At 41.7% G+C, this 129,707-nt stretch overlaps 9 protein-coding genes across 18 annotated transcripts in view; 4 read left to right on the top strand and 5 right to left on the bottom strand.

The window, feature by feature from the left end:
• The window catches only part of neil1 (nei-like DNA glycosylase 1), a 5,971-nt gene extending 1,127 nt beyond the window's left edge, over positions 1-4,844 (bottom strand). Inside the window, exons 1-10 of one of the 2 annotated variants that reach the window (XM_023811158.2) lie at positions 4,738-4,844; positions 3,950-4,137; positions 3,675-3,838; positions 3,184-3,303; positions 2,201-2,297; positions 2,034-2,115; positions 1,512-1,633; positions 1,392-1,419; positions 1,232-1,290; positions 945-1,137 (exon numbers count right to left, since the gene is read on the bottom strand). In XM_023811158.2, the coding sequence (XP_023666926.1) occupies positions 945-1,137; positions 1,232-1,290; positions 1,392-1,419; positions 1,512-1,633; positions 2,034-2,115; positions 2,201-2,297; positions 3,184-3,303; positions 3,675-3,838; positions 3,950-4,114 (1,030 nt within the window). In that variant the 5' untranslated portion in view covers positions 4,115-4,137; positions 4,738-4,844. Of the gene's footprint in view, positions 1-944; positions 1,138-1,231; positions 1,291-1,391; positions 1,420-1,511; positions 1,634-2,033; positions 2,116-2,200; positions 2,298-3,183; positions 3,304-3,674; positions 4,138-4,737 lie in introns of both variants that reach the window. The other variant, XM_023811157.2, reaches the window with a different exon arrangement.
• Positions 4,845-5,508: 664 nt separating this feature from the next.
• On the bottom strand, positions 5,509-8,893 carry commd4 (COMM domain containing 4). The gene is made up of 8 exons (XM_023811159.2): positions 8,672-8,893; positions 8,358-8,429; positions 8,122-8,187; positions 7,962-8,001; positions 7,732-7,851; positions 6,951-7,031; positions 6,510-6,686; positions 5,509-6,366 (listed from the first exon to the last, which is right to left on the bottom strand). The coding sequence occupies exons 1-8, from the start codon at positions 8,672-8,674 to the stop codon at positions 6,326-6,328; spliced, it is 600 nt and encodes a 199-aa protein (XP_023666927.1). The 5' UTR covers positions 8,675-8,893; the 3' UTR covers positions 5,509-6,325.
• A 2,663-nt stretch (positions 8,894-11,556) lies between these two features.
• On the top strand, positions 11,557-22,834 carry sema7a (semaphorin 7A (JohnMiltonHagen blood group)). 3 transcript variants are annotated; one of them, XM_072698424.1, is made up of 14 exons: positions 11,557-11,786; positions 12,244-12,377; positions 13,285-13,326; positions 13,449-13,544; positions 14,431-14,533; positions 14,647-14,757; positions 17,324-17,466; positions 18,250-18,428; positions 18,594-18,702; positions 18,883-19,078; positions 19,510-19,622; positions 19,943-20,097; positions 20,771-20,821; positions 20,909-22,834. In XM_072698424.1, exons 1-14 carry the CDS (start codon positions 11,693-11,695, stop codon positions 21,288-21,290), a joined length of 1,908 nt encoding a protein of 635 aa, XP_072554525.1. In that variant the 5' UTR covers positions 11,557-11,692; the 3' UTR covers positions 21,291-22,834. The 3 variants fall into 3 exon arrangements, with proteins under 3 accessions (XP_072554525.1, XP_023666975.1, XP_072554526.1); XM_023811207.2 differs by having other exon boundaries at positions 11,559-11,786; positions 20,771-20,817; positions 20,911-22,834; XM_072698425.1 differs by lacking the exon at positions 12,244-12,377 and having other exon boundaries at positions 11,560-11,786.
• An 8,268-nt stretch (positions 22,835-31,102) lies between these two features.
• Positions 31,103-66,165, bottom strand: LOC111843522 (nuclear factor of activated T-cells, cytoplasmic 3-like). 2 transcript variants are annotated; one of them, XM_023811170.2, is made up of 10 exons: positions 65,819-66,165; positions 54,398-55,514; positions 51,577-51,739; positions 44,998-45,197; positions 44,194-44,366; positions 43,281-43,421; positions 41,724-41,779; positions 41,412-41,538; positions 39,321-40,586; positions 31,103-33,713 (listed from the first exon to the last, which is right to left on the bottom strand). In XM_023811170.2, exons 1-10 carry the CDS (start codon positions 65,907-65,909, stop codon positions 33,652-33,654), a joined length of 3,396 nt encoding a protein of 1,131 aa, XP_023666938.2. In that variant the 5' UTR covers positions 65,910-66,165; the 3' UTR covers positions 31,103-33,651. The 2 variants fall into 2 exon arrangements, with proteins under 2 accessions (XP_023666938.2, XP_072554527.1); XM_072698426.1 differs by lacking the exon at positions 65,819-66,165 and adding an exon at positions 62,968-63,741.
• A 2,786-nt stretch (positions 66,166-68,951) lies between these two features.
• On the top strand, positions 68,952-92,294 carry LOC111843545 (FH1/FH2 domain-containing protein 1-like). 4 transcript variants are annotated; one of them, XM_023811203.2, is made up of 26 exons: positions 68,952-69,083; positions 69,274-69,439; positions 70,412-70,518; positions 70,868-70,932; positions 73,989-74,056; positions 74,361-74,466; positions 74,591-74,685; positions 74,927-75,038; positions 75,133-75,227; positions 76,057-76,200; positions 76,288-76,595; positions 77,191-77,277; positions 78,702-78,791; positions 80,377-80,400; positions 81,826-81,876; positions 83,448-83,608; positions 84,894-85,747; positions 86,236-86,391; positions 87,580-87,762; positions 88,280-88,399; positions 88,669-88,830; positions 88,934-89,124; positions 89,295-89,487; positions 89,658-89,817; positions 90,291-90,467; positions 91,597-92,294. In XM_023811203.2, exons 1-26 carry the CDS (start codon positions 69,055-69,057, stop codon positions 91,668-91,670), a joined length of 3,978 nt encoding a protein of 1,325 aa, XP_023666971.1. In that variant the 5' UTR covers positions 68,952-69,054; the 3' UTR covers positions 91,671-92,294. The 4 variants fall into 4 exon arrangements, with proteins under 4 accessions (XP_023666971.1, XP_023666973.1, XP_023666972.1 ...); XM_023811205.2 differs by lacking the exon at positions 81,826-81,876; XM_023811204.2 differs by lacking the exon at positions 80,377-80,400.
• A 7,092-nt stretch (positions 92,295-99,386) lies between these two features.
• Positions 99,387-106,786, top strand: LOC111843556 (11-beta-hydroxysteroid dehydrogenase type 2-like). The gene is made up of 5 exons (XM_023811217.1): positions 99,387-99,731; positions 101,970-102,182; positions 104,412-104,597; positions 105,735-105,872; positions 106,340-106,786. The coding sequence occupies exons 1-5, from the start codon at positions 99,458-99,460 to the stop codon at positions 106,681-106,683; spliced, it is 1,155 nt and encodes a 384-aa protein (XP_023666985.1). The 5' UTR covers positions 99,387-99,457; the 3' UTR covers positions 106,684-106,786.
• A 3,674-nt stretch (positions 106,787-110,460) lies between these two features.
• On the top strand, positions 110,461-112,794 carry agrp (agouti related neuropeptide). Its single transcript, XM_072698461.1, has 4 exons — positions 110,461-110,521; positions 110,994-111,180; positions 112,253-112,344; positions 112,603-112,794. Exons 2-4 carry the CDS (start codon positions 111,036-111,038, stop codon positions 112,792-112,794), a joined length of 429 nt encoding a protein of 142 aa, XP_072554562.1. The 5' UTR covers positions 110,461-110,521; positions 110,994-111,035.
• A 1,528-nt stretch (positions 112,795-114,322) lies between these two features.
• On the bottom strand, positions 114,323-117,073 carry LOC111843547 (chymotrypsin A-like). Its single transcript, XM_023811208.1, has 7 exons — positions 117,022-117,073; positions 116,702-116,805; positions 116,441-116,520; positions 115,782-115,860; positions 115,476-115,656; positions 114,909-115,042; positions 114,323-114,556 (listed from the first exon to the last, which is right to left on the bottom strand). Exons 1-7 carry the CDS (start codon positions 117,071-117,073, stop codon positions 114,395-114,397), a joined length of 792 nt encoding a protein of 263 aa, XP_023666976.1. The 3' UTR covers positions 114,323-114,394.
• Positions 117,074-123,916: 6,843 nt separating this feature from the next.
• Positions 123,917-127,126, bottom strand: LOC111843498 (CCAAT/enhancer-binding protein gamma-like). Of its 3 annotated transcripts, XM_023811134.2 has the most exons (3): positions 126,992-127,115; positions 126,493-126,586; positions 123,917-126,007 (listed from the first exon to the last, which is right to left on the bottom strand). In XM_023811134.2, exon 3 carries the CDS (start codon positions 125,906-125,908, stop codon positions 125,438-125,440), a length of 471 nt encoding a protein of 156 aa, XP_023666902.1. In that variant the 5' UTR covers positions 125,909-126,007; positions 126,493-126,586; positions 126,992-127,115; the 3' UTR covers positions 123,917-125,437. The 3 variants fall into 3 exon arrangements, with proteins under 3 accessions (XP_023666902.1, XP_023666899.1, XP_023666901.1); XM_023811131.2 differs by lacking the exon at positions 126,493-126,586 and having other exon boundaries at positions 126,992-127,126; XM_023811133.2 differs by lacking the exon at positions 126,493-126,586 and having other exon boundaries at positions 123,917-125,990; positions 126,992-127,122.
• Between the last annotated feature and the right edge of the window lie 2,581 nt (positions 127,127-129,707).

Here is a 129,707-nt window from a genome sequence, read left to right on the forward strand (position 1 = left end):
AATGTTTTGGAATGATCTAGTCAAAGTCCAGCCCACAATCCTCAATCTGTGGCATGACTTGAAGATTGCTGTACACCAACGCAAACGATCTAGCATGAACGAGTTGGAGCTGTTATGCCTTGAGGCTAGATGTGCTAAGCTAACAAAGACATACCCCAAGAGAGCTGCAGCTGTAATTGTAGCAAAAGGTGGCTCTACAAAGTTTTGAATTTGTGTAGTGAATACCTATGCACACCATAATTTTGCAAGGCACTGTATATAGTTGGGGGTCAAGCTTCTGCACAAAGGCCATTGATCACTCATCTTCACATGCCAAAAATGGTTCTGAGTCCTTGATGACCATGTAATCAAAGCATCATCAAGTTCCTTTTTGCCTCATCGCTGAAACACTGGAAACACATTTTAGTTGTCCATCCTAGCTGGCCTTCGGCTCAGCAGCTGCATCCTGAACAGCCCCACACAAGGCAACTATCACAGAGGGGCTGGCAGCCCCACCCTGGATACCCTCAGCTACAGTGGCTTATGCAGCAAGGCTGTGCGGCTCTGCGCATCACTGTAAGGCTGCCAGTTCAAATCTTTTTGAATGACAGATTATTTTCACCGCTTAAGCAAGACCATGTCCCCAATTTCTCCAGGGATGAACCTTGCTTTCTCAGATGTATGTTACTTTGGATGAAAGTGTCTGCTGGTTGGAATAAATCCAATGTAATATGTAACATGCGCAGGAATGTAACAGAATCCCAATTACTGTCAAGCAGCTAGCAGCAATGTACCAGGAAGAATTTTACTCAAAATGTTTTTTATGGTGACAAGAATGAACTGTTTTGTTGGAGAAAGGGTCATTTTGTTCACTGAAATATGTTAAGATGTATAGAAATGAGGATCCTTTAGGGTCCAGCCACACCATGTCAGGTACATTGCAGCTGAGGCAAGGGGACTCTCACCGGCTGGTCCCGCTGAGCCGCTGTTCCGCTTTAGCCGCACAATCCGCCGGCTGCTCTGCCGGCTCACTCCTGGTTGGCTCGCCGCACGTCGCCATTGCCGGATTTCCTGCTTAACCTCGGCCTTTTTACACCCATTTCCCGGTTTTCCCTTCCTTCCTTTAGGGAGTTTTTTTGAAGGCTTGTCTTTAGCAACCTGACAAAACAAGCCATCACACAGGTGTCAGCACCACAGCCTCAGAGCCAATCCCATGTGTGCAGGAATAAAATTACCCTATTGCCTTTATTACCCCATTGTCGTCATCATCGTCTTTCAGTTTTCTCTTTTTGGTTCTTGCCAACTTGCGTCCTACAATGAAAATAAGATTGCACCTGGCAATTTGAACTATTTGTTTTCCCCCCCTATAAACAACTCGTGATATCTATATATAGCCTATATATTAATCTCACCTTTAGGTGCCATGGGACCAGCATCACCCTGTAACAGACATTTATTTTTTTTTTTTTAATAGCAGCCACATCCTTCAATTTGGCTAATTGTGTGTTAGGTGCAAACGGCTCATTTCTTACCTTGAACCAGATCGTTCTGCCATTGTGGTCTCTCAGTGACATCATGCCTTCTACTGAGTAGCACTGCATCCATGCCATAAGGACAGAGTAATCTTTCTTGGCTGGTTCGTATCCCTTCTCACCTAGCGAGTTGGAACACAATCGGAGCGAAAATGAACAGACAGAAACCCTTAAGAAAGATAAATAGAAGTGGATAATTACAAAATATTTTTATTTACTTTTAATTTGCAATTACAATGAATAAGCATTGACCATTGATAAGGTCATTACAAGTTCTATGTAGTAATAACTAAATTAGCAATCAACACAATTAACCAGGTAAACATTTTTAATTTATGTACAAATAAACAGCAATTTAATGTTCCTCCTTTTTATAAGGGTTTGCTGGCAGTACTGGCATGAAGCAGTCCTTAATATACTGCTTAATAATAAATCTACTGCAGTTGTAGATGTGCAATGTTCTCAATAATACACCCTCTTCCCTAAATATTTTGACCTGAACACTGAGGATTATCTTGTTACCTAAGTTCACCACTTCCATCGGGACTGTGTGACACAAGCTCAGAAGGTCAGCTGTTTCCGTCCTCAACTTCTCGTTGGGCGCCTGGGAGAAACAGCAAGATGTTTGGAGAGCTAACAGAGAGTAAACATTACAAAACAACATTCTTTCTTTTAAAGTTATAAGTCACCTCATCTTCACTGAGCTTCCATTCATCCCCGGACGCTTCCTTTGTCTGAAGTCTCTCAAGTACATTCCTCGCTTTGACAAACGGTGGGATGCTTAGTCTAGTGCAATGTACACAGCAGAAATGCTACTCAGGTCAGAACTACTTTCACAGCAGCCAAAGGAGAGAAAAAGCAAGTTCCACAACACAAACGCTGAGGTTCCATTATAATTCTGAGCCTTTACAGAGATTCAGCTAGATATATGATAAAGAAAAAATGACTACAACATCTTCCACTTGTGTGCTGATACCCGTAAGGACCTTTGGAAGTCACATTCAGCAGCTTTCTAAGAAGGGTGGAATCTAAAACAGGGATCCAGCGCAGCCAAACAAAGCTGGACTCAGAGGATCAAGGAACTAAAACCCCTACATTAAAAATAGCAATTAGCTACAGGGCTGAACTCAGCATGCCTGTTTAAGGAGTAAGGAGTTTAGAGGATTATTTCATCTTGTGTATTTGTGCTGTTTGTATTATGACTGGAGTTAGATCACTGTAATGCCTCCTGCACGTCAGAAGAATGGTATTGAAGTTGTAGGTTCATTTTAAACCAGGGAAAACACTCTATTCCTGCAATATAACTGCAATACACGCAGTTAAAACTATACTGTATGTTGAGCCTGTCCAATAAAAAATATATAGATTAACATAGATACAAACATAGGACAAGACAGAGAGAACATGTGAACTCCACAAACAGAGAGGAGGTGGGATCAGAATCACCAACCTGGCAGGTTTCCTATGATTTTTTTTCTTAGGGAGACACTAATTATTATCCACCCCCAGCAAAGCTTATAGTTGGGAGTTAAATGACTGAACCAGACAGCAGGGGAAAGCAGTCACTGGAGAGGTCTACGTATTTGGAAATGGTGGGATGGTCAGGAAATCAAATCATGGCATGGAATAAGCTTACAAGTTAGAGTAAGAAACGCTTTGCATTCAGGCTCACCTGTGAAGGATTTCTGCTCGTAGATAATTCCCTATACCATTGAAGTACTTCTGGTTGAGCAAAGCCTCACAGATAGGCTTCTCAAATGAACGGTCTGACAGGTGTGATAGAACGTTGAGCCTGCAGGGTCAAATCAAATCAAAAATATATTCACTTTTTATGCCCCATAACTTGACACTTGGCAAGTGTGGGCGAATAGAAAAACTTGTGCTCAAAACCCCACAACAGCAGTGACAAAGTAAGGCAAATAAAACATTATTGCTAAAAAGAAGTATACAAAAATGGTAATATACCTTATTGTAAAAGATAATTGGGGGATCCAAAAATAATCTGGGGATGCCTTAATTTAAGCATTGTTCAGACCATCTCATAATTAGAATAGAATGCATTTATATTATGCATTATAGTTATGCATTATAACTGATAATTATAAATGCTCCCAGTTTTACAGTGCACACACGTGACTGACTGTAGGAAATGGTGGTTCGAACCGAAACTGCTGATACTCGAGCATCACACAAGGCCCCCTCTCTGCCTGCCAGGTTCCATTGGGCTGCCAGCTGCCAAACCGGCGGGGGTCCACGAAACTCAGCACCTTGGGGATTTTCTCTTTGGTGTAGAAGCGCAGATGGGCGTGTTTGGGTAGCTCCTCCACCTTATTGAAGGAGAAGTAACCTGACATTCCGAAACGGAAGACCACATCCATGGACTGAGCCACAGCACGATTAACCTTCCCAGCCCGGATGGGGTTGAGGGTCAGTCGGACCTCCTTCCCACGGGAGATGGCAGTGATGCTGTATGCATCAGATGTAAAGGGCACTTCGGGACATTTGCTGATAGCAGACTTCTGCACGGCCCCAGTGAACACAAGGCCGGTGCAGACCTTGTTCACAAACAGGCTGGCCAAGTGCAGCTCCGGGCCTTCCGGCATCGTCTCACAGCGAACGGCAGCGGCTAATAAGGGGTGGACAGCATTGCAGGACATCAATTACAAACGCATTCGTAGAAACAAGTTTATACGGAGACCCTTAGGTGTCATGGTAGAAAAAAATATCTCGTCGAAATTCGTGATCTCGAGTTACTAATTCGTTCCATCAAATTAACCATCAGTCAGACATCACGAGTTGTTTTTCTTTTCCTACCATGACACCAAAGAGGCTCCGAAGTCTATAAACTCACTTCCGAAAGAAAAAAAATACCAGAAACCTCACGGACTTGAAACCTCCGTATCATGCTTGACATGTCAAACCTAAGATAGATTTCTGAACGCAATCCCAAAACGAAAAGACATTTCATCGTCGCCTATGCTCAACCTATATCATGTACGCAAAATGATTACAAGAATTAAATTTTAATTGTGAAAATGATACTTGAAGTCGTGTGCCCTGCTTTAAGACGTTGCCTACCGTAATGGCTTAGCGACTGAATAGGGAAACATATATCATACAGGTACCCTACATTCAGTAAAAGCCTTCTGATATAATTCAGTATTTAACTAATTGCTTTCAGGTATGTTTCTAGTTCACGATGGTATAAACATTGTAAGTTTCTTACCAAGAGCCCGAGTTTCCTGCACTGAATATAGACTTTCGGTCGGCCAGTGTAAATAACTGGCGTGTAGGCACTTCGGTAGTTGTAGTTTTCTGTTCCTTCGTGTATTTAAACTTTTTTACATCCCCCCTATGCTATTTCATTCCCACGGTAGCTGTCTTTGGAAAATAAAGACTATGAAGCACATCGAATTATCGTTATTAATATTTATTCATTATAAAATTAAGAAAATAAATGTTTAAATCAATGGAGTCTGTTTTTAGGGGCAGCCTAGCTACTTAAACCCGCAAATTAGATTTAACCGATGTCATACAGAAGTTTCAAGCGAGTTATCAAATTTTACGTCGTCTAAATGTAAATATTTATACAGTAATGTTCTGTTAAAAAGTCAAATACTTGGATCAATAGAAAGGCAATAAGGTACAGGCAATGGACATATAGGCTACACCGAGAATATCAATCACTTTGTTGGAAGTCCCACCCCAGCAGAAAATAACGGACCAGTAATTAACAGCTCATTTTAATTGGTGACATTGCGGATATAGTGTTGGTCGAAACTCTCATTTTTAATTTAATTTCTATTATTTTAGTTTTAATCATAGCAATTAAAGTTGGGCACTCCTCCAATGTTCAACAGCGCATCATGTTAAAACAGCTACCCTTAGGGTCTCTAAACATTACTTACAATAATTCATTTTTGGACAATTACTTTGACTACAATAATGTGCATACACAATACAACTCTACAAAGAAAAGCCAATGATATGCTGTGGATATTGTATACATACAGACATCTTTAATTGCATGGAGAAAAAAACGATGTATGAAATGTATGTATAATGTATGAAATAGCTAAATAATGCCAAATGTCAATATGAAATTGAATTCTTGTGGCATCTCAGTTGCTTTTTAGGAAATGAGTTTTACAATAAATAACCAGAATTGCATTCTATATCACAAAGCAGTTTTTGTTAGCAGAAGAATGTATACGGGTTCACCAAGATTTTGACACCTCAACCAAATCAATTGTTCCCTAAGTTTAAGTCTGCTGAAACAATTCAAATCCCACATCCAATAACACAGCAAGTCAGATCCTACGTCGCAGTTTCCATGACGTTAGTCCTACCCTTGAACTGAACTGCCTTGCTGGGTAACAGAGACATGCACTCTGTAATAAGATAAACAGAAGATTAAAGCACCAGTCCATAAAGACAGTGCTGCAGGTGGACAGGCACCTACCCACTGCAAGCCCATCTCTACCCAAAATTAATTTTATTTTGATCCTTAGACAACCTTTTAATGCAACAATAAAACAACTGTTTATAGCAGCAGAAGTACCTTGAACTGTACTACAGTTTTCTGAATTGTCTGTTTCTTTATCTATCCTGCTATCTGTTTTCCTGAAAAAGCTTCTTCATCCACGTATGAATTAAATTACCTTCTGACGTATTTACACTGCTTTTATGCAGTTTCTCCTACACAGAAATAATACCACCATTCGCCAGCTGCCTTAATGAACCTGCTGTCGTTAAATGTAACTGAATGAGTGCATTTCTAGATGAAAACTTGTAAGTGCAAATGGGTGCTTCCTTCAGTGCAGGGAATTCATCAAGGCTTGGGCTTGCTTGAGTTCTGAAATTGAGGGGGAAAAAAAAAACAGCTATTTTTTCCCACGCAAACAAAAAATAATGTATCCAATGATCTGACAGGAAACTCTTAATACTGCAAGCAAAATGAAGGTACGTGTAAATGTATATGAGGCCCTCTGTGCTCACCCATCAGCAAGACCCTGAACTTGTCCGCACTAACAGAGAATACAGTCGACTGTGTGGAGCCCGGATCGATGCCTTGGGCCCGCAGCCGGAGCTGGACCACGGGCTCCCGGACATCCTTCAGCTCACTGGAGCTGAGTGTGTAGTCCACACGCCATGAGACGTCCTCCAGGCGACTCACTGCAATACAGCAGCACAGCCATCTTTCACAGCTAGGCTGACGGCACAGATATCAGACAGAACCAGCATCTGACTCACTCAGTTGTTTACCCAGAACTCAAGCAGCTCAACGGGAACTACACACCAAAATAATCATCTACATCACCGGTTATTAAATCTCTCCCAGAACTTGTTCCAGTCACACCATGTAGCGGTCATTTTTCCCCCACAGACAATCTGATTAACCAGCTGGGGACCTTATGTGGCACGTGGTCAGTTACTCACGGCGCAGACTGCTTTCCCGCAGTCTGTCCTGCAGGGCAGAGTGGTTGTCTTCGTATGACTTGCACAGACCCGTGGCGTGCTCTGTGGGAGGGAATCAGACGGATGTGAATCACCCAAAAATACATTTAAGGAGGAAAAAATAGTAACACTCTATTCATCCCTGTGGGGGAAATTGTACTTCCCTTCTCTCCATAAGACATATGGACGTTCAGTGGATAGAAAATGAAAGCACACTTTTTAACAGAGTGTTCACCTAAGCCTATTCACACAGAATACCTCATTTCAAAATAAAAGAATATTTCTAAAAATTCTTACAAGGGACACAGCCAGAAGAGGCTACTCAGATGACCTGCTGGTGCTGGATTTGATATGCAAAAAGGGGCTAATCGATTTAGGGCTTTAAAAATACTCAATTAAACGAATGCGCCTAAATTTTGTGCTGGTGCCCCTAAAATTCAGTAGACGGCACGAGTGCTACTAGTGGACAAAGTTAGTCTGGAGCCCTGCAATGGCAACCTTGAAAAACCTACAAAAGTTTAATGGCCAGTGGAGGACAAGATGTGCATCAAGCAAATATATCAGAGATATTGTACACATCTGGCGTAGATGGGAGGGTGATCCACAGGATTCCCGAAGAATTGTCAGCCTCTACAACAGAGTCCTGAACTAAATTCAATGGCCGGTCGAGCCCCATGGATGAAGTAACTACATACAGCACATAAACAAAAATAGCAGCATAAACAGCAGGAGATTAAGAGCTGACTAACAAAAAGGAGATTACCTTTGGGTAGGCCCAACTGCTGCAGCTCACTGGAAAGGGACTCACTGTCCACATCATTCTTAGCTGCGCTAAAGAGGATGAAATTCAGCACTGCCACGCTAGCTTTTATATCACCAGTCTCTGCAAGAAGGATGTAATATTGTCAGACAGTCCTTGGTAGAAATCACTTCCAGGCAATGCAATAAGCAAAAAAAAAAAAATGCTAAAGCAAAAGCGGCCCTTGCACTTACCAAACTTTGCATCTGAAGTGAGTTTTGCCACTTTGTCATACTGAAAAGCAATGAAAGACTTTAAATTAAGGACTGACAATCATTTTAGCTTGATCAGTGCAAACCTGATCCTTAGTAGCAAACAGGTCATTAGCTAAAAAGGGGTACATAAGCTACTTACATCAATGCCCTCTCCAAGCAGATCCTTCAGCACTTGGACACAAAGAAGTTTCATCTTTACGCTGGACTGCAAGACATAGATACACCTGGTTCAAATGACACTGTCATGATCATTACTATTATTACAGAAAAGAACGTATGACACTTGTGACCACAGGTGCAGTTTCATAGAAAGTTACGTACATCCCACAATATATCCCACAATATATCCCACAAGGAAAGTGCAATTGACTTAACTATTTTCGCCAAAGTGCTGATTTCTGCAAGCACCCAATCCGGACAGTCCAAGTCTCCGCAAAAGCGAAACCTCTAAAGAACGGAAAAAGTATGTCTGTCAGACATTATGTACCACATTTTTCGAGCAATTGTTACACGGAAAACATGGTGCTACAGGGAGTCGGCCACAGAAGTCAACCGAAAAACAGCACTTCCTGCGGCTTCATGTCACAAAAAAAACCTTAATAACACCTTCATGCTGTCATCTAGCTACGGCTACACACTCCATTATAATTAACGAAGAACAACATTTAAATCAGAAACGCAAGACGTACCATTTTCTAGTCTTCGGCAAATGCTAATCAGCTGACCGATTTCTCTTCGGTTTGGACGACTGGTGTCTAACTCGGAGTTATTAAACCTGCAAACCGAATCTTCCATAATCGCTCATATTATTTTCAGAATCACGGTGATCGTCGCGTTACAGTATATGCCATGTAGACACTGGGATGAACTTATATGCTGTAGATTGTATGAAAAAGACGTAACAGCCGGCTTTAAAAATAACGTCGACATAGGAATTCGTGCTCTAGTAGCTGTTAATTTCGCCATTGATTAGTAGGTGTTTCTAGAACCAAGATTACTTACAGTGTAATACTGATAATGTTTTAAACATATTCTTAGTGTATTGCATATTCCGCCATTTGTAACATTGCACATTAACAGTACATCTTAATTTTAATGAAGTTAAACTGGATGCTAACTTAATTTGAAAGGTGTGTTAAGCAGATCGTCATAACAAATTTAGGGTGCCCAACCATTTTAGCAGCGAGAGCTACTTATATATATATATATATATATATATATATATATATATATATATATATATATATATATATATATATATATATATATATATACACACGAAAGGAGGTAAGAATGGTCATTGGAAACCAAACTTATTAACCCAATAAGGACTGCATTCAAAATCACACTAAAAAGTAAAGTAAAAAGCTGACATCACAGATTCTCATAATGTGACTCATGCAGTAGTGTGGATTCAGGTCTAGGGAATGTGGGAACCAGTCGATGGCATCAATGCCTTTGTCATCCATGAACCGCCTACATACTCTGGCCACCTGAGGCTGGGCGTTGTCCTGTGCCTGGAGGAACCCATGGCCCACTGCACCAGTGTAATGTCTGACAGTGGGTCTGAGGATTTCATCCCTGTACCTAACAGCAGTCAGGGTACTGTTGGCTAATACATGGAGGTCTGTGTGACCCTCAAAGGATATGCCTCCCCAGACCATCACTAACCCACCACCAAACTGGTCATGCTGGATGATGTTGATGACTTGATGCATCTATCCCAAGATTCATTGTGCAGATTTTTAGAAGAACACGACCTACACTGGCTACACCAACTGTGTCCCTCAAAGGATGCAACCCCCGAATAGGGACACAGTGTGTCGATTGCAGTCCTAGCCAATGTAGTGCCCTAGGCGAGCATAGGCACCCCCATCTGAAGCAAAGTGAAATTGCCTGGCAAGTCAACGCCCCTCAGAAGTTGACGCCCCATGCTCTGCAGTGTTTGCACTATACAGATTATAACTTACGGTAAGTGTATGAGCAGCAATTACCTAATAAAGGTGAGTTATGCATGGCTGTGGGGGTTGCAAATATGTTGTATCACAAACCGGAATAAATGTCATTTAGATAGAGGTTGTCATTTTGTTTAGCTGCCTAGAGGGAATGGCTGAGCCAGTTGTTTGTATGCAGGCTGATTCTGGTCCTAAGACGATTAGCAATAGGCCATATTCATCATGTACAATACGTCTTTTTCAGTTTGGTATGGACAATGAAATGATTTTTATTGACATGAGTGGAACCTAAATTCAAAAGTATCTGTTCTACATGGAAAACATTTTGCTGATTGTGACTGTGACCTGATTATGGCTCATGCTAGTTACAATCAGTTATAATCGCCAGTTCTACAACATTTTGGTTTCCCAATTAATTACTCCACCACTGGAGAGAAGAACACTTGATAAGAGCAAGATTGTCAGTCTGCTCAGTTATACCGAACTTCTGTATGTTGCTGGAAACACGTCCAACAAACTAACTGATTTAAGACAACATTATCTGAGTGTACGTGCCGGAGCAAGGCAGAAACAGCTTCTGCAAGTTCTTATCCTTGTGGTACTTAAGGCTTAAGCCCACACCATTGTGCGCAACAGACCATGAAAGGTGAAATCTTTTAAGTTGGTCTATTAGTGTCTTGTATGGAAAATTACAGGGAGATAATAATATAATAATATGTAATAAGACATAAAAATGTAGCAGCCAACAGGTGGAAGAAGTGTTGTGTTTGAGTCAAGTCTGAGTCAAGACCACATCTTTAACAAATCAAATCTGAGTCAAGACCGAGTCCAACAGGGAGTGAGTCTGAGACAAGACTGAGTCCATCGCCAGAGCTGGGTAGCCAAGTCCGAGCCCAAAAAAATACAAGTTCAATTGTAGACTAGGAGTTTTAACTCAAAAACCATCAACTGAAGACTAAACAAAAACCTCACATTTTTACATAAATTTTAAATGATTTATAAATATTGCTGAGTTGATTCTACTCCCAGCAGATCAATCACACCACCATTAGGACCTTGTGGGAGCGGTTAGAGACTGAATGTGATTAATTGTTGAATAGAAAAAGTCTTGAAAGTCTTAAAGACTTGAATTTTGCACATATACAATAATACTGTCACATTTAAAAGTATTTTTTTCTTTTATGTGTGTTAAAAGTCCGTTCAATGGCTGACCTTGGCTTAGACGGTATTAAGTTAATACAGTGAACTGTGGGTATATGTCTTCCTGGGAATTTATCAGTGAAATGGGGGACAAGGCGGGAGGGGGGGGGGGGTTCCCACAGTCGGCAAATGCTGCCACCAAGATAACGTTCAATGCCAGCTGAACGCTGACTGACTGTGTGTCTCTAGAGGCCAAGGGCCTGAATTATGAAAAAGAGAAATTCAGACACAGGAATTAATAAAGTACAACAATAATTATTATTGTGAGACGGTGGATGCATAACTGATTTTCACAGTTATGTCTTTGATATTTCCCTTACATGCATTGTAAAGTGGAGATAACTAATATGAAGTAAAATGAAAGCAAATAAACGGGGAAATTTGACACAGCACTACCTGCTTGCGTCGGAGCTCAGCCTCCTACATATTTAGCAAGACCAGCGCAGGGTCACAGATCTCTCTCCACGTCGCGTCAGCTGCAGACCCACCATCTGTCCTGCGTATCTAAGGCTGTACTAAATTATGTTATTACTAAATTAAATTTTGGTAGATATCATGAAGGAAGTCACATTGACTTTTCTCTCTCTTTTTATCTCACGTTTTTGTGCTTCTTTCACGAATTATGAACCCAGACTCACCTTGCATCAAGGTATGTGGTAAATTTCGAACATATCTGACGTTTAAGGCTATCGGAAATTTGTCACTAGTTTTAGAAACTAATCCGTTTGTCTTTATTATTTTTCTAACTAGCGTAATTGTCTTTGAATGGCCGTCTACAAATAGCGTTTGCACGTACTTGAAATGTTGAAGGTTAGGGATCTTATGTATTATGGGTGATCTCATTGTAAATATATCCAAAATCTACGTTAATTCTATTTAAGACGTGATGTTTTTGAGTTTGAAAAGGGAATACATTTTTAAGTAAAGAATATTTAACAAAGAATATTGAATTTTGCCATAAGCAGATCGCGAAATACGACACAGCGAGATACTGCTGGCACCTCAATAGACTGTTGTTTTTTTGTTTTGTTTTGTTTCGCTGACCCTGCTGTAGAGAAGACCATGTAATTGACGTGATAGAAACTATGGATGTTTTCTTTCTTCAGACAGTGAAGACAGAGTGCGGTATAATGGAACACATAACACAGTGTTATTTCATGAAGAGGGATCTGATGATATATATATTGGAGCAAAGCACCTGGTTTTAAGGATAAGCTTAGAGAAGAAGCTCATTATGCAGGTAATTATTACAAAGTCTTAGGTAGTCACAGAAACTGATATTTAAATGATCTTCATATAAATTTTTCCTGACCAAATATACAATTACTACCAAGATAAATAGTCTTAAACATTTTCTTTCACTGTGTATGGCACAGTATGGTACTGTATAGTATGGCACAGTATGACGGATGACAGATAGATACAGTAGATAGATAGATAGATAGATAGATAGATAGATAGATAGATAGATAGATCGATAGATGTCTTTATTGTCACTATACAAGTACAGCGAGATAGCGTTGAAGCAAAGAAACCAGCAGATGCATATAAGAAAAGCAACATTAGGGAAGAGAAAAAACTAAGTCTAGTAATTAACTAAAATAAAGTAGGTAATTTAAAAGAATAGAATAGAATATAAATGGTAGAATCAAATAAAAATGAAATATAAAATAAAATATAGTGTAATGTAATAATAAAATAAATATAAAAAGTAGGTAAAGTTTGAGTAAGATAAAAAAGAAGTCCACAGAATGTTCACAGTATGAGTAATACTGATTAAAGTGCCATGTGGTGCCATGACAGTGGGTTCTTCTAGCTGAAAATGCTTATCTATTTGTTGTCAGGCTACAGGAAAAAATGCATTTATTGAATCTGTTACCAAACAATTAAGTTATTTTTTTCTATCCACTCCATTGTGTTGCTAGAGCCTCATTCAGAATCACTCAGCACCGAGGCAGCAGATGTGACACCTGAGCCTTATAAATTTTTCAGACAGATGTTTTCATTGACGTACAAACCTGCAACCGCAGTAGCTGGCAAATGCAATGTCCTTGCATGGCATCTCTGCGCAGTATAAGATATTTATAAATACTTTAAAGATGCATGTATGTACTGTTTTGTTAATACTGATTATGTTACTTCTACAGTACTTTTCACTTTGCCCCAGGGATGGACAAAATTGGAATGAGGTAAGATTTTCCTGCAGTATTGCTTGGTGATAAGGAGTAAGAGTAAAACAGCCAAATGGACTGTGTTCTCTCGATATTCCGGAAATGCATCTGACTGAAATGATGACAATTCTTTCTTCCAGATTTCTTGCAGCTACATGACTACCGTTATCCAGCAGTTTGAGGATAGCCTGTTTCTATGTGGTACTGATGGACACACGCCTCAATGTTGGAAGCTGGTTAGTCAAGATCTTTTCAGTGTGGGCTACTAATTGTGTTTATTTGAAGTAATAAAGAGTTGTGTCGGGTCTTAATACACACTTTAATAATGATAAAGTGGGCAGCTGAAAGACATCCATAAAAGTACTATACTTTTGCAGTTTTTTTTTTTTTTTAATTAAGTTTGTGGCAGAAACAGGGCTCAACACCAAATGGCAAATTCTAAGAAAGGATGCAATCAAAATGGAGTTTTCACCACAGACATATTTATAAACGTGGGCTACATAGTTTGTACCACACACATCATAGACCTATTTAAAAACATGGGCTACAGGGCCTACATGGTTTTTTACCACGGACACATTTGCCCATATATGGAGAGGTTAACTATTAACACATAGTCTTTTTTTTAGTTAGTTGCACTTTTTGACTCTTTGGCAAGTGCTTTGGGCCAGTGATGTTGGGAAGAACACATTATTAAAACAATTAATTATCATTAAAATTGAGAAATTTTATTGCATCGGTGAGCAGGGAGCAGAGATTCAGGACCACGGTATTATATTAGGTAAAACGAGCAGACCAGGTAAAACACGGCACTCGACGTCAATGACGGAACTGAGGCTACATACTCCGACGTGGACTTAAATACACAGGACTTAATGAAACAACAAGAAACAGCTGGTAACATAGGGATTTCACATGAGGTTAACGAGGGGGGCGTGGCACACAGGAGGATCGTATGAGCCGGGCGTGACAGAACCCCCCCCAAAGGCACGCACACCGGAGCGGGAGTGACAGTAAAAGTGTGTTTTTAAATTTTCAAAAGGTAACTTATTGTGTCCAACAATATAATTGATGAAATATACTGCTTTATTAACATGTAAATTTCTGTTTGTTTTTTTTAAGTACCCTCCTGCGGAAAATCAAACTAGTGCTATTTCTGCGGGTTTCAGCGGTAGAGGGATTTCACCGTATTTCGTGTCTCAAAACCTCCTAACACTCGCAGCCGGTATGTCACCCAAGAGTAGCATACATTGCTACAATTTACAGTATCATTGTCATAAAAACTGTGCTACTTTACGTCTGATTGAGACATCATTCTATCAAAACGTTCTTTACCAGATGGGGACCTGTATGCCGCAGCCCCTCTGTACAGCGACGGCAGCCTGTTGCAGTTCCGTAGAAACCGTGGGAAAAGGAAGAATACCTGGATGTATGAAAAATGGGTGCTGGGTGAGTTAAAACCTACGTCCTTCATTCCCAATGAGATTTCTTGTTATGTCTGGGACATTGTACAGTTTAAAAATACTCCAAGGTTGTTATGCAGAGATACCAAATTTGTCTGCATGTTCATCAGTCTTTTACTGAGTGCACGTTTCTCTGTTTCTCTAACTGCTAAGCGTAATTTAAGAACTGCTGAATGTGGCGTTTTCGAAGGCAGCTGCTGTGTAAGGGCAGTAGAAAGTCAGGATCAGCGGATGAATCAGCATGTTTTTACAACACAGGCGTCCCACATTATTTCTCTGGAACAGGGTTGACAGTAGGAGAAAAGTCACTAAATTAGCCATTTCCATTTTTTTATATATCCAAACAAAATGTACAAATGTGATGAATTGGGAAGGTGTACAAAAATACAGGACAAATCGTGTATTTTTGTGGATCGAGCATTTAAAAGTAGTTCTTCTAAATATGTCTTCTAAACAGTGTTGTTGTTTTTTCATCTCAAGTTCTGACGTTAGGCTGTGAAGCCCCCCCCCTCTTATAAACGAAAGAAACTGTCAAGGTTATCAGCAGTATCTGTATCTTATAGGGAATTAGCAATAGTAAGCTCTTCTCTTGTTCCACCATCCACATAAGTTGGGAACCTTGAAATTCACACCAGGAAGTTGCACTTGAATAGCTGACATTCCAGCCACTATTTTTTCGGTCACCACAAGAGGAAATTCATTTCCATCATCCCAGTCCCCAAAAAGCCATTGATTTACAGTCTAAATGACTGTAGGCCAGTTGCCCTCATACCCATTGTCACCAAGTGCCTCGAGGGACTGGTTTTGAGGCACAGCAAGAACAGCCTCTCTCCCACTTTTGAGAGCCACCAATTAACTTACAAGGAAAACAGGTCCACAGAGGACACCGTCATTATCACATTACACACTGCACTGCAGCATCTGGAGCACAGAGGGTCCCATGTGCAGATGCTTTTTGTGGATTACAGCTCTGCTTTTAGCACTTTAATACGGGCCATTCTCATTGGGAAGCTGCTGGAGGTAGGGCTCTCCACTCACCCCCACCTAGATCATGGACTTCCTCACACTGGGCTCCCACATCTCCTCCACCATCGTACTCAGCACTGGCTCACCACAGGGTTGTGTGCTGAGCCCCCCCCCCCCCCCCACTCACTATATAGCCATGACTGTTCAACAGTTATCAGGAAGGCCCAGCAGCTCACACATTTCTTGAGGATACTCAGGAAGCATAATCTGAGCAAACAGCTGCTGGTATCTTTGCTGGTACAAAGACAGCATCAATCGTGCCTTCAAATCCAGAACTGGGAGGTTCACAAATATTTTTTTTTCCATACGCAGTTACCTACAGTACAGTACCTTATCAGACACAGATAAAGTCTCAAGAACATCTCTTTCTAAATAGCACTTGATTTTATCACCGTATCCTGCTTTTTGTCTGCACTTTGAACCATTTTCATAGTACAGTATGTGTTGTATATGTACTTTTTAAGGATGTATGTATGTATTTATGTTTTATTATGCAGTACTATGGAGTTGCATCTTAATTTTGCTGTACTACCAAATTGACTGGCTGATGCCCTATATTGAATAAATTGTTAAAACTGAATTATTAACTGCCCTACCCTGAGCTGTTCCCTCCTTTTTGCCCATAGCCTCTAGGATAGACTCTGGACCCCCACAACCCTGAATAGGACAAGCGGTTTCAGAACAGAAATGGATGGATGGATGATTAACTGAATTATTAATTGAATAACACTTCAGCAGCCTTTGTCGGACCATAGTGTTTTACTGAAACTTGTTGAGTGAATTCTGCAGTTTTTTGTGCATGCTGCTAAATGTTTTTGTGCACTACAAACTTTTAACTTAATAGCAACATGTACGACTTGTTACAATGGCAGAACCTGGGATGCATTATCATGACCGCTGAAGTCAAATGTCCTGATAATGCTTGTTTCATTTCTCATTTCTTTACTTAACCTTTGGTAAAGGAAATGTTAACAGAGCCTTGAGATACATCTGCATTCTTGATACATGGACAGCATGGTAAACTCGTAAAGGGAGCAATGTCCACCCTTAGTAAAGTGGGGTGAGGTCAGTAAGGGGTTCATCCATCCATATTGCACTGGACAAACATGTAAACTCAGGCACTAAGCCAGGAGCAAGGACTAAACTCCATTATTAGCCTCACACAAGTATTGAGGTGTGAGACTGCAGCGCTAAACACTGAACCACCATGCCACTCAGAAAAGTGGTGTCATACTTAACACTGAGTTAATTTCAACTTTTCAAAATACACAGTACCAGTACCAGTACCCGCTTCTCTAACAGTCCAGACGGAGTTTGCACATGGTCTGGGCACAAGTTGCCTACCTTGCTATTACTCACCCAAATCCTCCCAAACCAGCTCTATAGGGTTAATGTTGGGGGGATTGTGGGTCATCTGCTCCAGCACTCCATGTCTTTCCTTGTTCACAAGGCAGAACAGTACTTACATAACCTGAAATGCCCTGACTTTTGACTGGTATTATATTCACATTTCATTTTCATTTTAGAACCTACTTTTATATCTGCTGCCTGGATTAAACGCAAGGATGACCCAGAAAATGAGAAGATATATATTTTCTTTCGTGAGAAGAACTCTGACAGCAACCCAGAAGCTGACCCATGGATCTCAAGAATTGCTCAAGTGTGCAAGGTATATTTCTGACCAACTAAGCGAGAGCACATGTAAACTCCAGGCTATCTGTGTACTTCAGTTTTGTAGTATGACCTCCCTGACCTCATAAACTCAGCTGCCATTTCTGCTTCTTCCCTTACATTTTCACTTTCCACATATTGTTTGTTTAAAAAAAAAAATATATATAGACATAAAATTCTGGGCTACAGCAGATGTTGAACTATGATGATGGAAAGTGCAAGATAATTCCACGCACTGTTGGTTACATTTACATTTTATTTAGCAGGCACTTTTATCCAAACGCCTCACTGCAACAATCAATAGATATTCAATGTTTCCAACTTGATTTAACTAATATTACAGTGACACTTCGGCAATCATTAACTAATAAGTTTGTATTATATTATTCTTGTGTTATAATAAATGGGTTTGTTTTACACTGATTGTATATGGCATTCTCATTAGTACTTAAAGTGATAAAATTAGTAACAAAATAGTATTTTGACTGAATATTCCTGTTTGGATTTTCGAAATCACCCACAATTGTGTGTGTTTCCTGTATTTGTTTATATGCGCTCTTTGTTAGGCTTCATTGAGACTCTTCCTGGGACAGGTCTTTGAAACCATTCCAGGCAAAAAATTTTTTGACTGAATCCAAGCTTTTAATTTTTTTGTGGTATACCTGTGAGGACCTCTTATTGGCATGGGAGGGCCTCATGAGTATTACCCAGCAATAGGCCTTGATGATGTTTCTATTGGCAAATGGCTTAGCATTAAATATCTGTTGGTCTGCCTCAAAAGGTGGATGAAGGTGGGCCGAAGAGGTTCTTTCAGAATACTTGGACATCATTCCTTAAGGCCCGGCTCATGTGTGGGATCCCAGAGGAATCCTTGTACTTCAACCGTCTGCAGGATGTTTTTGTACAAGAGGCTGATGACTGGAGGGACAGGCGGGTCTTTGTACTTTTCACAAGCAGTTGGTGAGAGAACAGTTTGGTGGAAGTCAATACAGGATATTTCTGTATCTGTTTTGAATGTTCATTGTGGCTCTCAAGATGTTGATGGCATTTAACCTTGCTGTTTGCTAGAGCCATTTAATAAATAATTCACAAGACATTTAATCAGTGTGCATTGCTCCGTTGTAGGAACTCCTCTGCTGTTTGTATATATTCGCTATCTGACATCGCCAGAGTCTTTCAGAATTCCAGTTTCAAGGACTTTCATGAGAACATTCCAAATCCAAGACCGGGAATGGTAAAGCAATATGAATGTTTCAATACTACTACTCTTTAAACAATCTACTCATCAATCTATATTCAGATTATCAGTTCCATGTTTTGTTCAGATTATTCACCGATAGCCAGGATCTTTTTCAGAATAATTGTAGGCAAACCAGTAACAGTAATGTTTTGTATCATTAAACCTTACTGCCAGTGTGTGGCAGACAGCAGGAAACTTCCAGGGGAAACCCTCAGTGTCGTTAAAGACCATGCGGAGATGGATGACTGGATCCAGCCAATGAACAAACAAAGGCCCTTTTACATCAGCAGTCTGAATTATACAAAGATTGCTGTTGACAGAGTCATGGGGACGAACCGTGAACTGTACAATGTGCTGTTCCTTGCAACAGGTGTGTTTATCTTGTTATGGGTGCAGTTTATGCAACATGCATAATTAGCATCACCCCTAGCTTCTAATAAGTAAATCTTATAAGAAACCATAAACCACTGTTTGAAAATAAAAACATGCCTGGTCTTCCTCAACAAGCAAGAATGTCCTTACATAGGATATAAAGATAAAATAAAACATACAATATTCTGGTCTTAAAATACTTGTAGATTGGATTGTCTATTAGTCCATCCATTAATGTTTTAGTTGCATATATGCTATAGGGTTTCACAGAGGCCAGGGCCTACTTGTATGTATGTCGATAAAAACTAGTTTATATGCTTTCTTAGTGTTATCTTCAAGAGAAGCAATATTATGTTTCAGGGGCTTTTCAAAAAGTGTTCTGTCGAACATGTCCCTAGAGTTCTAACAGACACATTCTTTTCCCTGCAGAAAACCGTATTCACAAAGTCTTAGAGCATAACTCCAAACCCTTTATAATCTCAGAAACATTGCTTCCAAACCGCATGGGACATATTCAGACTATACAACTTGATTCTAAGAAGGTTAGTTCTATTTTTTGTTTTACTTGCTGCCACACTGGATGAGTAGAGATGACAGGAGACCCAAATGCAGAAGACCAGGGGCTTCGTTGGGGAGCTCAGGCAAACAGAAATAGAATCGGCAGCTGTGAATTAAGTTTTGGTGAAATTAAGTGGAACTTCACCCCTAATAACTCTTCAGTGTGAGCATCCATGTATTTCTGTTGCATATACGTATGCGTCTCTTTGCTATTTTTATTATGTGAAAAGTCTGAATACTTTAGCAAGTTAACCTGAATGTGTCTGCATGTGCAGGAGCCTAACAGATGTTTGTGGTTGTCCAGAGGAAACTCTTGGTAGGGTTACCGGATGAGCTGGCGCTGGTGGACCTGCAGAGCTGTCAGAATTACAACCAGTCTTGTGAAGACTGTGTTTTGGCTCGAGACCCTTACTGCGCATGGGCTGAGGCTGGGTGCAGGCCTGTCGACAACACTGAATGGTAAGGGGGGGGGGGGGGGGCGGGAGGAGGGTGCATTGCACCTGAAGCACATGCAAAAGAGCAGGCTGCTGATATACCTGTAGCCAGAAAGTGTAATAAAATGAGGATTAGGGTCCCTTAAGGGAACAAATTACGAACTAAAGACGTTGAAACACAGGATTTTCACTCCCTCCAGGAAATATGCGACACCGTGGTTCTTCTGGTTACTGACGGATTTACATTATTTTACAATCTTTCTCTGTTTTCAAACAGCATCGACAGATTCTCTTTTCATATATCCACCGTCGAACTATTCACACAGAACAGCGAACAGTCATTCACATTACATACATTGATAACTTGAAATACAGCAAATAACTGCACACAACCGAGAGGGAATGAGTCCTCTTTAGAGAGAATATCAGTCTCCGAAGGGTCGAAACTTAAATAATAAATCTTTCCTGCCTTTAGCTAGCTAGTCCCCTCTTTTCCTTCTCCCTTAAATTTGCGTCCGTAAGAAGAGAGAGTGCAAACGAAATGGTTTCGGGTGCAACAAATACTGAAATTGAGTTCCTTGATATTCCGGAAACAATATTTACAAATGATTCCAGTTCAAACCCTTGTGTCTGTTGCACACCTTGGCACTATTACACTGAATATTTCCTGACCCCTTCACTTTTAATTTTTTTTGTAGGGGAGGCATTCAGGATGTTGCTGGTGGTATAACAGAAATTTGTAAAGGTAAATCTGGCTGAGAGCTTTCAATTTAAGAAGTAACTTGTTTAGATATACATTTTGGAGGCTCCATGTAATATGAATATATATTTTTTTCAGGTTCAAAGACACGTCGAAAGAAACGTGACACACCAGAGATGTTGTCATGTGATGTACCCCAGACCACTTACTCTGTTCTGTTGGATTTGCCCTTTTACCTCTCCTGCCCCATACACTCGCATCATGCTACATACGTCTGGGAGCACAGCAACCAGAGCAGCAAGTGCCAGCAGGATCAGTCTACCTGTTTGCACCTTATCACTGCCGTGAAGGAAGATAGTTATGGAACATATGAATGTTATTCTGAGGAACGGGATTATACCCAATGTGTAAAAGCCTATAAGTTAGTCCCCAAATTAGACAACACAGCCACGTCTATTTCAGCACAGGGGGCTGCCATGGCTTTTACTGTGTCATTAATTTCCGCGCTCTGCCTCTAAAGATCATTTCTTATCACAGTTAGATGAGGGCCCATGCAGGCAAATTACAGGCATCTCTTCCCTTATTCCTAAGAGCTTTTACCTGGGTCTTGTTCTAGTTTCAAACTACAAAAGCCCTGGCTGATTAAACATTAATTCCGAAGGACTTGGCTTGGCTGTGAGCCGTAAGAGCGCTCAAACTGATATGGCTAACCCATATTCTTTACTTCTGTGCTGTGCAGGGCATTTCCACTTCTTAAAAGGTGCATATCAATGACTGAACTGGGGAGCTCAAGACAGGGAGGCACTATAAGATCAGCAACAACAACAAATTTATTTTTGTATAGCGCATTATCACAACATTACATTGTCCCAAAGCACTTTACAGCATCCCCACCCAAAGCCCCCAGTGAGTAAGCCATAGGCGACAGTGGCAAGGAAAAACTCCCCAGAAGGAAGAAACCTTGGGAGGGACCAGACTCAAAGGGGGAGCCAATCCTCCAGGGGGCAGCAGGGAGAGTCAGATACAGTTAAATCTGAAACACAGATGGGGAGCAGGGGGGAGATGACAATCGCCAGGCAGCCAGAAGGCAGGTCATACAAGGAAGATGACACAGGCAGAACGGCGAGCTGGATGCACGGACGTCATTGGTAGTGGCGACGTCACATGTAGCAGGGTGTGCTGGACATCTTGATAGATTGAGGGCTCCAGGCAGCACCCCCCAGGAGAAGGTGGTGGAAATAAATGCAATTAGTCAAAGTAGGAGAGACTATAGGCAGTGCTAACAGTTAGGTGAGTGCAATATGAAGTACAATGTGCAAGCTCCGGCAGATATGGCTGTGGCAGCATAAGTAGGAGGGAGAGGCAGGTGGGAATGCAGGCATGGGGAGTCCCTGAAATGTCAGCACTCCAATTCCACAAGCGATTGTGAAGCTAGAGTGACAGCACTGTCAATTCAGTTTATCCAAAGCCAATGGCACTGATCCCCACCCAGCTCTACACCTCACACTATAGGTTTTTTTTTTTTTTATAAACTTTATTTATAACAGGTTTTCAAACAGATTTTATGGAATTACAGAATAAACCAGAATCCACAAACAATATATACGTGTATATATATATATTAAATAATAAAATAACGAAATAAATAACAATAAAAAAATAAATTAAAAAATCCACAACAACATTTACTGGAACAGGCACCAGACACAGTAAAAAACACATACCTAAGACAAAGCTACAGACTTAAACAAAATATTAAACCTGAAGTGGAATAAGCAAATAGCATACATTTCAACTTTTAAAAAGATGAGTGAGGAAGGGGCCCCAAATTTTATCAAATTTTTTATCCGCGTCAATCTTAGAAAATCGAATCTTTTCAAGCTTGAGAGCAGCAACCATTTCAACCAGCTATCTATGAAAAGTGGGTGGTAAAGCGGATTTCCAATGCAAAATGATCAAAATCAACCTTTTAGCCACCACCATACCAAACATAAGAGACAATTGCTGAGAATGGGTCAAACCTAATGTATGGTCGGAACATCCAAATAAAGCTAATTCAATATCTGGACTGATATCTTCTCCAAGGACACTTGAAAACCACTGAAAAATATTCTTCCAAAACTCAGAAATCTCAGAACAGAACCAAAAAGTATGAGCATGCGTCCCATCCGAGCTCCTACATCTATCACATAGTGGGGGAACTGAAGGGTAAATTTTATTGAGTTTAGATTTAGTGTAATGTAACCTATGCATCACTTTAAACTGTATAAGTTGTAATCTTGCATGAATAGAGCAGGAATGGATTCTTTTCAATCCCTCCTCCCAAATCTCCTTTGAGATACTGAGTCCAATATCATTTTCCCAAGCTGTTTTAAGGTGATCTGAAGACACTGCAAAATGGGAGACAAACACAGAAACGAACTGTGTCACCAAATGTTTGGCCATGGGAGATTGTTCCAAAACCTTATACAAATCATGATCTTGCGGTAGTTCCTGAGACTCAAAATAATTTTTAATAAAATGACGCACCTGTAGATATCGGAAAAATTGTGAGTGGGAAAGATCGAAAAGTTTATATAAATGTTCAAAAGTGGCAAATTTTCCATCTATATAAAAGTCCTTAACTGTGGCCAGTCCTTTGCCTCTCCACAGTGAAAATATCTTGTCTGACTTACCAGGCAAAAAATTATCATCACAGATAGGCAGAAGTACTGAGGGACATGTAATATTCAAAGCAGTCTTAATTTGATTCAGAATTCTAACAGAGTTGAGCACAACAAAGTTTTTACATCGTGACTTTTTCAACGATGCAGTTTTAGAGAAAAGAATAGCGGCTAAGGAGCTATTCACAACTGACCGAGCTTCCATATACAGCCACTTGGGTATCGAGTCTGTCAACCTGTCAGCGGCTTGATCACACATCTGCCAGAACATCATAGCTCTGGCATTACTGGCCCAGTAGTAATGACGGAACACTGGAAGCGCTAGACCACCCGACTCCTTCGGCTTATGCAAATGAGCCTTAGAGATCCTATGTGCTTTGTATCCCCAAATGAATGGAAATATGACAGAATCTATTTGTTTAAAAAAAGAATGTGGTACATACACAGGCAAATTCTACACTATAGGTTTAACTGGGAGTGAGAAGCTAGCTAGAGCTAGAACTAGTGTCCCTATAAGCTAAACTAAATAGGTGTGTTTTTAGTCTAGACTTGAATATTGAGAGTGAGCCTGAAACCCGCACATCCGGTGGAAGACCGTTCCACAGATGAGGAGCTCTATAGGAGAAAGCTCTGCAGCCTGCCGTAGCTCTTTCTACCCTAGGTACTAAGAGATATCCCGCACCTTGAGAGATCCTCAAGATCAATGATGAGGGAGAGGATATGAGGTAGCTGGGGTGATCTACACAAGGGCTGTAACGAGAAGCAAGATTAAACAAGTAACCACATTAGCACCACACAATGGAGAGAACGAGGGGGAAGGCATGCGGGGTGTGACAGTACCCCCCCCCCCACCAACACTGTGGGCATGCTAGGCAGATCGGAGAGGGGACCTACAGGGACCGAGCAGGTTAAGGGACAGAAGGTACCCAGCACCGGGGTAAATGACAGACAAAGCACTAAAACACCAAACCTGACGGGGGTAGGGATCCAGGGACCAATATGTGACGAAACAGGACAGACAAGACCAGACCACAAAGGAGTAGGAAAACAGATCACAACTGGGAAAGGGAGAAGACGGACCAGGACTGAAACACAACTGAACACTATTGAGACACACAGGGCACATAACAGGGCAAACATGACACTCAGACAGTAACACTACTTTCAGTCACTAACAAGAACCAAACACCGGCAAGAAACCAGACAAGATGGGGAACGCAGGACACGAATGACATACAAACCAACACAGGGCAGACAAGTGAAGGGTCACCAGGGCCAGAGACAGACAGACAAGGGGGCACCATGGGCTTGGGAGGAGACAAGGCAGGATAGGGCACTGGGGCAGGAACTGAGGCAGGGCGAGAGAACCAACATGGGGGACTAAAAATGGGAATGGGCTTTGTGAGTATAAAGGCGGGACAGGACCTTAGGGCAAAAACTTAACTGAAGCATAAGGGGACAGGACTGAGCTAGCGGTTCTGCTGGACCTCTGAAAGTAGGGCATTGTCCCTGGGAAGCCAGTCCCCCCTGGTCTCGGGATGCCAATAGGGCCAGGTCGAGCCAATGGGATAGCAGAGTTGGGGCCAGGAGACACTGTGGTAGTCCTCGAGCCCCAGTCTTCAGTAGGCATCTCCAATACAGGTGGGGATCACACAATGTGAAGTTCTCCGGGTTCAGATGAGGAATGAAGGCAGGAGCATCCAGTGTCTGGAGGGCTGGGGAGCTGCCAGGGTTTTGTTGGCCGAGTCCAGTGATTCTGTCACGTACACCAAGAACACGGGGCACCCTGGGGAGCACATGCAGGCAGCAACATCAGTGACTGGACTGGGGAGCTTAAAACAGGGAGCCACTATATACACCACTGATGAGGGAGCAGACGAGAGGCACCTGGGGTGATCCACACAAGGGCTGTATATCATGGGTATGTCAGCTCATTAGAGGAGAGAACGAGGAGGAAGGAATGCAGGGTGTGACAGTATGATAGTTCTGAATAGGCACTGAAGGAAGAGATGTACGGAATTCAGCTCAATATGAGCTTTGCCTGCATATATAGCCACAAAACTAACCTAAACATATTGCTTCTTGTTGGTCTTCTTAATAGGACTAAATGCAGACAGCATAAAAACAATACTTTACTCCAATGAATGATGTTTATAAGGAAATTCCATCGGCACAGCTTTTTAACCTCACGAAACAGTTATAAACAGGATAAGGTGGGATTTTCCCTAAGGAAGTCTGTTAGTGAATTAGTTTTTTTATCTCACAGAAAATATGTTGTTCCTAAGAATTTCAATCAGAGGCAAACTTATCATAACGCAAGTTTAGCAGCAGTTATGTAGCTTAGCGCCAAGTTGCTACTCGTCTCATTGGTGTCAACACAAGTGATGATGCTATGATGATTCTAGGATGGCAAGTAGATCAGTAAAAAGGACGGAGCCAATCATGCAAGCACAGCAGAGACTGGAAGGAGAAGATGTGTTACAGAGATTGGTTCTCTGTCTTGAAAGAATATGAGGCAGGCAGAATAAGGACAGTGGATATAAAAAGTGTACACCCCCATGTTAAAATGCCAGATTTTTGTTGAAACACCTTTTGATTTAATTACAGTATTCAGCCTTTTTGGGTAGGAGTCTATCAGCTTGCCACATCTTGACTTTATTTGCCCACTCTTCCTTGTAACAGCGCTCCAAATCTCTCAGATTGAAGGGCATCTCTCCTGCACATTGTTTCTATTTCATATTTTTCCCTCTGTGGTCTAATTTTTTTACACCACAAATAGGGGTGTGTATACTTTTTAAATCGTGGCAATTTAAATAATCCAGGGGTATTTGTAGTGAAAAGCTTGCATTGTTTATTTATTTAGAATTTATTTTTGATTATCGATTATTTTTTTAAAGGTTTTAGTGAAGAGGGAGCTGAGCTGGAAGTCAAAGCTGTCAATTTACCGATCAGTCTATGTTCCTACCCTCACCTGTGGTCTCGAGCTCTGGGTAGTGACCGAAAAAGTGAGATTGTGGATACAAGTGGCCCATAATGAGCTTCCTCTGCAGGGTGTCTGGGCTGACTGGAAGATGGATGGATGGATGGATATTTTTCATTAAATATTTATTATTTAAAATTTATCTTTTAAAAAAATAAATTAATATAGATTTTCTCTGCTTACTCAGGTTCCTTTCCAAAATTGTAAAACATATATTTTGCATTTTTAAATTCCTGGTTTTATGTGTGTGTGTGTGTGTGTGTGTGTGTGTGTGTGTGTGTGTGTGTGTGTGTTCTGTGACTTTCTGGCTTCCCTGAGCCCTGCATTTTTCTGCATTGGATAAGAAATTAATATCTACATGTATGCAAAGTATACATCTATAATAAGATAAACATTGTGAATATTCACAAAGTTAGGATGTGATTCTGGACTTATGTGCTAATATTCAGATGATGTTTTAAATTCTTTTGATCTGCACTTCAGAAAAATATGTGTTTGACATCACAAATGGAATATCAACTTGCTGGTAGGACTGCCCAGTTTAACTCTGTTAGGTAGTCATTGGTGACCAATGAAAATGCAAACAAATAACATTGCCAACTATTGACGTGCATGAAACATGTAACAAAAGTTACTTGCTGGGACAGCATTGCAAGCACAGCACAACACAATTATTATTATTATTATTATTATTATTATTAATAATAATAATAATAATAATAAGAAGAAGAAGAAGAAGAAGAAACACAATAATAAATTCATGCTATTTATTAGTGAATCCGAAAAATGTGTATGTTGTACTATTATTGTTTTAAGACTTCTGAGACGCCGTTAAATTGTACTGTTCACTGGCAGGAGAAACTTGATATCCAGCATCCTTACAAGGATACCTGAAAAAGCACAAGCCTGCCCCAAACTTAAATACCACAAGATACAGGTACAGAATACAGAGAGGATGGTACAAATGAGGTAAAATGTCTCATAAACAGGAAAGGTGCGTAATTCATTGCAGGTGGAAGACTGAAATAATGAGTCAAAGAGAATTGTGATTGTGCCCTACAAGCTGTGTGCCGTTGTGAAGAGGAGAACAGAAAGACTGAACCAGTGAATGGCAGTAGGGAACGTCTGAAGCTGTGCATTGTGAGGAGATGGGCCTGCAGTTGAAAGTGTTATTCAGCTCTATCATTAGGGGGATAATGGTGAACAAAATTCACAGCTTGGTACAAACCTCGGTTTTGGGATCACGGCTCAGTGCAATCATCATAATATCACAAATATATCATGCTAACAATCCATAATGAACTAAACCCTATGTTCTCTATTACTCAGTATGTTCACATATCCATAGCGATAAATGATAAAGCAAAAAGCCGCTATAGCGGTAACAATTTGGCAAAAGCACCATAAATGCCATGGGGCGACTAATTTGCAGAGGACGTTTCTGTCATATTAATAGATACTTCCTTCATCCCCATGAATTCCCTTTATACCTCCTACAACGTGCTCTCTGTAAGTATGAGCAAGCTGAGTATAAATAACTAACAAAGGCTTGGACTAAATGCAAGGAAACACAGGGGAGACACAAGCAAGACACACCTAAAACAAAGACGGTCAACATCTATAGACCCTACAAATGCACAGTGATCAACAGAGAAACTGGGTAAGGGGAGACACATATATCCCCAAGTAACGAGGACTAGACAAGGAACAGGAATTGGGCCATTAACAATTAACCAAACATTAGGAACTAGGAGTAACAAGAAACTGGTGAGGATAACTAACAATCATTACATACTCTAAGACTAGAAGAGATTAGAAAGAAGGGTTGCAGAAAATTATTATAATCTAGCTAGAAACAGGGATAACTACATGTAGAAATACGTAATTAACATATAGAAAACAAACCAGGGGCACAAAATACACGTCCTACATGTTGAGGCTGACCTCTCCAGTACGCCAGTAAGGATGCCGGCTTGGCTCATTCAGCCACACAGTGGCCTGGGGAGTAGAGAAACACACTGGGAAAAGAGCAGTGCTAAACCTTGGTAAAGACTGGGGAAATGGTGTGGCCAGCGACACCTGTTGGCTAAATGGGAAAATGATAGACAGAAAGGAATTAGGTGTTAACCTTCCTATGGTGTTGGGGTCGGCATCAACCCCTTTTTAAGTTTAAAAAGCATAAGGGGAGCGGCATACTATGTCCCGTTTATCTAGCACCACTTGGCGACTACTTAGAGAGCGGAGTACTTGGTTCTGAATCAGCAGTCTAAACCCCCAAATATCAATTTTGAAATCTGCACGACCCATGGTACTTAAAACCCTACTTTCGCCATGATTGTGTCGCCATCTTGTGGAAAAATTACGGAAATGCAGGTGAAATAAATATTTATACTTTACGTCCAAATCAGCTACATTTTGATTTTCTTGGATCAGAAGATATTCTGATCAGACAGGGGCGTCAGAAACATTTTGAATGTGGGGGGGGGGGGGTCTAAACAAATAATTATGAAATGTGAGGGGGACACGTCCCCCTCAGATTTAATGGCAGCGATGCCCATGTGATCAGAAGCGCGAAAATTTCCACCTATGGCCACGAGTTCTTGTATTTGAAGTTACTTCAGCATTAGTTCAAATACAAGAACTCGTGGCCATAGGTGGAAATTAGCGGGGGAACATTTCAAACTGGATTTAAGGAAGCACTTCTTTACACAGCGTGTAGTCAGAGTATGGAATAGTCTTCCTGATAACGTAGTGCAAGCTGAGTCCTTGGGTTCCTTTAAATCAGAGCTAGATAAGATTTTAACAACTCTGAGCTATTAGTTAAGTTCTCCCCAAGTGAGCTCGATGGGCCGAATGGCCTCCTCTCGTTTGTATATTTCTTATGTTCTTATGTTCTTATGTAAAATGATACTGAAAAACACAAATATATCAGTAACTATAGGAGAAATAAAATGGTTTTCTCTCTCCAAAAGGACCCAATTAGTTTTTCACAGTGCTAAACAACGAAAGGGTCACTAAGGTCACCTTGGCTATAGAAATAAAGCTGAAAGATGACATGAACCCTGGTGAGGAATCACTGCGAATGCAGGTAGATAGCACTATTGCAGAGACTTCCTCTGATAGTTTGTTACCTGGACTGAAATCCATCCATTAAACTGAGTACTGTACTTGAGACAACTTAGGAGAGTACTATGTTCAGCATCTGCATTTAAAGCTTGGGTTAAATTGGCCATCGTAGCACTGGGGAATGAATTTACTTAATCAGTGATCTCAGGTTCCACTCAGATGGCCTGGAAAAGGAACAGTGTCAATGAAGATACATTTGGCTGAAGAGCCACCCTAGATCCACTTGGATAGCATTGTAGGGATGTTGGTCTGGGGCTAACAGAACATAAATGGAGTCTAGTCTTCTAGAGATGATGAGTATCGCCCACACACCACACCCTACAAATCGCCACCTAAACTTGACAACATCTGCATTAGCATGGCCCAACATGCCATTGATGGTACTGAAGCCCAAGTTAGCACTAGCATGCTAATTTTTGTTAGCATGGCTGGATTGGGCTCAAACTTTGCACCTGGAGGCCGATTTTGCTGGTATCTCAAAATTTGCATTTTAAGCATGTTAATATTAAAATTGGGAAGTTTAGCTTTATCTTGGCCTAGGAAGGTCATAGACACTCAGACAAAGTCCCTTAGATTCATCTCGTCACATAGATTTAAAAAAAAAAAAAGAGTTAGTTTTTTAAAATATCTCCAATGTAAAGTATTAAAGTATGAATATAGAGGCCACACCCAGACTGGGCCCAGGGGGCAACCCCGCCCCTTCCCCCCAGTACAAGGCTACCCTAACCCCGCCCCTCCCCCCCAGTGCAAGGCTACCCTAACCCTAATATGCATTTCTGTCAATTCCATTCCATGGAATGACTGGCAATGAAAGCCATAGTAAATGTAAATGTAAATTCCGCTACATGTTCTTAATATGATCCAAAGCAACATGATATAAATTTAAGTACGTAGAAAAAGTCAAAGCAAAAAAACCCAATAACTTCTAACAAATTGTGATGTTTTAAATTCTGCAAGAAATAAGCAATTTCACAAATTCAGATTGAGAAATTCACAAATTGTGAGACAAAATCTTTTATCATACATGTTGAGGTAAATAATCAGCGAGTATAAAGACTTCAAATGAAAGCTTTGTTTACAAGTTGTATTTTGTGCACTATTCTTAGAGTACTCGCACATGATTTATTCTACTCGACTCAATTTAAGAACTCACACTTAAATGTACGTCAGGATGAAAAGATAAAGGTAGTTTATTTATTTGCATATCAAAAATACAGTGAGGAAAGAATCACCCTTTGTTTTCTTAGGAGCCAAGTGAGCGAGACTAAACTCACTGTCCCTTATTTACTGGCAAGCATGTTCAACACTCAGGGGTCATGATGATATTCTACCATGGTCTTTGTGAAGGATGACGCCTCACCCAGTGTCACCTGGCCTTTAGTGGAGCTGTTAACAGAAACTTAGCAGGATTGTGGTACCTAATTACAGAAGCTGAAGCACATTATCTCTGCAAGAGCAGGCCTTGCTGCGATGAAGGAAGTGAACAGGGCTTCATGTTGCTTGCTGTTGTTCAGTTGCATGTGGTCTCTGATGTTCCGACATGAATATGAACAGACAAGGATTCATCTTTCTGTTTTGCATTTTATTGATACACTACCAGTTAAGAGCCTAAACTGCAATTTTTTCTTTCAACGTTTCTGAATGACACAGCATTACAAAACATTAAAATACATAAATGCACATAATACAAGGCCTTGTAAACATTAAACCTGTGTTTCCCTTTGAATTTTTTTAAACAAAGTTTCTTATTTTCCTTAAACCTTTAGGAATGACATCCATCTAGAGTATCAAAAATAGTCCAGAGTTTGTTTGACCAGTAAGTAGTGTGAACAGACCGTTCCATCTTTGGTTCAGGACAAACACAGCAGCGGCAGACGGCAGGCTGTTTGTGTTGCCTGCACAGGTCTGAATACATCCAGACCAGCATCTGCAGCACTGCCCTGTCCATTGTGCTTTCTGAAGCATTCTGCTATACAAGCAGCACTCTGAATGAAGTCAAATGAAGTCTTAAAGAGTACCGAAGAGTGCTGTTAAAATTTCACAAACTGGAGTTTGAAACTAGTCCAACAGATCAATCACATATTCAACCTTATTGTGCGTGAAACTATTAAAATCATCTTAAAAATTTTGTACATTTGAATGGAGTGAATGTTATGTTGTTTTACAATCTCAGCTTGCATAATAATCATCTATTGATGTTTTCTTTATTGAAATACAAAAATACTAACAGTCTTAAACCCATCCCACCAGAATAAGACCCATATAACTGAATCCTTTTTGAAAGCAACATAAACCAAAACAAACAAAAAAAAAAAAAAAACATTTTAATTGTTCACAGGGAATTAAGTCTCCTACTTATCAGAAAATTCATTAAAGCATCTAGAAATGGTCTTATTCAGGCATCCAAGTTTGTTTAAAAGGCATCAGACAGGATTTAGTGCATAGCAGGTTGTGTCTTAATTGCAGTTCTGCACAACATCCGCACACCTCTACAGTGCTGTGTCAAAAGTCTCAAAGGTAACACCACATACATCCCTAAAAGAGATGCACTAGGTCTTAAATACAACAATACACATGCAAGAATATTACTCACGTCAGGTAAGAATCTTAAGGCAGAGAGTATATGAAATGGTGCATAGATGCATTTATGCAGTATCCCCTGAACACACGTGGCATGAAACAAACAGGAAAGCTACACACAATTCTGCAATGAAAGGTCACTCGTGTCACGCTGCATGCAAATCTTTCAGAAAACGGTTCCAGCAAACATTCCACTATTCTTACTCATTGGCTTTTAATTAGCTTTTTCCTTTTTTTATTATAAAATTACTTTCCCTCAAAAGTACTATTGTACCAACATTGAAATAAAAATACAATACAGCAAAATTAAATAGGATTCAGTAAGGTCTGACCTGAATTTAAAGTGTTTATCATTTATAGATTACTGTTACACCATGATCTATATTACCATGGTCAAATTGTCGCTATGGATTTTTATGTAATTTAATCAGAGTTTAACTGCTTTCAAAGAAATCACGCGGAATGGAAAGGCAGCTTGGCTAATTCAGTAGGAAACATGAGCAAATTTGTTCTTTGTGCTACTACGGGTCATACCCACAGCGTGTGGCCCTGGGGGCTCAGACTCGGTGCCCATGGTCGCTTTACATCCTGTGGCTGGCAGAGTGATTTTACCATTGGGCCTTTGAGACAGACCCTTGACCCCTATTCTCCAGGGACACTAGCTGTACTTTGGACAAAAGATTTCAAATCTGTGATGTTTCCAACTTATAATAAATGTATTATACATACTAGCTCAATTATGTTAATTTGTGTCTGTCCATAGATTCACCTGGAAGGCACGCAGGAGCAGCCCTGCAGAAGAAATATTGCCTAGGAAAGCTGTAACGGTTATCAGCAACCAGCAGAGGGCTCTGTCTCAACAACTTTTCCCCCAATTTTCAGCTTTGTCAAATCGACTGACACTCACAGCCACGTTAAGAGATATTCTATTTCAAACGGCTCTTTAAAAATTCAGCAAATATCCATAAAAAAGCAAGTAACACCAAACTTGGTGAGCACTACAAAGCCTCCACAATATTTACAAATAGCTTAAAGTATTTTAAATATCTTTTTTGTAACGTTTACAATAACTTTTGAAGTCAACTATATAAAATTTTTTACAATTAAAAGCTTTTAACATCTTTCGAAGCAACAACATGTTTATAAGGCAATTGTGCAACCTGAAGTGAGGAAAAAATATGAAGTCATCCGTTTTAAAGTTCAAAAAAAGGATGGAATGTTGCATATTATAAACCCACTAGGAACTCCAAGGTGGAATGATTCATGATTGACCTTTGTCTTCTAGAACCAGTGCTGGTTGTAAAGTTCCACTTGATATCAAGCTGGACGAGCTGTCTTTGCACCAGGGGTGCAGCGGTAAGTGTGGCCTGGTGGGGGCGCTGTTCTGCCAGTCCTTGGCTTCTCTGGAGAGAATCGCTCTAGGTTTGCTTTCGGCACTGACCCACAGGGGGCGCTGAAAGCAGGATAGAGCGGACAGCAGGACGTCGGTGCTCCCAGTGCAGAGGACCCCTGTTCCAGGTGCAGAGTTAGCTATGACTGGCTGTGACTTCCAGCTGGAGCCTGAGACATGTCACGGCCAATGATCTCATTCACTACAGGAGAAGCACAGAGACACAATCAGTACAGATTTACCTATGAAGTGGAAGGTGTACTACTCTTGATGGGTATTCCAGATATAGAGGAACATCCATCCATCAATCCATCAATCCATCCGTCCGTCCGTCCGTCCGTCCGTCCATCCATCCATTTTCTGTAACCTCTTGTCCTATTCAGGGTCACTTGTGGTCTGAAGCCTATCTTGGAGGCTACAGGCACAAGGCAGGGAATAACCCATGATGGTGCACCAACCCATCACAGGGCACACACACCATTCACCCACATGTGCACACCTATGGGCAACCTGGCAACTCCAATTAACCTCAGGATGTTTTTGGACAGTGGGCGGAAACAAGAGTACCTGGAGGAAACCACACGACGACACGGGAGAACATCCAAACTCCACCACTGCACCACCATGCCGCCCCTTATAAAGGAACATTCAAAGGCTAATGCTGCGTTCCGTTTACCTTGGAGGTCAGAAGTCAGAGTTGGGAATGACGTCACACCCAAGTTAAATTTGTTTTACTACGACAAGTCGGAAAGCCACTTAGCTATAGCAGGACACTGTTTTAAAATGTTGGACTTCCTGTTTAGCCGGATAACCGGTCAGGTTTAAGGTACCCCAATTTAAGTGGCTTTAAATCTGACAAATTATCCAGCTAAGAAATCCTGCTTTCTGAAACAGGCCCCAGTTCTAGCTTGGTTCATTATTAGCCGTTGTTAGCAATATCAGTTGATGACGCATTACAGGGTTTATTCTGTACAAACACCATAGTGACACATCCACAGATAACGAATGGACTGGACTATACTGTGCACGAGCCACAAATAAGGCGAACATGTAAATAAACAGTAAACCACAGCTTTAACTTCTGTCGATAAAGGCGCAGCCATTTTGAATTCTGAAATTGGGGTTGCGGAGGTTCTGACTTTCTGAGTTGGAATTCTGACTTCAGGGGGTGTTCCAGTTGAAATTTCCAACTTCTGAGTTCAGCTGGGGCCCAGCATACGCTCTTCTCTGCCATGGCTCTTTTTAAAGGCTCTGGAGTCATATCACAACACCAGTCAAGGAGACAGATGCTCCAGATTCTGTGCTCTATTCATTCCCATACTCAATAACCAAGGAAGACAGAGACCTTAATGTGGAAATGTGCCTAACTTGCAATCTCAGCTGTAGCAAAAAGTGGAAAGAAACTGTTCTGGTGTGGAGTGTGGTGCAGCAGGTTGAGTCAGTGGTCACAGAGCTCTCCTGCTAAGATGTGACCTTCGATAGCTTCCCGCACATTATGCCGGTGAGAACGCAATGGAAATCTTTCAGTCACTGATGATGAAAAAAGGCAGATGGAAAAAAATGAGGCTCATGGCAAGTTTTAACAGAATAAGAACACACTGAACTGATTTTCTTGTCAGAAAATTGTTTTAAAAGGTTTGAAAAAGCACTGCATAGATCTACTGCATAATAACAATAACATCCATAACAACTATAACAATAATAATAACAATAAGAAATAACAATAATCTGTGAGCACTGTATACCGTTTGGTGACCAGGTTAACTGAAGACACCTCTCAGCTATTGTATGCTACTCACAGAAACACCAGACCATAGACACACAGAGATAGAGACCAAGATGTGCACAGACGCGAAGCAGGATATGGAGACGCTGAAGTGTTTCTGTTTTACGACAAAAGTAAAAACTACATCCAGGCTTCACTTAAACATATATAGTATTTAGCAACAGCTCCAAATGTGTCTCAATTGCAATATGGAGGAGGACTCAGTAATTAGACTTACATGCACGCAGAAAAATGGTTACCGGGTAAACAATGCGGCAACACCATATCTTCTGAAAGTATGAGCTTTAATTTGTTCGATCTTTAGCCAAGTCACGGTCACACGTGACCTCCATCGTTCTGATGACAGCAACAGGCATCTTCACATGTCGCAACTGAAAGAGCTGCATCAACCTTCTACACCAGAAATTTACCACAACTGTTGAATGTCAATGACTTTTTTTTGCAGTCTTTCTTTGCTGCTATATTAGTTAGAGAGCATAAGTATGAAGAGACTGTTACGTTTGTAAGAAACTGATACATTTCTACTAATTGAAAGCTAGAGATGTTACAAATGTAACACAACTGCATTAAATTACTCATCATTTTGATCATTTTCATTTCTTGAAGGGGATCCCTACATGTCTCAGCACAGGACATCTGTGAAGATGAAATTACATTTTCATGGGGCCCTCTAGTTCAGTGGTTTCATAAGCCTTAATGTACTTCCTTCATGGATTGCCGTCTTCATTAAGCTAGTCAACACTGACCCTGTACAGAACGGTAACAACCATTCATATAAAGCCCAAAATGTGGGATGTAAAGCAATTAAGCAGCTCTGTCACTTTAAGCCAGTAACATCTGCCTGCTGAGTTAACTTGTAGTTCGCTTCCTGTTCATTCCTGGTCTCTCATCGTGGTTGTGTATTCCTCCGTAGGCCAATAGGCCTGAAATGTAGAAGACATTTGATCAGACAGACTCACTGCCGGTGATGTGGTGAAACCTGAACCCAAATGAAGAGCACCAGTATACTGTTGCTACTTTGTTTACACAAGTTGGTTTAAGGTGTGGGGGTTGAGTTGGCACAGCTGTTGTTCAGCAAAACAATATTAAGCCAGGAAGCTCACCGGAAAACCTGCCTCGTGTCAAAGATCAGTAAGTATTAGTCGGTATTTGAGACATCAAATGATCCAACACAAAAGGTGTTAAAGCAAATGAGTGAATTTCGTCCAAAGTGAATGAAAAACTGAATGCAGAAAACAGGAGAGGATTCATGGGAACAGAATGAATGCTGTGCTGCTGCCTCATTCTGACATATGGCTGCTGGGGTAAAATGAGCCACCTTAGCGCTGCCGGCGGCGGCGGAGCGCCCCCTGGGGGCAGCCCCTCCCCTAGCGCAGCTCAGCTAATCACCACGGAGACCATACTGTTTGCGTGGACTCCTGCGTATGACAGAGCACAGAAGGCCCGCTCTATTATTAACCCTGGCCAGTGCTGCAACTCACGGCTGGAGCACCAACCAAAACAGGGGCATATGGCAGATGCACGCAGGATGCGGCCTGCGCAGACATATGCAGACAGCGCAGACGCACCGTCCCGTACAAGGTGATTCATTAAAGATCCAAGAAGCCTCTGATCATTTACGGCTGCGACGGGTGTAATTATCTTGACGAGAGCGTGACTGCGGCCCCTGGTGACATTTAGAGACGCCCCATGTGCAGGAGCAGCCGGGCTCACAGGAGAGTGGATCAGCACATGCTGTCACACTGCTGATGTCACACTGCTGATGTCACACTGCGTTACTGAGTCTGAGGGCCACCGGTATGGCTTTGCACCTCATATATCACAGCACAAGGCATTGCTGCCATTTCTTGTTCAATGTATGCAAACTATAACATACAAAACACTCCCGGGTGGAAAGATCACGGCTCCAGTTAGTATCGCACAAGTTCTGTGGTTTAACTAGAAACAGCAGTTAAAAGGCATAACCCAAGACAGTCAAATCAGAGGCCAAACCTACCAGAGGACCTATGTATTTTAATGCTGAGGATAGCACAGAATTACAATGGTTCACCAGTTAATTACAATGAGCCACGCTTTACTCAACAGAACATTTCTAGCAGCTATGCTACCAGGTGCCACATTGTTGAGCCTGGCTTCCATCCATGCGGCCATCACTGACCTGCTAAAAATAAACGAATCTACCTCTTTATGCTGAGATGCCTGACAGGATGCCCACGGAGCCAGAATGTTACAGTTACTATTTATACGGCGGCACTTTGGGGAGTTTAATCCCACACGCGACATCCAAGCCAAAGTCCAAAATTCCCTTTCGCAAAAAGCTATGCCGCCACCCAGAAGCGGCAGCACTGAGTAGCACGCTCCAGCCTTTGCCACATGGTGGCGCCGCAGGGATCCTAAGCCTTGCAGGTGACGGTGCCCTGCACGTCTTTCACACCTGAACCCAGCTCATTTCTGCTTACAGACGCATTTCATGAAAAGCCTCCTCTTTATGGCAACCAGGGCGAGTGCCTAGAAGCTCTCCAGGCCAAAATCACATAAGCAAGATCCTTAATGTGCTTTATAAATGGACTAAACATTAAAACAAACACCTGCAAAACAACTATAGCATTATCTATTATACAGACAAAAGAGATCAGAGTGCTGTATCACTCTGCAAGTTAGAACTTTGAGCCTGTGATCATAAGGTTGCTGGTTTGAATCCCAGGGCCAGCAGACTCATGCCACCACTGGGCCCTTAGGAGTCGTTCCTACTATATGGCTTGCATTGCGCTTTTCATCAACGTGTGTGTTCTGCATTTTGAAAATGCACTGTTGCATGCATTCCTCTGCGCTGCGCACTCCCATTGATGACTGTGAAAAGTGTTTGTATGCGTTCTTTCACTCCATAGAGTAGAGCAAAGATAAGGCAATTCCCCCATGGGAATGAATAAAGTAAAGCACTGCTATTCTACACTCTGACCTAATATATCATATAGGCAATATATTAAAGTGACGTAATACAAGTTCCGTGCCAAACTGCTAGTAAATCTTCCAAGCCATGGAAAATTTCTAAGTTTAAACAACTGCAAGAGAAAGACCTACGTGCACAAGGCTGAGTCTCAGTGTGCACAATTTCCCACAGTCATGCGTGTCATATGCATATAACACGCATTCCCTCTGCAGATTCTGACAAAATCAGTCATGAGTGCATATTAGGGCTACACAATATTAGAAATATTTCAAATATTGCAACGTGATTTTTTATATATATATATATATATATATATATATATATATATATATATATATATATATATATATAGTGATATTTATAAAGCAAAATAGAACTTAGTCGGTCAGTCAAAGAAGTTGGCAGTGTTGCAGTGAACCGTGCTGAGTTGTGCTCAATAGTATGTAAAATATGTACATGAGATGGACGACTAATGTCTTTTGGTGGCCAGATATCGTTCATTTCCCTTCTCCTCAATCGTTTTTGTTATATTGCTCACAAACGCATCACACAGTCTATGAGTGAGTCTGACAGCAAGGGCAAAAACTACTACGATTGGCTAGGAAAGTGTGATGTTTAAAATTGCAAAGCTTGATAAGTTTTGTTTCCTATGGCAGAATACAAATGTTTTAGCAAAACATATTGATGATCTATTAGGCGGATCTTACTGTGGAATTCCACCCACCTCACTCAATGAATGTTATTGGCAAGATATCAAAAAACCCGAACTGTATTGCAAAATAATGTCACTTCTGAAAATACAGTATATCACGGTATGTCCTGATGGTATGAAAAATTAGATACACCCCAAGCCTAATCTAAACCCAGCTGATTATCGCAATCTTTGTGATGTGACAATTGAATGTGCATAACATTGTGCATTAACATTGCACATCGCCCAGCCCTAGTGCATAAACTGTTTGCTGGCCATATCATCTGCCAGACGTGAAAGCTGCAGAAAATTTTTCTGCTATTTAAACTAATTTTTAAAAGGAAAAATGCATTAATATGACTTTCTCAGGGGATGCCCTCACCGTCATCCAGCGTAATGTCCTGCAAGCCAATAGCATTGAAGGCGAGTTCCTTGCCCTCGGACTCTTGCTTGATGTTCATCCTCTCCCCCTGGGGGGCCAGGGGGCACACCTGGCTTCCTACAATTGGACTGGCTGCTTGAGCCGGGGGTTGACCTGAGTGCCGAAAGTGCATCAGGGGGCTGCTGGAGGTAGGTGAAGGGGAGGATGCTGAGCCGGGGGTGGGGGACTGGTATGGGAGCGACTGGAGCTGGGGTGAAGATGGCCCCGAGTGGGGCGAGGACCCCATAGATAGGGGGGCCGTGTTGGAAGAGGGGAACGAAGCAGAGCCCTGGCTGGGCGGGTGGTAGCCCAAGGGGTGCTGCAGCTGGGGTGGCTCAACAGGGAGGGGAGGCGATGAAACCGGCGCAGGGGTGGGGCAGGGAAAGCCCAGAGAATGAAACTGTGGGGAAGCAGGGATCGGGGGCTGGCCGGGGAACGAAGGGGAAGCAGGGATCAGGGGCTGGCCGGGGACCGGAGGGGAAGCAGGGATCAGGGGCTGGCCGGGGAATGAAGGGGAAGCAGGAATCAGGGGCTGGCCGGGGACCGAAGGGATAGAAGGGATCAGGGGCTGGCCGGGGACCGAAGGGGAAGCGGGGATCAGGGGCTGGCCGGGGACCGAAGGGGAAGCGGGGATCAGGGGCTGGCCGGGGACCGAAGGGGAAGCGGGGATCAGGGGCTGGCCGGGGACCGAAGGGGAAGCGGGGATCAGGGGCTGGCCGGGGACCGAAGGGGAAGCAGAGCCGGAAATCGTGGCTGAGGAGGTGAAGCCGGCGCCAAATGCCAGGAGCTGAGAGGCCGAAGACTCGGTTTGTAAGGAGAGCTGCTGGAAGGCCGGAGCAGGGGCTGTGCTCAGGGGAACACTGGGCTGACAGCTATTCATCAGGCTGTGTGGGAGGGCCTGGTATGGGGGCCTCTGCTGTGGCCCTGGGGGCGCCGGGAACGCCAAGGGCGGCCTGATCAGTGGACAGTCAGGGCCCGGGGGAAGCCCGCGGCACGGGGGCTGAGCCAGGAGCTGGAATGAGCAAGAGCTCATCTGAGAGTACAGAGCCTGGAGGGATGGCTTGCCAGGCAGCAGGCCCGGGGGCAGGCCGCCGTGCTGGGGCACCGGGTCGGGTGGCAGCAGAAGAGCCCTGGCTGGGTGGAGCCCTGGAACGCTGGTGGGCTGGGCCAGGGGCAAGGAGGTAGACGACAAGTCCGCTTCATCTTTATGTTCCTGTTTCACTGACACTAAACAGGAGAGAGACAGGGTAAGGTCATCATCCTGCATTTGCTAAAGAAACATATTCCGAAGACAAACGCAGGAAAGTGGACTGAAGGTATGCTCAGGAGAATGCCCCACACAGAGACAGAGACAGTAATAACAATGATTAACACCTTTTTGGGGATCAACGCCAGTAAGTTATCACTGCAAAATTGTCAGACAGGAGTCCCACCGCGACAGATTCCTTCTGCAGGTGCTCAGCTGGGTTCAGGTCTTTGCCTTCAGGGGTCCAGCTGCTTTCTACAGTCAGGGGCTTTGTATTGTAAACTGGCATCTTTAAATTGCCCATAGTCTATGTGCCCTGTAATGAACTGGCATCCTGTTCAGGCCGTTCCCCTGCCCTGTGCCCTATAATACTGGATGGTATGGTACTGAATAAGCTGTTAGAAAATGGATGAATTTCCTTATATCCATTTCCTGTACCCGTTTGTCCTATTCAGAGTTGCAGAGGTCCAAAGCCTGTCCCGGAAGATACGGGCGCAACACAGGGAATATCCCATGGCAGGGCACGGATTTCTTTTTTTTCCTCTTATATAAATGGTTATTAAAGAATGCATTGTGCTTATTGTAGAATAATTTCTGATGAATTCCATGTAATTCCAAATTATTGCATAGTAGAAGTTTGCGAGCTCTTAATTTGAATATTTAATCCTCGGTGGCTGAAAGGTGGCATAATCTCTGCATAAGCCCTTCACACATAGCTGCTGAGCTGAAGGGAACATGCTGCAGGAGGAGTCAGGGGGCAAGAGGACGCGTGGGCAAGCCGAAGGCACCGCTGGGGTGGGCAGTACCTGGCAGATAGGTGAAGCGCTGAGCCTGGCTGCGCTTCCTCTTCCCATTGCACGCGTAGAATTGCACCTGAATGGCAGAGCTGGCAGCCTTGCTGTGGTACGGGGGAACCTCCACCACAATGTTACACTACAAACAAAGCGAGAATTCAGTCTATTCCAGTGCATTAAAGCTGGTTGTTTAAGCAGAAAGGATTTTACATCTCCGATTTTTTTTGTGCCAGATAAAGAAGGAAGTATTCCATTGTCTAATGTTACATGACATTCTTTAATGCATTATCACACATACACTTGTGAGTATTTTTTTTTACTCACCCCTTGACTTTTCTCTCGTATCACTCTTGCTTCAACTTCCCACTGAGAACGCCCATCTGGAAGAGGGGAGAAAGGAGCAATATGCTTTATTCCCAGCAGAGTGGACCAATGGAACACATGACGTGAATTATTATAAATACATTGTAAATACTATAAGATCTGACACAGGAATCTTTAATAACTCAAAGTTTGGGCATCACTAATACACCACTTCGCAGAGGGAGTCTGTTTTTTCATGCACAACCTATACAAGACTAACTGTGGAAACTGGACTTTAATACTGCATTATTAAATGGTACCTCAGTTGTCGAACTCATTAGAACTCGAATTTCTTAAAAGTCAAACCAACTACTTTGAAAAAAAAATTACCTAGAACTCGATCTGAATCTCAGAAGTCGAACCGTGAACGCCGACCTAAGATAACTTATACGCATGGGGAAATGAGTCTCGCGGCACGTCTCTCAGCGGAAACAAAGGGTAACGCTTCAGTCTCAGCCTCGCATTCGCTGTGACAGCATCGTTTGTTGGTGATAGTGCTTTTTTTATTGAAAATATCAGGTAATACACTGTACTTTATATCATTCTGGTAGCCATTGCTCACCAAAAAGTTACGCAATAGTTGTACAAATGTTACAACCCAAAAGTTTGTGATTTATGAACAAATTAACGAATGCAGAGTAATAATAAAAATAAACAATGGACAGCATGGCATAGTCTAGTGTAGGCGCAGTGTTGGCGTCCACAACCGAAACTGCACACGGAAAAGTGAAATATGAACTGGCTTTAAGCCTAGTGCTGAGATTGTACAGCTTCGGGGTGTGGGAGGAGTTGTTCTGACAGAATCTAAAATATTCCTTTATTAAAATAAAATTTCAAATTAAAATTGTTAAAATACTCCTTTAGCGCAAATTATCTTTTACTCTTCACAATGGTAGCAGATAATCCAGTGAGTGATATGTTCCAATTCTTGAAATCTTGGACTCATCACATTCTATCCAAATTTGATTCCTCTAGTTTACAAAACAGCCGTAAAAATGTCAATTAAAGAAACAGTGAGGCAGAGACAGTGATTGCGTTTTAAGGTATGTTAGACCCTCAAAATCTTGGGGTAGCCTGCAGATACAATGGCTGCGTTACCCAAGGTGAGCAATCTCCATTTTCTATTTTTGCCTAGGATCTCAGCCTGCAAAACAGGGGCCCTGTGTTCTCACTTCTGTTTTGTCTCCAAAAAATACCTCAAGTGGCCCACTTAGGGCTAGTCAAATAAACTCAGATGTTCAGGCAGAGGACCAAGAGTAACAATTTCCCTTGAGATTAATGTAATTTTATATAATCAAATCGAATCTAATCAAATTTAATCCAGTCCAATCCAATCCAAGCCGCATTCCCTGGGTGAGCCACTATTTGTGTTTGTCAATCTGCGGCTTGCTGTTACAGATGAACGCATGACCATGGACCATGAAACACTATAAGAGAACCAGCACAACTGTCAAACGGTAACATTTCCTAAGAAAAAAAAATGAGGGAGAGCTAAAGATCAGGATAGAGAAATATCACCTGGCCCCTTCTCCAGGAAGATGACTTTGGTCTCTGGAAAGAAGTTGGAGCCGGTGATGAGCACCTCCTCCCCTCCGTCGACAGAGCAGCTGTTCGGGCTGCTCTTCTCCACATGGGGTAGTTCCTGTGCAGAGCGCTGGGCTGCAGCACAAGCCAGTTACATGGGGCACCAGACAGAGAGATGAGGGATTTTAAACAGGCATAGAGGGACACGACGAGACGGAGAGATGAGGGATTTAAACCAGAATTTTGTATTTTCGGGAAAAATGTGTATGTCATGTGAAAGGGAGAATCTCCAATAAAACTAGATATCTACATACTTATTTAATATTAAAAAGTGCTTATTTCATGTGCCTGGCATTTTTAGACTGAAATCTCAATTCATTACATAAAATCTGGGCAGCTCTATATGGGAGCATTTATCAACAAATCTGTAAAAGCAGATGAGAACCATTTACCACTGGTACACTTTTCATCGCAGCACATGTATCCAGACAATTAAAAGACATGCATTTGTTAATACAACCAGGGACACCACTGAACCATTTTTGTGTATAACAAACATATCTGCAGTTTAATTCAATAGAGCACCTGCACTTTGGAGATTTATAATCAATTGATACAGTCCCACTCTAATCTGGACTCATCTGGTGTATCAGTACCAGCGGATGAATGGTGCACCTGGATGTCTGCGATTGTATGCGCAGCTTCTGCAGTTTTATTGTTTTGACAGCGTGTGTCACATACAGATGAGAGAGAGTCTATTGGTCTGACCCTAATGTCACTACTCTGTTGACCACAGGATTTGAAACGGTGACTTTCATAACCCAGAGTGCGACACACGGCGCTTGGCATACTGGCGTGTGCGTGTGCGTGTGCGTGTTCGGTCTGGGGGCGGCTTCAGGACACTCACAGCACTCGACGGGGATAGAGGCCGCCTGCAGAGACAGCACTTTTCCTGCCGGCTGCGGGATATGAACCCGGAACACCACCCGGACTCGCGTGTTCTTGCGCCCGATGTCGGTCTCCCCCTTCCTCAGCTCGATGTCCGAATTGCGCAGCTTCAAAATCCCAGCACAGTCGATGCTGTGGTAGGAAGGGCACACAGGACACAGAAATCAACACTAAGGAAAACACACTCTACACTGCACAGGTCATGAGAATATCAAATTTAAATCTATTGAATGTAAAATGAAATTAAGGGAAATTATGCTTCGGACTCAGGTGAAAATAAGTATTCAATTAACGATGGAAGATACATTTATACTAGGAGTGTAACGAAACACGTATTTGTACCAAAAATTTTCGGTACAGGTCTTTCGGTTCGGTACGCACATGTACTGAATAAATGCAGCAAATGCGGAACCTGTGTGTGTGTGCCTGTGTATTTTATTTTTATTTACTTGAATGAACATTTATTTTGATTTACTTTAAGTAAATTTTAGTTTTTTATTAGTAGGTTGCAGCAGTATTGACAGACTTTTATTCAAGACAGTCATACTTTGTTCCGTAACCACTGTTTAATAAAGAAAAAAAGAAGCAATTTATGTTTTGTTTGTTTTACCCCCTCTGCACCGAAAACTTACTGAACCGTGACTTCAAAACCGAGGTACTGTAATTTTTGTGTACCTAATTTATACATATGTTTATAATTAATGGTTTGGGCAGCAATGCTGTTTAATACCATCACCAAGTGCACTGACATTCCGGCAAATACCTGGCTGACATATTATTTTCTGGAAGCAGAGGGATTTCAAGAACTTTAGTGCTGGAGATGATGATCTCCTGGCTCGCGGTGGCGACCGTCTTCCCGGTGATTCTGTGCACCTGATAGAAGGCATGTGGTCGAAGGTAACGGTCGTCGGCAGTGCCGATGAACATTTGCAGGCTGACTGGCTTTTCATTGTAGCCTATAAGCTGCAACAGAAAAGACGATGAAGTGTGAGCAGCATCCATCCATCCATTCATCCATCCATGCCCACCAATAGGCCACCTCAACCATGCAAGAATCGAGCTGTATGTAACGCTATACAAAATAAAACTGACTGATAGATTGATTGACTGATTGATTGAGCTGCAGACCTGAGATGGTTCATAAAAAAAAAAAAATTTGAGTCCAGCTTTGCCAAGTACAAGTTAACAACATACCATTAAACCAAACACCTGGGACAAAATGGAGACAGAATAAGGCAACAAAAGTTTAAAAACAACCCATGCATGAACAATTAGCTGTAGTACATCATATGCTTCGGGCTCAAAGACAACACTACTCATTTACATTTACATTCATTAAGAAGAGACTTTTGTCCAAAGAACAAGTACAAGCAAGGCAGACAGTACATTATAATCACACATTATTCCGGCGGCAGCACAATACTCAATACTCTACAGCCAAATGTTCTAACTGTGTATCAGGACAGAAGCCAGGCCCAGTACTACACGTGGGGTGAAAGGGAGAGACGAACAGGCCTTCACTGCCACGACCATCCCTAAAACTGCTGCGGTTGCAAGTGAGAAAACAAGACCCCCGTTGACTGGACCCTGGCATACAGTGCTGTAAGTGGCACTAACAGCACATGCTGCCAGATGTCTCCACTGGTGGCACAGTGTTAAAAACAGAGGCGCTCAGACCCGGCACAGCCTCTAAGGCTCACAGGCCTGCATTCAGTGTCACAGGATAATGACACAGTGACACCCTGTCATTTACCTACTGGGCCGAGGTCTCAGCATATATTTAATTTTTTCAAGATTCGGCAAATTTGACATTTGCGGCTTTGGTTATTCAAGAGGTGGCCATCAACAATTAAATGGGAATATTTTCGGAGCGTGCCGAAAGATTACAGCAACAACCAGATGACCTGTAAACTAGAAATAGCTAGGTTGGACCAACAATACTGAAGATGATTTGGATCACATAATATAAATACCAGCATTATTTAATATCTGTCAGTGCAAGTGTGTACTATGTCTTTAATATTAAAAGTTATTTTTGTTTTTAAAAATAAAAGAACTAAGGGATCTTTATCTCAGCAACCTGCCTCCTTCACGTATTAGCTGTGCCTGTGACTGCGGATTCTCACAGCTCTGATGGACCAAAGAACTATTCACAAATTTTCACATTCGCTGGGATCTTACCCCCATATATATTCGGCTGAGTGTACAGCTAAATTGGGAAAAAAATGTTCCACGCTTATTTCAGTTTACTGAAAGATCTTTAACATAAAGGCAGTGATACCTGGTAAAAGAGACTGTCACATAAGTTTCAGATGAAACCATCAAGCAAGACCATATCTAGCTGGGACAGAACTGCTTCCATCAGTGAGGAAATTATATGGATTTCCAACTAAATTGAAATGGGAATGAGAGAGAGGAAAACAATAACAAAAACAATAATCATAAATCAGTGCCGTGACATCAGCACTGCCCAAGCTGACTCTGCAGTATCTCCCAAGCTAGCAGTGATCCCTCTTCGTATCTCCAAGAAACAGAACATACTCCACCCTCATTTCTTGGAATTGTAAAGCTAATGTTTCAAAGCTATATGGATTTTTAAAAGTATATTATTTACAAAAAAAGCAGGTGAAAATATGAGTGACCTCTGGCGGGAAGGTTAGAGTCAGGAAGTACCTTTTCTGATATGGAAAGGGTGTCACAGCCTTGATATGCAGGTAGTGTGAGCCCAGAGGCAGTGGGGCACTACAACAAAATCACTTTCAGAGGAAACGTGATGCAAAAAAAAAAGCGCAAAAAATTGCAAAAACAAAACAAAGCATGTCTAGCTGGAACAGGTAATGATAGTCACACCGGACTGTGTTACAAACAGAAACCCAGAAAGCGATCCAGATAACATCTAAAACTGGTTATTAAAAACCATGGATTACCAATGGACTTTCTTAGTATAACTTAGCATAATTATTCATAAAGGTTGCAAGTAAACTCAGAGGGTACATTCAGAGAATTTAGCAGTTGGTGCAAACTTAGCTTCAATATTGGGAGTAAAATTCACAAACATTATGAAGGGTGTCACTTAAAAATATCTCAACATATCCTAAACCTCATTAAAATTGGGTCATATTATTATTTCACTTCCAAGTTCCCCAGAAGAGGCAAAATAAAAACTTAATGTGACAGCGACTGAACCCAGGGGCCCCACCGTGAGGTCCCAGAGCGGTGTCCAAGAATGGCCAGGGCACCAAGCACAGAAAGACAGCCTCATTATTTTGACACTTGAGGGCACTGGTAGCTGGGTTCTCATTGGCCCTGGCAGTGAAACAGCTGAGGAGCCTTTTCAGTGACTGACAGAGACTCTTTTGACTCTTCATACTGAGGGGGCGCCACACACAACACACAGGGAAGTCAAAACATGAAACTACAGCCTGATACGTGCTGCAACAACGCTAAGTCAGGGCGCAAAGATGATTTTCTACACACTCTGTAAAGTTTTCGTTAAAACTGTGACTTAAGAAATACCTAAATAAAGCTTTTCCACTTGTCTTTGAACCCTGTGTTTTGGCCCAGCTAATCGATTGGTTTGGTTACCGGATCACAGGATTAACCAATAACTTTTTTGCAGCCCTAGATGGAAGATTTCATTTTTTTTTCCCCCCGAGACCAAACGAACAAATTAGAGACAAAAGGAACTGATCATGGCAGAGCATAGAGGAGAAACACCTGCCACCAGTATCCTAGGACAGTAGATGGAGTCATCATTGCCTTTTAAAATGCTTTGAAAACATGATCGCAGCAGATGGAGAGTAAGAGCTGATGAATCGGCAGTTATATTAAACTGGTGACATTAATACCAGTCAGGGAAAACAGTTGCATGGCCTAAAGGCTAGAATAGTAAACTCAAACTAAAATAAAAGTGTTGGATAATATTACATATGTGGCTCTATATAAAGCCGGCTTGCATCTGTCGCACAGAGCCAGAAATAGTACTAAGTGACTCAGTGAGGAATAGCAGTGATTTCAATGTCTGATGTTTACTGAATAAGAACAAAGGCCCCCAAATGCGAGCTCCCCAACCTAACCCCCCCAACCCCTCCCCACCAGAACACAGCACAGGGCTAGCATGTGCATTGTCAGAGCATGTGCTAACCATTCCCCTTTACTCACAGGCACATGGTGATTGACGCAGGAAGCCTGCCTGGCTGTGTCTGTGTTTTGCCACTGTTGCCATGGCGAGGGTCAGTGCATGCGCAAGTGAAAATTCCAGCCACTGGGCCAGAGACTCAAGGTCACGGGCAAATGCGGCTGCTTTCCTGGGCCCCTGCACTCCCAGGTACCATTACTGCATGTTAGCGGTGCAGTATTTTAACTGGAAGGAGGTTTGAACAAGGTCAACACAGAGAAGCACAGGGATTTGCAGTCACTCCTCATCAGGGTGTACGGCTTCTTTGCAGGAAAAGGCTGCCTCTGCCTCAAAGCTGAAATGCCCTTTAAAGACATATCAGTTTTATGTTTGATTCCAGCAAATCACAACAACTTGATTATATAAGGAATGATAAAGTAAGATCCATAACCTCAAACTAACCTCAAACATGAACTTTGCAAACATTTAAACTGAGAAGCATGCAACTGCCAAACAGCAGCAGATTTTTATATGAACAACACTGATAAAAAGACTGGCTGTTATGAGAACTCACTCAGGACTAATATTGTATAACACTGTATTATGTTCTATATTTTAGTATTTAAATATTGTCATTGACTTCTATTCATTGTTCTATTTACATACATTTTGTTCATTATGCTGCCTTGTGAAAGTGCCAAACAAAATTTTGTTGTTTAATTACAATATCCATCCATCCATCCCATTAAGGGGTGTGTGAAGATGCATTCATACAACATGATGAACTGATTATTAAAATAGTGATTCATTGTGTCAATATGACATGGTAAAATCAGATTTTTTGTGGAATAACAAAGGATACGTTCACGTTCACGTGCTGTGGGCAGATGCACAAAGTAGCAGTGCAGGCCCACAGACTTCCAAAGCACAGAGCCTCCACTGCCTGATGATCTTAGCACTTTGATGTTTTTGGGAAAATCTCCTGTCTTGTAGCACAGAACACTTTCTCTGATGGTCAAGATGATATTTGCACTACGATGCTTTCGGGAAACACCCGAAATTTTGTCGTGCATAAAAGTCGTCCTTTTTGCCAGTTATGGTAGCGATGGTCGAGTCCCCGAAGTGACTAATTAGCTTGCCAAGTAAAAAGGAATGTTAGCCTTAAAAATGCACAGCATGCTGGGTGACATGTCGGTATTGGCCAATATTTGTTAAAAATCAGGACACTGGCTGCTGGCTATACTGCCAGCCAATATTTAAACTTGAACAATATTCAAAGATAGCAGCACCACAGCTAAAGACACAATTAACTACTTAAAAATGGAGATAAATGCATTGGATGAGCAGCCATTTTCTGTAGCAGAGAACAAGGGATTTTGTTGCCCATTCACCACTTAAAAGTAGTTTCGAAGTATCAGGCCAAAGCATATTTATAATTAATTATAAATCTGGCCAACAGATTTTTTGTTTTCCACAGAATAAAACATGATGTAACATCATTCTGCTAATTCATGCTGACAAGCTCGACAAGTTTCACCGCTAGCAAACCCCCAGTCAGTATAGTAGATGTGCTTAGTTTTAAAGTGGCATGTTCTCCCTGTTTAATAACAATAAATGTTCTGAGATTCTACTTTCTAAGCATTCCGTTAACATTAATTCCCATAGTAATGTAAATTTTTTTCAGTGAAATTATAAGGTTTGAATTCAAAATTGAATATTCGGCCAAATTGAATCATGATGGAAATTACAGATTTGTTCCCAAATTTTTTCCCTCAATAATCGTAATTAATTCGAACTGCCTCGGGGCTACCGATTTACACCCATAATATGAACCAATTATTACTGTATATTTCACAGGAGACGGCTTGCGTTTTAAGTCTTAAGTGTGACATTACACAGTGCGGGGACCCCACAACACAGACTGAGGACACATGACACCGGTGCGTTAGGGGGTGGGACGCCACCAGATGCTACACGCTTCACAAACATGAAGGGATCATACTTAGAGAAAAAATTATTCATTAAACAGATTAATTACGCCAAAAGGATACCCCTGCTAGACAGGATATGGGCTTACAAGTCGTCTAGCCACAGATGTGATGCAACAGGCTGTCCTGTGCATATTCACCTGAGTCTGACTCTCCAGTTTGCTCTGAGCAACATTCTGCATGTGACCTACAAGCAGGACGTGGTAAATGTATGCAGCTGTAGAGCTTGTGTTCACTGAGTGACTTTCTGGTATGGCTTTAATAAGATTGGTATAAACTGTACATTTACAGACCACTTCTTTATGATAGGAGACCAGATGTGGTTTTAATACAGGTCATACAAGACTTGCATTGTATGATTAAGGTCAATGTTGAAGGGGGCATATGTATCGTATAATTTACCATATATCACTGACAACCAAGTAAGATGAGAATGTGTATAAAGCACTGAGAGAATAAGAAGTTCTCTTTTCCAGTTAAGCTTCAACTTAAAACATTTAAGTTTTGTATCATTTCAGGCTTTCCGGGTCTGTTCAAAACTACCAAAGAAACACACATGCACTGCAGGCAACATCAGACTGGAAAGCATCTCCCTCTGGCCTCAACCCCCATCTGAGTGTGACGACGGCGGCCAAACACAGGCGCTCACACTCAGACACAGAGCCTCCAGGCAGCAGCGGCTGAAATGATAAGCAAAGGAACTCCTGCCTAAGCACACTGCAGCAGCAACGGGACAAAGAGCGGAGCGCGAGGCATCAATAATGCACGTCACCCACCCGCGGGGGTGTCTTACACTTTCATCAGGACAACAGCACCCTTCCAAATTTCAGCTTCAGCGGGATTCAACCAATAAGAGTAACAAGCCAACCTGCATGCTGTTCACCCGACACCAAGGCCAAACACAGGCCAGCCTGTGACAGTGACATCACACAGGTGATAACTCGGGCTCGCCAGCGTGGGACACCGAAGAGGACACACACACTGCAATGGCTTTTGGGATATCTGTACATCACAGAATAACCATCCCAGATCTGTGATAAAACAGCCACGTTATACAGGGGGGGAGACCCACCAAAGTCAGTGTCTCTCAATGTGCATTTAGTTCACGTGTGATTATGCGGGATTTTGTCCTACAGTGTTCAGACTGTGTGCACACAGTTACGCCCAAGACTAAAACATCCAATCTGCTCTCCAAGCCTGAGCACACCTCAGCAGGAGGGGGTCCAGAGACGCTCACCTTGACCACCGGATGCCCCCCCGTAGATGCCTTGACGGCTCCCCGGCTCCCCTCCGTTTCATAGTGGGCCCTGTGGTGGGCCTTGGGGTGCACCTCGATCTTCAGCTCATACTGGCCAAACTGGCTGGGTAGGGGCCAATCCAGGGGGGGCAGCGAGGACGCCCTGTAAGGGAAACACACAGTCGCTGGCTCAGGGGATTCCAAGTGCAGGACTGAGGAGTGGTGTGCAAAATCCAGTGTGCAAAACACCGCTAAATACCTCGCTGATGCCTGCAGTGCATGCTCCCAATAAGCACTACCACTCACGTTAACTAGCCACTTTACAGGCACAGAACATTAGCACAGTATGCTATTGGGGTCTGACCCCCACGCGCACTGCTGCAGAAAAAAGGGAAGGAGAGACTCCCAGCTGCGTCTGGCACCGTCGCCACGCAGGTGTGTTCCTGGTCTATTTACAGCCCGGAACGGCCGCTTCCCGTCACGCTGCAGCAGCAATATGGCACAGGAACATAATGGCTATTACACAAAGCCTGCCGACACATCCAGCTTGTTCCACAAGCAAACAAAAATCTGTTTAAAGAGGAAAATGCCACAACTGCTTGGTTGGTTTTGTTTAGTTTTTCAATGATTGCAAGTTAATGTAAAATAATAAAATATTAATGATCTGCTCCCATTTAAGGAGATTTGGCTTCTATAGAGATCTATCAGGCTTATTGTCCAGACCCATGTGTGTTGAAAGATTCGGCAAAGACCACCAGACTAAATTGCTCTTTTACACAGAAACTACATATAGTTTGTCACTGGATTTCAGGAGCCAAAATTTCTCATTAACCACAGCAAAGCTGCCAGGCAGACAGTCCCAGGACAAACAAGAGTCGGAACCTCCTATAAGCAACGTTTCTTAACCGGGACGGCTGAAAAAGTGTGCATACAGTGATTACTGATTTTCAGCTGGAAGGAATGGTATTCGGAATGCTACTCTTTCGATTGTACTAATTTTTTAGGGACTGAATTTTTGGCAAGCTGAAAAGTTTGCACTTCAATTTCCACAAAGAGACAATCTGCATTTCCATAGCTAAAAAAAAAAATGCTAATTATAAATACAACTGCTAACAAGAATCCTATCGACGTCCGAAAGAAAATAAAAATGGGAGATGCTTGTGGAAACCTTGGAACTTATCTAACATGGGCCAGGACGATTCCTTGCAGGTTCTCCAGTCCCAGAAACTTGGGGTCACCGGCATCATGTTGGGCCCCCATGTTTCAGATTTCAGCCAAAACAGTCTCAGTCCATTGTGCTGTGTTTGGGCTGGACTGTGTCATCGAAATGTTTATTTCGGCTTCTTATTTTCTGAGATATAAATGTTTAACACGATGATGACACCACCATAAAGTTGGCCCCCCCATTGGCATCTGATTTTGAACAAACGGTCTCGTTTGTGCCAAGTCTGTGCCGCTTAGAAATGGTTTTTGCTTTTATTGTTTCTGATTATTTTATTGTTTGGTTTGTGCCGTTACATTACATTGCCCTATTTTGCCCATGCTCACAATTAAATTCCCCCAGGGGGAACCCCCCCCAATCATGGAAATGTAACAGGTGGGGGCATATCACTGGTACGGTAAGTGGGTTTTAAGGTGAAGGGGACAAAATGACAGTGTGCCACCTACAATGGCATGGAGCATCACAAATAAACAGTTACCTTTTTCAGTAGGTAAATCATGCACAGACCTAAACAGTATGTTGCTACAGTATGATGATTAACACTTGTCATTTTGCCTGTACTGTACATTATAAAACTCTGTATATTGTGCTTTCCTGTGATCATCGATTAAAATCTTAAAGTTAAATATAAATTTTAAAAATTATATTTATCAACCTATGAAATAGAAGTTGAAGCACAAAACTATTTTGCACATTTTAATGAAAGCAGTAACAAGTAGTTATGCGATATACATAGACAGAATATATACATATAACTGGTCATTTCCATTTATTTTAATCATCAAGACAAGTGTGTGCCCCCACAAAACATGTTGCAAATTTTTTTTTAAACAAAATGATGATAGTAGTAGCAAAACATGGACAAAGGCTATACTTAAAATGCAGACGGGTGACGGCAGCTGAGAATCCGAATTTCCTGAGCGCAATCCTAAAATGGGGTATGGGCTCGGGGCTGACAGTCTACAGCATTGTCAAGAAGGCATCGGACATTCCACCTTTTGTTTATACGAGGAACGTGAGCATGAGCACTATGCAGCGATCTTTGAATGGCATAAACCAAAAGGCATAACTCAAATAACAGCACAAACATTTATAAACGGCACAATGCAGCACAAACGATAGAGACCAGTTTGGCCTAAACTGGAAACTGATGTGGTGCCAACTTGTGATGGTGACATCATCATGTAAACAAAAATTTATATCTCAGAAATTAAAGCAGCACAAATGAAAATTTCAATGGATCATAGCACAAATGATTGGGACCGGTTTGGTTCAAATCGAACGGAGATGGGAGGGGGGGCAGCTTCACAGTGGTATGATGTGACCATGTAAACAAACATTTGTATCTCAGAAATGGAAGCAGCACAAATGAAAATTTGAACGGAACAAACGGAACAAACGATTGGGACTGGGCAATTTCAGGGTGGACTGGAGGTCACATGTGTCATGAGAGAAGATTTAATGATGCTTGATTATGGCTGATGTGTGTGCACATGCTTAAAAGAAGCACAGTTCATCATGACATCATCAACGACGTGGCTGATGAGCACATGCTCAGAGAGCACTGCTCATTATGACGCGGTCAAAGAGGTAGGGTACCTGAAGATGGGGGTGTGGCCCGGCTTGGGTTTGCTCCATGTGAAATGTGAGGGGACAGACAGGAAGTGCTCCCCGGAGACATCCTTCTTCAAGCTATGAGTTACATCCTCAACCGGCGAATCCAGCGAGGGGGACACGCAGCAGGCGTCCTCTAGGCCTGAGTCAGCGAGCAGTGCTGTCTGGTCCTGGGATGTTTTCCTCGTCTTGGAAGGAATATCTAGTTCAGAAGGGCAGCACTGGAAAGGGGAGCCCCCGAGCGAGGTAGAGCCAGCCCAGGTATCCTCCGTCACACTGCCCCTGGGGGAGTGGCCAGGTGTCGGGGTGGGGGAGTGGTGGGGGGAGGCAGAACCGGGGTAACAGATGTCGGCGCTGGAGTGGCGCCTCTTTCCGCAGGGGGACGTGGGCCGGGAGGAGGGCCGGGAGGAGGGCCGTGGGCTTAGCCAGTTCTCATCCGTCACGCTGGTGCGGGGAGAGTGGCAGGGGGACTGACGGGGCGACGGTGGGGGGGGGAAGCTGGCAAGGTGCAGCTGCCAGGGCTCCTCTGCCGGGCCGGCCTGCGGGGAGCAGCGGGGGGAGGCGAGCGGAGAGGCGAGGGGGGAGCCCAGTGTGAAGCGAGCCGTCGCCTCATTGAGCTCAGAGTCTACGTCATCGTAGACGTGGGAGAAGGATTCGCAGGAGGAGGCGTCGGAAAACCAGCTCCGGGAGGAGATGCTGCTGCAGGGGCTGGGGCTCAGGGAGGTGTCCCGGTACGAATGCTCGACGGGCAGGTATAGCTGGTCCCGGCCGGAGGGATGCTCACGGCAGCCAGCCTTTGGCCCTTTGACCTGCAAGCCATCATCATTAGCCTCGAAGTCCTGCTGGAAGTTGGGGGAGATGGACGTGATCTGGATGCTGGGGCACTCAAAGGCCTTGGGGCTCATGGCCGAGTTGTACTTGCAGGTCTGGACTCCATAGCCAAGGTCACAGGTCCGGGGGCCATGTAGTTGAGGAGCTGCAGAAGCGACTGGCGAGGACGTCTGTGCACCTTGGCATGCAATTCCAGGGGGCAGGTTGCCCGCAGAAGTCGGATGGCCAACGCTGAGGATGTAGAAAGGGGTGCTGTCATCAGGTTCAAGATCTGGGGGACAAAACAAATTATGTTCAGTACGAAGTATATTATACATTGTTCACCTCACACAGACCCAATTCATTTATGTACGCTACACTCTGACTACTGTGTGCTGCCACTAAAAGACTGAGAGGAAACAAACTCATGGGCGATGGATACAATGGCCACTTTATGAGGTACCTCTGCTTGTCAATGCAAAACAGCCAATCGTGGGGCTACAACTGAACATACACAGCATGTAGACAAAGTCAAGCGGCACATTTCCTTTGTGGCTGAGCATAGGAACGGTCAAGACAAATGAGGCAAGTAGCAATTGTGGTGCTTGTGTCTCAGGGGCAACCAGACACCTGGAAATCGCAAACTGCAGCATACAGAGATTATGAAAAGGGTTCTTTTGTTCTGAAGTTACATTAAGTAAGAGGAAAACAGCCATATTCTGTAATGCTAACAGGAAGGGTAAAGGTGCAAAGGCTTACATGACAGATCAGTACAGCCATGGAGCACAGAAAGGTGTCTGGAAACACACAAGCTGACCACTCCCAATTGATTCTGGGGCCACCAATAAAAACAAAAACAAAACAAAAACAAAAACAAAAACAAAACCAAAAACACGCAGGAAAAAGGTACCCATTGTTCCCACAAAAAAAAATGCTCGTGGCTCCTCCAGGGCTCAGTGTATAGACTCCAGATCCTCTTTATCATCTAAGTTCATAAATCCAAAAAAGCTCCCAAACATCCACTTTAAGGCCTAAAGACCCACCTGGAAATATCTGCATTTACTTACCCATATTAATGCAGGAGGAGGTTTCCAAGTTTCTATGATTACTCAGGGGACATTACAGATCAAGTACGGGCACATCGATTCATTAAGCCCCCTTAATTATACTGAGTGAACAAAGAAAAAAGATCAGCAACTGGAGATTTCCGTGTTGTGTCTGAGCACAGGGCCAGTCATTCACCCAGCACTCTGCTGCATTTTTTCTCAGGTTATGGGATTTGCTCAAAGGCCCAACAGCAAAGTGACTATTATGCAAAATGACTAACTGGTGCAGGAAACCAGGCAATTCAGATTGCAGGCATCGAGCGGCTCGGTGGGTGAAGCCTCCGTGGCTGTGATCGAAAAGTGACAGGTTCAGATCCCAGGGCTGGTCATTCCTTGCCCTTGTGCCAGGAACTTAACCCCCTAAAAAAAATGTTCCGGGGCGCTGGATGAATGGCTGACCCTGCACTCGGACCACAAGCTTCACACACACCTCTAAACGAGTGCGTCTTTAAAAAAGGAAATAGAAAGTAAAGCTAGGCTGTGCTAAGACATTCCAGTGTAGCTGTACTCATACTTGTATAAACTGCAAATAAAGCTTGATGTCATACAAAGCAGTAGCAGGCCTAAGCCTCCTCTCTGCTCTGCTTGTACAGTCATGACTGACACTCTTTAAAAAGCAAAGTGTTGTGTTTGAATAATTATTGAATAATATTAATGTAAATGTTATGACTTGTTTACTTTGGATGTCAAAGGAGAGTACTGCGGTGGGGGGGCGGGGGGGGGGGGGGGGTGTACCCCAAGGAATATGTGTCACATCTCTCTAAAGCCAGATTAGCCTGATATTTGAGACCAGCGCTGGGCCAAGTGGGAAAGCACCCAGAGCAAGAGCACCTGTTCCAGGGGGTCAGAGGGGTGTGTGGGCCGGCCCTCACGGGCCCTCAGTCGCAGCTCCGAGACGTCAAGGGCCGGCCCTCATGGGCCCTCAGTCACAGCTCCGAGACGTCACGGGCCCTCAGTCGCAGCTCCGAGACGTCAAGGGCCGGCCCTCACGGGCCCTCAGTTGCAGCTCCGAGACGTCAAGGGCCAGCCCTCATGGGCCCTCAGTTGCAGCTCCGGGAGGTCAAGGGCCGGCCCTCATGGGCCCTCAGTTGCAGCTCCGGGAGGTCAAGGGCCGGCCCTCATGGGCCCTCAGTCACAGGCCCTGTAGTTATGTGTGTGTGTGTGTGTACTCCCTGTGGTGTGTTGGCGACTGCCCAGGGTTGGTTCCTGCCTGCGCCCATTGTTCCCGGGATAGGCTCTGGTCCTCCCTGTGACCCCAGTTGGGATTTAGCGGTTTCAGAAAATGGATGGAAGTCAATATTCAATAACCTTCTACTCGCTGTTGGACCCTTGAGCAAAGGCACATAACCTGACAAAAAAAATGCACCAGGGTGTTGGACGGACGGCTGATCATGTGCTCAAACTCAGCTGAAGCAAGATGGGATATGAGAAAGAAGCATGTCAACATCCCTGTACTAAAAATAGGGGAGAAAAAAAAAAAAACATTTCCATATTGTCACATGAACCAATAGTTTTGAAAAATAAAGATTTTTTTTTTCCTAAAAAGCAACAACAGGAGGAAAGACTTAATGCATAATCACTGCAAAACCTGGCCAGAGTATGATTTGGTATTAAAAGGCAAGCTCAGAGAGGGGCTGTCTGTAAGAGGCTCTCCCATCCACAGGATAATAATAACCATAGACCGTCTGAGGATTCCAGTGCTCATGGATAGAGGCCTGTTTGAATCACAGCCTGGGGAAATCAACCCCCACACGGGGATTCCAACGACACGGGCATTAGGCTGGGAATTAACCCCGACTTTACAATTCAATCCGACTTCAATTCATAAGTGCCCGATTTAATTCAATTTTGGTGTGCTGCAATTTAATTTTGCCAAGCCATCTTTTTAGAACAATTCTTTGAGAATAAGTTAATTGTGTTTATTTAACTAAAACAATATAGTGTAGTGTAGCTATCATATAATGTCCATGATCAAGTAAAACAATTAACCAGACAAGGCTGTGGGTAGAACTTTTTCTTAACATCTTGAAATGTTAAGAACATTATTCTCCTAACAGGGAACACATATTTCTTTGGGATCAGTCTACCACTGCATGTGCTTTGATTGTTAAGGCAATAACCTTAAAACTATGTGACGGATTTTTTCCAAATGTTAAAGAGGCATTATATGGCTGACAGACTGGAACTGGTTAAATTTTTTTAAATGAGAAATTCATTAACAAAAAAACTAACCAATATGAAAATATGTAATATTTCATGCAATAATAATATAAAAAAAAAAAATCAGAGTAGAAGATAATGAATTTGGAATGGGAGACATTACCAATGCAATATTATAAAGATATGGGCATAAATGGGTTTTACTATGCACAGCATTAAGAATTAGATTATCATAACACCTAATATCTGCCATTGAGGCTTTGTTTGGACAAGTGCCAGGTGTAACAGAATATGACCAATTTGGACTGGCAGACATTATACATTATTCTGAAGATTTGTAAATTTAATACCATTAAGCCCATAGTATTTGCACACTTCACTCAAGCTTCTGGCTTTGCGGTCACATTTACTTTTAGGCAAGAACACAAAATCAATTTGTAGCATTTAATTAAACCGAAAATAAACTCAAGAGCTCCAAATAGAGAGTTACAAAAAAGTTAATTGTGAGCACGTTTTTGGGGTTACATGAGCTCCATTTCATATAAAAAAAACTGTTCATGGTCCCTCAAGGGCTCAGTGTATAGACTCCAGATCCTTTTAATCATTTACGTTTTTAAATCCAAAAAGTTCTCAAACAGCCACTTTAAGGCCTAAAAGTGCTGCTTTCAGGGAGCTAGATTCCATCATTGTTGTTAAGAAAGAGTGGCTGACTTTAAGGTATTTATCTTAGTTAGGAAAACAGTACAAACTATACGGCTGACAGAAAATGGCATCGCCTATATGGGAAGAGGATCAACGCAAGTAAAATTCATCAAAAATGTTTTCAAAGTCACGGGAAAACTGCATATTTTAAGAAGACTGATCTTCGGATTTTGTGAACCGATATTGAACAGTCACCAGTACTGAAACTGATCATAAAACTGACATTTTCCCCACCTCTAATGGGTGTGACAGGCCTGTGTCCCCAGTGGCGTCACACTCCCAACCAAAACACCAGGAAGGCTCACGTCACCTTACATAGCCTGTTATAACTAACTGACACAAATACGCACAAATCTGCTCACAGCATAAACAAACAAGGACAGAATCAAAGGATGAGGCTGATCTACGGTCCAAATGGGGCAGCACACTCTGCAGCTGGTTGAGACATCTCTGACACAGACAGACATCCTGAAAACGAAATGACATTCTATTGCTGATAAAGCAAAATATATCAAATGCTGCCTTTTTAAAAATACTTCAGTTATTATGAAACACATAACAGGGTATTGTTAGCGAGGGTCCGCCTGGTGAGGAACTGGATGGGGTGGGGGGGGCAGGGGGATGGTGCCGGACAGAACTTGACACTGCGGGAAACTCTGAAGGCTTTATGAAGTGAGCATGCTGGGTGACATTTAGACAATCTGTCGCAGCCTAATGAACAGCTCCGATACAGGGCAGGAAATGAGCGAACAAGGAGCAGCCGGCGAGATGCAAAAACTACGACGAAGTAACTGAGGGTAATATTTACTACAGTTGTACAGTAAGTGGACACCGTGTGCCACAGTGGAGATCAAGGAGAACAGATGAACAGTCTTAGATCTTACTTAAGACAGAAGCATGAAGTGTTTTAAACAAGCCACCATCTATGGTTTATTTATTGTTACTACAGAAAAGACTAACGTGAAATCCCACACTGAAGGGCATTCCAAAAGCGAGTTTAAAAGTGGCCAGCCAAGAGGCAAGTGCCGCGTAATGAACTTTTATTGCATCAATAGCCCTACTTCCTCAAAAAACTGGAAAATGAAACCCAAATTTCCATGCAAAACAGTGGTTACTTTCTTACCCAGCAGGCCTGCAGTTTGCCGCATTTATATCGATTCTTTATGGTACACACATGCAGTTGTCAAATCACAAGTACTGTTATCATCAGCTGCAGTGTTTCCCCTGCTATTATATTAGGGGGGTCTCCCCCCCCCCCCCCCAACAGCACCTCCCGCCCCCCCCTTGAAGGTCTAGTTAATTTGATTTAATTTTATTTTCTATATAGCACCAGATCACAACAGAAGTCATTTAAGGTTACCTTTCCTATAGAACAGGTCAATACATTGTCCTTTTATTAAACAAACTAAATAGCCTTATGTTATTTATCTTATTTACACAACAGCTTGTCATTTTTGTACCTACAGTCGTGCATTTACAATTCTCCTCTGCTCCCTGTATCGTGCGCACACACAGGTGAGCACACTCCCACCAGCGGACAGAGAGCGCGTTGGAGAATATGTCGCGTCAACCACCCGCTCAGCAGTGTAAACTGTGAGAGGGACTTAACCATGAACAGGGTAATAAATACGTTTCACAATGGGATTTTCTGCTTTAAACTATCACTATTTTAACCTATCAGCTGTCACTTTTAAAGCCTAACAGTTAATGTATTTGCAGGTCACGACAAACATCAGCAATAGGCTGCAAGGAGACCATCTTGCAGCCTGCATACGGATCTCAGTAAATGGGCCAGACGTTTCTGACTTCCCATATCAAGAGGCTCATAGAAATGTTCTTCAAGAAGCCCAGAAAAATACACTGCAGTGACAAAAGCTGCACACTTTGTGGATAATTGTCATAAAAAGACATGTTTTGATGTATAGTTCAGTTGTTATATTGACTGCTGTTATTAAAAGAAACACATGAACACTATGAATCCTGTCGGTGTCTGTCTGCCCCCCCCCCACAAAGCTGTAAACCCAGGGGAAACACTGAGCTGGACTGAGATTAAACTTGGGTGGTGTCTAATTGTTCATGCCGCCCAGGTGTTATACTGTAGTAAACAGTATTTTGATGGTATTTTCAAAAGTAACAATTCTGGCATTTTGAAATCTAAAATTAGCTGTGGTAGCTGGGGTTCCCCCACAATAAAATATAGCCAAACCATGGTATACCCAGAATACCACAGTTTACCACATTAACATAATACCACCCAAGCCTGGTTGAGATCAGTATTGCTAAAACATTTTTACTGTCATAGAAAACAAAACTTAGCAAGCATTGCAATTTTAAAGATTGTTTCAAGATTAAGTATTATATGTTTTAAAAAAAAATCAGTGTAAAGTTCACTCTCTGCATGAGCACTGCATGTGCTCGCCAAGCCAATCAATCATTATTGCCCTTGCTGTCTGACTCGCTCATAGACAGTGTGGTGTAGTAATGCAAAATTTAACAAAATGAGTAAGGAGGAGAAAAGTAAAAGCAAGAAATGTCACCGAAACACTTAAGTAGTTAAGTGGTCACAGACAATGGATGAATCGGAGTATTTTACAAATGTAAGAATACAACATGTATGAAATAATAATGATCTAGCTCAAAAATCTGAACCAATGTGGAACCTTCAAAAGGCTAATTCTAAAAGCACTGTTTTCTCACTTTTGGGTCATGAAACGATTTTCACAGTCTCCACCCCCTTTGGGTCGTGACTTACTGACCAAGGAATAATATAGACCCTGACTGCTCATTAAAAAGGTAGCTAATATAGTACACAGAAGAAAGCATAAGCAAGCCCTCTTCTGAAGGGAGGCGCGTCCTCCTGAAAGCCCACAGCGCGTCTGTGACCCATCACATGAAGCAGGGCAGCATCTTCCCAGAGAAAAGAAGGGAAAAGGCAAATGGAACCTCCACAGAGCTCCAGAGGTCGTGCTGTCCAGTCATTTGCCAGCCTTATGATGTAGCACAGCTAACAGTGGCTTCAATTACCCTAAATTTAAACTAGATAAATGCCAGACATAGCTGTGTGTCCTCCAGCCAGCTAACTAACGCTCTCTTACTCTCATGCCAGGTGAAGCACAAGAGCTGCCTTCTTCCTAAACAGCGCAGTGACCAGAGGAGAGGCAGTTAACTCAAAGACCAGTGAGTGTACAAAAATCATAACTGAGAAAAACAAATTCATGGACAGGAGGTAAAGCACTGGATAAGAACCCAGCCTTTCAAAGGCATTCATGGTCAAGTCCCAAGACGCACCAGCAGAACTGCTTCGCAAAACACCCACCTATTCAACGCTAAACAACTTGACTGAAAGGAGAGTGTCTGCAATAATGAATATTAAAGTAAATCAGCCTGGACACAGAATCAGCCCAAATATTCAATCACTGATGCGGGGAGCCTGACAACTTTCAGTTCTCTGCTATACAGCCACATGGTCCGTCTGGGTTAATAATTAATACAATACAAGAGCACCAACTTCACTACCAGGCAAGTGAGAGGTCCGCTCAGGGCACGGGAGTGAAAATCGGCAGCACCAGAACCGCTGAGGGCATCAAGCATTTCCCTTTACAAAATATTTAATGGAAGCAATGAAGGCCCATTTAAACTGTGCATTTTAACTGCTTTGCAACTGGCTCAGCTATACAGATATAAAGTGCATGAAGACAAAGATCAAAACCCAAGCTGAGGGAGGGAGAGGAGAGACACAGAGGAGGAGGAGGAGGAGGAGGAGAGGGCCGCACTCACCTGCTGTTGTGGCACAAAGCATTCTGCAACCTCTTCTGTTAACAGCTTCCTCAACAACAAATCGCGAGGAACTCCAGAACTCCTTTTCTGGCAAAAGTGTAAAAGTTGCCGTCTCCCTTATGGTACTCTCACGAGGAGCTCAAAATAGTTCACCATGAGAGCGATGTAATTTCAGTCTTTCCCATGACTGGCAAGCAGAGAAACGGACAGTCAGGTGTCCAGATACACACACTTCACTGAAAGTCAAGGACTTGCTCCAAAGTTCGTTTTCCTCACTTTGATTAAATATGACCGATTAATATGCATAAAACCAATTTCTTTAGCCAAAACTAACCTATGAGTAACTAAAAAAAAATAAAATAAAAAAATCTTACATTGAAGAATTTGTTTAAGCTTGATCAGACTACCTTGCGTAAAAATGAGTCTTTCACATTCCAGACAGTGAAAAAGGTACCTCGTGTCTCTAAACTACAGCTATGGGCCATACATGATCAGACAGGTTGCAGAAGGCAGACAGGCAAATGTGAGTGAAAAGAGCTGGAGCAAAGTAGAAGGTGTGAATGGGAGAGAGAGGGCGAGAGAGAGAGAGAGAGAGAGGGAGAGAGAGTGCACACTCCAGCATTTCTCCTGCTCCAGCACCACAGGGCAAGAGCCGCCAACTCCCAACTGCCTAAATTCCAGCAGGATCTGAGTGGTACATGACATGCCCGAGCAAATCAAACTGGGAGAATGTTCTTTAGCAGCTGAGACTCTGACCCAGGCACTGCAGCCAACCTCGGCTGGACCGAGCAGGACCACTTCCCTGAACATTCCTCCCTGACAATGCACCCCAGGTCTGAAAGTCAAACCTACAACTTCCGGAGAGCAACATGCAGACCCGATCTACCAAAAAATCTCAATGGCCACATTAATTCAAACAGACACATTTTTTTTTTTACAGTGACATTATACCATTTTGATCCATTTCTGAAAGCATAGTAAAGAAAACTGAATGTATAGAGTCAATACTTTAAGATGATCCTTTACCTGACAGTTTTATCTGGTTGCAATTAACAGTAGAGGGAGGGGTTACCTTTTTAAAAAACATTTTTGCTACCTAGGATATGACCTTACAGCCTTTATATTGTTAGTGCAACATTCTACTAGTTGAGCTACTTCTACCTTACTCCTGCGCATACTAAAAAATCTGCTGGTTTTCCCCATCTCTTCAAACAGCAGGTTGCATTCGGAGGCAAACATTACCTTGAGGTGACTTACTATCATGAGAAGCATGCGACTCACAGCTGAATAAATGGAGTACTAGATGAATGAAATTGTCTTTTATCTGCAAGTTTTACAAGTACAGCTACGCTGGAATGAAAATTGACACTAACTTAATAGAATGCTGCTAAACTAAAGGATAATGTGAGAGCACTTTGAAGTTATCCCTTCATATTAAGCAACCAGACATTCTATTCAGTGTATCATAATAATACTGTCATAATAAAACAGAAAAAACATACAACCGAAAACAGACAATACAGTTGCTTGTTTGGATAAACTGCTTATCAGGCTCTTGCAGTGCGATACTTTGGTAAGTGGTTAATTATCCCTGTTGAAACACACACATGTAAGTGACAGAGATGGTTTAATTATGAACAACTAATACATCTGCATAATTTGTAGGTAGCCAAAGGTAGAAAAACTAAAATATTTAAATAAAAAATTACAGTAAGCCAAGCAATAATAAAACATAATTCTTATTTTTTTGCCATTTCTCCCAGATCAACAATAAATATAAATCTGAGGAAATCTATCAATCTCCACCCCCATCTTCAGTAAAGCATTTAGGCCCACCTTTTACAAGTATCCCCATATCAGGGATGGATTATCCACCCAGGGCATGGGGGGAGATGTGTTGCTAAGGCAACTGCTGGTAAATTTAGAGGTTATTAGCTAGAGGAGAATGGTAATTTTTGTCCACTCAGCAGAATCAACACATCATCATCACACGTAGATTACAATAGGTTCAACTTCACTGTCATTGAACAAAGTACCAGTGAAAAGCAGACATAAGCTGAGTATTCATCACCACCATGCTTCATATGGCTTTTCCTAATGAGGGCTGCAGCGCAACACGGTGAGCAGATCAGGCTCGACTTCTTTCTCCATGACTACAGATTACTGCTCATTCCAGGGAATCCCAAGTTCCCTCAGGGCCTCCACCAATGGCTGACCTGCTAGCGTCCTTATAAACTGCCCTGACCTCCTCCAATGATTCCTCTCGATCTACAGGATCTTCACTGTGTCTTTTTGGGCATTTGTACTTGCGAACCTGTCACTTTACATAGTAACTAACATCCTGCAACCGAGACCCTAAACATAATGAAGTACTGCTACTCATCTCAATCACCTTGAAAAAGTTACCTTAAAACACAGGAAGGCGTGCGTTTGGAAGATATTCATCCCCTCGCATCATATGGGGTCGTTTATAAACAAGAACTAATTCAACAGGCGGAAAAGGGCTTTCAATTAACATGCGTTCATTACGACGTAAACATTCATTTAAGAGATGTTTACTTTTTTATAGTCAACCCTCTGGCTACAAATCCCAACATTATCCAGGCATAAAAACAAGATTTTACTGAGCTCGCAAGTATATAAATCCAGCAAATTAACAACATAATTTCATTTTACAACCTAGATTGATCCAAGCTGCTCAAAAGAGATTAAATCTCATCGTGCTACCGATGAGTGACAAGGCCGAGCAGAGTTTTTTAACTTCCCAGCCCTCGGAGGCACCAGGATCGGGACGGCGAACACTGGAGTACCGGAGCAGGGACACCGCCTACCGCGGAAACGGGACACTGACCTGCGGGGCCCAGCGTCTGCTGCTGGCCGTCGTCCCCGAAGAGCAGCCTGAAGTCCAGGTCCTCGCCAGCGCGGCAGTCGGCGGCGGTCATCGGCCCGGATACCCGGGCTCAGCCCGTCACTCAGCGGCAGTGGCGGCTCCGGGAAACACGCCTCTACATTCAGCTTTAAAGCTCCACTTTCTGCTTAAATCGTGGCTATATGTCAAAGAGCCAGTCCGCAACCGAGTTCTGCTTGTCTAATAACACTCAGACCTCTGCTTCCCAGACAGACGTGTCACATTAGCCGGCCCAAAGCCGCCATCCTCCAACTGTCCATCCGTTTAGTAACTACGGCTCCGTCTGGAGCTCCAGTACCAACTTTTACTGACCGCTCCGGAAGTGACGACACGGTGGACAGGCTTCCTGGGAGCTGAAGTTCTTTTGGTGTGCAATACTTCGTAAATGCCGCCCCCTAAATATGTCATATCTCTAAAGTATTTACCCCGCGTATTTACTGGGGGGGGGGGGGGTAACCCCTGGCAGAACCTTAAATCCGCCCCTTCCCTGCATAGGACAACTAGGTACAGAGGATGGATGAACACATTTACATTTACTTTCCTTTATCTATCAAACATTTCTGCCCAAAGTGATGTACAGGTGAGGCAAATGGCACATTACACCTTAATGTAAGAGATAATTATTGCTAGATTTTCATTTCTTTAGAATACAATGTTTTTTTCCCATAGCCAACAACTATGTGGTTGAGTGCTGACAGAAAATAATCTTTTCCTGAAACTTTTTACATCTTAAATGATAATTGCATCCTATGGCCCTGATCTGGAAGATAGATGAATGGTAAAACCAGAAACATGACATCCTAACACCTTCAGAGATAGAATTTGATTTGTGCCCCAGGCCCCTCTATGTGAATTTTTCATATTTGTCCAATGTTCCAGTGGGTTTCCTCTGGATACTCCAATATATTGCTGTCTAAAGACATATAATTAGGCAAACTGATGTCTTTAAATTGCCAGATTCTGTGCCATGTGATGGACTGGCCTCCAGTCCAGCTAGGGCGCTGCCTTATACCCTATGCTAGGGGTTCCCGAGCTTCTGATGTTCATGGACGCGAACAGAACACGTCAACATGAGGAGTTGTAAGAAATGGAAGATAAACAGATTATGTTTGGAAATTAACCAACCCCTCTACAAAACATCCAGTGTTCTGCAGCCCCCTGGAATACTGGCCACAGACCAGTGTCTGAGATCCTCTACCCAATGCTTTCTTGGAAAGGCTTAGCGGTGTCTTTTTTTGAATACCGTCATACAGTCCAGATGCTATACCTTGGTTTTTGGTATTTTGACAGTACTTTCAAAAGCAATGCTACTCTGTTATTTTGAAAGCTTTGCAATTACATTTGCCAAGTGCGGAGGTCTCCATTACAAATTTTGCAATCTGTGTTTTTTTCTGTAGGGGCACCCTGCCCCGCAGCTAATCTTGTCACCAAGATTATCACACTCCTCGGCACTCTGTACTGGAAAAGTAAAAATGGAAAATGGATGGATACTGTGACAGGCAGACTGTCAGGATCAAATAAGGATGAATCACACAAGATGAAATGTAACTAATATCATAACAGTTGTTAAACTAATAAAGCACCATTCCGCCAATGAATAAAATGTTAAAATTAAGCAGTTGTATCAGAAAAGCACTAAGCTGCAACACAAAAAAGCTAATACAGTGTACCCTGCACACATGGATAGAATGAGAATATTTTTTACTATGTTTTAAAAAAACTTGTCACTTGAAGAGGACATTAATAGACATAACCTTTTTTTTCTTGTTATTTTGTGGACAGCTCCCACTACTGGCAGAAATTTTAACTGCTAATCAAAGCTTTGATTTAGAAATTTTAGTCACATTAAGCAGAACTTATGGACAGTGTGTTCTGGTAATTTAAAACCAGAAAAACTAAGCTGCAAACTTAATATTTTTAACATTTAATAGAAATATGAAAGTATAAGAAAATACAATTATAAAATAAAACCAAATCTTTAATGTCACTGTAGGCTTATGAAATTACAGACAATTAAACCCAACTGAATGGGCAGACAAATATATCACACACACACACACACACACATTACATATACATATTATACAAATACATTATGTATTTAACCACAGAATACATCCATGTATTTTTTGAGTTCACTACTAGCACACCTCATATCAATCAATATATCACTAATGTTTTTAACTAATTAAGTTAATCGATTAAGTGAGCTGGTGGTAAAACTTAATAAATACGTGGAATGATGCGCTTGAGCAGAAGTTTGGTAACTGAAGCGGTTCAACAAGATATCAAGTTTTTGGAGAACGGAAGAATGTTTTACTTGATTTTATTGTATTACTCTTAATATGCATGTTCTAATGCGGGCAGTGGTGGCTTGATGGTTAGGGAAGCGCGCTTGTACTTAAAAGACTGCAGGTTTGAAAACCCCGACCACTTGCGCACTGTGTGTTGACAATGACCACTAACCACAAAATTCTAATGCTGAATTGTGTTTTTTGCTCTGAGCAAATGTACATTTACTACCCTGATAAATAGCTTCAAACATTTCTTTTGACTGCCTAAGACTTTCGCGCAGTACTGTATAAGAGGCATAAAAATGAGGTATGCTGGTATTGGAATTGAAAGCCACAGGTGCACAACTTTGGAGGGGAGAAACAAACACCGAATTTTCATTGGGGCGAGGGGGTAAAATAAATAGTTATTTGTATTGGGGAGAGGGGAGGACATAAAGGAGCACTCTCAGTTTCAGTGGTTGAGATGCAGTTGGTCAGGGGGGAGTACATTACAAAACAGTTATGGTGGGTATACATTTGGTTGTATACAGGCAAACAAGACTCTGTAGCACCGTTGAGGACCTGAGCAAGGTATCTCAGTTATATGTCGTCTTACATTAAAGTGTCTGCTAAATAATTAAATGTGTTATACTGTATGTAGAATTACAATTAGACTTTTGAAAAATGGCAATACAGTATTATCTGGCTTGCTAAGGTACACCAGCTTACACGGGGCTGGGAACTCATTTCCTACAACGTTATTGCGCCACCAGGGGGTGTTCTACAGACACCTGTGTGTTACAGCGCAAATAATAACGTTAAATCGATTAAAAAAAATATCAGTATTACCCAGCCTAAGTCACACCAGCTTACTGATGTTCTATTTGCGACACGTGTTTCATTATTATGCTATGTATCCTAGCTGGAATTATGGAGTAAGTCTATTTCCAATTGCATGAGTCATTAGGTTAGTCGTTTCTTCGTCACACAGCTCTGGAGAGACGTATCAACTTAAGAGTTTCTATTTGATGGGATCTGCTTCCAGTTGTAAAAGCCCCATTTGCCCCTGTATATGGCTGAGGGTGACTTTCACCATTAAGCGAGCGATCTCCTCTCCTTGACCAGAAACATGGCTTTGACGTGCCGAGTCCATTATCTGGACGATGCAGACCCTTTCGTGTACGGAAACTTCCCTGAGCCGAGAAGACCAATACCTTATGATCTTCAAGAAAACATCGCATTGAGTGAGCAAATCGCTGGGATTCATAAAGTGTTGATGGCTCCACTGAAGGTTCGTATTTATATGTTTATGTATATATGTGTACACGTACATAAACATAAATCTTTGAATTACAATAATAGGAGGTGCAGTCATTTAATATTTTTGCTGTACTTTTTCATCAGCGGCACAAAGCCAAGTTTCTAAATGGGTGGTCTCTCATTCGGTAGATTCTGGGTCGGGATCCGGATTACATTGTGTTTCGGTCCGAATACGAGTAGCCTACCCTTTCGGTACATGCCAGTAGGCTATATGTTTGACGGTAATTCAGGTTTTGCTATTTAAACGATTAACATTTACACATTTAACGTGCAAATTCTACGCTTTTAAATGTCTGGACTTAATGCCATTTTAAACTTCATTATGAAGAAGAAATGCTTGCATTAGCAGAGGTGGAAAATTTAGGTCCAGAAAGTACAAATCCAGACCAAGGGTTTATTTCAAGCAACCTGTTGAATATAGAGAGTCACAGTCACGGAGTACTCAACTGGTTGGTTGAAAGAAATCCTTGGTCTGGATTTGTACTCTCTGGACCCGAACTTTCCACCTCTGTGCATTAGTAGGTTGGTAACAGTAGGTTAGTACAAATAATGTAGCAATACCTTCTTATTTACTGTATTAATTACCCAGTAACTAAGTGATAGTTACATACGGATGCCATGTTCATTTATCATTAATCAATCATAAAGGCTATTTCATGCAGTTACTATATTTGTTCATGATTTATACGTGAGTAGTAACTAAGCTACTAATTTACTTGTGCCTCCTCAAGTAAAGTGTTACTAGTAGGCCTGCTTGCTCTATAAGAATACATTTTGTTCTGGTCGCTTATATTCAGACTTTATTATTGTCTTAGTCTTGAGAACAGCAGACCACTATATTCTATGTTTTGATGTATACCATGTTCCAGAATATTTATAGCGTTTTCATAGTCTGCATCGTTGTTTGGGTGAAAGCTGACTCCTTTTATATGATCCTGTCCAGTTGGAAGACTGTACCCTTCAGCTGGCTTCCAATGGAAACTACGTGGATTTGGAGTTAACCCTGGCTGAACAGCGGGATGACCTGGAAGCATTTTATGATGATATCGAGTAAGAACAGGAAATCACTGATCCCTGTGCTTAACTGATGTAACCAAGGGAGAGAACAAGATGTGTGGGATCCGATTATTGATCAATTCATGCTATTTACTGTGCAATGTAATAGTCACAGCCAAGTCATGTGCAGTAATTTTTAGTTTATTTGTTTTTCCTGTACCTGAATTTCAGTGTTGAATGTGTGCTCCTGTAGAGTTGAGTGTCTGCAGAACCTCTCATTAATATCAATACTAGTGTACAAAGGAGGTCAGACCAAAACAGGAATAAAAGTGTTTAAAATATTACATCTGTATATCTACTTTAATGTTGATAGTGATGTTTGTTTTCCTCATTTTTTCAACAGCAAGGGAAAGAAGCCCATCCTGATTCTGAGAACACATCTGTCTGTGCGAGTCCACTTCATTCTAGGTAATTTCGTGTTACAATATGATGTGAAATAGCTGTACTTTTCATATCCTTTATGATTGTAAACAGACCACCTTTGGTCATTTGTGTGATCACTACATACCATCTATCCATCCATCCATCCATCCTTCACCATAACCGCTTAATCCCAACTGGGGTCATAGGGGGGGACCGGAGCCAATCCCAGGACCAAGGGACGCAGATTATCACATACCTATGATGCTAAACAATGGCTTGCCACTCATACTTACCTATAATCACACAACTTTTTCAATAGTACTCTTCATTGTGAGAGTTTTAAACTCTCACAATGATACAATATATTATTCATATTGTGAGGAAAGGTGGTTTTAAAAATCTTCCAAATGTTGGCTTTTCCCTATAAGTATAGTTGTATCACGTTACGAGGGACGAAGGATTTGAGGGCAGGTGTTGTGGAAAAATAAAAGGAATTTTATTGAACTCAAATAGCAAAACTGGAAATTAAGAAGATCGCGAGAGGTCAAAGGGGGGAGGTTAGTGTGGGGAAGGACACGGGCAGACAAGAGACCGGAGCAGGAGAGGCGTCCAGGTGGACTAGCAAGGAGAAGACAAACAGGAAGACAAACACAGTCTGATGCTGGGCAACAAGTACCAGGTGTGGCCCATCAGAGCCACGTGAGGGAGGAGACAGGATGGTCAGGCAGACGTGGCAGGTAGGATGTGGCAGGTTGCAGTACTTAACCACGAAGGACACCAGATTAGTTAAAAAGGCGAAGACTCTGGGAAGGAAACAAAGAACCCAGATGAAATGCACATGAGAACAGGCGAAACAAACTTTATGCACATTTAGTCAGTGTTGACTTGCAGCCTTTTGTCTGATACTTGCTTTTTTGGCATGTTGCATGTCATTCATCCTTGATCCATAAATTGTAATATGTAATATTGGCATCTTTTTCCTTATAGTCTTAATTGAGGTTGAACCTTCATGTTATGATAATTGTGCAAATGAAAAGTGAATAAATCAATAAGGTCTTACCATGACCCCACCTGCTTTTCTGCAGTGGGTGTGTTAGTCATTCTTGATAATTATATCAGTGTATAAATCTGAAACACTTAAGTTGTTTCCCCAACATTTCTCCTGTGGTCTTTGTTGCTGCATGTCTCATTGTCGGTATCCTGCTTTTCCCAACCTACAAAATTATGTTATAACTTGCTGCTGTTACTTATTTGACTGGGTAGCATCACTGAAATAAGGCCAAGAGGTGGAGCTTGTTTTCCCTTACAGATATGTCACGGAATGCTGGAATGGTCTGAAGAAACCTGTGTTAACAAGGTCCACTTTGTTATTTAGATAATGGTTATAGATATTATCTATTAACAGATGGCAAGCAGATTCTAATTTACAGGAAAAAAATGAATTTTTAAAAGTTAATTACTCTTTTAATTAGATTGAGACATATTCAGCTATATATACAGTACTAGACAAAAGTCTGGACACACCAAACCACCTACAAAGGGGAGCGATAGAGTGTTGTATCACATGACTTGGCCACCTGACCTAAACACAGTAGAGATGGTTTTGGTGGAGCCTGTCCAGAGGGTGAAGGAAAAGCTGCCAATGAGAGCTCAGCATATATGAGGAACCTCCTTCAGGACAGCTGGAAAAGCTTCCCAGGAGGCCACCTCATGAAACTGGCATAGAGGAGAATGTAGAGTCAGCCAGTCCCTGGAGCAAATGGGGTTAAGGGCCTTACTCATGGGCCCAGTGGTGGCATCACTCTACCGATAACGGGATTTTAACCCGAAAACTTTTGAGTCCCAACCCACAGAGCTGCCCCCCCCTAACAATTTATTTCATTTTTGTTTAATGCTTTTTTGGTCAGTGCATAATTGCGTATGTTATTTCATAGTTTTGACGTCTTTATAATTATTCTGAAATGCAGAGCATAGTACAAATACACCTTTCTATGGGTAGATGTATCCAAACTTTTGACTGGTACTGTGTGTGTGTGTGTGTGTGTGTGTGTGTGTGTGTGTGTGTGTGTGTGTGTGTGTATGTGTGTGTGTGTGTGTATGTGTGAGTCATGAAATTATCATGAGGATTATCATGCGCCAAGGCAGCCTATTATAATAAGTACAGAGCACTTTATAATAAAAATTTGATACTTGAGATGCCTTTTCTAACATGATACAATACAGACAGCAAAATATGTCAACAAGAAGCAGCAAGTCCTGTGGCAGACCTTTTTTTTCATCTTGTCTTTCTTCACTAACCTGGCATCAATCCCTTTCTTATAAACCGAAGGTTCTTAGCAGTATTCTGCAAACTGGTCTAATTAAAAGATGAGCACCTGTAAACCTACTCCATCATGCAAATATCTCTGCCTCTCTAAATAGCTCTTATGCATTAAATCATGCAGGCCAGGGTCAAGGGCACCAGTTAATGGACAGTTCAGGAATCCAAATGGGGAAGGAATGTGACCTAAGGGACGGTGACTATGGCATGGTTGTCGGGACCAAACAGGGTGACATTCGAAGACCATCAGTAAGCAGTTCTGTGGGCAGAAAACACCTTGTCGATGAGAGAAGAGAATGGCCAGACTGGTTCAAGTTTTACAATGTTTTAGCTCCCATGACAATTTACAGTCCTTTTTAGGAAACCTTAAAGAGAAACACTTAATAAGAAAAAAAATCTATATTCTAATTTCAGTCTTCTAATTTACTTGTGTCCCTAGATAATAAGCCTAACCGATGAGAAAAATATGTGTCATATTTATTGCTTACCGGCAGAGGTGGATAGTTCAGGTCCAGACAGGTAAAATAAATCCAGTCCAAAAATTTGTTGAGTACTGTCACAGAGTGTTCCAACTACTGGATGAAACAAAATCTTGGTCTGGACTTTTTGAACCTAAACTATCCATCTCTGCTTACTGATTGTCCTCTTTTGCAGTATGAGAATTTTATTTGCAGAAATTGTCAGTTGTGAAACCACTGAAGTCCATATTTCTGCTTATATTTGCTTGGAATTTTTACCCTCCAAATTCACAAATGGATAATATTATATTTCCCTGTGTCAGAAAAACTGAACAACACTCCTGGACCTGAGTTTAAGAAATCCTTATTTTCTCTGAAGCGGATCTTTGAGGTAAACTCCTAATAATAGCTTAACTTACATGCAAGCACGACTGTACACAGGAAGTCACCTAACCCAAGTGTTCTCAACTTAACATTTCATCATTTTAATGAACTACATATAATAGGGATTGTAATACAAATTTCTTAATTTTACACACACAACTAAATATAGACATGGAAATGCCTTTATAAGTCTTTATATATTGAATTAGGTTTCCCAGACTATAGAGTCTACAATTAAGGGTCCAATAAATTTGTAATTTCAGTGTGTAAATCACCAGCTACTGCTAGAGATTTGTGGGTTTTTTTTTCAGGATGACAAAGACCTGGTACCAGAGTTTGTAAATTGCAATGGACTCACATGCTTCATCAGTATTGGAGCAGAAGCAGATCAGAAATATCAGAACTACATTCTAAAAGGTAGGAGCGTCTGTGGTTCCAAGCTCCTTTTGATGTCAGAGTGTTTTATATTTTTATCTTTGGGTTGCAAAATATTATCAAAGAATAAAAATAGCTGATTTTAAAACTGTCTTATTATTGCCAGCTCTAAGCCAGATTATGCTGTTTGTTGATGGAATGAATGGCATCATTGCTCACAATGAAACTCTGCAGTGGTTATATACCCTGAGTGGCAGCGTGGTAAGTTTACTATTGCTACATTTTAAAAGTTAAAGAAAAAGTGTATTATTTTTATGCTTTATTTAAGATAATCCAAATGAATTATCCCATCTTAAACATTTTACGTATATTGAGCTCTATAACTGCAGGGAAAGTCGTTCCAGTGTAGAACAGAATACCACCATCTTGCAGAGACAAGTTGTATTGATTGTTCTTTTTTCATATGATTTTGCCCTGACATTTGCCATCTGCTATTTTCAAGTCAAGACTGCTGGCAAAAACAGCTCTCAAGATGCTCATAGTGTTCGTGGAGTACACCGAGTCAAATGCCCAGCTGTTCATTCAAGCTGTCAACACCATTGATCACAAAAGGGGTAGGTGACTGATTTCTGTTGTGCACACAAATGCAAGGATAGCATAGGTTGTGTGTGGGCATCAGTTTATATGCATTTCTGTGCACATTCTAAGGGGTGAAGCCCTGGTCTTATCTGGCTGAAATCCTGGAAGATAGGAATGGAACCAACAGTGAGCTCCTGGTCTATGTTATGTCCCTCATCAATAAGGTAACCTGTCTAATGTGAGCCTGGGATGATGGGCTACAAACTGGCTTCAAGCACACTGGAGTTTGTAAAGTGAATGTTAAATAGTATTAGAACATTGGATTCTGAAGGAATCTGCTCATGTTGCTCCACCTGAATTCCTGCATCAAAATAATAAGTCAAATCATCTAGTTTGTCTGCTGCTAAGTACTTAATTGATAGCAGCTACAGCTCAGGACAGTGATTCTTCTCCAATTCTTGTGACAGAGCATTTTGTAATACTTGGATTGGTTTTACAGCATATCTGTTATAAGTTCATTATAGGTTTTCAGGATAGTTCGTATCTGTAGATAGGGTGATCAGATAATTCATGTCAGGAAGGATACTTTGATGTAGAACACAATTTGTAAGCTACCATTTCAAATAAAAGGACTTGGATTTCACTCTGGATCTGAGTTCTTGCTGTGCGCTGATTGCTCAGTTTCCTACAATCATGCATGTGCCACTAATGTTAATGTGAAACAGCAGGATGAGTCTTTCAATCAAGGAGACAAACCATTCAAAGCACAAGAAGTACTGAACTATTTAGCCAAAGTCTTTCAGTTTTAAACTTTGTAAAACCTGAAGTAGCTCAAAGTGCCCCTCTGACATGGATTATCTAATCAGCCTATTTTTGACTTTATAAAGTCTAAATTAATTTTATGAAGGCAGATGGGAAACAAAATGTATAAACTGAGCATGATGATATATATGTTCTTGTGCTGAATATGTGTACTAATAGGTTCATTAAGTCAATGGTTTTCACTCTGTTATGCCAGCCCTGTTACTGGTAGACCTTCTGTCTATTTTTAAGACCTTGGCAGCTCTTCCAGACCAGGACTCCTTTTATGATGTCACAGACTGCCTGGAGGAGCAAGGGATGGAGAGCATTGTGCAGGTGCACATGGGCAGCAAGGAGACAGACAATGAGCTCAAGCAACAATTAACTATATATGAGGTGAAAATCAAGGCACAATAGATGAGTTTAAGAAGCAGCTCACTACATGAGTTGAAAATGTCGAAATGTTTATTTTCTGACCCACAGAATGCTTTGAAGTATGAAGATGGTGAGATGGAAGAGCCTGTGCCACACATTAGGAAAGAGCGCAGGAAGGCCACACCGTCTGTGGAGGAGGAAACAAAGAGCGAGATGTTTCCTGGGCAGCCCTCTACAGAGCTGGCACTGTCCCCGAGCAACCCTCCGTGCCCCCCCTCACCTCCGTGCCCCCCCTCACCTCCGTGCCCACCTTCTGAGCAATTAACCCCAGATTCAGCAAACCTCACCGCCTCCTCAGATTATGAATCTCAAATAAGTTCACCCATAATGTCCCCCGATGACGCCACCCCCATACCGTAAGTACACCGGAGAACTGTATATGTGTGTGTGTGTGTGTGTGTGTGTGTGTGTTTACTGTAAACTCTTCCAATCATTGTGCTCTGTTCCAATTCACAAATATGCCCCAAATAACATTGTATAACTTCAGTTCAGGATAACTTCAGTCTTGAATTTTTTTTCTTCAAGGGAAGGTTCAGATAGTTCTGCAGGTTCCTTCTGCACACACTCACACATTCAGGTTTGACTGTAATGTTTGCACCCTGCAATGGACTGGCATTCCAGTTAAGGTGTCTTGTCCTGGCATTCCAGTTAAGGTGTCTTGTCCTGGCATTCCAGTTAAGGTGTCTTGTCCTGACATTCCAGTTAAGGTGTCTTGTCCTGACATTCCAGTTAAGGTGTCTTGTCCTGGCATTCCAGTTAAGGTGTCTTGTCCTGGCATTCCAGTTAAGGTGTCTTGTCCTGTGCTTCCTTGGGTAGGCGGTGCTGGATAAGTGGCTATTGGATGATGGGTTGATATAATTGAGTGCTCTTTTGTTTCTGGAAAATGCTTGTAGATTTATTGCACACGTCTTTCTTTACTAATGTATTCTGTGCTGTCTCTTTCTTCACTAGGGGGCAAACATTTGTCAGCCAGTATTTTTCTCCAGTGGAAATTTCCAGAAGAGCAGTTACTGGAGAACAATTGGCAGATTCATGCAGGTCGGTGAGAAGTATATATGCGTTGTGTTTGTAGATTTGATGACATATTTTTTTCTCAATCAACCAACCCTTTCGTGCTAGAACCTGATAAAGCGTCTTTTTCCACATAAAAAAGGAGCAAATGCGAGTGTATGAGTCAATCTACCGCTAAGGCTCCCATAGTGAACATCTCTGCCAAATTGTGCTGTGAATATTCCCTTTTTTTTTTACTGTTGTTGCTCTTATTTTGTTTTTAAATAAGCCATCCTAAGAAGGTTTGTGATAGCAGCAAACAAAAAGGGAAGTTGTGAGAACCATGATAGAGCTTAAAAAGCAAATAATTGTATACCATTAGCTCTCCTCAGTACAGGTAAAGTGCAGTTAAATTTTCATTTATGGGTTCTACAGTTTTTACTCATAATTTTAACATTAGGTATGTATTTATTCAGGTTTAAATAGCCAATCATTTGCGGATCTGGAACGGATTAACCAAATCTACTCTATTTCTTATGGGAAAAATTGCTTTGGTTCCCAAACAGCCTTCTTGAATGGATTAAGTTTGAGAACTGAGGTTCCACTGTAGGTGAATTTTTAGTCTAGATTTAAAACATTCAATGGAGGGTGCTGCTCGAACATGTAGTGGCTGGTTGTTCCACAATTTTGGCCCTACCACAGAGAAAGCACATTTCTTCTTTTCGTCGCAAGCGACATTTTGGGACAAAAAGCAGAAGCTTGTGAGAAGACCTTAATGTTCCACTTGGACAGTATGGATGGATAAGCTCACTCAGATAATCTAGCGCCCATTCAACACTTTAAACACAAAAGGTAAAACTCTAATATTCACTGGCAGCCAGTGCAATGAAGCTTAAACTGGAGTAATTTGACTTCTTGGATTAAGTTAGTAAATGTGTTGCAGAATTTTGTACCAGCTGGAGATGAAACAATGAAGATTGACTGATCCCTCAATAAAGTACATTACAATAATCTTGGGGTGATGAAGTAAAAGCATGGATTATGGTCTTGAAATCACTGAGGGAAACCATAGACCTGTTCTGTTATTTGCTTATCAAACTTGAGACCAGAGTCAAATACAACATCAAGATTCTTTGATAGATAAATAGATAGATAGATAAATAGATAGATAGATAGATAGATAGATAGATAGACAAACAAACATTTCCGAGCTCTGTAATTTACATGTCAAATTCCATCTAAATCAAAAATGGTGATGCAAAGGCAATTTGTTTAATAAAAATGGAATGGTTCGGGAATGATTGCATTTTTTTCTGTCAGAACAACATAATTTGTGCATCGTTTATTGAATTTTATGACACCTGTGGCATCATTGTCCATATCAGACAAACGATAAAATCTAGAATGTCAGAGCTCCATTTCTGGAACAGTCTTGTGCAGTTGATCACTGTTAGCGTGTCTCCTGTTTGCAGCTCATCATCCACGGAATCTGTTCCCTTGGAGAACCACAGCCAGCTGCTCCCAGACCAGCTGCCCAGTGCCAAATCCAGAAGCATTTTAAAGTAAGTATTAAGCATTTGGGGGGTCAAAGGGAGAAGTTTGGGGGCTTGTTGGGGTTAATGATAGAATTCCGGCTTACGGGGCAATTGGCACCTTAAAACAATGTAAGATGAAACATTCAATGTCACTGAATGGGCAGTATGAACACAAGTATTATGGATGACACTGTGTGTGGAGAATGTAGTACGGTGGCACTGAAAGCCCCAAACACATCAACATTAACACAATGCAAAAGCATTAAGAAGACGCAAAAACATAATGACATAAAAACAAATTAAATTTTTAGAAGTGTCTTCGTAATGTGTTGCAGTTTTCAAAACGAAAGTGCTCCGTGCAACAGGGGGCAGTATTCAGCTCTCAGTGTCCTCCCTCTGACACTGATATCGATGGTAGTCGGTTAGTGTTAATTCACAACTCATTCAGAAAACACTTACGTGTTAAATAGTTTTTAGATTTACATTGTTTATGAACAGATTAAAAACCTTCACGTTATTTTGAGAGCAGTGTCACAGACAAAAAATGAGTCCATGAGTTGATGGACATAGTTGAGTGAAACGCTTTATATCATAGCTGCTTTTTTTAACCCATGCAACAGATACAGACATATGTTGCCTTTTATGTTTATTTTGAGGCTTGTGTTTAGAATAAAGAATAATTGTTGTTTATTTGCAAAGAGGGATGGAAGCCCACACAAAACTGTTTGTTATATATCACATGTGGTTTTTGGTTTTTCTTTAAATGGAACACTTAGCACACATCACAGAAAATATGGTGTATGGCTATTCTGCCTAAAAATACAGATATGATGACAGATATGATCACCCAGCCCTTCGTAACATACAGAGCAGGAACATGCAGTTTCTCAGTCAAGAATCGAGTGCATCTTTGTTTATTTTTTGTGTTTGTGTTGTTAGCTGACTTTGACTGTTTCCATGCGACCTGGTTAAGGCGTTTACATGTGTATTTAATAATAGGATTACTGCGTTTACATGACTAGCTGTATAATCGGTGCACTAAAAACACATCGCATCTGACATTTGGCAAAATTTAATCTTGATTAACCTTTTTGTCTTTATGTTTTTGCGTCTTCTTAATGTTATTGCGTTGCGTTAATGCTGAAGTGTCCTAGACTTTCAGGCCCACCGTGATGTAGTTACTCTGTAAGATGAAACATTTAGTGCTACTGTATGGACAGGATGAGCGTGAGTATTGAGAGAATGCGACACGCTCTCATGCAGTGTAGGAAAATGTCACATAAAGAAAACGTCGTTGTCGTTGTGTTTTGCCCTTCAGGGCCACCGTACAAAACAGGCCAATATTTGATTTATATTTATGAAATCACCTACAGAATTAAAGCAATTAACCAGCATTGCTTTTGAATTTTGCTTTTCACCTTGACTTGCAATGACACACATGCATACCAGCTCCTACACTTTTCCCTTATGTATCATATATTAACCTTCATAAACTCGATTTTCAGTCATTCTGTTTTTGTTTGCCGCCTCTCATACTGTTTGGATAATCTCTTTCTGCACCACGCTGTTGTGTGTCTTTGCTGCCGGCTTCAAAACCTCCTCCTCCTGACAGAATGCACCAAAGTGATGTTGTCAGGTAAGTGTTAGGACTGCAACCAGAGACTGTTTGAAGGACTTAATTTTAGGGCTGGACAGTATGACAAAATATTTTATCAGAGTAATAATTTTTCAAGTAGTCGGTATTGAGTGACCCATTTTCTGGAATTCGTTGCACCTAGTCTACTTTGCACGACAATGTTTATTACTCTTGTGCTGGCATTTCCCATGTCCAGCCACATTTAGTTTCATTTCCTACAAAACATCTGTCTTTTGGCTTCTCCTGCTGCTGTTTTACTCTCACGTTCCTCTTTTGTGTGTGTCTGACGTCCTGCACAGCACCCATTACCTGTCCTTGCAAATGGACTTGATAGTCTGTCTATTTTATGCATTTTAATTGTTTTAATTTGTTAGCAGCGTAAAATGTACACAGACATTATTCACATTATTTTTAATAGAAAAAAACAACTTTGGTGCAGGTACAAATCCTTGTACGTTGCATAGATTGTAAGTCAGAGTCTGTAACTATGTTTTCTCACTCTCTATCACCTTCCCCATGAGTTGCTGAATGCTTTGATTTTAGCTGTCAATTCTGGGATTCTGTGTGACATCACAACCAAGAAATATTATATGTCTCTATTAAAAATCTTCACTCACACTATTCTCCCATTTAGGTTTCAAAATACTGCATGCATTAATGCGATTAAAGACACAGTAAAGCATTATGATCTTAAAATTAACGGTATGTGTTAACACATTAACTTTCCCAGCACTAAAATAAACCATACAAACATAAACTGTTTTTTTTATCATAGGGCATAACAGTAGAAAATGCAGACAGTACGGTTTGATGCTATGCTTTTTCTATGGCCGTCTCAATTGGTGCGGGCATTGGGTTTGACATTAGTGGTAGAGTTGTCACCTGTGTGTTTGTTGGGTCTAGTTTGTCCATTATTTAAGAGACTACCATATGATTGGTTGGAATTGTTTGTTTCTGTGATGTGATAGGCTGATGTGTGCTATCAAGGATTGTTCCTTATTTCCAGTTTATTGTAGTTTCTCATATTATTATCGTAAAACATTTATAGTCGATATGATATTTCTATAGCCCAGCCATATTTAATATTTAATCATTTTGAATGTGACTGGCCAGACTATTTAGCTAAAGCTCATATAATGGTCATCTACTGTAAAGAAACCCTTCATAAAAATGTGTTCTAAAGTGGTTTGACTCAAATACAACTTAGCTGAAGTCATTGTCCATTTACTGCCTTGAGATGTCTGTTTATGATGGGTTTCTTCTCCATTGTTTCTTAATGCAAATCACAGTGGCTTCATGGATTAAATACGTCCCATGCTCTGTCTTGACTCTATTGCCGGTGCACTTCAAGTGTTTCTCTGAAGAGAAAATGAGGGTTCATTTATACTGACTGCTGGGTTTCTCCTCATGTAAACCTTTCTCCAGCCCAGAGATGTGTAATGTAACTATGGACAAGCCGGTTTTGAAGAAATTTACGTAAGTATGAGGCTGTGAAAGTGGCCATGGGTGCTGCATGCATAAATCAATTGGTTGCGCATGAATACTTCCTGCATGAATGGAAGAGGCATTAGTCCCATTTGTTGTGATGCAACCCTGGTGCCTAAAGAACACTGATGTCTCACATATTGCCAAATTAAGCTCTGCATTGCTTTTACCAGCATTCTCTGTCAAGTCAGCTTCAAGTTGTAATATGCAACTGCAACACATCGTTAAAATCAGATCCTAAACTATTAAAAATATTATTATTAAAACTGATGCCTAAAAAGAGACACACAATTTCAAACAACAAAATGTGGTTTACTGAAAAGTATATTTCGTATTACAGTGGGACCTCCGTATCCGCAGTTTCAGTTATCTGTGGTTTGCGACGGTCTGAAAAAAAGGAAAGTTTCAGAAATAAGCAGTTTGAGTTTCAAACCACACGTCAAGTGAGAACAGGCTATAACATGATGGAATCTGCCAGCCCAGTCAGGCCCAGTACATCTGCCTTTGTCCCCCCACTCAGGCTGCCCCGCAGAACTCCGCCTCCAGCGTTCTTGCTGATCACACTCATCGCTTGCTATAAAAACCATGATTTTCATTGCTCCAACATCCTTTGATACATAATTCTTTTTCATTGCCCTGTTGTTTCTTAAGAATTAGGGTAAAACATTGGAATCCCTTTCTTTCGAGAGAGTGTACAGTAGTGTATAATAATGTACAATGTACTTCATTACTGTATTTATTGTTGGTAATATCTTACTTTGCGTAATTTATCAGTTAAACTTTGTCTCGATAGGGCACAGAAAAGGAGTGACGATCCTTAAGGCATTGTTCATACACCAGGACTTAAGGGGACTTCATTTCCAAACTAAGCACACACCACACCAAAAACAAAAGGACCACAAAGGCAGATAGAGCATCAAGAAATATCAAGAGCTAGAACTAACACTCAAGGAAATACTGATAATAAAGACAATAATACAGAATACTAACTGGGCCTGAAAACCACAAGCAGGTACAAATGCACAGCAAATACAACGACCAAGTCAGTATCTAAACACATCTAAGAACCATGGGAAAAAAACTGGATGGCCAGTGACATCTGCTGACAAAATGGGGACATGGCAGGGACAGATCCTGACAGGTTTGACTACGGTTAAGTTTGGACTTCGGGGTTTCTGGTGGCCCCATGGTAAATTTAGCAGAGCAATACATTTTTCTTATTGGGGAGTCAGTCACAATACATTTTGCTGACCCACATGCCTAATGCCCTACTGGAAAAATGCCTGCTATGGCAGATTAAGGTTAGGATTTGGCTGGTGACATATGATTACCGTGCAGTAATGTGGTGCAACAGAGATTGCATTACAGGCTCTGGGCATAAATGTTTAGACCTAGATCTTAGACCTGCAAGATGTTATTACATATTGTTGCCTTGTGAAAAGTAACTCAGTTAAAAGTGATGTATAGTCAAATTCCATTATTATTTTGAAATTTTTATTACATAATAAAAAGTAACGGATCAGGATCTAATAGCTATATTCGCACCCCGTTCTACCTTGCAGAGATGCATTCCTGCAGAGCCTGAATAAATCACAGAACAGGAAAAAGCAGGACATGGAAAGTGATCTGCTCAAGGAACCTGCAGCCAAGGAGAATGGCATCTTTCCTGACGCAGATGCATCCCGCTTACCCACAGATTCTAACTTCAGCACCAAAGCAGAAGGTAGTGCCACTTGTTGGCCTGTGACTGTCCAATAGGGCTGGGCAATTCATTTTAATTTCAGTTATGATTTTGGCTTCCAACGATTATCATAACAAAATAATCGAGGTAAAATGATTATCGTGCCACATTTTGCAGTGATGCTCCCGTTTTGTCTTCTGTTATAAATCCAGCACCCACCTTCTTGACCCTAATTTTTTGTTTCACAGTTGAATTACATTTAGAGAGGAAATCCATTGATAAAAGGAAAAGTTCATTTTTTTTTTTTTAAAAAGTTCAACAAATGCATGATACTTCCCAAGCCAATTGTGTAAAAAAAAATCACAATTTCAATGCTGACCAAAAATAATTGTGATTATGATTTTTGCCATAATCAAGCAGCCCTATTCTCCAGGATCTTTATCTCCCTGCTCCCTGAATTGTACTCAAAAGGAAAGACTTAATATGAAGAAAGATTAGATAAAAACAAAAAAAATGTGCTGCTCATGTCAGGTCTTTCATGGTGTGGATACTCAGGTTCACTCCCAGTCAAGTTTTTACCAGCTTTCCATTTTTTTCATAAACTGTAGATTTTTATTCTTTTAAGCATTTGAAGGTTGAGTGAACAACTATAGATGAAAATGTAAGTCAAATAAAACAAGTTTCCTTTATAACATGGAAAGAGCATGTAACAGTGCATGTCTGACAACCTACTAGCTGGTTGTGTGGTAAAGCTCAGCTGTCCTTTAAATTTAAATGCACTTAAACGCATCATATGGGAGTCTTTTATGAACGGACAACCTATCTCTAGCAAATGCACGGCAAGGTTGATTCAGTTAGCGGAGCACACCACATGCTACTGCTTTGAAAAAACACGTGAGTTATGGAAGAGATGAGCGCTCCCTCAGAGGAAACTTCAAGTGCTGGTGAAGAGCGTGACAGCTTCTACAGCATCCTTTAAAGAAGGATATTATGGAGAAAACAAGCTAAAAAGACAAACAGGACGCCCTTTTATGTGACACTATGGGACAGGTGACAACTCTGTGCATTTAATTTGCTGTCATTTTTCATTTTCTGAATGTGCTTAAGGTGGATAGATCTAGTCAAGAAAGTAAAAATACAGACCAGGATTTTGTTTCAGCCAATGATTTATGTATCAAGAGTCAGAATCACAAATTACTCAACTGATTGGTTGAAATGAAATCTCCGTCTGGATTTTTACTTTTTGGACCTGAACTAGTCATCTCTGGTTTTTAAGCCTTGTGAAATACATGTGTGAAAATATGTAATGATTCCAAATTCATTACAGGTGAAGCAGTTCAGCACCAGGAGAATGCAGAAGAAAAGCGTACAGCCATCAATGACAGCAACAAAACAAAGAGTTTGAATGAGGCAAAAGACAAGAGCCAGGTTGACAGTGGGCTGAAGGCTGGTGACACATTGGTGAGAGACCCAAAGGACGTGGCTTTAGGTCAGGATAGCATTAACTCACAGTCCCATGTGCAGATGGCAGAGGAACAGTCAGTGTGTTCAGAACGTGCACAGCTGGCACGAGAGAAGTACAGGCGTTTGCATTCACAACACAGCATTGAAGTGGAGACACACTACAGGGATCTGGAGAACACCAAGATGACACCAATGACCAGGGAGTGCCAGGACTCCTTTGATGGGGGACATCCAACTCCTATACTCAGAGTCAAAGAACTGGATTTCTCTGATCTCTTAGAGGAGGAAGACATCGATGTCCTGGATATAGACTCTTTTGACCTTGGCATGTCCCCAGGGTGTCTGACCCCCATCCCACCTCCACCCCCGCCTGGCTTTGGAATCCCACCTCCGCCTCCCCTTCCTTTTGGGAGTGTGGACATGGGATCTCCTCCTCCACTCCCATTCCATGTAGGTGGTGCTGACACGGGACCTCCACCCCCTCCACCACCCCCAGGCATGCCCCCGGCTCCCCCTACACAAAATCTTGAACCTGGTTTTACCAAGAAGAGGAAAACAGTCAGATTGTTCTGGAAGGAGCTTAAGCAAACAGACAGCCGCAGAAAATCCAGATTTGGAGATGGTACACTGTGGGTTACCTTACAAAAAATATCTGTGGACACAGCTAAGCTAGAGAACTTGTTTGAATCAAAGGCCAAAGAGCTTCCTGCTCCCCGGGTAAGTATGTCTCTTCAGCTGATGTCTCATACTTTTTCAATAGTTATCTATTGTTCATCCTTCTGCATACTATGTTCATACAGTACAAAAATTCTGCAGACAGTACATATGTCTGTTTTACTGTGTTATTTCCCTGTTGTGTTATTTCCCTGCTGTGTTATTTCCCTGTTGTCTTATTTCACTGCCATGTTATTTCCCTGTCGTGTTACTTGCCAGCTGTGCTAAATTCCTTGTTGTGTTATTTCCCTGTCATGTTATTTGCCTGACATGTTATTACCCTGGGGCCTGTTTCACAAAGCAGGATTACTTGCTTAGCCAGATTTAAGGTAGTCTGGGCTAAATGTAAGTTGATGAAAATAAGGTCTATTTAGCCCAGACTACCTTAAATCTGGCAAGTTATCTGGCTAAGCAAGAAATCCTGCTTTGTGAAACAGGCCCCTGTTGTGCTATTTTTCCTGCTGTGATATTTTCCTGCTTTGTTGCTACAGAAGGCAGCTGAAGGGAAAAAATCTGAGATACACGTCCTGGATGCCAAGAGGAGTAATGCAATCAACATCGGAATGACTGTCTTACCTGCCATCCATGTCATTAAGAGTGCCATACTTAATTTTGACGAATTTGCAATCAGCAAAGATGGTATCGAGGTAGGAATCCTGCAGTTGCTCTTCTAGACCTCTCCCCGTAAAAGCTACTGTGGCTTTTTATTGGATCATGGAGGATAAAGTATTGGTTGCTAAAAATGGTTAACATTCTTGTCCATAGAATGCTGTCCAACATTTTGGGAAGGAATGCAAAAAACATTTAAAATATATATATATATATATATATATTACCCATGGAACTATCAGACAAAATGAGCATTTCAGTTTCATTCTGTGCATTAGATAGTTATCACACACACATAGGGCCCTGTTTTGCACCAATGGAATGTTTGGTTTTGCTAGTTTCATACCAACGCATTTCTTATTTCCACACCAAGTGCGCATGTTTTCAAAATAACAAACGATTTTGGTGTTTATTAAATGAGGTTTGGTTGGGCGCATTGTTGTAGCGTGCCGCTATTTTAAGGTAACAAAATGACATTGCACAAAAACCGTATCTAAAGTAACTGCCGTATTATTAAACGATATTTAAGCAGCGCGTTTTAGAAACGTGCAGGTACACAATGCTCGATTCTGACACGGGTTCGTACTACAGTGCACTATTGGTTTTTCATTCATTTATTGTATATCATTTATATATGTTTTATTAGAGTACAACTGAGTACAACTGATATATAAAAGAATGAACTGTATCATTAAAAAATCATTTGAGTTCAAAATTATGTATTATTGATGAACTATTTGACCAATCGACACACATGGGTATTTAAACACACTAGGTTGTGAGTGTTCAGTGAGAACATTTAGCAAAAAGTGGAGGAATTTAAGGTGGAACAGTGGTGCTCCCGTAGCTGATGTGCTCACACATTTTCACGTGAACGACCAGGTCCATTTCCTTCAAAACCGATCTGGCTTTCCAAGTAAACTCACCATTACAATAGCAATCCGCTGTAGCTCATGCGCCCCTGCCTCTTAAAGGTCAGGTGAGGTGCCATTCTGATTGGTGTATTGCACGTCACGCCCAAAACATACCTCTGACTAATTAAGAGAGTTAGTTGGTTAGTTTTGCACCCTGTGCTGCCGCAAAGTCTGTTTTTTTCCATCGTCAAAATATCAAAAGGAATCTGGACTCACCCATAAATGTTACTTGCACCTTGCACTTTGTGTTACATTGTCAAAACAGAGCCCACAGACTGATTATTCTAATGTTGTGTCCTCTTTCTGTGTCAGAAAATTCTGACCATGATGCCAACTGAGGAGGAAAAGCAGAGGATCCAGGAGGCACAACTAGCCAATCCCGATGTGGCTCTAGGGACAGCAGAGCAGTTTCTCCTCAGCCTGTCCTCCATCGGTGCCTTGGCAGCCCGGCTGCAGCTCTGGGCCTTCAAGCTCAACTATGAGACACTTGAGAAGGTCAGTGTCCTCCCAGGATAACTCCTCACTGCAGAGTGGCTTGAATGGTGCGAATGAATGTTTTTTTTTCTTGTTATTTTCAGCTTGTTTAAGTTATTAAAACAGACACAATTATGAATTCATTAGCTTAATAGAATAACATGGAACTACAAAAAATAGGTAAATGCTGAAATCACTGGTGAGGGACTGTCACTCAGAGGGACTCCCAAACAGTCCACGCTGGACTCCACAATGCAGCCCATCAGTCATCTTCGCCAGATTATTAAGTCCACTTGTTGAGCATTTCCTGTGAAATTAGGTGAATACTGGTTGTTGCCATCTGCTTGCTCATTGTGGCATTTTTCTTTATCAGTCTGATTGTTTGTTGCCATTCCTGTTCTCATTTTTATTTAAATAGAGAAAGCAGTGTAAAACAATATTATGTGAATAAATAATTATGGAAGGGTCAGTCAGGCTGTCTAAATCAGTTAAGCAGGGAAGCCTTGCAGGTTCTACCTCCATGTATTTTGTTCTGCAGGAAATTGCTGAACCCTTGTTTGACCTCAAAGTGGGTATGGAGCAGCTTGCCAAAAACGAAACACTAAAGTGCATTCTTGCAAGCTTTTTGGCATTTGGAAACTTTCTCAACAGTTCCAATGTGAGTACATTACAATTTTTACATAATTATTTCATTAACAACTGAAGTATTAAGTCTACGAACAGCTGTTCAGCAAGCGTTTGTGTAGATATCCCCAACATAGATTTATTTTCTGCTTATTCTTGGTAATCAATGTATTTTATCATTTTAGCATGTTGGCATGTTTTAGTCGAAGTTTTGTCAGTTATTGTTGTAATAAGAGATGTTAGCATGATGGACTGCATGGATCTGTGGTATGAATAAAGCTCTAACAGCAGGCTGTGCTGCAGGCCAAAGGCTTTGATCTGAGCTACTTGGAGAAGGTAGCAGAGGTGAAGGACACGATGCATAAACAGTCTCTCCTGCACCACGTCTGCAACTTCATCATAGAGAACTACCCAGAGACATCGGATTTGTACTCTGAGATCCCTGCAGTCACAAACTTTGCTAAAGTTAGTCCAACAATCAAGCCTAATCAAGCATATCTAGCTATTCTTCATCTGCGTTGGTTAATATCTTGATCTTATTGATCTTGTACAATTTCCCATGATTCAGGTTGATTTTGACCAGCTTTCAGACAACTTGGTCCAACTGGAGAAGAAGTGTAAAGCATCCTGGCACAATCTGAAGGAGATTTGCAAGTATGAGAGCAAACAGCTGCTGAAGAACAGGATGAAAAAATTCCTAACGAACTGCACAGACAGGGTTATTGTCCTCAAAGTGGTGCACAGGCGGCTGGTGAACAGGTAACGGAACCACATACCCAGGGCTGTAGGAACCGGGGGGTGGGTGGGGGGTCACCAGGTCATCAGGTGAACGTTTTAAACAAATCATTGCATTTACTGTAGCCCAATCTGGCTTAGTTTGATAAAAAAAAAAAAATTATGAGTTTGTAAAGTAAGAATTTTCCCTTCAGATTTCACTCTTTTCTGCTGTACCTGGGTCATCCCTCCTACTCTGTCCGAGATGCAAAGGTAACCCAGTTCTTTAAGACCATTAGTGACTTTTCTCTGGAGTATCATACAACCAGAGAAAGGGTTCTTACTCACAAGCAAAAACGGAATGCCTTGCGGCTGAGGACCAAGACTCGAGGGAAGCTGATCACAGAGGTGAGAGGTGATATCATACGCGTAAAATAGGGGTTGATACATGCGTAACCATTTTTCATTTATACTAAGTTTGACAGAATAAATTCCTGATGTTGTCTTTATGATTTGAGATGTGATTAGTATTGGTTGGAAGACAGCTGAGAGTGTATCATCCACTTGTCTTCTTCCAGACTGAGAAGTTCTCCAGTGCTGTGCCTTTAGAGCCCCAAGTTAGCCCTGTTGCTGTCTCCACCACTCCAGAACCTGAAGTTGCTCAGGAAGAACATGAAAACATGAAGAATGTTTTAATTACCAACGCAGAGCCTCACATCATCCGGCGCACACGCGGAAGTGAGACACTATCCCAGGCAGCTAAGCTCATTGATTCAAAATAACCTTTAATATTACCAACAATAGAACCTGCTTTTGCCTTTACACTTCACTCCAGCATACACTCATCTAGTGTAACCAGATAACACAACCAAACATTCACCAATCGCATACATTTACCATATTCTATCTAATATACTGAACACAAAATAATCGGTATACTACACCAACACTGAGCTCTACAGTGGTTTCACTGGCACTTATAGCAATAAAATGCCCTCCTGGGCAGCTAAGCTTTATATAACTACTTTCTTGGCTCAGGTATGATTGGCATGGATGTGTATGGCCTAAACCCAACACTTGATTAGGTATTCTGCCTTGCTTTTGTTAAGCATATTCTATATATAAAGATATTACAATGGTAGCTTTCAATGTAAAAATTGTTGTGGCTTTTGAATCAAGATGAAAGCAAGTTTCTTTTTGTTTGCTGCCAGACTTAAGAAGGGTTAGTCCATGCGATTTGTCAGGAGCCAGAGAGGACAGTACTGGTTCCCAGGACGATGCCACGGAAGAAATCATGGACTGCTTGGTAAAATCTGTCACTCAAAACCCAACAGACAGGCCATCCAGCACAAGACCACGACAACGGTCCAAGGCCCAGAGGAAGTCCTGTAAGTATATACAGATATGATTTCAACACCCAACATGTTAAATTATGTGTTAATTTAACATTATCCCTTTTGATTGACTGTGTGAGTGCAATAGCACGACACCTCTGTGTACTGTATGTTGGCTGAAAAATTGTGAACTCAGCAACCAAAAAACAGCTCCTGTAGCTCAACAAGTACAGTATTATGCTTGGCTTCAAATTCCACACAAATTGTAACCCTTCCCTCTACTGTAAATAGCAGTGGATAAAAGCGTCACATTAACAAGCGAATCTTGATCTGTGGTAAAAGGAACCTTGCAGCTGTTTCCTGCTTTTTAAAAATAATTTCTGTCCTGTTATATAAGTGGGCTGCCTGGTTTCTTAATAATGTTTTTAACACTTAAAGTGAGTTAGTGGTTTTACGATTTTGTATAAGTTTAAGGTTTTTTTTGTCATGCACAATCATACACTGTGCTGCTGTATATCTACCCATCACTGCTTAATTCCAACTGGGGTCACTGGAGCCTATCCCAGGAACAATGGGCACAGATAGGAACCAACCCTGGGCAGTTGTCAACAGACCGCAGGGAACATACACTCACCAGTCAACCTATCCTGCACACTTTTGGAACAAGGGAGGAAACTGGAGCCCCCAGCAGAAACCTACATGAACACAGGGAGAGAGCATGCAAACTCCACACAGAAAGGTCCCGGGAAAGGTCCCGGGACCAAACCCAGGACCTCCGTGCTGACCACTGCACCACCATGCCACCCTTACTACTGTACAGTGAAAAGTTTTTCACCTATTTCCTGGATCATGCAATACAAATCAAAAAGTACAGCAGCATAAAAAGAATATAATAAGATTATGGTAAAATAATATGCAATAAAATAACAGAAAATTACTTTAAAATAGACAAAAATGGAAAGCAGTATGTCAGCAACTGAAAAAGATTTGCAGTGACAGCGGATTGATAAAGTCTATAAAGTGACCTGTTTGCTGCGTCCTCGTTTAGAATGCAAATGGGCGTTTCCAATTCCAAATTGCCATTAATACACAAAAAAAATCGAACTGTATGAATTTCAGTTATATCATGAATATGTGGATATCAGCAACATATAACCAAATTAAAATCTGTGCTGTTTTTCAGTACGGAGAACCTCGGATGTCGCTAAAGCCCTTGAACTGATGAAGAAGGTGGCACTGATAGAAGCTCACCATTGATGATCCACCAAAACACATGGCGTGTGCAAGGCCTTGAGTCTTTCTGGAGAACTAGGAAAAAGTGCTGAAAGATACCACAGCAGCATCATATAGATGAGTTGTGGGCTGATATGTAACAGCCATTTGCAGTCCAGTCGCCTTATTTAATTTGAATTAAATAAGAGAGTCGGACATGGCTGTGAATTCTACATTGAAACCAGAAAGCAAATAGTTACTTTAGTCTTGGTAGTGGGAGAAATTAAGCTTTTTACTTGTATGGAAATAGAATTTTCTAGATGTGTGTGTATACGGGTTGCTATGAATATGTTTTGACTTATGACCTTAGAAATGGCCTTTATCATACGTGTGCATTTAATAGTTGCACTGGTGAGCAGCTACTGAACCATGCTGATGGTTTGAGTTCTAGGTTATAGTATAAGCACAGTTTAAGTTTTTGATTTGGATATTGCCTGTTTACAGTATTGGCTTTGATGCAATGAGATTTCTTTTGCAGAGAACTCAAAAACGAATCTACTGAAGAACAAAATAGTGACAGGCTGAAGAGCTGGCGCTCTGTGTATTTGGGGCATGTATGCTCAGGTGTTCATTGTTGTGGGTTTTGTCAATAAAGCATACCTTGTTCTTGCTGGTGTCAGTTTGTGTCTGAGATACGAGACAGGATGTTCCTCACTGTCAATCTCCTGGGCCAGAAGGAAGCTCATCCAGCAGCCTCTGCAACCTCCTAATGTCTTCTCCCCAGCTTCCTCTCGGATTGCACCACTACATCATCTTCAGCCGGGGGAGGGGCCTTAGGACCTGGAAGGTGGTTGGGGCCCCATGTAACCCAAAGGGGGGGGGGGGGGGCAGTGTACTTCCAGTGCCCACTAAGGCTGCTGAACACAGTTTTTCTCCTGGGCCAGTTTGCTTACATGCTTCCCCTCTTAGTCCAGTATTTGTCTTCTGTCATTGTTATTGTTTCTGGTTCTCTATTCCCATGCGCCTTATAACTCATAGTTGTGATTTTTGTGCACTCGCTTTTTTGTTTTCACTGGTGTTTTCCAGTTACAAATTTTGCTTAACAGTTTCCACTGTCCCTTTTTTCCATCAAACATTTCAATATGCAAAGGGACTCATATTTTATCCATTACTTTAAGATTTTTTTCACCCCCAATGTCACTGTTCTGATTTGCACAAAAAATGCACGAGAATAGAACTTGAGTTCTAATTACTTATAAAAACATTATAAACAGTCACACAAACTGTTCTATACATAAGAACATAAGAACATAAGAAATTTACAAACGAGAGGAGGCCATTCGGCCCATCAAGCTCGTTTGGGGAGAACTTAGCTAATAGCTCAGAGTTGTTAAAATCTTATCTAGCTCTGATTTAAAGGAACCCATGGTTTTAGCTTCCACTACAATAGCAGGAAGACTATTCCATACTCTGACTACACGCTGTGTAAAGAAGTGCTTCCTCAAATTTGTTTTAAAATGTTCTCCCGCTAATTTCCACTTATGGCCACGAGTTCTAGTATTTAGACTAATATTGAAATAGTCATTTGGCTGAACGGCATCCAGACCCGTTAGAATCTTATAGACCTGAATCATATCCCCCCTTAGCCTCCTTTGCTCAAGGCTGAACAGATTCAGTTCCGCTAACCTCTCCTCGTAAGACATTCCTCTAAGACCAGGAATCATTCTCGTAGCTCTTCGTTGCACCTTTTCTAAGGCAGCAATGTCCTTCTTGAGGTATGGTGACCAAACCTGCACACAGTATTCTAGGTGGGGTCTTTCCAAGGAATTATATAAGTGTAACATCACCTCCCTTGACTTAAACTCCACACATCTAGAGATATAACCCAACATTCTGTTCGCCTTTTTTATTGCTTCCCCACATTGTCAATACAATACAATATACAATATTGCACGACTAGTAAAATAATTTTGCCCACAGCAATGATGCATTTCCACTTGAATTACTACATTACCAGTAGGTGGCAGTGTTGATTCAAATGACTTCTAAAGTGTAACATTTAATTCATGAGCAAGATAAGACATTCAGATTTTACAAGGTGTCCATAAATTAGAACTTAAAACAATTTAGCATTTTAACTTAGCCTGGTCAGGGTTGCACGGCCAAAATATAACATAAATAATATAATAAAATGCTAAATCTAATGTGTTTTCAATGGATGGTTTTTGCAGTTTAGGCATCTGACCATTTTTTTACTTCAGAATTACTAGTTTGCCGATAGCCATGACCAGGACAAGCAGCTAAAAAACTGCTGGGTGGCTGGATCAATGGATGTTTGTTTGTTTGTTTGTTAATTTATCTATCAGTAATTATTGATAGTTACTTAATTAAAACCAATGGTGTTCTTTTCCATCTTTATTTCCCCAAAATAAAATGGCTTGATATTATAAGAGTAAGCAAATTATTCATATCCAAATTTTACACAGGCATGCAAGTAAAGCAGATCTTTTGAGAGGATCAGCAGGCTACTCTCATACTTGTTCTCATACATGTATATGAGTATTAGGAATGGGTATGAATAGTATGATTTTGCCTAATAGTACTGTGTATCAGCTATAACACATACGCATAATACTAACAAAGCAGGCCTAGGAAGTGTCATATCCCACATGAATAAGGCGGTTTATTGCTTTCTCACAGTACAAATTGCAGCTGAAGAGCTCATTCAACTCACTTAGTCCTGTTTTGTTTTTTAGATGAGACCACTAATGACCTTACGTCAGGTTTCCTTATCATATGTTACAGTATTGTGACCCAAAACGTCATCAGGAGCTGAATCTGAGTAGGGCAGCGCATATAAATTCAAATGCTCAAAATTCATTTACCACAGTTATTAAAGTTTTTTTTTTTAAAGATTAACACTGTTCCTACAAACTTTGAAAATCACTTGGTGCACAATGCACACAAGACCATGATGTACATGCCAATGTATCAGCTAGAGAGGCATCTTCAACACAGAATTTCTAATTGACAAGAACTTCACCATCACTGCTCCCTGTATCATCACACCCATCCACTGAAATCATCCAAAATATAGTTAAGTTTAATATAACAAATTGTTTAAATGATAATTACTCATGATTGATAATGAATTCATCCATAAAGTTGCATAAATAGACAAAAAACATACTAAAAAGTAAAAAAAAAAAAAAAAAAACGTTTGAAATACATTCTTACCAAAGTCTTCTTGCTAACGTCCAATGTGATTTGATGGTATGCTTTTCCAATAGCTTCTTTATATTTCTGGACAGTAAAGGGTATGTTGGTCCCTCACACATTTACCACCTCTGATCCATCAGAGTAAAGAAGCACAGGAGGTCCATCAGCTGGATCTTGAAAAGAAGGACCTACATTTTTTGTGTGCTAATTGCAGCACAGCATCGACTCAGGGTACAGGGCTGATATTAAGCGGCAAGGTTCTTCCTCCCCCAGACCTCAGACCTTGGTTCGTTTTTTGCATTACACCAATGTTGATCTGTGATATATATAAAATATATAATGTGACGTTCAGTGAACCAAGGATCCGGCGAAATGGGCAAGAAGCGAGGCAACACCTTCACACATCAGGCTCTTTTACTGATAGCCGTTTAAAGGAATCACACAGGATGTCAGACAGCAACGACCCACCACCTTCTCTCTCCTACTAAACACACAGCTCACTGCGTTGGCTCCTTTTTCCTGTTACTACTGAGCCCTAGGACAGCCCAGGGTGCTGTTGATAGCATAAAGCTTGACTGCTTGCCAAGTCAATGTAAGCGCAGTGCTTAAAAGCCTTGATGTCACTATTGACTCAGCCTTGTCTCTGGATGCTCACATAAATCATGTGGTTAAAACAGCTTTCTTCCATCTGAGAAATATTGCGAAACTTATAACAACTTTTTCACTTTAGGATGCAGAATAGTTAGTCCACGCCTTTATAACCTCTATTCTGGACTACAGCAGTGCCCCATTGGTTGGGTTTGCCTCGACATCATTAAATAAACTCCAATTGGTGCAGAATGCTGCAGCAAGAGTTCTACAATGAACTAGGAAACATGAGCATATCAGTCCTGCATTGGCCTCACTCTGCTGGCTTTAACTGCTAGGTACTTTTGCTTATCTATAAAGCACTGAATGGCCTAGCACCACAGTAAATCAGCAGTTATCTGGATCTATATAACCCCCCTCATTTTCTTCACTGTCAAGGGGTAGGATATCTGGCGGTGCTTAGAGTGGACCGATCTTCATTTGGATGAGGAGCATTATGTTGCAGGGCTCCAAAGTTGTGGAATAGTCTACCAGTAAAAGTGTGATATTCACACTGACTCGCGATATTTAGGTCAAGGCTAAAAACTCACTTGTTTGATCTAGTATTTGGTGACAAAGCTGATAGCTAGTTCTCACCTCCAGCTGCTGCGAGAGAAATCGTGCTTCCTATTTTACCCAGAATCTTGTAGTGTGTAAAGTACTCCTCTTTTTACGTTTCCGTTAAAAGAGTAAACATAATGGACAAAAAAAAAACATGTAACATTAACCAAATAATAACAGGGCTAAAAGCAAAGGGTACACACAGTATGTATAGCTGCAGGTGCCCACGGTCAGCCATATGATAGTTTGTCGATGGTTATGTTTGGTTTTATTGAGCTGAAACTTATCTTCTAACCCTGACTTAGTAAACAGGTTTTGTGACACAAGCCCCTGAGTTCTTTGCACATGCTGGTGAGTTTTGAGTGGAGGCAGTGAGGAACCAGAATGGAACAGAAAAGGGAAAATGACAGACATGCATAAACAGCCAAACAGCAGCATTTAGCAAATGCTAACTATTAAGAATTTTATATTGAAACCATTTGTAAACATTTCCCAATGACGTCATCTGAAAAATATTCACATAGCTGACAAAACAGTACATTACTAAAATAACTGATTTTTAAAATTTATTCTTATAGAACCTTTAAACATCTACTGTAAATTAACGCAATAAACTAATGACCACTTTTGGAAATCATGTTATATTGACTGTTGTTGATTTCACTAGCAGAATGACATTGTTCCTAATACTACAAAAAGGCCCTCTTTGACCTCTTTGTGACAGCATGACAGAAGCACATCTTAATTGCTTTGCGCTCCAAAAGATCAGAAAGGAAATTAGAGTACGGCAGAGAACAGAGTTTAGAGGGTACAATAAATAATGAGCAACGGACGTTCTTAAATAAACATCCAATGACACACTGTCCCAGCATTGCATCTTACAGCACGTAATCAGACTTCCAGGAACAGCCATGGCGGTGGAATCCTTGACCATGCAGGGATGGTTTTGTGAGGGTCGTAAGCCACTAGAGCCATGAGCCAGGGATTCAAACTGTCACTGCTCTGTCGAGTTTAAAGATAATTCAGACAAAAAGTTTCAATGTATTCTAAACACAATGATATTAACAGATTGTGTTACTGCCCCAAACATATTCTGTTGCTATTCTATCAGTTGCTGATCTCCCCTGAGTACTGACTGCTGCTCTTCATCCCTGTCATTACCTAACCTATATAACTGGTCTGGCTATTTTTCTCCATGCAAGGAATTGTCCCCATGTGTGTGTTTTCTGAGGGTCTCTCCCCAGTCTCTCTTGTTTGCTTGTGTTTCCGTGAATGTGCTGCTGTGTGTTTGCTTTCCCCAATGCCTTGGCCGGGGGTCGTGATTCCTCACCCCCTTACCAGTGTGAGTGTGTGTCCCCGCGGTCCCATGTCTTCATATGTGCCTGCCTTTAAACACACCCCTGGGACAGACCTTTTGTATATTTAGCCCAGACTACCTTAAATCCGACAAGTTAAGCAAGAAAACCTGCTTCTGTGATAAAGGCCTCCGGTAGTATTTTCCGGGTTCTGACTGACAGAGCTATAGACTAAGAGCTGAAACTGTCCTTCCTAGTTCCAGGTAAACAGCTTTGTAGTTTCTAAGTGGCTTCCCTGAGGGCAAAATGCCAGCATGGGCCAGTTACGAAATAGGGCTTCTCTGACGAAAACGCTTATATCTTACAAACAGAACATCATGGAAAGAAAATTTCAATGCAGATTTATTCCAGAGACTCTCCAGAATCCAGACATACCCAACTGGGTAAGTCCTACTGTAATTGCCTCCTGGTAATCACTCCAGTCCAACAGATGGGACTTCAGTGTTAAATAGGTTAACATTTTAGCTATCTAGGTACGTTTTTAACCTCCTGAGACCCCACCCATTCATTTATGTCCATTGTAGTGGACATTTTGTTTTTGCATGTATCTTTTCATTGATGTAATGAAACGTATTTATTCCTGTTGTACACTAAAGAGGGCATGCTGTGAATTTAAAAATACAAATTAATTAAAAAAAATCTAAATTGTAAGATGTCTTATTTCCTCCAAAGATAAATAACCTAAAATTGAAGGACACTTTTTTCCTTGGGTCTCAGGAGGTTAAGGGTTTCGGAACTAAAAACAAATACAGATACTCCTCGCGTAACGACCTACCTGTATAACGACCACCCAGACTTATGACCAGCCCTCCAACCAGTTGGTATGGTACGCTGTACGAGAACTTTGGTCGTGGAGAGGGCAGCATGGCATCTCAGCGTCAAGCACCTCACTCACATCACCCTCTCTCGGTCTGTCTCATTCCCCACAGTCGCTCAGTATTCATTACAATGGTGCTCGCAGTCTCCAAGACTACATATTTCATCTATGAATTTGTAGTTTATTGTGCACCTGATGTCATCAGAAAGGAAGACTGTGACTTCATCTGGAGGAAGCGCCAAAAAACAAAGGAAGGCTATCGATCTTGAAATGAAAATGAAGATCATAAACAAAATAACTAAAATGTTAATCTGAATGTATCTTTGTTTTTTTAATACATCATTTTTATAATTTTTGCTGGTTGTATTTTTATGGTCTATAACATGTAAGAGTTATGCAAATGAAAACAAAGTTATCCAGTTGGAGCTTGAAATATCAGTAAGGGGCAGCTCCTTCGCTTATTGACTAATTTGCTTAACGACCTGGTCATAGGATCAGAAGTCGGTCGGTAAGTGAGGAGTGTCTGTATTGTGAGGATGACAAAGAAGAAATGGCATCGTCTGGGTTTCATCCCTGTCTGAGAATAAAAATTTTAGTTGATGTTTTTCACTTAATAAGTGATGAATGTGAGCTGCATGGCACCAGTCGGAGTGTTCTGATATTGGCTTGGAGGGTGAGACCCTATTTCAAAGCAAAATAAGATTTCAGTTTGTCTAATAAAAATACATCCCTTTTTCAGTTTAACCCCTGATCAGCTTTATGTCAGTCAGAACCATGAAAAATATTGTTCTGACCATTGATTATCTGCTGTCCTCAGGTCACGCTGCTGTTCTTGGTAACTAAATGTCACTATTTTGAGTGATGGTCAGTTGGCATTGTAAGCATAAAAATGATTGTGATATCATCGAGTGCTTAAATGGTATTTTACTCAAACAGAGTTCTTGTGAGAGTTAGCAGCACTATATTTCTGGTAAAGCTCACATGGCCTACTGTCTGCAGTGGGAAAGAGGGAGGGGTCAAAGTAAGGATCGTGAGCTACTGTAAAGCTCAGCTATTGTACACAGGGTAGATCTGCCTGGAGAGGCTCCTCCCCCCAACAGCAGTCTAGTCAGAGTCGTATATAAACAAAGAGAACTTATCATGCGACTGTGTTTTTGGGTGTCTCACTGACAAGTTTAGCTCTTCGCATTTCTATTGTAAATCTAAAACCTATTTTTTTCAAAGAGGAGAAGCTGATTTTATGTCAGTGAGCCATGAAGGAATTTGCACTGTCCTTCTGGATCTACATGGGAGTGATGTCTGTGTTTGTTGGGGGGGCCCTGAGGAAATCGCTGGCAGCCCACATCAGAGCGGCTGCCACCATAGTGGCCTGGCTGGGGGTCACGGTGCTGGTGGAGAGGCTGTACTGGCTCAGCCTGCTGGGCTTCCTTCTGGTGGCTGTCCTGGCCGCTGCCTGCTGTCTGTATGCGGGCAGGAGTGCACCCGTCCTGGGCCTCCCTACAGACAGTAAAGTGGTCTTCATCACAGGTAGGACGCCATGCACATCTCCATCAGCTCTTGTTGTCACTCTTAATTTACTTTATGCCGTCTTCTCCCATGGGGTACCTAAGTAAAAAAAAAGCATATAAAAAGTTACATACTTTTAAGTTACATGTTTTCTCCCGTCTGCAGCGCGGTCACACAAAGAAAAAAGTGTGGCCATGCAAGAAGAATAATTAATTCCTCAAGCAAGAAAAGAAGGTTACGCCCTCAGTGATTTTGCAACAAACAAAATGTGGAACATGGACTTTTTAATTTACCTTCTGTGAATCTAATTGAAATCCACAAAAATCCTTTTATTTTGAAAATGAAAGCATGGTGGAGTAGCCTGCTGCCTATTTGGGGAAAATAGTTGATGAATCATTGAATCAGCGCTAGAAAATAACAGAATTTCAATATACGTAAGTGAAGATAATATCAATTGCTCTACACAAAATTCAAACATCCTATTTCATTGTAACATTGTAACATTTTGTTTTTGTCATTTTCAAAATGAGGGAGTTTCCTGAGGATTTCAATTAGGTTCACAATGTAAATTAGAAACTCTGTGTTCCACATTTTTCGTGCTGCCAGAAGTCACTGAAAGCATAACCCCCCTTTTCTTGCTTAATGATGTAATTAGAATTTTTTTTCAGGTTACATGCTCTGAATATGCATAACTCATTTATTATAAAATTACATTACTTTCTTAGCTTGCAAGCCTGATGGGAGGATCGGCCCCGTAAATCGATGGTAGAATGCACTTAAGTGGAAGAAGTGCACAGCTACATGCTTTCTTGACTTAGGTCAGGGTTCCCCAATTCCAAACTTCCTTGCTCAAACAGATCTTAATCAGCTAATTACCATGGTTAGTAGGTATGCCTGAGCTGGGAAGTCTGCAAACTATGTTGCAAGCAGGTGCTCAGGATAGAATTGGGAAATCCTGACTTCCCTTCCCTTGCTGGGGTACAGCAAGCCAGGGCCCCCTCTACCATACTTCAGATAGTTCTCTTGTGTGGATCCCCGATGGTAGTATGAGCTGCTGAACCCAGTCATCAGATTTCCTCTTTCCCTTCAAGAAATGCCTCAAGATCCATTTGATCCACAAATTCCTCTACTAGCCAGATGCCTCCTGCCTCCCTATGCTTCCAGAATGTTCTTATGTCGCACTTCTGGTCCTATTATACTCTTATTAGGTTCTTGCTTTGCTAGAAGTTGTTGTGTAGCTCCTGCTCCAATGATGCTTGCACTTGTACCTGGGCTTTTGTTGGAAGCTCAGCCTAGCTGAGCAATTTGTGGGGCGACGCACTGGACGCTTCAGGTTGTGTCTTTGGTCATTGCAGATGATGTGGTCATGTTGGCTTCATCGAGACCTGCAGCATGTCCTAGGATGGATTGCAGCTCAAGTCTGAGGTCATGGTTCTCGACTGGAAGAGGGTGCATTGCCCCAGCCCAGTTAGGGATGGGTTACTGCCTCAAGTGGAGGAATTTAAGTATCTCAGGGTCTTGTTCCTAAGTGAGGGGAGATGGGAGCAGGAGATCAGTACAGCATCAGCAATTATGTGGATGCTGTACCATTCTGTCGTTGAAAACAGAGAGCTGAGCCAGAAGGCAAAGCTATTGTTTTACCAGTCAATCTACATTCCTATCCTTGCATATAGTCACAAGCTTTGGGGTGTGACCGAAAGAATGAGATTGTGGACAGAAGCGGTAGAAATTAGTTTCCTTTGCAGACTGTCTGGGCCCAGCCTGACAGATAAGGTGAGGAGCTTGGACATTCAGAAGGAGCTCAAAGTACAGCCACTGCTCCTCCCCATCGAAAGGAGCTAGTTGAGGTGGTTTGGGCATTTATCCTTGGGGAGGTGCTTTGGCCATGTCCAACTGGGTGGAGACTCTGGGGCAGACCCAGGACATGCTGGAGATATTATATCACTCAGCTGACCTGGAACTCCTTGGTATTCCCCTAGAGGAGCTGGAGGAGGTGGCTGGGGAGAGGGAGGTCTGGGCATCCCTGCTTAGACTGCTGCCCCTATGACTATTTCCCAGATAAGTGACAGAAAATGGATGGATGGATGGATGGATGATACAATGGATTTATTAAGATACTTTTATGTCCCAAACTGTCCTGAACTGTGGTGGCATTTAAAAGCAAGAGTGCCTGGTGTTTAGTGAATATTCCTACAATCCTGTTTTCCAGGTACATGATGAATGTGAGATATAGAGCTCACTGAACTTCTGTCTCAATAGGCTGTGATTCTGGGTTTGGAAATGCAGCTGCCCGGCACCTGGACTCGCTAGGCTTTGAGGTCATCGCCAGCGTGCTGCACCTGGACAGCCCAGGAGCTGTGGAGCTGCTGTGCTGCTGCTCCTCCAACCTCACCCTGGTCCAGATGGACATAACCCAGCCTAAAGATGTCCAGAAAGCCTTCAGCAGAACTAAGGCCAAACTTGGGCTCAGAGGTAATAAGTCACAGTATAAGATGAGCTACCACCATGATTTATAATGATTCCACTGCTTCTGTGAGAGTGGGTAGCAGGGGTCAGGGAGGCAAGGAAATTCTTATTTCACATTATCCCACAAGCAGACAGCAGGTGGCGCAATGATGGACACACCCCCAGTCAGGGGCGTGGCTCTAACTATGCAGAGGCACAATTAAGAATTTCATACTTCTTAAATAAGAATTGCATATGAAAGCATTATGTAAGAGGGAATTAGGCCCAGAGTCCTGTGCTTGGAGAGAGGGCAGCATCTTACCTTCATAGTAGCCCTAGGGTAGACAGTCACCCAGGCACTGGTGTTCATAGTCCTGGGTCCAAGACCAGAGCCCTGTGCTTAGATGCAGGGTACCAACCTACCTTCATAGTAACCCTTGGTATTGGGCTAAGGTTTGGGTTAGGGAGTTAGGGTTAGACACTCCTGCAGTGTGTAGTATGGTTAGGATGAACCACACTGCTGGAGTGGGTTGTAGGATTAGGATTAACTAGGATTAATAATTGGTAGGGTTAAGATCAACCATACTGCTCGAGTGGGTGGTAAGGTTAGGAAAACCAAGAACCTAACAATTCCAGAAATGTCCATTATCCTATTGACTCTCCCTGGAAATGAACCCCTGACTGTAAACTCAGCTGGTATCTTTAGGCAACATTTTAGAGGTTGGGTTACTGTAAATGAAATACAAATACAGTGGTACCTCGACCCACGAACAGTCCTGTTCAAGAACAAATCGGGTTACAAACCAGACTTTCGAAAAAAATAGAGAGAGAGAGAACGTTCTGTTATAGCGCTACCTTTCAGTGATTGATAAACATGCTTGTGATGGTTTTTAACAGTCACATATCTATAAATAAAATTACAGTACTTCATTAATAACATAAATTATTAAGTAACTCCTATTTAAGTGTTATATTCTCCATTGACACATAGTGGCAACTGTGTATTGTTTGTTCACAGTACAAAGAAGTTCATGATGCGTGGCATCATGAAATGTACATAAAACTTTAGGCGTATGAAAATAATGTACCGTATAATAAAAGAAAAATCACATTTTCTAAATTACTATATTGTTTTTGACTGTTACTCAGTCTTTTAATTTAGTTTTTTGGGGGGATGTTTTGTGGTTCTTTTCCATGTTTTGGCATCTTTCGAGCGACCAGCCCACCAACAAGCATATGCTCAGTTGTGTATTGGTCCGCCTTCCGTAATCGTACGTTCTCTCTTTCCCTTTTTTGCTCTTTAAGGTTATTATAATTTAAGTCTATATTCTTGGTCACAGAAAAACATAAAAAGAAATTGAAAAAAATCAGTGTTTCTGAGGTTTGAACGAATTATTTGTATTTACATTATTTTAAATGGGAAAAATTGATTCAGGATGTGAACTTTTTGCGTCGCAAACTGAGTACTCGAACGAATTAAGTTCGTAAGCCGAGGTATGACTGTATCTGTGTGTGCTTACAGCTCAATAAATTTACTGAATGGTTTGTTTTCTGTTTACTCCTTCCTTTCCTTGTGTTTATCTTTTATTTTAGATCCATCATTAGCAATCTAAGAGAGTCAGCGGTTATTCTGGAACATTTCGCTTAAAGTGGTTTATTAAAAATAACATTTGGCTGCCACAACAACAACATCTTTGTTTTCATGTGCTGGTTTCTAGGAAATTGCAATTAGCAATTTCTCTTCAGTGATTTTTTTGTGAACTGTAATTAGACTGATGAAGAAGAACTCTCTGTATGAGCTATCGGGTGTTTAGCAATTGTGGTCTATTCTCGGCTCAGCAGTGTTTTTTGTGTTTGCCTTAATACTTGTTGGCTAATTTGCAGCCATGTGAGTGTCATGAAACTGGCGTTCACATCTTTTAATTTCTCTGTTTCTCCTATTTCTCTGGTATTGCCTCTTTAGAGTTTTTCATCAAAAATCTGTTTCAGCAAAGAAATATTGCATTAGCCTCAATTACATAATTTTCCTAACTTCTGGAAAGACATTTAAAATATTTTCCAAATGTAAAAAATATGAGAATTAAGTACTGTAAATTAAGAAAGGATGTTTAGTGTAGTTATTGTCATAAATTAAGAAAGGATGTTTAGTGTAGTTATTGCCATTTTTCCCATTCATAACCCTGGAAAATGAACATCTGCCCAATAAATAAACGTTCCATGTATATAACACCAAACCAAAACAATTTACCTTTTCAGGTTTGTGGGGCCTTGTGAACAACGCAGGGGTATGTGTGAGCTTTGGTGATGCAGAGCTCTCGCTAATGACCACCTACAGGGGCTGCATGGAGGTGAACTTCTTTGGAACACTGAACGTCACCAAAACATTTCTCCCACTTTTAAGAAGAGCCAGGGGTAGGATTGTCACAATTTCCAGTCCATCAGGTACCCACAAAGGCAGCACATGGAATAAGAGTAACTGGTGTCTGACCGTCCATATTGCACCCGTTTCATTAAAATTAAATCTTGGTGCTCAGCATTGACTTTTTTATTGCCATTTTTGTGTTTGAAGCCACAGAAAACCAGTGGGATATAATGTGTGAGCATTGGTACTAGATAGTAGCAGGCTTTTTTTATAATGCAAGGGCGGATTTTCAGTACCTCTGTAAACACAATCACAGTGAATACCCCTCTTTTAGATGCAGCTCTGTTAAGAAAGTATGAATCATTGATCATCAATGAATCATTGGTAATATTTTACTTGTTGGGGGCACAAATAACCTAGCAGTTCATTCTTACTTACTGTATTAATTAACCAGAAACTGTTAGTTACATACTGATCCCATGTTTGTTGATCATAACGATTCTTCTATTTCATGCAGTAACTATATTTGTTCACAATTTGTACTTGAGAAGTAATAAAGTTACTAAGTTATTAGTGACCCCTCAAGTAAAATATTACAGAATCATCATTATTCATGCTCAAACATCTTATCTTTAGTACAATTTCCTCACATTACAGTAAAATCCCATTATAACGGACTTCAAGGGACCTGGCAAAACAGTCCGTTATATCCAGAGTTGCTGTAAGCCCAGAACACAACTACACGACAACATTTACTCATGCCACACCCCAGCAGACACACTTGTGCTATAGATTTTTATATTGTACATGTAGTAATCCAACTTCACCTGACCAGATGCGTGACTATTAATAATCCCGACTACGTATCTGCGCTGGATATCACCGGCACGCCACGCGCCTTGTAGGCGGAGCCTGCATGTCCGTTATAGCCGAACAAAACTACAGCTAAAAGCGGCCCTGGGGACCAAATTGTTTTTCCTTTATAAGCAAAATTCCGTTATATGCAAGTCCGCTATATCTGATGCTTATTGTTCTTAAAGGCCCACAGCCGGGACCAGCGGACCTCGTCAGTTGTAGACGATATTCCGTTATTAGCGAGTCCACTATAACAGGATTTTATATGTAATATTATATGTTTAAGAGGCCCAGGTTACAAATGCAGTGTCAGGATGGTAATCATTCATGTCTCTCCCATCATGCTATCCCACGTTCTTCAGGAGAGCAGCCTTTTCCTTCCCTGGCAGCTTATGGCGCCTCAAAAGCAGCCCTCAACCTCGTCATCAACACCCTGAGGCATGAGCTGCAGCCGTGGGGAGTCGAAGTGTCTCTCATCCTCCCCTCAGCCTTCAGGACGGGTGAGGGAGCTCATGCCACCTGCAGTGCCCCATTGCCGTATCACATGGCCAGTCCATTGTACAACTTCATATAAACTTATTTTGGTCATAAGATGATGTATATAGTACATCTTCAACATGTTATGTATCTATGTGTTCCAGATGTATTTTAAACATGACTGATATTTCATAGCATTTATAGCAATAATTAATATAAGTAATTATGTGAGTATCAAAGGGGCTTAATGTGCTTAAACACAAGCAGCCAATATAAGCTGGACATGTATTTATATGTATTCATAACCTGAAATATAATATGTTGGCAAGATGATGGCATGCCTGGTTAGTTATCTTCATTTCTTATAAGCTTTCCTTAACTGACAAAGTGCTGTCAGTTAAGTCAGTTATTGTTCTAGGAATAAAAAAAATTACATTTTCTTTTCTTAATAGCAGAATTGATCTTGAATGTATGCGGGATGTATTTTCAGGTCAGTGCAGTAATTCTGAGTACTGGGAACAGCAGCACAAGCACTTGATAGAGAGTCTGACACCAGGACTGCTGGAGGAATATGGGGAGGAGTATTTGCTGGAGACCAAGGAGCTTTTCCAGCTTCATGCCAGTAGAGCAAGTGAGGACCTGAGTCCTGTGATCAGCACCATCGCTGATGCACTCACATCACCGCAGCCGAAAGTGCGCTACTACGCTGGGCCGGGAGTGCAGCTGATGTACTTTATCCACACGTACCTCCCCACGTTCTTCAGTGATAAGTTCTTACAAAGACTCTTTGTGAAGAAGAAGGTCGTGCCACAAGCTTTGAGGAAAACAATGTGAATTACATTTGCAAATGTAATTCTAAAAAGACAATACTGGGTGGCTTTTTAGACACAAAACACTTTAATGACTGAGAGCAAAAAGGTTAATTCACACCCTGAAGATGTAGGCCACATATAAGACATTCCTGTGTAATATATTTTAATACACATCGTTAGTCTAATTTTGTAGTATTTTTCTAACAAGGGAATTCATGCTGTGTTTCTTAAGTTTACTAAAAATTATGAATGAAAATAAAGAGTTAATAGTACCTGTCTGTTTATTATCACAAGAGGTTTTAAAAGTATTCTGATTTCGGAGATAATTAAAGAACAGAGACTGGGGGGGTTTGTGTGTCCCAGTGATCCTAGGAGTTATGTTGTTGGGAGCAGTTGCTCACGGTTGTCTCCCAAGGCTAATTGGTTTTAGGTAAGGGGAGAAACTAAGGGTGGGTCAAACAACTTTTATGAAGAACAAAAAACAGCAAAGCAGAAAACTCACCCGGAACAGGGATACTGGGGCCCTGCCCTGATCCCAGGCCTGGGGTGGGCTGCTCGTCAGTGAACGCCAGGTAGTCAGGCCTTCAACCATGGGTGAAGGCTGAAGAAGGAGGCCTTCTGAGTTTGGTTATCTTATGGGAATCCTGAAGTAGCCATCAGGTATCAGCGGGCCAAACAGAGTGTGGCTTTGGTGTAGCCAAAACCAACTCACTTCACAGAATGTTTAGGCTAAGCCTGAGAGATAGGGTAGGATGTTTGGGCTCAAATTAGAGCCACTGTTCCTCTACATTGAAAGGATTCAGTTGAGGTGGTTTGGGGACACCTACCTGGGGAGAGGGTGAGAGAGAAAGAGGTAAGGAGCATGCACTGATTACAGCACGTTGCTGCACCCACCACACAACAAACCTCCTCAGGGATGAGTGCAGTCAAGCAGCGGGCGATACCTCAGGAACACACTAGTCCAAACCGACCAGTGTGAGTTTCTTCCAGTGGATGGAGTGCGAATCCTGTCACCAACCCCAAATTGGCAGACCTGCTTGTAGGGCTGGATGTAGATTAATGTCACACCCAGCACATACCAATTGCTTTTCAAAAATTATCTCTGTCATAAAGGGTGCTAGATATACATTTTTTTTTCCCAGCATCCAGCTGATGGTTCTTTTATGTGGTAAGGTATTGCTTAAGGGCTTTGCTGAAGGACCCAGTGGAGTAGAATCTCTCTCGGCATTCATGGGATCCAAACCAGCAACAAACCAGCAACCAGCACAGACCCCTAACCTCAGAGCCACCACTCTGCTCTGGGGAGGAGCTCTGTAAATGTCCAAGTGGGAGGACACCCCAAGGCAGACTCAGGACATGCTGGAGAGATTATATCTCTTGGCTGGCCTGAGAATGCCTGAGTATCCCTCCTGCAGGAGCTGAAGGAGGTGGCTGGTGAGAGGGAGGTCTGGAGATCTCTACTTAGACTGCTGCCCCTGGACCTGGAAAAAAATCATTGCCCCCTAACAACTACCATCGGCACCTTTTCAGCAAGAATGAAAAGCAAACAAATTTTAAACTTTGAACTGTTTTTAGTGTTACATGCTACTTTTTTCTATGAAGCACCTCTTCAGCTCAGTGGCATGAGGCCTTGCCAGAGCTTAATGAGGTTTGAACATGAATGAATGAATCAATTCTACTCATTCAACCATTTTCATGTTGACCAAGCAGTGGGTTCTGGATTGTCTTGCATGATCTAACTGGACATTTTCCAATAGAGTGACCAATTCATTCAGAAATTGAGAATCACAAAATGTTGAAACTGTAGACCAAAGCTTCCCCAAACCATTACATGACCACCATAACACTGCACTGAAACAGGATTTTAGCATGAAATATAAATGTTGGATTCTAACATTTACCTGAGTGATTTTTTTTGGAGCTGAAAGAGAAACAAGAAAGTCAAAAATGATGGAATATCAGTAATATGCTGATCAAAGTGCAGGGTGCTGGCAGTAACACTTAATGATCAGGGTGGGGGGCGGTAACACTTAATGATCAGGGTGGGGGGCGGTAACACTTAATGATCAGGGTGGGGGGCGGTAACACTTAATGATCAGGGTGGGGGGCGGTAACACTTAATGATCAGGGTGGGGGGCGGTAACACTTAATGATCAGGGTGGGGGGCGGTAACACTTAATGATCAGGATGGGGGGCGGTAACACTTAATGATCAGGGTGGGGGGCGGTAACACTTAATGATCAGGATGGGGGGCGGTAACACTTAATGATCAGGGTGGGGGGAGGTAACACTTAATGATCAGGGTGGGGGGCGGTAACACTTAATGATCAGGGTGGGGGGCGGTAACACTTAATGATCAGGGTCATTAATGATCCTTACAGGTCATGAGCTCAGAAATGAGAGAAATGACCTGTTATGCTGGCGATAAATATAGAAGGGACAGACTGAATGCTGTACTAATGAAGTTTTACTGAATTGCAGGAAAATTCCTCTGTAATAAAACAGACAAGATAAAAGCATTTTGTATTATTTACAATGGAAAATGGACAGCAAAAGCAGAAATACTGTACAATTGTGGCTCAGTACCCATGCACGATTAAGACAAATGCATTACTCTCTACCTCTCTGACGCTGTGGCTTATTAGATAAATGCATCAATGTTACCTTTCAGCTGCAGGCTATTAAGGCCACAAATTGAACAGATACAAGAATCAATCAGAATGATAATCTTTGGGAGAACCTCTTCCTTTCAGGCTAATTTTCTAAACATTTTATGCTGTGGTGATTCATGAAAGAAAATTCATTTATTTTTCTTTTACCTGGTATATCAGCTTTTACTATTTGCCAGAAATTATTTATTATTGCCCTTTGATATTCTTGTTTATTATTGTTGTCATAAAGGTTGTACATGATGAACGATTTTAGTGTACATACTATGTGAAGCCAGTCATGCTCTTTCTATCAGGAAATAAACTTCTGCTAAGTAGCTTTATGGATTTTGGTTTTTATAAGCTCATGCTAGGGGAATTTTCACAGAAAAAGCTTGATTATATGTATACACACACACACACATATATATATATATATTGAACATTTGCTCATGAATCAGGGCTGCCTGAACTGAAGTGAAACACATCGTTTATGGATGTGGATATTTTCCATATTTTTTATGAATCATTCTGTAGTATTAGAAGAGAAGCACCTTCAGCACTTTCATAAAACCTTTCCCACTGAAGCAGTTATGAATGAATGCATCAATTGGGACAGAGCAACATCTTCCTACCCACCACTTCTCCCAGTCCATCACAGGGCACTGAGCTGGGTACACCCTGGGTGGGATACCAGTCCATCATATACACTATGTGCAGTTTAGAGAGATCAGTTCAGAGAGATCAGTTTAGAGAGATCAGTTCAGAGAGATCAGTTTAGAGAGATCAGGTAGGCCTAAATGTAAGCCAGAGGGAATTCATGCACATGGGAAAACCTCCGCGCACACAGAGTGGGGGGGATTCAAAGTCCCAAGCCTAGATGTGTGGAACACAAATCCTACTGCAGGAGGTGCCATGCTGCCGAACCTTATATATACTTTGTATCTTTGTTTTAATTTGTATATTTCCTATATCAATGAAAGGACATTTGGTGTTTACAATGACTAATATGATTTGCAGGTCTTCAGGTGAAGATGTTGTAGTTTACATTGAATACACCCTGAGCTCTCAGACGTCACCAAAACCACACCTCCCACCCACTAATGCAGATCATGTGTTCATCGCGTTTCTCTTCCACTCGGGTCTTATAAATGAGTTCCTCTCTTTCATTCGGTCACAGAAAGGCTTGGGCGGCACTCATAAGGACTGCAGGTAGGCTGGGATCATGTTTCCAGTGCGATTACTTTGTTTGCTTTTTTGAGCATTTTTTTGAGCATTTTTCATATGAATGAAAGGTGTGACAGTTTATATACTAGGTCAATGTGTATGTAAAATTTATATTTTTTATAAAGGTTTTAAGTGTTTTTCCATATTTAGAGCCAGTAAAGCAAGTATTTGTTTTAATAAAATACTTCAATGAGCTCTTCGTGAAAGAAAAAAATCTGTCCTACCTATTGTTACAGTGAAAGAATGATATGAATAAGAATTTCAAAAAGTGAACTATCACCAGTTCGAATCTTGCCGTTTTCTTTAATTGCTAAATCCAGCTGAACATCTCTTTAAAATGGAGTGAGAGAGCTTTGATTGTAGTTATTTGGTTATGATGATTTGGGTTCGGTTATACACCATTGAGAATAGCATTAAAGTGCTTCACTAACAGCTTTGTCATGGACCGCTTGTATAGACACCCAGCGCTGGTTTGGCTGTACTATAAACCGAGGGCACCATGTGGAACTCAGTGCTGCTCTGCTGGTGGGCGTTTCATGCCTTCCAGCTGGCTGCTGGTGCTGTCCATAGCAGCGCCACCGCAGAAGAACATCAACCTGACCTGCTGAAGACAGTGAGAGAGTCTGCCTTCCTGTCCGATGTGGGTCAGTGATCCTTCATATCTCGTTTCTTTGCTCAACACCTCAATATTAGAAATGCTGATTGTATTTTTGAGTAGTTGCAAGGCCTACAGTTTAATATCGACACTGCATGTCATGCAAATGCATTTGCCACTTCGCAAGAATCACAACAGTCTGCTGGGTTGAAATCATCAATAGGTTTTTACTCTGTCATAAGGAAGGAAACTTAAAAGTAAAGTTTACCGCTTCTGCTTTGGCATGATTGCTGAGCCAATCATAGTTATTTTCATCCTTGCTGTTGGACTCACTCTTAGACAGCATGGTGCGTTTGTGAGAAATTCAACAAAAATTAGTGGGGAGAAAAAATGTGAACAAGACAATCGTCATCCACCATATGGAAATAATTAGACAGAGACAGAACTGATACATGGACAAAACTCTACTGGTAGATAACAAATTTGACTAAGTTAACTTTTTGGAAATTTTCATGCTGAAAATTTTTATAATAGTTTTATAAATATCATTATTTCATTGATTAAATTTTCAAATATTTTTTCCCAGTTTTGTGAAGCCCTTGTAGCAGCAATAAAACCTTGAGACACGGACTTCGGACTTTAAGATTTCTTAGAATCTGACACAGTTATTCCGTTTTAAATTATTGGGCTGTTTATCTCTCTTTTTAAAGAAATGACATGTGAAGCGTCTCAGGAGCAGCCTTATTCTGAAAGCCCTTTAGCATGTTTTACAAGCTGACATAACTGGGACTGTTTCTCATGTCATTTGTATTCTTCTGGGATCCAATTGATCTGACAGCATTTATTTACTTACTGTATGTATATATTTTGTCTGGCAGACACGTACAAAGGGACGTACGAGTGAGGCAAATTGCACATTATAAACATACTGTACAGCTGTTAAGGAGATGACTATTCATACGTGCGGCTAGACTGAGCTTCTATTGAATGCCCAGGTACAGGGGTGAGCAGTAATAAGCAAAAAGATAATTGAAATAAAGACCAACAATATCGACTTTCCTGGTTAAAACACTCATATGTTGACGTTATGAATATGTTCATGGGACATTTCTGGGTTTCAGGTAAAGGGTCATTTTCCAGATATGAAAATTTTGGCCCAGTAACAGATGAGGAGCTGATGGTGGACAAGGCTGGAGATTATGATGAAGAGGAGGTACAGCATGTTTTAAAACGTTCTGAGCATTGACGGAAGTATGAAATGTCTGTAAAAATATTTTATATGAACGATTTTATAAATGACCATTAATCTGCAACATCCAGTTTGTCTCACCATCGATACAATAATAATATCCTTCTTTAATAGAATTTTATGGTATTTTTACATTTACAACACCTGATAGATGGCTGATATTATCAGTAAACCTATCTAGCCTTAACTAACCGGAGCCGTGTGGCTCCCTCTCCTTCGCAGGATGTGTCCGAGGCCATTAGCCTCCAGAACCGCGCCATCCGCTCTCCCCGCCGCTGTTTCCGCCACCAGGAGTCCTGCCTGGGCCACCAGCTGCCCTGTTGTGACCCCTGTGACACATGCTACTGCCGCTTCTTTAACGCCATATGCTACTGCCGCAGGATCAGCCAGGCCTGCCTGCATGGACGTCACTAGCGCCACCTAGGGAGCGGCCGAGCAGCGTCTGAGCGTGAATCCTCCCCTGTAAATACTGCCACACATTGACACTGTCTCTGTATGTGGATTTCTGCTGCTAGTGTTACAAAACATTACTCTGGCCAATAATAAAAAAAACGAGGTAAATATGACATGCTGTATCTGTCGCTTTAGCCTCAACTGTCGAAAATAACAGAGAAATATGAAATACATCATATATTAAAAACAACATATTGTGAGAGGGTCAGTATCTTTGGCCTTAATAATTTTAGTCATAATGGTTAGTATTAGCACAGATTCAACACAAATAAAAACATCAAAACAGTTTAAACATACTGCATTTTTCCATAAACGTTTATGTCATTTAGCTATAGTACATAAATAGTATCTAAACGTTTATGGAAAATGACACAAAAATATATTCTTTTTTGGTCAAATTGAAAAAAAAAAATATTGAACCAAAATATCAGATCTCTGAGTGCATGAACTTTAGAGCTTACCACTGATTTTCAGTTTATGGAATAAACAAGGTGTGCCATTATGTAAATAATGTATCTTCTATTGTTTATTCGACAATGTCATTATTAAAAGTGGCTAAAAGTAAGATTTACTAATAGTTACCATTAGGACAACACAAAACTTTCAGTGTTCTTCTCTGTGAATCACAGAAGGAAACTGGCCCGTATAAAACCTCTCCTCATTTTCTGTAAACACACATCCAGGTGGTCACTGTGCTTAAAACAATGGTTCAGCTGTCGAGGAGAATATGGTTCTTCATCTATACTTCATGGTTGTAGAAGTGTGCCAGAATTATTTCTCTTTTTTTTTTTTTTACACACACCAAAGGTTTTTTTTTTGGTTATTTTTTTTTGTGCATCAGAAAGAAGCCCAGGTCACATGCCAGCCTGGCCACTGTCAGCAAAGCAACAACTGGGCCTTTATAAGATCTACTGAACCTCCCTGGGCTGTAGAAGATGAACAATCAGCTGATCTGATTACGCGAGACGAAACAGCAGAAGTCTATAGAAAACAAACTACATTTGAATTTGCGTAGCTTCGGAACAAGCTTTCTCTATGAACTTAATAAACTTAATGAGACATTAATAGCAACGGTTGCAGCAAACAGGTTATAAAGAGCCTGTTACACAGTATATAGGACTGGAAAGTGTCAATGATGTATTCTTGTGGGAAAAAACATTCCTAACGTGAGAATATGTCCCCAGAGCTCTGTCTTTGTATATCTATTTGTCTTTATTATCCTTCAGAAGCCAGTGTCAGAATGAACCTCAGTCCACACGGGGAAGAGCGACTTGCTGATGGAAATCGGAGCAGATACTGTATGTATTTCACGAGAGCTCAGTGGGAGTGGGAATGATCAGTATCTGGCTGCTTCAATTCACTTCTTGCCATTGGTTTGGTTGTTCCCTGGAGAAATGTGCAATAAAAAACATCAGCTTGGCACTCGTCGATCCTTTCTGATATTCGATCAAGCTGATCTTTGAAAACTCCACGACGCTGAAAGACTGACTGCTTTGAAAGGCACATAATTTTATTGACATCACCACGGAAACCAAAACCAATAAAACACAAGAGAGCGGTTTTAGTTGGCGGCAATGGTCTCGTCCATCCAAGCACGGAGCTCTGTGACCCGAGCATAGACTCCAGGGACGGAGGTCGAGCAAGTGCTGCTGCCCCAGGAAACAATGCCCACTAGGGTCCAGACTCCCTCCTTCTGACAGACCAGGGGGCCACCAGAGTCGCCCTGAAACACACACACACACACACACACTCAAACTGATTACCAAGCTACTGCTAGTCCCAAAAAACTATTTCAAGTATCAGAAAGATGTGCTTTACCAGTGCTTCCCAACCCGGTCCACTGGGACTGCCAGACAGTCCACGTTTTTGCTCCCTCCCAGCTCATGTGGTCCGTCTGGCAGGGAGCTGGGAGGGAGCAGAAACATGGACCGTCTGGGGGGTCCCCAAGGACTGGGTTGGGAAACATTGCTTTACATGGTTAATGCGGGAGAAGAGAAGTAGAGGATGCACGGTTTTGTGCACTTAGATACATGTCAAGAAGTGACTGCTCCTCCATGAGGTCCTGAGAGCTTTACCATGCAGGATGAGACGCCAGAAGCTCCAGCACAAATCATGATGTTGGTGATCTTGTTTCCCCAGAAGCTCTGGCAGTCAGTGTTGGTCAGCAGGGGTAGAGCAGCCTGCTGCAGGAGCGGAGGGGTGTCGGGAGCTGGAACCAAAGAAGGACCAGGCTGGGGCACAGAACCTCGAAAGAGTAGGTGTGGTAGCCCCATGTCCTGGGTAAAATTGCCCGCTATGGCCCTATCAGATCTGGCTTCCGAATTATCGCCTATATCTAATTGGTGCATTTTCTCAGGCCCCTTCACCACCTTAGCTACAGTGTGGTGAGCGTACTGGTGCAGAATGGCTGCCGTCGCATCATCCAGGTGGGGGCTACACAGGGGGGGTGGTTGAACTGGCTTCCCATTGGTTCTGTAAAGCGCTCTGGGTGTCTTGAAAGGTGCTATATAAATGTAACATTCATGCATTCCTTCAAGAGCAGAACCGTGGCTAAAACCACTGAACCCAGATGCTAAATTCCCCCAGTGGACCTGGGCGATGGAGTCCAAGCTGGAGCCTCTAAGCCTGTGTACAGCACTTACCGTTGTAGCGGGTCAGGCCCCAGCCGGTGGTGACACATTTCATGCCACCAGGGAAGTTGTCAGTGGATTCAGCCACACATACAGGCGACACTTGTGGTGTCATCTTAGCAGGAGTGGCCAGCTTGACCAGTGTGATGTCATTGCTGATGGTGAACGGGTTGTATTTGGGGTTCTTGAAAACCTGGAGCAAATTAGGAGACGTTTTTTTGAGAAAAACGCTGCGGTACCAGAAAATCATGTAAGTTATCAATATATGAACGTAAGAGCGGTTAAAAAGCGAGGAGCCCTAGGTTATGGTACCCATACCTTTGCAACAGTCATGGTCTGGATGTTCTCACTAGGAGAAGCGCGGTTGTGTTCGCCCAGGATAACACGGTGAGACACTCTACCATAGAAATAGCACAGAGTAATTACTGAAAAACTGCTCTGGAAGAATGTAAAAAATATGTATAAATGCTCATATAGAAATTGTTTGGATACAGGTAGTCCCACTGACACTTTCCAGTCCTGTATACTGTGTAACAGCCTCTTCATAACCTGTTCGCTGCAAACGTTGCTATCAATGTCTCAGTAAGTTCATAGAGAAAATGTCTGACTTATAGGCAATGGACTGCCATAAAGCCTATTATATTAAAAATTCAGGTTAAATATAATGGTTCATAATAAGGAACGCATGCACTACTTTGTCACACTTCTGAAAACACTGCACTGAAGCAGTTGATTGGTTCAAGGTACAGTACAGTACTGTATGTAGTTAATTTTATTATTACTGTACAATGATTATTATGTACTGTAATATTATTTTTCCGACTTACCTACAAATTCGACTTACGACAGACTTAGGCAACAGAACTCATTTGTGACTCGGGAACTGCCTGCATTTTTAATACACTTGACATTTTCATATCATTCATATGTGAATATGGCTGCCTTTAGTATATATGGTGTCAGTCTCATTGACTCACTTGATGCCACAGTGAGCAGCCGTGACGACCCAATACTCGCTGATGAGGGAGCCACCGCAGAAGTGGAAGCCAGTGGAGTCCTGCAACAGAGCCGCACATTCCGTGATGCGTTTGAAGTACTTAAGTGCTAGTCGATGCGATATAGCGACATGGCTTATCAGAAATGAGTGAGACTGGAGTGCCTGGACAGCAAAGCTAGCAGTTAGCAGCAAGAGCTAAATATACAGGTATTGTGGAGCTCGCACAGTCATGAAATGTTACCTGCAAAGACACCTGCCAGGGCCAGGAATGGGGAACAGCCTCTTCACCGTTCACTATCCGAGAGTATCCGGTGATGACGGGGCGTATGGCTGGAACGCCGCAGCCTAATTCCAACCAGAGAAGGAAGAATTGCTTCAATCCTGCCACCTATTTTCATATCTGAAAAGTGTGTATTCTTTACAATTATTTAGTGTCACTTTTTCCATCACACGTTCAAATTAATTGAGGCCAACAAGGAAAGACCTGCAGTATATTTCACTGTGAAGCTGAAAGGCAATAAATAATGAACAATAAAGCCCCGAATGACACTAAAGACTTACCGTAGGCAGCCCCGGCAAAGGCAAGGCAGGACAGGATCCAGAGGAAGGCCATGTTGTCAGTGTCCAAAAGCGGTAAAGCTATCAATATATACACATCGCGGCTGGCTCAATTAGCATATTTCATAAGATTAGTAAGATTCACCTGCAGCTTTTGTGATAACGTGATTTTTTTCACACAGTACTAGTGAAGCTTTTGGACATACAGAAAATTCACCACCCCCACCCCCCAAATATATCATTCTAAAATAAGTAGTGTAGATCATTATTATTGTTATTATTATTATTGCGTGGGGCTGTTTTTCAGCATATGGTACTGGCAGACTTCATATAAATGAAAGAAGTATGAATGGAGAAATTTACTGACACATTCTTGATATGAATCTGCTGCCATTTACCAGGGTGCATTAGATGATAGCCCCATTAGAAATATACTCAATGAGAAAAATGTTGACGCTTTCGATACTTATTTTCCCCACTGTAGATACAAAGACAGAAAACCGTTTCTCAGAGGCCAAAAACATATCTTATCCTGACTTGATATGCGAGTGAGTAAAAGCCCAGTAAGAACAGGTGTGTTTTCCACAAGGCTGAAAAGGGCTGCTTTCCGCCGCACTGACATTGAAGGTTAGTGTATAACGTATTTCCAGTGCGTGCTGCCTTGAGCATTTTGCAACAGCTAAAAAAGATAAGCGAACGATTCTGTGCATTTCTTTAATGACAATCTGTATGACTAGCTATGGAAAAGTAAATATTCTCCTTTCCATGACATCTCCTCTGCCTTTATGTATGTGTTCTCTGGGACATCCTAGATGTCCCTCTCTAAAGCAGCTCTGCTTCTTGCCCTGTCATGCCTTGCTGGGCATGGAGTCAATTTTTCGAGTTTCGAGTCTCCGCCATGGTTCCATGTGTGTGTGTGTGTGTGTAGGTTGCCTGCTCTCCCTGTGTCATCGCGGGGTTTCCTCCAGGAACTCTCCTTTCTCCCCCACAATCCAAAGACACAGGATGATGAATTTGAGTTAACCATAGGTGTGTGTGTGTGTGTGTGTGCGTGTCCTGTGATGGGTTGGCACCCCACCCTGGGTTATTCCCTGTGTGAAGCTTTAGAACCCCCTGACCTTAAATAGGGGAAGCGGATGGATCTTCTATCTTACATTTCTGTAGCCACTGAAATCTAAAAAGCTTATTCTAAGTAAAAAGTATCAGTCATATCCTGCCATATAATATAAATCTAATATAGAGAACTGTGGTACATTTCCATCAAAGAATTTTCATAAAAAAAAAATCTTTTTGCTCATATAAGATTATCATGCTGTTTAAAAAATGTACTGTGTCTCTTGTAAATCCATGCACCCATATTCCAGTCCTATTTGTCTTTGTTTTTGTTAATTATTTACTGTATACCACATTTGTTCAACCACTTTATAGCAGACAGGAAGTTTGGGAGTAAAGTATTATGAAGGATTTTATCATTCTGCTGGTCTTTCTACCAGAACTGATGAAAGCCGCAGACGTAGCCTGGGATACTGTTGAGGACAGGAAGCGGGGGCCAAAAAAACACAATTTGGACTTACAGTCCTCTTCGTTGTCTGAAAGTTCGTAAGTTGCAAGTTTGTAAGTAGAGGAGCGTCTGTATATGTAAGTGATCATCGTGTAAGTCACCACATGGAAAACAATTCACCAAACTATCAGAATTATTGAAGAAAATATTGCATAAGTTGCAGTGATGAAGAACTTGACCCGCCACTGGAGGGGACTACACTTGGCCGGGTTCAGCTTCAAGCCTGCTGAACAAATGGCGCTGCCACTGGATGAATGGACAGTACAGAAAATACGCTTGATAGGTTATGACAACTGGATCATCCATTTTGCATGCAATGATTTACATAATGAACTAATACCTAGATGTCTTGTGAGGTGAGACTATTCAGAAGAGAAACAGCATATATCACTTTAATCAACGACATATGCAGTTGATAATGTAGGAAACAGCACAGAAATTATATAATCATTTGTATGAATGTACCAAAGCATTTGCAATTTGTCCAAAAGAATAAGACATTGCTTTACTGATGTGCACACGTGACTCGACAATGTGGAGGTTGGACATGTTTTGTGAACTTCAATTCTGATCTGAGAAACGTACCAAAGCAACTGAGCGATTGAATTTAATTTTGATTTTGATAACAGACCATGAGGTGGCGCTTTTGTACCGTAACAGGCATCAAGGAAAAACCTAATGCAGCACAAAAACTGCACCAAAATCTGAATCAGATTATTATTTAGAATGGTAGTTATTAAAGAACTTTGAGTGTCATATTGTACAGTATGAGATTCATTCTGGCAAAATGCTTCCTTTAGCAGGGAAAGAGTAACACATTTGCAACATCACACCACCAATAATAACTGGTGCCTTGAGCAAAAGTTTTTTTGTTTGTTCGTTCAGATGCCTCAATACAAATAATTACTGCACTTCAATACAATACAGCACCTCCCGGGGTAAGGCTGTTGAGAAAAACTGCAATGACGATTCTGCATTTCTACAAGGATGTAAACCTTACTGGGATGTTTGTTTGTTTATGACATTTTCTATATTTGTTCCCCTGCTTGGAAGTTTCTCGATTGTTTTGGCACATTTCATGAAACATACTTAATGTTCTCACAACTATAACAGCATTTCTCAGAACATTTCATGCATATAACACAACAGTGCGGTCAAGGTGCAGAAGGCCCTAATTCACCCAAAACAATTACAGTCCTTGATTGCTTTGGCTCATTTCATTGATTTGTATTGCACTGGCTTGAACCCATACTGTACTAATCTATCTTGACATCTTTCTGTTTTTCTTTTTTTTTAAGCAGGCTCAAAGGTTCAATTTAGCCTGTAAAAGGCAGGAAATGTGAGTTACCATAAGCTACGCCGCTAATGTAACAATGAGAAAACCTGCCCATATGTCCTACAGACTTAAAGCTGTTTTAGCTACTACCTCGAGTTCTTATTAACTCAATTAGATACAACCATGCGAGCTACAGTAGGAGACCTGCTTTGAAATGTGGCATCAAAGAGCTTATACTTCTGACACAAGGAGCACAATCTGTGTTCACTGTAGATAAATCTTGTCACTTTGTGTATTTGTCTACAAACCAAACACAAATCAATTGCGATTATTGAGCTATGCCAATATTTCCTAGCAATGTCAGTGAAGTCGGTGTGAGTTTTGCACAGCAGCCCTGTTTCAGCAGTATACACGAAACTTATCAGCACTCACATCTTTTACCCTGTCCATCTGACACCCACTTCCTTTCACACACAGTCTTGATCGTCTCCTTCTGTAAACAATTTTCTCATGATCTCACTCAAAGACATATAGGTCTCACTCCAAGCATAGATCTAGGGGGCTGTAGTAGCGATATTCTTTCAGTAGAGGGCGACATGCATGTCATGGTGGGGCCTGCAGTCTTGACAGTAGCAACAGCACTGATCACATGAACTAGACCCCAAAACGTCCTGGTTGGACCAACACAGTCCTGACATCAGGCTATGTCACACCATGTCCAGAGAAATAACAGTAATATAACTCTTTGTCCCAGTTTTAACACCCAGGCTATTTTTAAATGCACATAGATCAGCCGACACAAATCACACTACCCATCGCACAAAAGAAAAGCAATACCGTCCATTGCTTCGTGCAGCTGTCGATAACAGCTGTCAAACACAGTTGGTCATTTGTACTCCTAGGCGGTGTCAGCATAGTCTTAAGGCGTTTCCACCTGCCAAGAAAAAAAAAATCAAAGGAGACAAGGATGTTAATCCACACTGTGAATCTCACAAGTTAACCACGCCGAAGAGAAAATGCACCGTTAATCAGCCTTAGCCAGTGTTCCCGTTTCTCAAACCAATAACGAAGCTTTATGTCCTCATTGCGGAAGCATTTTTTGGTCACTCACAGAGGAAAGTCAGACATTGGTGACCACCTGTCTACTTTCAAGTACAAAAGATGGCTCACGGCCATCTGGCTTAAGTCAGTAACTTAAGCAAAATAAACCAGGTTTTTACAGAAGGATATAACTCAATGCATATAATATTGCTTGAACACCCAATACGGACCTTAGAAAATAGAAAAATGCATTGGGTTTATCTATAAAGCAGTAGTAAATGTTTATGCACTATTAAATGCAATGAGATGTTTAAAGGAATCTAGCAAAGTATAAAATTTTATTAAAAAAAACATTTAGTGAAGGTCTTTCCTTGCAATTGTTGCCTCTGGCTTGCTCTCTGGGAGCTTTGGGTGGAATAACTTAGAGCTCTTAGAGACAATGTAATGTTGTGAAAATGAGCCATACAAATACAATTGAAATAAACTGAAAAAAATTGATGTAGAGGTACTATATATATATATATATATATGTGTAAATGTTTTTTTTTCTTTGAACCCTCTCAGATAATGATGAGAGAAAGCAGTCATTACACAAATGGGGGTGGCTATTCTGGATGGGTGTGTTTACACGCACATGCACACGCACACACGCTAGTGTTCCGGTTTGGAACTATAAAGTCAGCTTGGTCACGCTACAGTAATCATGTTTCTGCTCGGCTATTGTCATGCTCGTGCTGAGTATTTGTTCTTAGCCATTACATCACTAACTCACAAGAAGTCATAGAAAGATATTTCAACATCATTTTAGTTAAGACCGAACTGCCAAACCAGGCAGTGAATATTCTAAAACTGAAAGCTCTGACAGGCCCTACAGGTTAATACAAAGTTAACAATTTGTGTCCAAAATATATAAAAATAACTAGTAGAAAATTAAGAAGAAATATTCAAATTGTAACTTAACACACAACAGTGACTGTATACTGTCTGGACAAAAGCATGATCACTCACCTTATAAATTCATGTGCTGACAGCTACCAATCAGATTATTTATTTATTATATTACCATTCTATTCTTCATTTCATGTTGGCTTTCAAATAGTACATCTGAATTACTTGCAAGTCACACACACTTTGAATTTTTTGAAATAGGCCGTTTCAAAAATTAATATAAACATCTGTAATGAATATTTGCTGGCAGAAACAGCTGAAATGTTTTAAGCTTCACTTACTCACAGCTTAAGGACACTTGCATGCATGTTCATGCCTAAACCATATATACTGAACTATGGTGCCCACTTAAATGAAGGTGTTAAGGTTAGGGTTAGCTGAAAAATACTTCCAGTTCTGCTGGATATAAGAAATAAAGAAACACGGATGGTTTACACTGATGCTTTTATTGCTCGCACTGGGTCCCTGGGCATATTGAAAAATCTCTGGGCTCCAGTGACGAAGGCATAGCACAGTTATAACCATGCAGGACATGTGCCAAAGGACCGTGCCTGTTAATGCAGAGCAGACCCCTCCCTGGTTTAGAGCAGTGTTTCTGTTGACATATTAAGGCTGAGATAATCGAAATTATCTCCAGGATGCACTAAGGCCTTGTGCAAAACAAAAGCATGTGTCCTGAATTGACCCCATGCATTGCTTTCACTGTTGCAACTCCCAGGGCTGCCAGACGTAATAAATCTGTGCTGTGGATGATTCTGTAGCGCCCATTGGACAGCGCAGCATGCTGGACCGGTGCCAGCCGTGTAAATAATGTAAATAGCTGTGTGTAGTTAGCGTTTGTGTTGTTATTGTGTTGTGTCACAGTTTCACAGTTTAATATTATGTGCTGTACTGTATATAGCATCTGTATAGAGTGTTTACAAAATATTGGGGGTGGCTGTGGTGCTCTCTGTGTTACTGTCCCTCCCTGGACCACACCGTCATTCTCTATGTTACTATCCCTCCCTGGGCCGTGCTGTCACTCTGTGTTACTGTCCCTCCCTGGGCTGTGCTGTCACTGTGTTACTGCCCCTCCCTGGGCCGTGCTGTCACTCTCTGTGTTACTGCCCCTCTATAGGCCACATTGTCATTCTCTGTGTTACTGCCCCATCCTGGACCACACCGTCATTCTCTATGTTACTATCCCTCCCTGGGCCGTGCTGTCACTCTCTGTGTTACTGCCCCTCCCTGGGCCGTGCTGTCACTCTCTGTGTTACTGTCCCTCCCTGGACCACACCGTCATTCTCTATGTTACTATCCCTCCCTGGGCTGTGCTGTCACTGTGTTACTGCCCCTCCCTGGGCTGTGCTGTCACTCTCTGTGTTACTGCCCCTCCCTGGGCCGTGCTGTCACTCTCTGTGTTACTGCCCCTCCCTGGGCCATGCTGTCACTCTCTGTGTTACTGCCCCTCCCTGGGCCGTGCTGTCACTCTCTGTGTTACTGCCCCTCCCTGGACCGTGCTGTCACTCTCTGTGTTACTGTCCCTCCCTGAACCACACCGTCATTCTCTATGTTACTATCCCTCCCTGGACCATGCTGTCACTCTCTGTGTTACTGTCCCTCCCTGGACCACACCATCATTCTCTGTGTTACTGCCCCTCTATAGGCCACATTGTCATTCTCTGTGTTACTGCCCCTCTATAGGCCACATTGTCATTCTCTGTGTTACTGCCCCTCTATAGGCCACATTGTCATTCTCTGTGTTACTGCCCCTCTATAGGCCACATTGTCATTCTCTGTGTTACTGCCCCTCTATAGGCCACATTGTCATTCTCTGTGTTACTGCCCCTCTATAGGCCACATTGTCATTCTCTGTGTTACTGCCCCATCCTGGAACATGCTGTCACTCTCTGTGTTACTGCACCCCTGGAACATGCTGTCACTCTCTGCTTTGATGGTGAATGTGGTGCTGCCTGTTCTGTGGGCTGTATGAATCCTCTAAATACAGTTTGTTTATAAACCCACATCCATTGTTCAGAGTGTACAGTAGATTTTCTGGAGCTTATACAGAGGAGAAAGGAAAGAGAATCAAATGGCTTTGATGATGCTTTTATTTGAATTAGTAAAGTACCAAACTCCAGTCTGGTAGAAAAAGCGTCACTGACTGAGAAATGCTGCCCAGCAACATTCGTACTTAAGCAAAAGGTCAAATAAGATGCATTTCCTATACAAAACTTGTCATAATTAATTTTCTGCTATTTGTAAACTCTATTAATTTACTTGCATAATTATTTTCATTTTATGGGACACAGACATGAAAAGATGTACAACATTTTTAACCATCTGCATCCTTCCATGCAAATATTCTCCATTTCTTAATGTAGCATAATCTCTGGCAATTAAAAATGGCCAATAGGCAAACAAGCAGTGCAACAACTGGATAGATTCTCCAGAATTGCACCATTTGGCATAAGCAAGTAGATTTCAAAAGACTGTGTAAAACAATTTTAAAAGTATTCAGGAAAGGTTTTAAACACGGCGTTATACACAGGCTAGCATGGACTAACCATGGGAGCTTGTGTATTTACAATGTAAAACAAAGCATGTGTAGAACTAAGACAAATATTCATCCTGTCCAAGATCAATCAATCCCTCAACCCAACAAACTTCTTTTCCAGGTAAGATTTGTGGTCTTGTCCAAGACAGTTTAAACATGCAGAGCTGAGATTAAAAGCATGTTCATCCAGTTCCTTTTCATGAGTCCAACTGCTCTACTATGATCAGGTATTACAGATGCCAAAATTTACTACACAAGAGTGCTGAACTGCAGCTAGATGATCAAGAAAACAAGCTTGTTTCTTTATTTTTCCTCAAAATACACTCAGAATGTCTGGTAACTGGTAGCACAGAATGATGTGATCATTACAAGATTATCATTCTTAGAATCAAATACAAAAATGACAGCTGGATTGTCAGTCTGCTTCAACCGTGTAATGAAAAGATTCTTAACCTGTAACGTTAAAAAATAGTTTTTTCTGTATATAAATGCAATCATGGTTAATGCAATTATAATGAACAAGAGAAGGGATTTTGAAATTTTGTGATGGAAATGCAAATAAAACTAAAACTCCTCAAACTGTTTTATCAGAAATCAAGAAACTTACACAAAACCACAAACACCAGACAAAGAACCATGCTGAATGACGCCCACGAATTCACACTCGGATAACATTAAAAATAAATGCTGAGAAAACACTTGTATTTAAAATTTTATATAATTTCTATTACATATACATAGAGTATTTCTTGCACGATCTTGATACCTCACTACAGTCAACCATAACAGAAAAACAACCGCAACGTTGTTTAAATGAAAGGTTGTGTTTTAACTTGCAAAACCTTAGTACTTCATGACTATCTACCATAATACAAAACAATTAACATTAGTACTAACAAACTTAATTTTGCAATAAAAATGTTTAAGGGGCATTCAGTTGTTTTACATGGCATGAAAAACCTCGAGAAAATACACTCCAGTACTCAAAGCAGGATAGTTCAGAAGTCAGTAAGAATTCACTGTCCCTGGCAGACGGGAGTGGGACAGAGCGTGATCTTCACTGCTGACCGCCGCTGATCTTGTTGATGCTGTTGCTGCTGTTCTGCGCGGCGCCGGCCGCATCCGCGCTCTGAGGGTGCACGTTGTCAGCCAGGTTGTGAGCATGCTCCAGGAACAGGTCCTTCAGGACACTCAGCTCCTTGCTGAGCAGCTTGATCTTGGCCTCCAGACGCTCGTTCTCCTCCTTCAGCTCGTTGACGCGCTGCTGCGTGTCCTGCGCCTTCTGCTTGCTGCGCATGCGGCTCTTCTTCACGGCCAGGTTGTTGCGCTCGCGGCGCTGCCGGTACTCGTCGCTCTCTTTGTCCGCTATGGTCTTCTTCATCTTGCTCGGTGGTACGGCTTTCCCTCCTCCCTGACTGATGGGCACCAGCTGGGGTACCTGCTGCAAGCCGCCGCCTTTACCCTGGCTCTGGATCACGCTCACGCTCTTCTGTTCGGTGTTGTGCTTCTGCTGCAACGGTTTGCTCATTTGTCCCAGAAATCTGCCTCTTCCCTTCCTTTCCGGTATCTCACCACACAGATTTTACAGTCTGTTGTTGGAGATCAATTTCCTACAAAAAAAAGGCCCCTGTTGGTTGAGAAACAAAAGCAAATATAGACAAATGTTGGCTTCATTTTGGTTTAACTTTGCCACAATTACTCTGTAGTCTCCAAGCTGACCATCTGTGCATTTTGGGACCATTGAGCAAAGCCCTGAACCCCAAAAACTTCTCCAGATGCACTGGATAAATGACGGTGTGCTCTGCCCCCAAGCTTCACTTTCACCTCTGTATGATATGTGAATTTATTTTGCAATCTGCAGGCTGATTAAGGCCTGTGATCCTACGTCTCTTATATGATGACATTAGTGTCTTTATTACGCCTGTTTTGGTTGGATCCCAGGGTTTACATCAGTGTATAAACGGCCTGTTCAGGCTGCATCCCGAGATCTTTACTAATGTATAAACGGCTGCGGTATCAGCTGCGATACAACTATAGATTCTATGCCTGGTCTTTTGCCGTATCCCGAGGTTTATATCAGTGTATAAACGGCTGTGCGATCCGCTAATTTACAGTAATGTATACTGATCTCTCCTGCCATAAGTACAGCTGCGCGCTCCTGTTGCCTCCGGTTGCATCATGGTGCAGCTCTACCCCCCTCGCCAATCTGCAAAACATAATATGCGTCCGTACAAATTCACCTCTATCATCTATCAGATCCACATTATCCTATTTCCATGCGATGTTTCCATTTACGTCCAAATTAATGTTTTCATCTAAAACGACCTGATCGGACCGCTTCCGTTTTTTGTGCTGCCCATGGAGCGACGCCCAATGACCTCTCGAAATCAGACCCGGCTGGTTAACCTGACTGTAATGTCCAAATGATCGGTCATGCGATGGTTAAGAAGTAACGAAAGGGGACAGATGGAGAGCGGACCGGAGGTGGTGAGACGGGCTAGGGTTACAGCGGCCGGCCAGCACTTGTGCTGCTAGAGCCTAGCAACAATCCGACAAAAAGCTAACTGTATATGTGTTGTAAAGATACAGAATTAAAAAGTATATCAGTTACCTTAGAGGTGTAGCTCCCGAAAATGGTCCATCATAGTTTAAAAACGGAAGTTCGCTGCCTCAGCCTCCATCGTGGCGTCCCGGTTGTTGCGAAATCGTGTTTACAATGTACAGAGACTAAAGGCAGGAAGGATGACGCAATCCCCACATGATCGACATCTTGTAGAACCAATGAGTGAGCAGTACATCCAGTTTCCTGTACCTGATAGGTCAACGATTCCGTTTGCGACCTCCTCCGAAAATGCTAAAGTGGGTTTTTATACGTAGGAATCGGCTGTTGCGGATGTCGAAAGTGTAAGCCTGTGAATCATATAATATTAAAATCATACAGCAACCCAGGCGCCACCATCCTATGCATTAGTCACCTGTACAAAAGAAAAATACACGCTAGAAATAGCTAGAGGCGGAAACACTGACTTTATGCTCAATAATATTTTCGAGAAATTAGGCGCCAAAAGAGACAAATCCAAAGACAGGGAATTTGATGCGTTCGTGGATTTGCGAAAACTATCTATATACCAATCATTATTTTATTACAAACAGATAAAAAAAAGTTTCTTATTGAGATTGGCTCCTCAACGTGAGCTACTTTCGAGACCGAACGCCTTGTATAATTTAGTCTAAAATTTGATGACTTGTGTCTTAACTTGGCAAAACTGATGGAAAGACTTGGACTAGACCTGGACTTGGGCAAATGACTTGAGACTTGGACCCGATTTGGACCCTACCACTCGAGAAGACTTGAGGTTATGCATGGTCCCTCTCTGGATACCATAACGTTAATTGTATAATTTCAATATATGTTAATTCTCTGTACTGTCTGCATTTTCATTTGGCTGAATGCATGTAGGTCTGCTGTGACAGTTGGAAAGATGCATCACTCCGTGCGCATACATGCACTATAAAAAATGCCCTTTCAAATTTAACCTGTTTCTGTTTTGAGACAACATGGCCTTTTGGTGCCCATGGTGTTGGGGGTGGTTAAGAGACTAACTCAAGGGCCCACAGACATGTGACTATTTTGCTGAGGCTGGGCTCAAACCAGTGACCTTCTGACCATAGGCACAGAGGTCTAGCCTGCTGACCCATCTTATGCCCCCCAGATGCAAGGCCACCCCCAGTTCCACTTCAGATTTGAAGAACAAAGTGTCTGCTGCCCCCCTCCTCCTCTCCTTGCCTGCCTACCTTCTTCACCATTCCTTCTGACCCCCCCTCTCCCAACTTCAACCACACGCTCCCCCCATTATAACTCTTAAGGGCCCAAATTTACTAGGCAGCGGTCGCAAAGGTACGCGCAGTACAGGTACGTAACAAAAATGTGTTTCATCATTTTGTGGCAGATGTAAACAATGAAAATTGCCTCCCATTCCAAAGAGAGCACTAGCTCTCATTCTTAAGAAGAGAAGCAGCAAAAAAAAACGTGTGAATACACAAAATTCGCAAGTTCAGAGAGCAGCTTTAATCAAGGAGGCACAATTTCACTGTGTCTAGTTTCAGGTTTACTATCGGCTCAGCACTGAGCAGTTTTACTGTCTGCTGGGAAGAGTTGGACCCATAATCTGGAGGATGACGGCTAGAGACTCCTATACCACCATTGCCTCCAGATCCTGCCTTTGCATAAACCACAGCAGCAAATACTGTATCAGACGTGGCCAAGGCAATCTGGGAGAGCCTGGTGGATGAGTTTCTGCCAGTACCAAAAGATGCTGATTGGACGGAGATTGCCCAGGGATTCAAAGAGAAATGGAATCTTCCCAACTGTGTCAGGACATTAGATGGGAAACATATTGTAATCCAGGCACCATCAAGCTCTGGCTCTCTGTTTTACAATTACAAGGGCACCTTCTCTATCATACTCTTGGCTCTGGTGGATGTGAAATATCTTTTCAGGGCAATAGATGTGGGAGCTTTTGGATGGAATAGCGATGGAGGGATCCTTGCTCCCTATGCATTTGGAAAACTCCTGGCTGAAGACAAAGGCAGCTCTCCCAGAAGATGCACCTCTTCCAGGTTCTCCTGTGCCTCATGGATTTGTGGCAGATGAGGCCTTTTCCCTCAGGAGTTCTAAATGTTATATTTGTATAAACTAACACAACGTTTGATACAATATTATATCCAATCTGTAATTACTACTGAAGTTCAAACTATTCAGATGTATCTTCCTATATGGCATTCTTTTTTAAAGTACGTTAATATGTCATTTTCAGACAAACTTTTTCAAGCAGTTAGGTGTATTCATTATATGACCTTTTGCAGTGTTGGAGAAGTTACTCACCAAAGTAATCCATTACAGACAGAGGTGGAATGTTCATGTCCAGAAAACAAAAATCCAGGACAAGGCCGAGCACTCGGTGACTGTGACTCTTTCTATTCAACTGGTTGGTTGAAACAAAACTTTGGTCTGGATTTGTACTTTCTGCACCTGAACCTTCCACCAAAGGAGATTTTTGCACGAACTACCCCTCACAAGAGGCGGTAGCTATATGGGACACCTGCCAATATTTCTCCTCCCCAGCTTCCTGGCAGAATTATGTATCTTAAACCAGTTACTACACCTGCTGCTGCTCTTTTTCACATTAAAACAAAGGCTCTTTTAAGAGCCAGAACTTCTTCCTTTTAAACTAAACGCTATCTGTTGAAGAGTATCTATGGATTAATGACATGGTGACTTTCCCATCCTTGGTAATACATACACACCACATCAGATAAAATTAAAA

Source organism: Paramormyrops kingsleyae, chromosome 13 (assembly GCF_048594095.1).
Source record: "Paramormyrops kingsleyae isolate MSU_618 chromosome 13, PKINGS_0.4, whole genome shotgun sequence".
In the NCBI taxonomy this organism is placed as follows: Eukaryota; Metazoa; Chordata; class Actinopteri; order Osteoglossiformes; family Mormyridae; genus Paramormyrops; species Paramormyrops kingsleyae.

Coding starts and splice junctions, on each gene's coding strand:
- LOC111843522 (XM_023811170.2), bottom strand. CDS start 65,909: ATGACCGCCGCCGACTGCCGCGCTGGCGAGGACCTGGACTTCAGGCTG. Junction 55,515..65,818: donor GCAGACGCTGGGCCCCGCAG/GTCAGTGTCCCG, acceptor TTTGTCCCCCAG/ATCTTGAACCTGATGACAGC. Junction 41,780..43,280: donor CTTCCTGGAGAAGGGGCCAG/GTGATATTTCTC, acceptor CCCCTCTTCCAG/ATGGGCGTTCTCAGTGGGAA.
- LOC111843547 (XM_023811208.1), bottom strand. CDS start 117,073: ATGGCCTTCCTCTGGATCCTGTCCTGCCTTGCCTTTGCCGGGGCTGCC. Junction 115,657..115,781: donor AGACCATGACTGTTGCAAAG/GTATGGGTACCA, acceptor AATTTGCTCCAG/GTTTTCAAGAACCCCAAATA. Junction 115,043..115,475: donor GGGCCTGACCCGCTACAACG/GTAAGTGCTGTA, acceptor CTTTGGTTCCAG/CTCCCGACACCCCTCCGCTC.
- agrp (XM_072698461.1), top strand. CDS start 111,036: ATGTGGAACTCAGTGCTGCTCTGCTGGTGGGCGTTTCATGCCTTCCAG. Junction 111,181..112,252: donor TGCCTTCCTGTCCGATGTGG/GTCAGTGATCCT, acceptor TCTGGGTTTCAG/GTAAAGGGTCATTTTCCAGA. Junction 112,345..112,602: donor GAGATTATGATGAAGAGGAG/GTACAGCATGTT, acceptor TCTCCTTCGCAG/GATGTGTCCGAGGCCATTAG.
- LOC111843498 (XM_023811131.2), bottom strand. CDS start 125,908: ATGAGCAAACCGTTGCAGCAGAAGCACAACACCGAACAGAAGAGCGTG.
- LOC111843545 (XM_023811203.2), top strand. CDS start 69,055: ATGCTATGTATCCTAGCTGGAATTATGGA. Junction 69,084..69,273: donor ATCCTAGCTGGAATTATGGA/GTAAGTCTATTT, acceptor CTCCTTGACCAG/AAACATGGCTTTGACGTGCC. Junction 89,818..90,290: donor CATCCGGCGCACACGCGGAA/GTGAGACACTAT, acceptor GTTTGCTGCCAG/ACTTAAGAAGGGTTAGTCCA.
- commd4 (XM_023811159.2), bottom strand. Junction 6,687..6,950: donor GCGGGAAAGCAGTCTGCGCC/GTGAGTAACTGA, acceptor GCTGTATTGCAG/TGAGTCGCCTGGAGGACGTC. Junction 6,367..6,509: donor GTTCAGGGTCTTGCTGATGG/GTGAGCACAGAG, acceptor CCTCAATTTCAG/AACTCAAGCAAGCCCAAGCC.
- sema7a (XM_072698424.1), top strand. CDS start 11,693: ATGAAGGAAGTCACATTGACTTTTCTCTCTCTTTTTATCTCACGTTTT. Junction 14,758..17,323: donor GTATGAAAAATGGGTGCTGG/GTGAGTTAAAAC, acceptor TTTTCATTTTAG/AACCTACTTTTATATCTGCT. Junction 20,822..20,908: donor ACAGAAATTTGTAAAGGTAA/ATCTGGCTGAGA, acceptor TATATTTTTTTC/AGGTTCAAAGACACGTCGAA.
- LOC111843556 (XM_023811217.1), top strand. CDS start 99,458: ATGAAGGAATTTGCACTGTCCTTCTGGATCTACATGGGAGTGATGTCT. Junction 99,732..101,969: donor TAAAGTGGTCTTCATCACAG/GTAGGACGCCAT, acceptor CTGTCTCAATAG/GCTGTGATTCTGGGTTTGGA. Junction 104,598..105,734: donor CACAATTTCCAGTCCATCAG/GTACCCACAAAG, acceptor CACGTTCTTCAG/GAGAGCAGCCTTTTCCTTCC.